Source organism: Balaenoptera physalus (genome assembly GCF_965194825.1).
Source record: "Balaenoptera physalus genome assembly, chromosome: 2".
Taxonomy (NCBI): Eukaryota; Metazoa; Chordata; class Mammalia; order Artiodactyla; family Balaenopteridae; genus Balaenoptera; species Balaenoptera physalus.
In genome coordinates, this window is record NC_138883.1 from 8,285,282 (window position 1) to 8,429,460 (window position 144,179).

General features: G+C 40.5%; 1 protein-coding gene across 7 annotated transcripts; it reads right to left on the reverse strand.

Annotated features, from left to right (window-relative positions):
- Positions 1-32,778: 32,778 nt before the first annotated feature.
- VRK1 (VRK serine/threonine kinase 1) lies at positions 32,779-108,162 on the reverse strand. Of its 7 annotated transcripts, none has more exons than XM_082450754.1 (14): positions 108,018-108,162; positions 82,789-82,876; positions 75,933-76,097; positions 70,779-70,834; positions 63,233-63,302; positions 62,197-62,284; positions 57,815-57,923; positions 57,603-57,695; positions 55,580-55,712; positions 54,668-54,788; positions 54,314-54,372; positions 50,038-50,216; positions 37,936-38,023; positions 32,779-33,029 (listed from the first exon to the last, which is right to left on the reverse strand). In XM_082450754.1, coding segments are annotated over exons 2-14 (1,194 nt in total). In that variant the 5' UTR covers positions 82,790-82,876; positions 108,018-108,162; the 3' UTR covers positions 32,779-32,997. The 7 variants fall into 7 exon arrangements, with proteins under 7 accessions (XP_082306880.1, XP_082306879.1, XP_082306881.1 ...); XM_082450753.1 differs by having other exon boundaries at positions 37,936-38,026; XM_082450750.1 differs by lacking the exon at positions 32,779-33,029 and adding an exon at positions 33,036-36,678.
- Between the last annotated feature and the right edge of the window lie 36,017 nt (positions 108,163-144,179).

A 144,179-nucleotide genomic window follows, 5' to 3' on the forward strand; every position in this document is an offset into this window, starting at 1 on the left:
GCCTCCCTGTGCCACAGGGAAGGCATTGCCTGCATTGCACTGATGAGAGATTTGAGTCTCAGAGACACACAAGGACTCACTCTGTGTACCTCTAAACCCTGCGCCCTTCCTGCTGTATCCCAACGCCCTGCAGATATTCGAGGTAAAATAACCACTGGGGCACAGGTGCCCGTCAAAAGGGAAGCAAGCTGGGGGGACCTCAAACAGCTGTCTGTAACTGGAGCTGAAGGCTCCAGTGGAGACACTGGTCATGAGACAGGTGGGGGGTGGGCAGGAGGCTTTGTTCAAAGCTCTGACAAGTCCTCCCCGACCCCCGCACATAAAATGCAGCCCCCACCCCCATCCTAGCATCCTCATTCCATTTCCAGCCAGGGAGGTAGACAAATCCCAGCTCACACCATGCAATCACATGCCAGTCAGGCAGCTTCACTGGCCCTTGGCCTTTCTTTCCTTCCAACGTACTAGCTATTTTACTTATTTACTTGTACTGTTTCTCTCGCAGGAGAAGGGATTTGGGTCTGCTCTCTTCTGTGCCACATCTCCTGGATCTAGAACAACGTTTGCATATAGGCAGCCTCAGTAAAAGCTTTATTGAATGAATGAAATCATGCCCGTCTTACACACATGCTAAGGTATTACGTAGTAGCTCTTTTCCCAAGGCCCCAGAGTGGCCAGTGGAGGGTCTGAGCAGGGCTGGGACAGGCTCAGATCTGCAGGAGTGGGCAATGGTTAGCAGCCAGGCTGCCAGGGTGTGACTCTTACCCCTGCAACAGGCCAGCCTTGTAATTTTGTGCAGGTCACTGAATCTTAGCTTCCTCATGTGCAAAACGGGGATGAAAATAATATGTCCTTCAGGGTGTTTTGTGAGCAAGAAATGAGTTAATACACGTGATGTTCACAACAGTGCCTGGCACTTAGTAAATGTTATAGAAGTGTTAGCTGTGTATCACTTAGTGTTTGCTGTGTAACAAACTACCCAAAGTAGTGACTTAAAATGGCAGTCATTTATTTAACGCACGATTCTGTCCTTTGGCAATTTGGATGTTCCTCAACTGCATGGTCCTTCTGCTGGCCTGACTGGGCTCACTGGTGTGTGTGCTGGCAATCAGTGACCTCACTCACATGTTGTTTAAAGGGGGACCTTGGTGTGTGTCTCATCTTCTGGCAGCCTTTTCCACGTGGTGTCTCAGGCTTTTTCATGTGGTGGCAGCCGTGGTGTTTCCAAGCTCCTGTTTGCATCATTTTGCTAATATCCTATTGGCCAAAATATAGTCACCCCAGCTTCAAGGAGTAGAGGAAGAGACTGTACCTCTTGATGGGAGGGCAGGAATTTGTGGCTGTTGTTGAAACCCTCTGCTGCCCTTACTTGTTCAGAAAGGCCAAAGGCATCTAAAGGGAACTCAGAAAACCTTTGCCAACGGCCAGATTTGATAGAAGACTGGGGGCCCTCTGGGGTGTGAGAAATGGGAAAGCAGCCTGTCCTACTCCTTAATCTTACTTCCCAGTCCTCCGTCATCAAAACCAGTTATTTTTAGTGGTAAGTGAGCTAATGCCAGAAATTGATTTCTGCTCTGTCTCAAATGGTCCTTAAACTTTGGGGGATGGAGATGGGGATGGGGATGGAGTGCAGGCTCAGAGCAGACCCTCTTGCAGGGTGTGGTCCGCCTCTGCCTGAGCCATCCTTCTGAGGGCGGCGCTTTCATCCTCAGTCTACACGATCCAGGCTGTAAAAGCCCAACCTCAGCGCCTTCTCAAACAATAATTTGAAATCAATGAATTCTGCTCTAATGTACTCCCCCATGATTACTGAGCTCTAGACATGGGGAAACAGACATTTCTCCACTGAGCCCTCGGTCCATGATTACCATTATTGCATAATTGGGGACATCAGAGGCAACAGAGGGCTGCAAGCTGCCAGGCGCAAGCTCCCGCTCAAATGACACCCTGAGTTCAGCTGCTGGGAGACGGGGAAATGTTGGTAATTGAGACTAAAGACTGTTCTGTGTCGCTTTCTAATTTTCTGCAGTTAGTTCTTTTTCATTCTGCAGTGGGATCCTTTCGGTAATTGACTTTCATATACTACTGGTTATGTATCGCACTTAAACGGGAGTGTTTCTGGCAGGGCTGAGCTGCATGATGGATCTAGAAGTGAATTTCATTAGGAGAGCCAGCTCTGTAGATCTGGCCACCCCCAACAGTGCCCGCCCCACGCCAGTGCTCAAAAAACACGAGCCACCAGATACGTTCACACAATTATCAGTGGACAGAAATCATGGCATGATCCACGTGTGCGCAAAGCAACCAGGCACATGATCACAGAATCCTCACGTCTCTTCTCTCACTTTACAAGATCTGGTGAGCTTAGAAGGACAAGAGATAAGTGAGGAAACTGAGGCTCAGTCTCAAAGTTGGATCAGTCCTTCCCAATGCACTTTCTTGCACACCTACTGTATGTCAAGCAGGAAATATAGACACGAATAAGGAAAGGTGCTCACAGCATGGGGGTGGGGGTGGGGAGAGAGAACAAGCAAACAAATTGTAGTAATGCATCGGGAAAGTCTACATGACAGAGATTCATAGAAATGCAAGATGGGGCAGAGAGGAGAGTAACTCTCCATGGACACTGGGGAGGTAAAAGTCAAGTTAAGTCTTGAAGGATATCTAGGAATCAAGCTGGTGGAGAGGGGGTTAAGGCACCCCAGTTAGAGCAGCAAACAAATGTGCTGCCTATTTCAGGGAAGGGAAGAAATTCCCCAGGATGCATGTGCCACGAGCATGGCAGAGTGGACTGATCTCAAGTCCCTGGCCTTGCTTGACAACATCCACAGTTTTTGTGGGCGTGTGCTATGCAACTGTTTTGCAAATATGTCGCCCACTTCCGTGTTCACATGGAACCTTTCATGACACCCTCTTGGGAAGCCACCTACTCATTTCATTGGGGCTGTCATCACTCCAACCTCATTTGGAGTCTTATTTTAGAATTGCCACTGGAGTCCATTTGTAAGCCATATAACGATTTTGTTTATAGAGCAATACAATGTTTTTGATCCCAAGTGCTATATTCCTCAGCTCAACTATCCACTTTTTGCTAGATTTGGCTCCAAAGAATTCGGAACTATCTCCAAACATGAAATCCAGCCTCAAAAGTCGTGCATGGCCTCTGAACTGTGCACGCTCAAAGAAACGGGCAGGGGACCTGGTGCCCAAAGGCTGATGACTCTGAGTGTCTGTAAGTGTCAACATCATTCTCTGGGATTATTAAGCTGGCCCTGTCCCCACTCCCAACTTATTCACCCTTATCTAAACACACCCACTTTCACTTCCGATTCTTGTAGCTCAAGGTCAGCCAGAGGAGCCAAAGACCCCAAGATTTGGATTGGGGGTTAAAGAGCTATAAGAGGCTATGCTTACTTTAGGAGACAACATACCTATTAAGATACAAACAATACAGAATGTTTGTTTCCAAAAGCCCGATGAGTAATTAAAATCTACACCTCGTATGCAGACAATGCTAGGGAGGGTAGCAAAGCATTTTCCATTAAAAACGTTAGCAAAATCTTTTTCAAGGGCACACAATCCTGAACCCAGATGGATGAACCCAGAGCCGTTTCTAGACCAACGTGAGAGTCGCAAGATTCCCCTCCTGTTGTCATGCACGGGGGCGCCTCCCCACACCAGGCTGGTGTGTGAGCCCCCAGCCCAGAACCACCACCCTAGGAGCATACAGCAGTTCTAGGACGCCCACCTTGGCTCTCGGAATTACATGCTGTGAACTATTGAAAATAAAACCCTGGGACCACACAGAGCATCGGAGAGAAGGACTGGCATTTCCAGGCTGGGAATTCCAGATCGAGGCGCCTGGGTGGGGCCTGTGGTCCCCGTTCCTGAGTGCAACCGGGGCGGCTGGCTGCTCTGCTTTCCACGGGTGCTGACGAGCAGGATGACACCGTCATTCAGCAGGAAAAGTTCACTTCCCAAAATACCACACGCTGCAGGTAAACGGAAGAAAGGTCAGAGTGATGTAGGTGTGCGTGTTATAAACCATCTCGTACACAAAAATTGCCTAATTACTGGGAAGATATGGAAGAGCACATACTACTCTGAGCAGCGAACCCTCGGGGCTGTGCAGGAGGGGAGAGCATCTCGGGATGCTGAGAACTTTAGACTTCCTCCAGCTGCAGAGAAGATGCCAAAATTCTTTAGGCCCCCACCCCGCTCCCACATTATTACATATAAAGCAACCTCTGTACAAATAGCAGGGAAACGTCATATATATTTGAATCTTTTGTATTCATTTCATACTTAAGTAATGTGACTAATCATTGCTTCTTACTCTTTGCTCTTGGATTTTCATTATGAAGATTCAAAAGGTATACATTTCATATATTAGGTTTGGAAGCATGCATAGCATGATACTTGAATGAATTACATTTTGTTGACTTCTGTCTATTTCAATCAGATTTTGAAATAAAATGGGTGAACATAGTGTTCCCCATCTCCTTTTATTTTGCTGGGTACCCGATCTCTCTGTGACCCAACTCAGCAAATATGGGTTCTTTACCATTCAAAGATCAAATCCCTTCTGAAGCAATACAATTCTTCTTTTAAAAATAACTTCATAATTCATTTATCCCACCAAACAATCATTTATTAAGTGTCTCTTATGTTCTAGACATTGGGCATCGTTCCAGTATTTCTGTGAGCTTTTTGGAAAAAGACAACATATAGATATGTAATTATAAAAATAGTTGTTTATAAATGTAAAGCAGGGAGCAAATAGGAGGGACATCTAAGCCAGGTTGATGGGATCAGGGAAGGCTTCCTGGAGGAAGTGAAGCCAGACTCTTAAAGAATTAATAGGAATCAGTTAATTGCAAAAGAGGAGAAAGGGTTTTGGGGGCAGCAGGAGTGTCCCATGCAATGACACGGAGGTTAATGGCAGAGTAGAAGGACGTGCTCGCACTGCCTCTTGTGAGAACACCAGAATCACAACTAGCTGCTGGACAATCATCGACAGGAAGACAATGGAACTCACCAAAAAAGATACCCCACATCCAAAGACAAAGGAGAAGCCACAATGAGATGGCAGGAGGGGTGCAATCACAGTAAAATCAAATCCCATAACTGCTGGGTGGGTGACTCACAGACTGGAGAACACTTATACCACAGAAGTCCACCCACTGGAGTGAAGGTTCTCAGTCCCACGTCAGGCTTCCCAACCTGGGGGTCCGTCAATGGGAGGAGGAATTCCTAGAGAATCAGACTTTGAAACCTAGTGGGATTTGATTGCAGGACTTCGACAGGACTGGGGGAAACAGAGACTCCACTCTTGGAGGGCACACACAAAGTAGTGTGCACATTGGGACCCAGGGGAAGGAGCAGTGACATCAGGGAAGACTGAATCAGATCTACCTGCTAGTGTTGGAGGGTCTCCTGCAGAGGCTGGCAGTGGCTGTGGCTCACCGTGGGGACAAGGACACTGGCAGCAGAAGTTCTGGGAAGTGCTCCTTGGCATGAGCCCTCCCAGAGTCTGTCATTAGCCCCACCAAAGAGCCCAGGTAGGCCCCAGTGTTGGGTCACCTCAGGCCAAACAACCAACAGGGAGGGAACCCAGACCCGCCCATCAGCAGTCAAGCGTATTAAAGTTTACTGAGCTCTGCCCACCAGAGCAACACCCAGCTCTACCCACCACCAGTCCCTCTCATCAGGAAACTTGCACAAGACTCTTAGATAGCCTCATCCACCAGAGGGCAGACGGCAGAAGCAAGAAGAACTACAATCCTGCAGCCTGTGGAAAAAAACCACATTCATGGAAAGATACAAAAGATGAAAAGGCAGAGGGCTATGGGCTATGTACCAGATGAAGGAACAAGATAAAACCCCAGAAAAACAACTAAATGAAGTGGAGATAGGCAGCCTTCCAGAAAAAGAATTCAGAATAATGATAGCGAAGATGATCCAGGACCTCAGAAAAAGAATGGAGGCAAAGATTGAGAAGATGCAAGAAATGTTTAACAAAGACCTAGAAGAATTAAAGAACAAACAGAGATGAACAATACAATAACTGAAATGAAAACTACACTAGAAGGACTCAATAGCAGAATAACTGAGGCAGAAGAACGGATAAGTGACCTGGAAGACAGAATGGTGGAATTCACTGCTGTGGAACAGACTAAAGATAAAAGAATGAAAAGAACTGAAGACAGCCTAAGAGACCTCTGGGACAACATTAAATGCAACAACATTCGCATTATAGGGGTCCCAGAAGGAGAAGAGAGAGAGAAAGGACCCGAGAAAATATTTGAAGAGATTATAGTCGAAAACTTCCCTAACATGGGAAAGGAAATAGCCACCCAAGTCCAGGAAGCGCAGCAAGTCCCATACAGGATAAACCCAAGGAGAAACACGCCGAGACACATAGTAATCAAATTGGCAAAAATTAAAGACAAAGAAAAATTATTGAAAGCATCAAGGGACAAATGACAAATAATATACAAGGGAACTCCCATAAGGTTAACAGGTGATTTCTCAGCAGAAACTCTACAAGCCAGAAGGGAGTGGCATGATATACTTAAAGTGATGAAAGGGAAGAACCTACAACCAAGATTACTCTAACCGGCAAGGATCTCATTCAGATTTGATGGAGAAATCAAAAGCTTTACAGACAAGCAAAAGCTAAGAGAATTCAGTACCACCAAACCAGCTCTACAACAAATGCTAAAGGAACTTCTCTAAGTGGGAAACACAAGAGAAGAAAAGGACCTACAAAGACAAACCCAAAACAATTAAGAAAATGGTCATAGGAACATACATATCGATAATTACCTTAAACGTGAATGGATTAAATGCTCCAACCAAAAGACACAGGCTTGCTGAATGGATACAAAAACAAGACCCATATATATGCCGTCTACAAGAGACCCACTTCAGACCTAGGGACACATACAGACTGAAAGTGAGGGGATGGAAAAAGATATTCCATGCAAATGGAAATCAAAAGAAAGCTGGAGTAGCAATATTCATATCAGATAAAATAGACTTTAAAATAAAGAATGTTACAACAGATAAAGAAGGACACTACATAATGATCAAGGGATCAATCCAAGAAGAAGATATAACAATTATAAATATATATGCACCCAACATATATGGGAGCACCTCAATACATAAGGCAACTACTAACAGCTATAAAAGAGGAAATTGACAGTAGCACAATAATAGTGGGGGACTTTAACACCTCAATTACACCAATGGACAGATCATCCAAAATGAAAATAAATAAGGAAACAGAAGCTTTAAATGACACAATAGACCAGATAGATTTAATTGATATTTATAGGACATTCCATCCAAAAACAGCAGATTACACTTTCTTCTCAAGTGCGCATGGAACATTCTCCAGGATAGATCACATCTTGGGTCACAAATCAAACCTCAGCAAATTTAAGAAAATTGAAATCATATCAAGCATCTTTTCTGACCACAATGCTATGAGATTAGAAATGAATTACAGGGAAAAAAACGTAAAAAACACAAACACATGGAGGCTAAAGAATACATTACTAAATAACCAAGAGATCACTGAAGAAATCAAAGAGGAAATCGAAAAATACCTAGAGACAAATGACAATGAAAACACGATGATCCAAAACCTATGGGATGAAGCAAAGCAGTTCTAAGAGGGAAGTTTATAGCTATACAAGCCTACCTCAAGAAACAAGAAAAATCTCAAATAAACAATCTAAACTTACACCTAAAGGAACTAGAGAAAGAAGAACAAACAAAACCCAAAGTTAGCAGAAGGAAAGAAATCATAAAGAGCAGAGCAGAAATAAGTGAAATAGAAACAAAGAAAACAATAGCAAAGATGAATAAAACTAAAAGCTGGTTCTTTGAGAAGATAAACAAAATTGATAAACCATTAGCCAGACTCATCAAGAAAAAGAGGGAGAGGACTCAAATCAATAAAATTAGAAATGAAAAAGGAGAAGTTACAACTGACAGCGCAGAAATACAAAGCATCCTAAGAGACTACTACAAGCAACTCTATGCCAATAAAATGGACAACGTGGAAGAAACGGACAAATATTTAGAAAGGTATAACCTTCCAAGACTGAACCAGGAAGAAATAGAAAATATGAACAGACCGATCACAAATAATGAAATTGAAACTGTACTTAAAAATCTTCCAACAAACAAAAGTCCAGGACCAGATGGCTTCACAGGTGAATTCTATCAAACATTTAGAGAAGAGCTAACACCCATCCTTCTCAAACTCTTCCAAAAAATTGCAGAGGAAGGAACACTCCCAAACTCATTCTATGAGGCCACCATCACCCTGATACCAAAACCAGACAAAGATACTACAAAAAAAGAAAATTACAGACCAATATCACTGATGAATATGGATGCAAAGATCCTCAACAAAATACTGGCAAACAGAATCCAACAACACATTAAAAGGATCATACACCATGATCAAATGGGATTTATCCCAGGGATGCAAGGATTCTTCAATACACACAAATCAATCAATGTGATACACCATATTAACAAATTGAAGAATAAAAGCCATATGATCATCTCAATAGATGCAGAAAAAGCTTTTGACCAAATTCAACACCCATTTATGACAAAAACTCCCCAGAAAGTGGGCATAGAGGGAACCTACCTCAACATAATAAAGGCCATATACAAAAAACCCACAGCAAACATCATTCTCAATGGTGAAAAACTGAAAGCATTTCTTCTAAGATCAGGAACAAGACAAGGATGTCCACTGTCACCACTATTATTCAACATAGTTTTGGAAGTCCTAGCCACGGCAATCAGAGAAGAAAAAGAAATAAAAGGAATACAAATTGGAAAAGAAGAAGTAAAACTGTCACTGTTTGCAGATGACATGATACTATATATAGAGAATCCTAAAAATGCCACCAGAAAACTACTAGAGCTAATCAATGAATTTGGTAAAGTTGCAGGATACAAAATTAATGCACAGAAATCTCTTGCATTCCTATACACTAATGATGAAAAATCTGAAAGAGAAATTAAAGAAACACTCTCATTTACCATTGCAACAAAAAGAATAAAATACCTAGGAATAAACCTACCTAGGGAGTCAAAAGACCTGTATGCAGAAAACTATAAGACACTGATGAAAGAAATTAAAGATGATACCAACAGATGGAGAGATATACCATGTTCTTGGATTGGAAGAATCAATATTGTGAAAATGACTATACTACCCAAATCAATCTACACATTCAATGCAATCCCTATCAAATTACAATGGTGGGCTTCCCTGGTGGTGCAGTGGTTGAGAATCTGCCTGCTAATGCAGGGGACACGGGTTCGGGCCCTGGTCTGGGAAGATCCCACATGTCACAGAGCAACTAAGCCCGTGAGCCACAATTACTGAGTCTGCGCGTCTGGAGCCTGTGCTCCGCAACAACAGAGGCCGCGAGAGTGAAGAGGCCCACGTACTGCGATGAAGAGTGGCCCCCGCTTGCCGCAACTGGAGAAGGCCCTTGCACAGAAACGAAGACCCAACACAGCCAAGAATAAAAAAAAAAAAAAATTACAATGGCATTTTTTATGGAACTAGAACAAAAATCTTAAAATTTGTATGGAGACACAAAAGACCCCAAATAGCCAAAGCAGTCTTGAGGGAAAAAAAACGGAGCCGGAGGAATCAGACTCCCTGACTTCAGACTATACTACAAAGCTACAGTAATCAAGACAATATGGTACTGGCACAAAAACAGAAACATAGATCAATGGAACAAGATAGAAAGCCCAGAGATAAATCCACTCACCTATGGTCAACTAATCTATGACAAAGGAGGCAAGGATATACAATGGAGAAAAGACAGTCTCTTCAATAAGTGGTGCTGGGAAAACTGGACAGCTACTTGTAAAAGAATGAAATTAGAACACTCCCTAACACCATACACAAAAATAAACTCAAAATGGATTCAAGATCTAAATTTAAGACCGGACACTATAAAATTCTTAGAGGAAAACATAGGAAGAACACTCTTTGACATAAATCACAGCAAGATCTTTTTTGATCCACCTCCTAGAGTAATGGAAATAAAAACAAAAATAAACAAATGGGACCTAATGAAACTTCAAAGCTTTTGCACAGCAAAGGAAACCATAAACAAGACGAAAAGACAACCCTCAGAATGGGAGAAAATATTTGCAAACGAATCAATGGCCAAAGGATTAATCTCCAAAATATATAAACAGCTCGTGCAGCTCAATATTAAAGAAACAAACAACCCAATCCAAAAATGGGCAGAAGACCTAAATAGACATTTCCCCAAAGAAGACATACAGATGGCCAAGAAGCACATGAAAAGCTGCTCAACATCACTAATTATTAGAGAAAGGCAAATCAAAACTACAATGAGGTATCACCTCACACCAGTTAGAATGGGCATCATCAGAAAATCTACAAACAACAAATGCTGGAGAGGGTGTGGAGAAAAGGGAACCCTCTTGCACTGTTGGTGGGAATGTAAATTGATACAGCCACTATGGAGAACAGTATGGAGGTTCCTTAAAAAACTAAAAATAGAATTACCATATGATCCAGCAATCCCACTACTAGGCATATACCCAGAGAAAACCATAATTCAAAAAGACACATGCACCCCAATGTTTATTGCAGCACTATTTACAATAGCCAGGTCATGGAAGCAACCTAAATGCCCATCGACAGATGAATGGATAAAGAAGTTGTGGTACATAAATACAATGGAATATTACTCAGCCATAAAAAGGAACGAAATTGGGTCATTTGTTGAGACGTGGATGGATCTAGAGACTGTCATAGAGAGCGAAGTAAGTCAGAAGGAGAAAAACAAATATCGTATATTAACGCATGTATGTGGAACCTAGAAAAATGGTACAGATGAACCAGTTTGCAGGGCAGAAGTTGAGACAAAGATGTAGAGAACAAACCTATGGACACCAAGGGGGAAAAGCTGTGGGGGGGTGGGGATGGTGGTGTGATGAATTAGGAGATTGGGATTGACATATATACACTGATGTGTATAAAATTCATGACTAATAAGAACCTGTTGTATAAAAAAAAATAAAACAAAATTCGAAAATTAAAAAAAAAAAAAAAGACACAGAGGTTAGATGGAGCAGCTCATTTGAAGAACTGCCAGCCGTTTAAGACGCATGACATCACCGTGAACTATGAGTGGCAAGCCCTTTCTTTCGGGTTAGTTTTTCCTGTGCAATAAATAGAGCTCCTTCTTGAGTCTTTTTTCTTCTTCCCCTCAGGGTGTGATGATAAATCAGTGTCAAAAGTCTATACCATTTTTTAGGAAATAGCCACTATTAGAGAGACTACATAAGCCAGGGTAACAGAGATTTCTAGGGAGATGGATGGGAGTCAGAGGACAGAGGGAACAGGGAAGCTCTTGGAAGAAGGGCTGGTGAAACGAGAATCCAGATGTCACAGGAAACAACCCTCTGACCATCACAGGAAAAATGGTAGATGCAAAATCAACCATGAAAAGGGGCTGGGTTCTGCAATCCCATCTCCCCATCACGTGTGAACACACACACACACACACACATCTAGGGGTCATCTGGGATGGCTCTTGGGTCATTTGTTCAGGTAGAGGGTTGATTAGACCAGCAAAAGTGATTGCGTGCTTGGGGAAGGAACCCCAGAAATGAGGGCTACTCCATCAGAAAGGAACACTTGCAGAGCAGAGACGGAGTTGTATACATGCCAGGACTCACCAGGATCCTAGTCACAGTATCAAGGGTATCCCCAAGATCCTATCTGTCCACTCAGGAATGAAAGTGTCGTGGCTATGGGTGAAGGGGACGACTTGACCTCTTGAGGACTTCCAGAAATGTTGACCCTATGTGATGCCCACCTACAGACCATGTTGTGCAAATATCATCCAAGGCTTTCCATTCACTAGAACTTCTTAACCTGGTGGTGACTTTGAGCTGTTTTCTTTTTTTAAAAATAAATTTATTTATTTTATTTTTATTTATTTTTGGCTGTATTGGGTCTTTGTTGCTGCGCACGGGCTTTCTCTAGTTGCGGCGAGCGAGGGCTACTCTTCGTTGCAGTGTGCAGGCTTCTCATTGCAGTGGCTTCTCTTGTTGCGGAGCACGGGCTCTAGAGCGCAGGCTCAGTAGTTGTGGCGCAGGGGCTTAGCTGCTCCGCGGCATGTGGGATCTTCCCTGACCAGTGCTCGAACCCGTGTCCCCTGCATCGGCAGGCGGATTCTCAACCACTGCGCCACCAGGGAAGCCCTGAACTGTTTTCTTAATTTCTAATATTCCCATTTACCCAAAGCAAAGGGAAGTATCGCAACCAGAACTCTTCTGAAAGGTCAATCTAGCCAAGGGAAATTCCTTATCAAATGTTATCGATTATGCCTACACCCCACTCAACCCACCTCTCTCAGTGGTGAGTGCTGGCGACGCTGCCGGCTGTGTGGATCACAGGAGGAACCGAGGGCCTGGGTCTGGTGCAGAGGAACTCATCATCCCGCGTGGGGAAATGGGCTTTCACATAGGAAACAGCAACACACAACACAGTGCGGACAAGAGCCTGAGACGTGTGCTGAACTGGAGCTGTGGTCATCAGACCTTTAAAGTTCACTTGATCACTGGTTCATTCAACTCTCCATTATCTGATGTTTGCCAAGCATCTTCCAGGTGCCAAGAACCATGGGGGATGAAAGGGTGAGGCGGAGTGAACTGCTTCTTGCTGATGAGGAGCAACAAGTGAGAAGACTTGACCACCCCGCAGGATGGGGGCTTAGGAGGGCTGCACCCCCCCATGCTGTGGAAACTTAGAGGAAGGAGAGCACCAGCCCGCCCTCACCCCAGGCAACCCACGTCTAATGACAGGGTGACACGGGGAAGGGCGTACAGGGGAGCACAAAGGTTCGGGCCTCACCCCGTTTGGGACTACCCTGCAGGGTAGGCCAGCTTCCCCGGAGTTGCTGGGGCCTTTGTGTGACCGCAGCATGGTCTAACCTTACCCTCTGCCTGGCCTGGTTCCTTCACTCTCCACGGGCGCTGATGTGCTGGGGCCGAGCCTGAGCACCTCTTCCCAAGTCTGCATCCAGTCACGTCAGGGCAACAGCTGGAAATCGGCCATGGGGGGAAATTTACACCATGGAAATTAGCAAACTGCAGATCAGGATTCCTCCCCACCAGAAAGTTGTGGTTAAACTTGTACCTGCACATGTGCCCAACTGTCAGTCCCCACTCAGTGAACTTCCTGCAGCAAGACCCCAGTTCAGCTCAGGATCCCTTCCCCAGAGACCCGGCTTAAGTCACCAGGTGACCTTAGGTGGGGCAGCTGTGCACCCCAAACCTGACTCAACACAGGGACTTCAGGCATTTCACCTAATCACATTGAGCCTTCTTTCTGCTTCTCCAATGAGAGGCTCGGCCTCGATGGGTGCGTTTTAGGCTGTGTTACATGGAGCACAGGATGCCCAGGGTGTCTGCAAGGTGGTGGAAAGGACACCTAATCCCAGCGAGGCCTGCCCCTAAGCCCCAGGGTCCCCATCTAGTAAATGGGGACGAGTCCCTCGGGTTGTTACAACAAATGGAGAATAATAGCGCCCAGCCCAGGAGCGTCTCTCTGCACAGGAATGAAAGGCTCCTGGACAGTGCTCCCATGAGGATGGAATTCGTTATTCTCCCAGAACCCAGTGGCTCAAAAACATGCCAAGTGAGTAGATGAAATAGCCGAGGCCCCATCTCTGCAATGCAGCCCACAGCATAGAGAGAAACGGTAACCAATCAATCCGAACGCAAGATTTTCACTCCCATCTTTTTCTTCTCTGTTGCCGCTGTATGCAGAAGACAGAATTCTAGGAGAGGCTTTTAATGGCCAAAGAGGTCAATAAAACCATCTCTTTAGAACCACTCTGTTTTGCTTCTCACTGTCAGGCTACTGGCTAGTGCAGTGGAAAGGCCTGCCTTGGGCTTTGGCCTCACACTCTTGCTTCAGAGAGGGGATTAGTTTTACCCCCATTTATCCACATCCAGCTACAGTTGAGGGTTCATTGTTACCTTGCAGCGTGTTTGCTGCTGTGGTTCTCTCCTTGTGGAGGGTAATCAAGAGGATTCCTAGTAACCCAAGACGCAGTACCAGGCCTTTCTTGGAAGCAGATGAAAGCCATTTGTCTTTGGCATTCCGTTGTGCACCTGATTCCCAAATGATGTGTTTGGGAAGATGGTCTGAGATGTTGCTTCCGTGCGGCTATTTGGCAGTGTGCCTTCCCAAGCTCTGTCTCACATAATTTGAAAATTAGCAGCAGTTGCATTTCAGGTGGGGTGTGGCAGAAACACAAGACCCCCAGTTTCACTGGAACTTCAGATAAATAATGAATCATGTTTTTAGGAGAAGCACATCCCAGGCAGTATTGGGGAGATATTTACACTAAGAAGTTATGTGTTATCTGAAATTCAAATATAACTGGGCATCTTGTATTTTATCTGGAAATCCTCATGTTAGGGAACTTTCAGAAGTCAAAAAGAGTTAAGAGAAATCTGTGAGGTTCAACTTGACACAGCTGCAGCCAGTTTTCTGACTCCAGGTTATGGAAGATGTGCTTCATGTCCATTGTCTCCCCTGGCCAACACTAACTCCTTGTATGCAGTAGCTAGAGGAGGGCCATCTATGAGAGAAGGTGGAGCATGGCAACATTCTCATGACCTGAAATGAGAACCTCCTAGCTTAGAAACATCATGAACTTTAGAGGTATTGCTGGAGTAGTAGGGAGAAAGCAGAGGAAAGAGTCCTCCAGACTCCACACACATTGAACACGGCTTTGGCCATCTGGAATGTCTTCTAAGTGATTTTAATTACTGCCCTGTGAGCAATTCCCGCCACTTTGTCCACCATTGCCATGTTCTTCTGGAAACAGAGGGGAGCTATGAGTTAAGAACCTCTGCCCTTTTCTAAGTTGGTTTATTTCTGGATTTGGTGCTTGATTTCCAAACAAGGACAGTGTACCATGTTATACCTGAGAAGTCAGCAGTGGGATAGGGGGTGGGGGGAAGGGGTAGAGGAGAGTGAGAGCCAGAGCTAGAGAGATGGAGAGAAAGGGAAAGAGAGACAGAGGGGGGAGTGCAGAGAGAGATCTGAAACTGTGTGTAGCACAGGACTTGCCCTCAGCTATAGACAGAAAATGCTTGATGGATTCCCACCTGTATTCCTGGACCAACTACCAGAAGAGATGGCGGGGGGGCATCCAAAAGCTTCTACACTTCTGTTGACTATAGAAGGAGTGCTATCATGGCTCACTTCTGCCACCAAGCCTTGCACCCAAGGGAGCTAATGACTGAGGCCGTTCTTGCAGCTCATTGGTAATTATAAAATAACAAGATCACTTTCCATAAGCTACAAGGAAATTCAAGTCTCATTACTTAACATTGTTACCATTTAGGTCATGATCTGACACCAATAATTTATTGTTATTTTCAACTTCTTCCTGCTTAGGTATGAAAGCCATTCATGTTCCTCACCAAGTATTCCCAGTTCTTCTTCCCATTGCAACCTGGATCATGGAACCTGGAAAAGAACAACAACAACAAAACTGTGGTTTTTAAACCACTGAGATTTTAGAATTGTTTAGAATTGTTTGTTACCTGGCCAACACTAACTGATACAATCAGGGTTGAAAATATTTTGGAGGTGTGAGGGCCAGGTTGCAATGGCTGAGCACAGCACCGAGTTACCCTCAGAGACTGTGGCCACAGGGGACAGTGGCAAAAAGGGTGGCTCGGGAGGCAGACAAGTTTGGGCTCATATCACGTTGTATAACTCATTAACTGTGTGACTTTAGGCAAGTCATTTGACCTCCTCTAAGCATCGGATTCCTGGAAAATCAGAGCAGCCTGATTTTCACTATGGTCACTTGTCACAAGGTCACTATGAAGATGAAATGAGATAATACATATAAAAGAGCACCATGCCTGGAACATAGTAAGCACTCAATAAATTAATATTAATAGTAAAATTTTAAATTTATTATTACAAGATGGAGGCTCTAGGATAAGAACCCCACAACGATATTATTTAACAATCTTTCCCTCTCTCTCTTTTTTTGGCTGCAACACACGGCTTGTGGGATCTTAGTTCCCTGACGAGGGATCTAACCCAGGCCCCCCAGAGTGAAAGCGCCAAGTCCTAACCACTGGACTGCCAGGGAAGTCCCGTATTTAGCAATCTCTGCTTGAAGCTTCCAGAGGTGAGGCGTTTACTGCCTCATTAGGGCTGCTGGTTCCCTTTGTATTTGAGAGCTATCAGTCACTTCTCTGTGTGGTGCCGTCTCCCTTTAACTTCCACCTCATCAGGCATGGTTCTGCCTTCTCCAGGGACTGCAGTGACTCTTATTCTTCTTTCACACGACAGATTTTCAAATATTTTAGACACCAACCTTCTCCACCACACTCCCCATGACCACTTCTGTCCTCTTCTCCAAAATAAATCATCCCAGTTTTTTCAGTGTTTCCTGGTGTGACATCATTTCTTAACCGTTATCCATCCTTCCACCCTCTTTGGAAGCACCTCACTTTGTCCAGGTCCATGCAAATGGGGCACCAAGATGTGGTCTGTTGTGTGCAGAGTGAATCAGCCAAGCAGCCTCGGTGTGGACATCACCTTCCTTTGACCTGGCCCAGAAGATGGTCATCAGCTCAAGCCTCCTTCCTTTCCCCATGACCTGCTGCTGGACCATGTCTTCTTCATCCTATTCTTGAGTAACTGATTTTTTTTTCCTGAATATTAACACTTGGCAGATTAATTTCATTTCCCAGTTTTCCTCATCTTCCAGCCAGTCATTCATTCATTCAGCAAATATTTATCCCACATCAACCATATGCCAGATGCTGCGTTTATTACTGAGGCTCAAAGACCAAGACAAGAGGTTCACAGGCTGCTAAGGGAGACCAACTGATAATCAGAAAGACGTCCAGACTCTTCTGACTCTTGATATCATCCAAAGTATAAGCTGCTATTGCTAGTAAATTATTTCATCTGTAGACATGATAAGCAGGTTTCTATGTCTTTATATAAAAGACAATGGAAATGTGGACAGAAGGACTGAGCATGACAGCAGGACAGAAGGGACTCCTCTGGGGGACCTCTGCCAGCCAGCTATGACTCCACCTGAGGATACAATGCCCACCTTTCTTTTTTTTTTTTTTTAACAGGAACATAAACATTTAATCATATATATACTACAGAGCTTTTTAGAATACCCATATATATAAATATTTACTTCGAATGTACCCTTTTCTTTTGGGAGTACGAATAGGTAACACATTTCTTCTTCTTATATATGGCATGTATATATTTTTATGAATAACTAAACATATTCATAATCTTAGACCTAAATTGTATATATTTTTTTTTAATTTTTAAATTTTATTTATTTTTTATACAGCAGGTTCTTCTTAGTCATCCATTTTATACACATCAGTGTATACATGTCAATCCCAATCACCCAGTTCATCATACCACCATCCCCACCCCACCGCGGCTTTCCCCTTGGTGTCCATACGTTTGTTCTCTACATCTGTGTCTTAACTTCTGCCCTGCCAACGGTTCATCTGTACCATTTTTCTAGGTTCCACATATATGCATTAATATACGATACTTGTTTTTCTCTTTCTGACTTACTTCACTCTGTATGACAGTCTCTAGATCCAACCATGTCTCAACAAATGACCCAATTTTGTTCCTTTTTATGGCTGAGTAATATTCCATTGTATATATGTACCACAACTTCTTTATCCATTCGTCTGTCGATGGACATTTAGGTTGCTTCCATGACCTGGCTATTGTAAATAGTGCTACAATGAACATTGGGGTGCATGTGTCTTTTTGAATTATGGTTTTCTCTGGGTATATGCCCAGTAGTGGGATTGCTGGATCATATGGTAATTCTATTTTTAGTTTTTTAAGGAACCTCCATACTGTTCTCCATAGTGGCTGTATCAATTTTCATTCCCACCAACAGTGCAAGAGGGTTCCCTTTTCTCCACACCCTCTCCAGCATTTGTTGTTTGTAGATTTTCTGATGATGCCCATTCTAACTGGTGTGAGGTGATACCTCATTGTAGTTTTGATTTGCCTTTCTCTAATAATTAGTGATGTTGAGCAGCTTTTCATGTGCTTCTTGAATGCCCACATTACTGTACATTCTCCAGGACCCTTTGCCTTGCTAAAATAAAGTTTCACTCTTTTTATTCCTCCTAACTATTGGCAAAGTAAATATACCAGGGAGGGAGGGGGAAAGAAGGAAGGAAGGGAGGGAGAGGGGGGAAAAGAAGAAAGGAAGGAAGGAAGGGGGGGAGGGAGGGAAGGGAGGAGGAAGGAGGAAGGAAGGAAAACTCAAAAATTAAAAAAAAAAAAGATTTAGGTTAGCATCATTTGTTTAAATAACTAAATCCAGAACATGGTGTGACAATGACATTTGAAGATTTGCCCATTCCCGGTCACTGGCATTTTTTACTTTTTCCATGATTACTCAAAAATCACCATGTTTCCACCACCACAAGCCAGCACATTCTGGCTGTCCCCTAGGGTGCAGGAGGTCAGTGCTTGGACAGCTGGATTCATATGCCGTGTACAACTATTCCTCCCAACTCCACACTTCTCTTGAGCTTTGAGCATCCCTTAGAGAAGTATTTTTCCTTTAATAGTTCTGCTTGTCCTTTCATCTGCCATTTACACAGTGCCTGGCAGACAGTGGGTACCCACTGACCTAGCAGAGCAGAGGAAGCCCCTGAAGGGCTTCCCTGAGCAGCACAGGACTCCAGGTTCCTCGGGGAACTGGAGAGAGAGCTGCAGGGGCTGAAAACGAGGTAGCCCACTTGGACCATAGCCTTCCTTCCCCACTCAGCATGGCCTAAAACATTTAAAATCATCTCTAAAAATGTTTAAGGATAAAATGAAGGAAACATCCCCAAAAGTGGAATGAAAGACATAGAGAAAAAACAGGAGAGGTCCAACAAGTAACTGCTAAGAGGTCCAAAAACATAAAACAGAGAAATTGGAGTGAAGGAAATAATCAAAGAATACTTCTCAGAATGGAGAAACAAAGTCTTCTGGTAGGAAAGGGGCACAGAGTCCAAGCCACATCATATGAAAATCTGAAACAGCTTCCTCAGTGGTCACCGCTGGTTTCTACTCCTGTTCCTCTGCAGCCTGTTCTCCCAGAACAGCTCAGCTGGTCTTTTAAAAGGGGAAAGTGGAGCCTATCACTCCTCTGTGTGTAACTTTCCAAGCGTTTTTCATTTCAAGTAGAATAAAATCCAGACTCCTTTCCATAGTCCTATGTGATGTGATATGCCTTCTGCTGAACTGTCCAACTTCATTTTTGCCAGTCTTTTGTCCACCACTCCAACCACACTCTACCCCCTGCACCTCAAACGCACTGAGCTCAGGACCTTTACTCTTCCATTTGCCTCTATCTAGAACCGTCTTCTCCAGGTGGCCCCCTCCTTCTTGCCCTCCATGTCTCAGTTCTGACATCATCTCGTCAGAGGGATCTTCCCTGGTCACCCTGACTAACATAGCACCCGCTGTCCAACAGACTTTCTCCAAATTCATTTTTCTCTTTTATATTCTTCACTGTACTGTCATAATCTGAAATTATTGTCATTATTTGTATATTTCTTATCTTTTTTTCCCTACGAGATTATAAACTCTGGAAAACCTCATCTGTTTTATTCATGCAGAGCCTTCAGAGTTTTGAACAGTGCCTGGAACAAAGTGAATGTTCAATATTTGACAAATAATTGAGCTCCCAGTACAGCAAATGACAAGAAGCCTTGCCAAGGTATGAAATATTATAACAGCAAGGGTAAAGAGAAGATCCTAAGAGTCTGAGAGAGAAAAGGGAATCAGAATTCATTGGAATTCCCCTAAGCAACACTAAATGCCAGGAGACAGCAGTGCAACATTTTAAAATATTGAAGGAAAAGACTTTTCAACCTAGGCTTCTATACCTAGCCAAACTATCAGATGGGAAGAGAGATTAAAGATATATTTTTTCAGACATGCAAGGATTAAAAAAATTAATAATAACCTCCAACACATGTTTATAAAGAAGCTTCTGGAGGATGTACTAGTGCAAAGTAAGAGAGAAAATCAAGAAAGAAGATATAGAAACCAGGAACAAGAGATTCAATACAACAAAGTGGTAAAGAAGTTCAGTATTACAATGAGGGGGAGCCCTAGGTGAAGAGCTCTGCAGGAACTCGGGGACTAACTGGTATTCAACGGAGCAAGAAGGAAGGCTCCAGGAGGGAGGCCTCTAATTAGAAAAAGAAAGAATTTGATAGATTTTTTTGATATGATTGAAATAAACAATACCTACCTAATTGAAATAATATAAACACTGACTACCAATTTATCTAAAAATATATAATTTTATTGAGATGACAGGAAAGAGTAGAAGAGAGCAAAGATCTCTCATTGTTTTTAATCATAACAAGAACACAATACTTGAGTTTTAAAATTGATAACTAGTAAGTTCATTGATGTCACAAGATTCAAGATCAACACAAAAAACTTAATTACATTTCTTTATACTAATAATGAACCTGTGGAAACCAAAATTAAAAACACAACACCATTTACAATTGCTCTAGAGGAAATGAAATACTTAGGTATACACTGAACAAAATAAGTAAAGGATCTGCATACTGAAACTTAAATACTGATGAAAGAAATCAAAGACCTAAATAAATGGAGAGACATACTGTGTTCACAGGTAGGACGACTCAACATTGTAAACATGTTGATCCTCCCAAAATTAATCAAAGTTTTAATGTCACTTCTATTAAAATTTCAGCAAATTTTTTTCATAGACATGAGTTTATTCTAAAATTTATTATAGAAAGGCAAAGGTTCTAGAATAATTAAAACAATCTTAAAAATGCACAAAGTGGGAGGAATCATTCTACCTAACATTAAGGCTTACTATATCTTACAATAATCAAAACAGCACACTGTATTGACAGAAGTATGAACATAGAGATCAATGGAACAGAAAAGAAAATCCACAGATACACCCATTTACAAATATGTCCAACTAATTTTTGACAAAGGTGCAAAAGCAATTCAACAGAGGAGGGACAGTCTTTTCAAGAAATGGTTCTGGAACAACTGGATAACTATAGGCAAAAAAACTGAATCTTGACTTAAAACTCAGACTTTAAACAAAAATTAACTCAAAATGGATGACAGACAAATGTGAAACACAAAAATAAAACTTTGGGGAAAAACAGAAAATCTAGGGCTAGGCTGAGTTCTTAGATTTGATACCAAAAGCACAATCCATACAAGGCAAAATCCACAGTGGATGGGTGTTATAGAACATTGTGTGTTCCCCCAAATTCATTATGTTCAATTCATACCCTCAATATGATGGCATTAGGAGGTGGGACCTTGGGAAGGTAGTTAGGATTAGATGAAGTCATGAGGATGGAGCCCTCATAAATGGGATTAGTGCCCTTATAAGAGTCCAAGAAAACTCACTTCCCCTCTCTGCTCTCCTCAATGTGAGGACAGAAGCAGCTGGTAGTCTGCAACCCAGAAGAGGGCCTTCATCAGAACCAGACCATGCTGGCACTCTGATCTCAGACTTCTAATCTATTTCTCCGGAACTCTGAGAAATAAGCCACCCACTCTATGGTATCTTTGTTATAAGCAGCCCAAGCTAAGACAATGGAGATCTCTTAACTTTAGCATTCATAATTCAACTCTCTGGGCAAAAGAAACTTCTCTATGGAAATGGAGTAGTCCAAGCAGAAAAAACCTTAGGATAATTACATGGTAGTGCATCGCTTCAAATCCTCTCTCATTCCAGCCCAAGCTGCAGTGACAGACTCCACACAGGCTTCCACCAGATCCTGAGTGTAACCTGATGGCCCCTCTTATATTTCCTTCTTTGGGATTTGTATGAGATGCCTGCCAGGAATAGTGGACCTTCCACATGTGCAACTCAGAAGTGTGGGAAACTTCACACCCAAAGGAAGAGAGATAGGTTGGAGATTGTGAGATGCATTTCATTGGGCTCTTTGGAAGGTCCTGCAGGATGTGAGTGTCAGTCACTCTCAGGCGTAGCCAACTCAATGATGCATCCCTGTAACTGTGCTCCCTCCTTCCCTGTTTCCATTCCCTTGTCCCTCACCTCTGCTCCCTGGGACCACATTCACAAATAAATGACCTGCACATAAGCCTTCATCTCAGGTGTTTTCTGAAGGTCTCAGGGCAAGGATGGGGTTCTTCTAAAAATGGCCGATTCAAGTCGCTCTCCATGGAAGCCCCAAAATGCCAGCTCTAAGCCCTTCCCCCTCACACACACAGACTCAGAACTCCCATTCACATTTTTTTTTTTAATTTTTATTTATTTATTTATTTATTTTTGGCCGTGTTGGGTCTTCGTTTCTGTGCGAGGGCTTTCTCCAGTTGCGGCAAGCGGGGGCCACTCTTCATCGCGGTGCGTGGGCCTCTCACTGTCGTGGCCTCTCTTGTTGCGGAGCACAGGCTCCAGACGCGCAGGCTCAGTAGTTGTGGCTCACGGGGTTAGTTGCTCCGCGGCATGTGGGATCTTCCCAGACCAGGGCTCGAATCCGTGTCCCCTGCATTGGCAGGCAGACTCTCAACCACTGCGCCACCAGGGAAGCCCTCCCATTCACATTTTAATGGCTTGCACTTATATATAAATAGACAGCCAAGGAAGTGCCAGACATTTGAGGAAACCATCTAAAATAAAGTACAGGGACTTCCCTGGTGGCGCAGTGGTTGAGAATCCGCCTGCAAATGCAGGGGACACGGGTTCGAGACCTGGTCCAGGAAGATCCTACATGCTGCCGAGCAACTAAGCCCATGTGCCACAACTACTGAGCCTGCGCTCTAGAGCCCATGAGCCACAACTACTGAGCCTGAGTGCCACAACTACTGAAGCCTGCGTGCCTAGAGCCCGAGCTCTGCAACAAGTCGCCACCGCAATGAGAAACCCACACACCACAAGGAAGAGTAAGTTGCGCGCACCGCAACTAGAGAAAGTCCTTGCGCAGCAACAAAGACCCAACAACAAAGGCCCAATGTAGCCATAAATTAATTAATTAAATAGATAAAATAAAATAAAATAAAGGACAAAGATCCGAACAAGATGGGGGAGTGGGAATGCAACTTGTAGAAACAGAGACTATGTAGGGAGAAAAAAGCTTCCAAATACTATAATGAAAATCCTCAGAGATATAAGGAAATCCTGCACGCACAAGAAAGGACATTTGGAGAACAAAAAGCTCTTGGAAATTAAAAACATAACAGCAGAAATTGTAAAAAATCCTAAGAGTTAGAAGAAAATATTGAGGAAACCTCCCAGGAAGTAGAGGGAAAAAGACAAAAGAGACAGAAAGTAGGTGGGGGGAGAAGGGAAAAAGCTTAGAAGATCAGCCTATGATTCCCAATATCTGAACGGAAGCTCCAGAGAGAACAGAGTAGCTTCAAGTGTGCTCAACAGCAACTCTGGAACTAGAAGGTATCAGAGTAATGCCTTCGAAACGTTGAAGAATTATTTCCAATCCATAATTCTGTACAAGTCAAACGATCAGCCAAGAGGAAAGGTAGAACAAAGACATCCTCAGACATGCAAGAATTCAAAAAACTTACCTCCCACACACCTTTTTCTCAGGGAACTAATGGAGGATGTGCTCCTCCCAATAAGAGGGGTAAACCAAGGAGAAACACACTGGGCCAGGTAACAGGTGATCCAACATGGAAGAGATGCAAAGAGGAAATCCCAGGGTCCGGGGGAAGAAGCGACCCAGGAAGACTGCTGCGCAGGTGGGTGAGGCTTTGAAAACCTGTGCCCCAGGCCTGCATTGGGTTCTAGAGCCAGCCACTTGCCTCCAGCATAGACAGGCAAAACTGCAGTCTCTTCTACTGATGGAATCACTATGCGATCTTCAAAGATGATAATATAAAACCGACCGAATGATGAGATGATACACGCCCAAACATTGTGAGCAGTTACATTAAAATAGGTGTTTGACCTCATAGCTTGGCTACAGCCTTTATCCCAATAAACTGCAATATAGAAAAAATAAGAGTTTGCATTCTTTCTTTCCCCTTCCCCCCCCACCCCCATAAATGGATATGCAGATTGTGGCTTTGGAAGGCTATCCAAACCTGTAACAGTTTTTATTTCTGGGGAGGGAACCTAGGGCTATGGAAAAGGAAAGGTTCTTAATTTTTTTGTCATGGATTCTTTCAGTTTTTCATGAAACAAAAACAGGATTATCTTCTATCCAGATTCCTTAGTGGTCCATACTCTTAAATTTAAGACTTCACCATTTACCTTTTTTTAATGAAAGTATTTTTATATATTCTTGATGCTGAAACAGTTAATTTTTAGCATATATATTTAATATATATAATAGGTTCCCAAATGTGATATGCTATTTTAAAATTTCTGCCAATTACTTTCTTTTCCCATCATCCTCTCTATATAGTTTTTTTTTTTTTGCAGTTGATGTAAAATACTATATAAGTTACAGGTGTACAATATAATCACTATTTACCTTTGTTCCTACTGATTTTTATATCATGTACCATACATGTATTACCTATGAGTATCTCCTAAAAATTAGTTTAAAATAAAGTATGGGTAGGTGACGTCTAACATATATTGTAGACATTCACTTAAAGCCCACAAAGGCCATCCATCAACAGCTAGAGGGTCCCCTGAAAAACCACGGTAGGGCTGTTCCTGCCTTCAGTCTTCATGGGAGAAACCACCAACCCTGACCTCGTAGAGAGTTTGTGACCCGATTTTCAAAGCCAGTTCCATCTTTATCAAAGGCCAATTCGTTACCTATACATTTTTAATAGTATATTAATTTCACTGCATATCATCTAACACTGGATAAAATGATCTTGACCTCTTCCATCAGCTTCTGACAAAGGACAAAAACCACCAGAGAGGCCCTCCGGTATTTCTGGTCCTTTGTTAAGACAGGTGAAGCTCTTCACCTCTGTCAAGGAGGCCACACTCTCACTGATGGCAACCCAGCCATTTAGCCAAAGGCTAGAGAAGCAAATCCACACAAAAGATCATATGTGAATGAGAGCTACTAAACATACTTAAAATGGAAATATAATTATAACAAACGCTTGGGTTTCGCTAGAATTTGTCTGCCAGGTGGCCTTCGGTAGGGAGGACAGCACCACCAAAGCTACAGCTTGACAGCAGTTCTGAGTAAGAGAAAAGCTAACCAGAAGAATGGCCAGACACTGGGGAGCGCAAAGTATTCCAACCCGCTTACTGCTTTAAAAATTAAGATGAAACTACAATTCCTAATATCTTCTGAATGGGGAAATAGAAAAAGCCACCATTTGAAGCTTAAGAAAAAAAAAAAAAGCCTGTATATTTTTGAGGCGGATAAACTATTCATTTCAAAACAGGACATTGGCAAATTCGACAGGCTGGGGGTGGAGATGTTCTTCAGAGGCACTCAGCTGAGTCAGGGTGACAGGACCTATTTGCCGAGTACTCTCTCTCCACGTCTTCATTCCCAGGGTCCTGATGATTCAGAGAAAAAACGTCAACCGAATGTGCCTGCACTAGTCTAATTTCTTTTGACAGCCTGCTTCACAAATTCTAAAAAATTTTGAAATTAAGGATCTTTGAAAATGGAAAACACACCCACTGTCCCAATATGGAGGGAGCGGGCACTCAATGTAGAAAGTAAAACCTTGGCAAACCAATTTGCGAAGGGTTGGGGTGCATGTGCGTGTCAGTGTTAGAAATGATCTGAATTAAAAACCACGAACAATGGGGACGATCAGTTAGGCACGAGGGCTCTGAGCCTATGTGCTGGCTCATCTACAATTTTTTTTTTTCACGTCTGGCAGAATGTTTTACAGACTAAACCCAGCAAGACTACAATTCTACCAGAAGGTGCCTCAGATGGTTTTGCTAATAATTTTGATCAGCTGAAATGGAGAAAAACATCATTTCAATTATTCACTTTTCAAACCCGTCAACTTTAAGTTGGAATATTAAATGCCCCTCTTCCTCCCTGTACCGCCATCAACCAAATAAAACCAAACCCCAAAGAACCCTCACGGAGAGGAAAAGGGGGCTGGCAGTGACAGTTTTGGATATGTTCACGTACTAAAAATCTTGTTGATGTTAATTTCTTGCCCCTCAGGAAGTTGAGTTCAGCTTACGTGTAACTTTGGGGAGAGAAAGTTCCTTTAGAGAACTAGGGGGGAGGTTGGCATTGCTCCTGCTGCAAAGATGCAAGTGCGAACACCATATATTGGCTTTTGTTTTAATAGCCTTTTAACCAACTTTGTTAATGGACTGAGTGCAATTTAGATATGGAACTTGGCTAAAACGTAGCTTCAACTGGCTATTAAAATTTAAGAGCCAACTAAGATAGCTAATTACAAAAAAGCTCCAGTGATAATGCTAAGCAGAATTAGTAATAGCAAATGACAGTCTGTCTGGTCTTATTCCCATAGGGAAAGAAACTCTTAACTGAAGTCAACCAGACACTGTGCAGCCAACCTAATTGCATTACTGGTATTATGGGATACAAATCCGGCAGCTCGCTGGGACAAAACAGGGAGGGAAGTCTGTCAGACTCGAGGCAGAAAGCAACTGACCCTCTTTTCCATACCAGTTACAGCAGGTTCCGGGAAATTTTATTTTTATTCACAGTTGATGGGGAAGTGTTCTTTCCTGAGGAAACACCCTGTAAAACCCTAGGGAGGAGTGAAGACGACAGGAAACAGACTCCAAAAAGCAGTTCAAAAGGAAAAAAGATCCTTCACCGACACAGGATGAGATTCTCCCGTTAGACATTTAGGTCTGAAAAAGACAACAATAAATATCTGACTGCTAAAAAGTTGAGCTTGTTGGGGGGAAAATGTTTCACTTCTTTGCTTCATTACAGATACCCTCATTACGGCATCAGTGGAAGTGCAGACTAGGTCTCCTGTGAAGATTTATCATGTGTGGTGGCCACTTTGAATCGGAGGTGCCGGAGTCTTTAACATTCCCTAGTCAAGTGTCTCCCCGCTGTGCCTGTAAATGTCAGTCCAGTTCTTTCACGGCTGTGCGCACAGATTAGAAACAGCGGGGGAGCTGGAGAGGACGACTACAATACCAGTCAGGACACTTGTCTTCGCGGCACCGCTCAAGTGATTCTTGGAATGCAGGACCCTGCTGTTTTCTAATATTTACACACAACTGGAGTCATCAAGAGCAGTAAATGCAGTCTAAAGGCAGCTTGCTTCTTTTGTTAGGGACTTTACATTCAAATAGGGATATCAACAATAATACCAAAAGAAAAAAAAAAAAAACACCCACGGTTTAAAAAAGTTTCATATTCCTCCCCCCACCCCCAATTTTGCTGCTAAAAGACCAACCAGGTATTATCATGACTGTTCGTTTAGCTCGACCCCTCCCTTCTGAACATCTTCTGTGCGCATCACACAGTTCATTGGGAACAGCAGGGGTTCCGGATTCTTGACCTCGAATTGTGATCCTGCAGGCTGTGGCTCCTCTGACCTCTACAGGAACAGACAGGGCCTTAGGAACCATTTCGATATAATTTCAGCCACCTTTGCTTTCTGAACACTTTGCATGACAAATCAAAGACTTATTTTGGGCCTGTAGCACCTGGAATACAGATGACTTCTTTTTCAAAAGCATAGTTAGGAAGTTTAACAAAAGGTGTGTCGGGGGGAAGCCCACTGTGACTGCATGCGTATCTTAAGAAATGTCTAAATGATCCTTCTTTAAATTATAAATTATAGGGTAAGTTACATATTCGTCTTAAGCTCTTAAACATCTGCCAAGGATTTTTACAGGAGAAACTTGAGGGGTGCTATTCACCTTATTAAACTTAAACAGTGATGTTTGTCAATTATTTCTCAATAAAACTGGAAAAAAAAAAAAGAACTTCAGGGGGCTGGTAGGAGGCGATGGGGTGTTACACAGGGACCACATCACACACCTTTGCAACCAGTGTTAAGCAGATCAGGATGTGCACAACGCTTCTCCGGCTGGACTGACTCATGCGTCAGCACCAGAATGTTGTACAAGAGTTAATGAAATAAAGGAAGACAAAAAAACAAAAGCTCTTTTTTGGGGGGTTGTGGGGGGAGAACTAAAACGCTTAGAACATGAAAGTCTTCTTAAGGATCTTAAAGGCACATTTCTCTATCTAGAAAAGTTCAAGACGGAAACAATGACTCTCTTGGCCAGGCAACCTAACAGAATCAACATGTACTTCCAATTGTAACCTGCCCTGGATACATACTGCCCTAGAACTTCCCAGTGTTCAGGCTTAGCAGACCCTTCAGTCGCTTTACTCTTTTAAGTTCATATCCAACCCCTTCTAAGGAAAGTTTGAGGTATCTCTCACATCTGAGAATTATACCGAGAAGGCGCACCGTGAACTTCTGTACTGTGCTTTTTATGTCAAGGTCAGAAAAAATATTAAATACAGCAATTTTTTAGTTATTAAACCACCTGTAGTCCAGTTGTTATAAGGTCTTCATTTACATAACTGTGATCACTTTTCACTTGCTTCTAAAAGATACCAGAAGCAGAAAGACAACCTACAGAAAAATGGAAACAGATTTCAGACTACTGTCCCACTTCCTCCCCAGCCCCCCACCCAAGGCGGGATCCGTGCCTTTAATATTCCTTCCTGCCTCCGTACTCCAGGCACAAAGATTATCTTATAGACCAACTCCACTGATTAACTCAGACCCCTAAAAAACGGTTGACTTAACCAAGCCAAAAAGAGGAAAGAGTTTTTTGAAGATCCTTTGCGGTGGTTCATAAATAAAACTGTACATGCTTAATGGAGAAATTTTACAGGTAACTTCATGACGAGCCAAAATTACAAAAATTCAGGAACACTACTCATAAGCTGCAAAATACTACTGCTATAATAAAACTCACCAATATATGAATAACACATCCTTAGTACAGTGAAAACAGTAAGCATTTTATTTGTAAAGTAACACCCAAGTGATAAAGAGAGCTGCCTAAACCATCTGGTCAGCAGTATACTGCATAGAATCACTTCTTCAGTGTGTCTTGTATTCTTTATACCAGTAGAGCTTAATGAATCAGGGGTATATATAGAATAAACTGTGGAACTTTAAAAGACACACACACGCAAAACTTCACCAATGCAACTATTACAACTAGGAAAAATTATGTAAGCATGAAACAGGACTGAAAAAAAACACAGCCAAAGGACAAGCGTTTGATTTTTGTGGTGGTGGTGAGATCATAAATGAATTTTTTCTTTCATTTTGATTTCTGTTAATGTGGTTTGGGCAGTAAATAAGAATTAATAAGTAAAATGGCACTAATTAAATCAGTGTGGTGCTGGCATAAGAACAGACAGACAGATCAATGAAATTGAACTGACAGTCAGAAACAGACCCTGGTATAAGAACTTAATCTGTAATAAAACAGGCAACACAAACCAGGATGGAAAGGGGGTGAGGAAGAGAATTTGTTTAACAAATGGTAGTGAAGCTACTGGTTAGCTATTTGGAAAAAAATCCATTGTGATCCTTACTTCATGGCATACATACACCACATTAAATTTCATATGGATTAAAAATTCAGAAGACACAAATCCTAGAAAAAGCCCTGGTAAATATTTCTGATATCAGGATGGGAAATATTTTAAAACAGTAGCAGAAATTACAGTGGAAAAGATCAACAGATTAAAGCGATAAAAATTAAATCGTCAACAAAAAATAAACTGGAAAAAGTCAGCAACAAACATGACAGAGGTTAAGATCATTACTATACAAACAGTACAAACACACACATCAAAAAGCAAATAGAATGATTAGTTTAAAAATAAAAAATTGCTCAGGTTCACTAGCAATTAAAAAAAATTTACCTTATCAAATTATAAAAATTAGTAGCACTCAAGGTTGACAAAAATGTAAGTTGAGCACTGATCTCTGGGTGAAGTGTTAACTGACGGAGTTTTGCAAAGCAAGTTGATAATGTGCACCAATAACCTTCCATTTTCATAGTCTTTCACCCAATGGTTCCCTTTTGAAAATCTAAGGAAACATTTGTACATGTAGACAAAGACTTATGCCCAATTTTATTCAAGAATATTGTTTGTAATATCCGAATACTGAAAACCACTTAAACCTCCAACATTAGGGAAATGGTCATGAAAGTATCACGAATCCATAAGAAAAAATATTATAGAAACATAAAAACTATATTTATGAAGTATTTGTAATAACATGGAAAGTATTTAAGGTTCACTTTAAAGAGCAGAAGATAAAGCTTTTATAAAGTATGATATTTAAAGATAAAAATGCATAGAGAAGGCTGGAAACAAATGTGTCAAAATATTAACAGTGGTTGTCTGTGGGTGGTAGTAATATGGCTAGTTTGTCTTTTGACACTTCTGTATATTCTAAATTTTCTACAATGATCAAGTACTATTAATACACTTTGATGACCAGATGAATATAGTTTTAAAGGATTAAACAAGCATACACACACACGCACACAAATACATATAATGTATTTATACTTCCACCACTAATTTATTGCTATGCAACTTAGCTCTTGATATGCACATTTAAGTTAGTAATTCAAAGAAATAATTGGGGTTTTGTTGCCCTGGCCTATTAGTGTTTGATTTGTCTTCAAAGATCACTATTGAAGAACACCCAGAAGATATTTTACATCAGGGCTCAGATGGTTATCAAAGATTTACCAGCTGCTGTCTAGAAAATATAGCGCACATGTAGCTCCCATCGTCTGAAGGACAAGAGCCTGCACAGGTGTGGGTCCTCAACAGACTAGAAACCCTCAGCTCACTAAGGACCTAAAAAAATGACAGAGAAGGCAGGACACATGGGGCCAGGAACACGTCCATACGGATGTTGGATTGTGAAGGGAGGATAAAGAAAGGCAAACCCACTGGATGCAGGGATTGGAAAGACAACAAAAACAACACAAGATAAAAAACAGAGTGTATGGAACTGAAAAAGGCAAGGGAAAAAGCATAACTCTGACTGACAAGGAGGTTATTAAACCACTTCTTTTAAATAAGGGGAGGGGGTAAGGAAAACCAGAGTAAGGTAGGGAACAGAACAGCAGAACAAGGGGATGCAGCCGATGAATCAAACTGGCTACTACGGCTACTAGTTTTTCATTTCTGCAGCCCTGCCAATAGAGCAACATTTGAGAAAATGCCAGCACTTATTAAAAACAATATGTGAGGAAATGTTTGTTTTCTTAATATTTAACCAACAGGTTTTGCTATGTTTTTGTGTTCTGAAAAATAAAAAAGGCTAAGGCACATACACAAAAACACACCACACACATTTTATCCTATTTTAAGCGTCAATGTGTTTGAAACAGAACTTGAGAGTTGATTTAGATGTTACCAATAAACCTGGGACCATAACACTGATGAGGACTAAAATCCAACATTCTACAGGAACCAGGAGGAGGCTCTGCCCAAAATCTAGATCTCTATTCTGTAAAGTCACAGGGCCCTAGAACTTCAGGAGGCATTTAAAAGATTAACCTTCAAAGGAAAGTCGGCAGATCTGCTTTGCGTTTTTCAGTATCCGACCACTGCAGTGATAAATGCTTCGTGTGACAACTGAATACCACATCAGAGAGCCAAAAGGTAAAGTCTTTGTGTTGGTTCAGAGTTGCTCAAAATTGGTACAACCCTGACAGTTTCTGACATGTCTACATCCACCTGTACTATTATTTACTTAATATTTTCTTCAAATCAACTTGCTTTTTTAAAAATTGAAATACCTACTTTAGGCCTGTCCTAAGCAATAGAGAAATCACCAGTTTAATGTGCTATTTATATTCTAAATACATATTAAATAAATGCTTACATATTTAAATAAAAGTGTACCTATACACCATCTAAAAACATTGTACAGGCTACAAGTGGTAAGGTGTACCACCCCTAGAAGATCCAATCCAATCCCAATTTCTCTAACAAAGTAAATCTTGAAATTGTTCATGTTGAAATTCCAAGCTTTTGTTCCCAAGGCAACTATAAAGTCTATATTTTAAAATTTCTAATCACTAAAACTCTAAAGTGCTTGGTTTACTGTACAATATTATACCATACAAAAAAAAAAAACTTGGAAGAAAAATAATCTCCTGTGAATGAATGAACAACAAGCCAAAGATATATATATATATATATATATATATATATATATATATATATATATATATATATTGACAGTATTTCCTTAAAGGAAGCCAGTCTAAAAAAATCTTTGATCTGTCCACCACTTGATAATTGCCTGTTTTCTTATCATACAGCTTGCATACTTACATAATTCTCATGTAATCTTTCAAATACATGTATTTCATCTCTCACAGATATACTTACTACTCCATTTTTTATTTCATAATCTTTTCTCTTCTTTGTACCTCTCATTTCCTAGAGCAGGTGCTTAATAAATGCTTGTGGAACTGAGCAAAATCAATACAAAACAAATCTTATGCCCACAACAAATTGTGTATTTGTATCAAGCAAAAAGAGACGTTTAAGTTGTGTATTTCCTTAAAAGTAAGGATTTTGCCAAACATTTTATACACTCTAGGAAATACACAACGATTAGAAAAGTGCATGTCATAGTAATATTTCTTATATGTACCCCAGAACCTCAAACACACAGCATGGGACAGCTTAAGGGGTATAACTTTAATACTGTGAAATTTTATAAATTAGGCTTTAGTAAATTCTACAAAGTATTTTAAAAAAAAGTCTGCTTTTCAAAGACATAGGTACTTCATTGTTTCCCCCACTCCACAAGACTCACATGAAAATAAAACACTTAATACAGAAAAAGAGGAAAGAGTCAAATGAAAGGAAAAGAAAAACTGGTTCACAGTATTTGATTTACTTCTGGACTCTCTTCCTGGTTTTCGAACCTTGAAGAGAAAACAAAGAGATTTAAATCACTAGCCATTAATTACAAAAGCAAAAGAACAGAAATATAAGTATTTCCATATATGGTTATTAATATTTAAAAATCTAATTGACTAGGATGATTTGTGGAGATGAAATTGATACACAAAGTTATAACTGTTAATACCCTAAAAATCTTAGGAAATTGTGTTAATTTTTTAGTGTGTCAAAAAATATGCTAACAAAGCCTACCTTCTAGTTTGAAGTTATACAGAATGCATCCACTGGTAAAACCATACCCCATTTACACTGGTCCTGAACTATTTCTCCCCCAAATTTTTATTGTACAATTAAAAACATTAACTCCTAATGTAAACTATAGCAACAAGATAGGTATTCCATAAGCAACACGGACCTACTGTATAGCACAGGGAAGTCTGCTCAATATTATGGGAAAAATATTTGAAAAAGAATAGATATCTGTATATGTATATATACAGATCACTTTTCTGTACACCTGAAACTAACACAACATTGTTAATCAATTACACTCCAATATAAAATAAAAAGTTAAAAAAAAAAAGATAGGTATTCCTTGGGGGGAAGCACTGAGGTTATGCCTATTATGAAAAGCAAGGCATCTTTTCTAAACGTGTTGCTTTCTAAAGCCTGATCCCTCTACTCTTCAGGCAGGAGAGCACTGGGCTAATCCAAAGTGCAAAGTCTTGTCCGCTAGGAATTAAACAGATCCCAACTGAGTCGCCTTCTAGAAAAGTATCACATCTGATACTGGCCTAAGTGCCTTATGACAGTTCCTCTCCAACTATTCCCTGCGCTGGAAGAATGCAGTGCTTCTCTACCGGGGGCACGTGGATCCGCCTCCCCAAGGAGACTTGGTCTCCCACCCCACCCCAGGCCACCTCCACCGCGAGCACAGCAGAGTCAGAAGGACAAGCTTAGGCCCGGTCACAACTGCCTGTGCTGGCAAGAGGAGTGCGCCTTCCACAGCCTCGGGCTTCCCTCTGCCAGGAGAGAGCGACGGTACCAGGGTGAGGGCAGCGTGGGGCCCACAATCAATCAATGAACACACTGAACAGCAAAGAAATCAGTACTTCTCTTCTGAAACATACAAAACATTCTTTGCATCTAGGACAAAATATCTACCACACATGTCTAATCATAAACAGTTTCTAAAGGCTTTCTGACTACAGGTTTATTTAGGTACTTAACTGGAAGATCAGATTGCTTGTTATTTTTCCAAGTTCTAGTTTTTATTCAATTGCCATACATTTCAATTCATGCAAACTGCAAAGTTATGTAAGTATCTTTTTTTCTCTGCCACTCATAGTGCATGGCCTATACTATGGTGGGTTTAAACTTTTGAGTTTTTTCTTCAATTTTTGTGATATAGCCTTCTTTTAAAAATATCCCATGGTAAATTTTTAGGTTTTTACTTCAACAATTTTGAAATTAATTTTCCATAGAAAACTGAGAATGCTGTGATTGTCTGAAATTGGAATAACAGGATATCGCAAAATCAAGGTCCATAATCAATACTATAGTACATCTCCCTTTCAATAAAATTTGAATCTACAGTCACATTAAAAAGGACACTAAAGTCAACGATTATCGCTATATTCTCATTAATGTCCTAACTTGACATTTTACTCTTAGAGTAAATACCATTGCTGCTTATCCCCATTCAATCTAGATTTAAAGTTTTTTACTGCAACTAAGAATGCCATCACCACCTGCAACTTATTATATAATCATATTATGCAACTTAGTGACTTTATCAGTTCAGTATTTTTCCCAATAATCAATTCTGACTGTTGCAGAAAAAAATCTATTTCTCCTCCCGTCCCATATATACTCATTTTCATAATACTTTACTAGTGGTAAAATATATACTCAGTTTCATAATAGTTTATTAGTGGTAAAAGGCCCAATCATAAGACTAATGTGTAAAACTTAATATTTGAAAAATAATATGAATATACAAGGTTGGGATACTCTTCTTGATTTTATAATGCAGAAGGAAAAAAACAAGTGGGAAATTTCTTTGTAGGGTGCCTTAAAAATACCTCTTTCTTGACTAGACCGTAACTGTTCAAGGAGTAAACATAAGTCATGCTTTCCTCAAAGAATCCTCAAGAATGGTCCAAAATCCAAGGTACTTCAAAAACAACACCAAGAGTAGGCTGTTGAGTTCTGTCTATTGTATGAACGGTAGGGACAAAGTATACTGGCCATAAATATCATGGCTGTATTAACTAATTTTTAGTACAATTCTGAAATATTGGCATGGTTTTGAAATGCCAGAATATGTGTGGTTTTTAAAGGTTTATCATTTTGTGGGGAAAAAATTACTTGCAGCAAATTACCAAATTTTCTCAATTGGTAAAAATTATGCCTTGCATAAAAATAAAAGGATTAGAGGCCTCTGTTGTTCTTGAAAACCACCCCGTCACCCCATCTCTTTCTTTGAGAAAACCTACACAATACACATTTTGAGAGCTTTCAGAATGTGTTCTTACACAATAGACCCCCAGCTAGTCAAAATGAGTTTAGGTGTATCAAGAAAATTATACCCGTTTTTTAAATGGTCTAAATAGATATTAAAGGAAAGTTGCTCCCATTTTGCTAGGCACAGCATTCTGAGAGATCACACAGTGAGAAAAATCTCTTACCATATGTAAACCATAAATCGTGTTTGAAAATAAAATTGTTAATGAAGAAACTGACATTTCTAAAGCAGCTGTTAGAGGTAACCATTCTTGAAACATGTTTCTGACACAAAATCTTAAAGCTCTAAAACACAGAATTCACTGAATTATATATTTCTTTAAAAAACTTCAAATGTAATAATGTGCCTTCTCATTCAAGTTACTTTAAATTGATGAATACAAATACATACATTTTCATGAACCCTTGGATTGCTTTAGTTTTCTTTGCTAGAAGCAGTAACATTTTACTATCTCAGGTAATATTTCTCTCATTTATGAATATTTAGATAGTAAAATACCTTAACTAGCCTTATACTTGAGGGGGGAAAAAAGAATTACAATTGGAAAATAACAGTATTTAATTAAAGCAATTTAGAGTTTATATGAATAAAAGAGAATTTGATTATTTTTTAATCTTCATTTTTTAATATCAAAAAGAAATCTGCATTATTCTCCTTAAATTAGTGATGGGGTCTACTCTCTTCTTTTGTCATTAATAAATAAAACAAAAATACTAATATATTTTCTCACAGTAAAAACCATCAGTATAAGGACCTTAAATTAAAATTTTAGGTATAAGAAACATTTTTCGTAATTACAGTCAAATTTAAAATCACGTATGTATCAAAACAAATACCTCTGATGCTCATTAAGCAAAGTTCAGATAACAAATGACCTCCTCGCATGAAGGGACACATGAGTCTTCCCTATGCACAGCTGGGAACTGGCTTTGGTCTAAATGGGCATCAACCTTACTGTAACAATGTAGGCCCTTTCCTAAACTAAAATCTCCCGTTTTAAAATGTAAGGGATTTTCTTAAGTAAGAATATTACTCTATCTTTATAAATGCTCCTTAATTTTGCTCCCACTCACTGTCATAGCTGCTGCTGCTAGCCTCTGGCTGAGACATGCTTTGATGTACTGCTCCCGGGGACTCCTCACCTCCTAATAACAGAATGAACAAGACAGGGGAGGAAGGGGAAAAACAACAAAAACAGGAAGGAATGGAAGACCGGCAGCAGAAAAGTAAGAGGGACTATTTCAAAACCTTTAGCTTCCAGAGTGACGTTATACACTCGCTCTTCAGCTATCCCAAGGATTCTCTTGGGTAAATTCAGATAAACCTAAGGACGTACTATCCATAATATATAATGAAGAAAATGTTAGTAAAATCAGGGTGAAGATGATTCTCTTAGAAAGTCAATTTTTGCCTTCCGCAAACATGCATGGCTACCACTGTCAAAGAGAAGGTAAAAATACATCACTGGCCTAACTCTACTGGGCACTTACACTTTGATGAAATTTTTACCAAAAATAAGCCTTTTCTATTAGAAATCAGAAATATTTCAGGACCAATAAACTAATAAATAAACAAAAGGCAGACAGACAGAAGAGCTGTCTGGCGGGGGGCGGAAATGGTACTGCAGCCAGCTCTGAATCTCTCCTCACTGAGGCAAGTAAACCACCTCTCATGAAACCTGGAACACATTTTCCCATCTTCTGAGCCCCACAGGTGTGCCTACACACCACAGACTGGCCATTTATTAACCAGACCAAAGTCCAACCTAGTCTTGCCCTTTGCAGATGCTGCCTTTGCTAATGTCTCTCCTGGAACTACTCCATACTAGAAGTGCCTTCAGCACCAGTACATGAGCCATTGAAGAAATGACTTTATACCTTGCTTTTTGCTTCAAGACCTTTGGGAAGTGATGATTCGAGGTTTTAATTCCTTGCATCCCAACTTGCTGAGAGAAAAGAAGAGTTGGCGGACTCTGCAGTAAGCCATGTACTAACCACCTGACTCGTGACATCCCCTCTCACGCCCAGAGTTCGGTGGTAAGTGCGGGGAACCGGAGAGACAGTAGCCTGAGAGGTAAGAGTTCTGGTCTCTACGTCTAACCCTTTCACAACAGTTCTGTCACTTAAATGCTCTGTGTCTTGGGCTCCATATCTGCAAAATGAGAGTAACTCCTGGTCTCAACTTCATGATTATTGCGAACATGATTATAGTAAATAACACAATGTGAACAAAGGACATTGTGATACATACTGTGTAAATATAAGATCTTCTCCTACATTTTTTTAATTATAAAATGAGAATGTTATAACCCAAATAGTTAACCCCTTATTCAGTGGGAGGAAATGAAATTTGTGTTTATTATATATAAGAAAAGAGCTAATAGGCAAGACTGTTCAACTTACGGGTTTGTGGGGCCTCGAATGTCTGTGTATCTGAGCATTCCATATCTTCAACACCAGGTTCTGTGCTCCGCTCTATTTCTTTCTTTCTCTTCTTACATATAAAAATTAAAAAAAAAAAAAAAGAAAGAAAGAAAGAAAGAAAGATGTGGCATGATGGTCAATTAAGAAAATACACAAACTTATCAGATATTAGCATATATATATGAATCCATACACGTGTGGGTGTGTCAAAACATACAGGAAGAATACACACAACTTCATGGTGGGGGTCACTAAGGAAAGGTGTGGGGGATGAAAGAAAAGGGGATTAAGGGAAACTTCAACTATACAGTTAGTCTGGAAGTGGGTATATTTCTTATACCCACCTCTAACTTTTTATGCCTCATATAATTTATTATTGAAAGCCATGTTTTAACCATCAGGACTGATCATACAGAAACTCTCTTTGAAAGCTGATACTTGCTCAGGCCAATGATACTTATTTTCCCCATTTTACGCTGCATGTGTGGGGTGGGGTAAATGTACTTGATAAATAGGAAAATATGTGCCTGGCCCATGTACTGCATCAGTGGTTATGCCCTCTAAACTGATGGGGAAATTCTGTGGATCAATAATGGCAAACTTCCAATAAATGTTTTATAATTTAAAGTTTAAGAAGGCCATAAACCTTACTGTAAAAGAAGAGTCTTAAAAGTAAAAAGCTCTCCTAAAATCTCAAAAACAGGTTGGATTTTCCACCACTCTCTCAGGCCTTTCCCATTTTCTACATATTTTTCTAGTTGAGTGTTACTTAGGAGTTAATGCCTACGTTCTGTCACCATCCATTCTTCCCAAATGTTCATACAATTTCTTTTTCTTACTTTCTATCACTACAACATTTCCTAACTAGCTCAGTCCTGTGTAAAGTTTTAAAATACTTAACATCTCTATATGTAGGTATAACTATAGAAGGACATTAGTAAGGAATTGAAAACTTTGCACTTTTCATACAACTTTATCCCATGTAATCTCAAATCTAAATGTGTTAAAATCTACATCAGAATTCATTACTTCTCTAGGTTGCCTAAAATAAGTCTGTAGCATTTAGGAAATCATCTGATACTTCCCAAATTTCACAGATTCACGACACATCAGAATGTCCTCATTTATATCATCCTAACAATATTAAGTTAAACTTTGCCTAAGAATTTTCCTCACTTCGGGCCATTTTGTGTACAGCTATAAAAGGGTATAATGTCTGCTGACAGGACATTGCTCTTTTGCCTAATGCCAACCATGGGTTCTGTTCCAAAGAGAACTACATGGGAAAGCACAAGTCTACTCAAGCCCCGTTATGTTAAAACCTCTGAATGGTCAGAACTGTTATTATCTATGTATTACAGTTAATCCCACTGTTTCAAAATATTCTTACGGTGGCTGTGGAAAGATTAAACCTCAGAGATTCCCATCATGGTCCTGAAGAAAATGCTTCACATATATAAACATAACATCTTGACTAAACCTTAAGAAACTTTCAAAGGCATTCATTTAGCAGATTTGTACATGGAGGTATTACTTCTCAAAAATAGCTGGAAAAGTGGCTGTAACTTCATATAACTGATGAGAGAAGGGGAGAGTGCCTTACATCTTTCTTTTCCAAAGTGTTGCTTGATGATTACTATCTAAACCCTGCTGGGCTGAACAGATTGGTTCGATAATTACATACAATAACTGCAGTGGGCAGGTAACCCTCAGCTGGCACAGGGCAGCTCCCCTGTGAGAACTTCCATATGCAAACTGCACTGATGGAGTGCATTAGGTACATCTTTCCTGCCGGTGCACAGGCCTGATTAACGCCAGCCAAGACTCCAAGGTTAGCATGTCAGCAGATTTGTGATGCATTAGGCAGGAATAAACACAGACACTTTTGTTCGTTCGGACCAAAATTAAGGAGGAATATTTCAGTACTATATTGCTTTCCATACAGGAGAGAATGCATTTTCCAGTTTTAGGAGGGCAGATTTTTAAATGCTCATTATAAAGGGAGCTATCCAATATGTTCTACCTAAGAACCTAGTGCATTCATCTTGTTTTCAAGCTTATTTAATAAAAAGGAGCTTTCTTAATCTCCGTGCAGGTAAATTACATAGGAATGAAAATCAGACAGTATTCAACCAACAAAAGAAACACCTGTATTTCAGCAGTATGTACTGGGGAAAGCACTGAATTTCATTAATCCACACTTCAGTTGGGTATCTCTTGCCCAACTTTTCTGACAATGTATATATATCAATAGTTTGGATAGAAAGGACCAACAGTCTACAGACTAAGACCAATTAACAACAACCTTCAAGTTAAAGAATATCTAAGTCTGTTATTCATTGCATAAGGTGATGAGTAAAATTCCAAACAATTTGCTGCCAGCTTCTTTCTACTGATATCACCAAATGCTTCATTTTGTTATTTGACAACATTTTAGGCTTCAAATAGTGCATAGTTTGGTTCTCTTTAAACAGAAAATGGCTTCACAAAGTGCACTAATCTCTGATTTTGTCATATGCCATACCAGGTCTCACAGGTGCCTTTATTTACATTTATAAATGAAATCAAAATATTGCATGACACACAAGAATAATTCATAAAGTTAGGATAGAGTTTTCTTTTAATTCAGCATGGCTAAAATATCTTTAAAAACTAGGTTCATTTTAAAGGGCATTAGTGTATATATTACACATTGTATTTTTGCAGTGCTCAGATATGCTAGGCTAAAACTTAGTTAATTAGCAGCTTCTTACTTCCAATTTAGAAACAGGAAGACAAATCAGCTAGATGCATCGGACTGATAATTTACTAACAATCTAAACACTGACTGGAGACTAGTTATAGACTTAAAGCTGTTTTAATGGAAAAGAGAATAAAAGTCTTCAGAGACAAAAACCAAAGACAATTCTTCGCATCCCAACTCAAACATCCAAAGATAACCTCTAAATGCTTTCAACAGCATCTAAGAGAAGCCAATCAGATTCATGCTTGTATCAAAGGAGATGAGTACTGAAGAACTGTTGTTGGGTTTTTTTCCCCCTTATTACTAAAGTCATGAATGTTCATTATAGAAACTTCCCTATCTAGACAGAAAAAACTGAGGCTGGGGACAAAAGAAAGCTGGGAGAAGCTGCTCCGTGTTTCCAGCTGCTGGTGGTGAGAAGACAAGAGCTAAGGGCTCTTGGTTCTTATTAGAACTTCTTTCCACAGAACCACGCTGCCCCCCACGGGACTTTTCGGTGTGAAGTGGCAGTTGCCAGCCGTGGTGCTTTCGTTGTAACGGATCCCCTCCTAGAGAGCTAGCGCGCACACACATACTTGTGTACTTGGCAAGCCCAGGGCCACACTCTACTTTCCTTCTCTCCTACCCTGGACACTCCTGGAGGGCAAGGACCGGGGTTTCCCCACGTGCTATCACGCACCTCAGACACACACAGATATCTAGGGCTCTGCACCTGCTGAGGAACTAGTCCACTACTACTGTAGTAATAAAGAGCTGACTACGTGTTCTACCAAAAGCCCCTCAAAAACTGTGTAATGTTTAAATGGACATTAAGTAATTACAGAAATGTTTTGAGAAAAAGCAGGAAAAGGTCAGACACAACTGAAAAGGGAACAGATGAAAAGATGGGAAGTGGGTCAGGAAATGAGTGACTTAAATGAGGGATGAATTTGAAGAATGGTCTAAAAAACTGTTACGATACACTGAAGTGATTTATTATTTTAAACAAGTTTCCATGGTAAAGGTTGTGATAAGAATAACGCACACTACAATTTCCTTCCACAGTAACCTTGATTCTATCAGAACAGGGGTAGGAATCCCATCATGTATTTTCTAAGCACCTACTGTGTGCTGGGCACTGTTTCAGGTTTCATTCTCATGGAGAAAAACAGACACTAACAAATCGTTAAAGCAAAAGAGTAATTTTAGCTTTTATAAAAACATTAAGCACACACAAGTTAAATTTCTAAAACTGTTTGCATTTATGTAAGCCCTATAAGAAGTCATTTGAGAGTTCTGTAAATGAGTCTTTTTGAGTAAGTGACCAATGTAATCCCACACACATGGGATTTCACTCTGTGAAATATCAATCCATCTGTAAATGTAACACAGGCATGAGTGCATGGCCAAACCCTGATTTTGTTTTTTGTTTAAACTTAGATATCTCTCCTGTCCACACTTTTAATTATCTATTTTGAAGGTAGTTAATAATTAACATATTACTCAAGTAATTTTATCATTTATTAGCAGGTCTGGGGGTTTAGCAAAAAAAAAAAAAAAAAGCATGACTAACAAAATGTGGAATATCTACGTCCTTCACTAGTTCAAGCTATCCCACTCTTATGCCACGAAGAATGAAGAATTTGCTGTAATTATCTGAAAATGGTGCACCAAAGATTATTGCTAACTCATGAGTTAGCAAATGATACCGATGCATTTGTAGACTCTGTCAGAATAAATAAACAAATGAAAAAACTGCATCTAGGTGGCAAGCAGAATTGACTGCTTGCTCCATGGGCAGCACACTTTTTAGCAAAAGCACTGCTTTCACAAAGTAGGCATATTTGTCTACTTGCTTATCTGGAGCGAATCTGTGTCCCTTCTGAAGTTGGGCCTACTGAGGATCTAGAAACAAGCTGCTTAACAGCCTTACTGTCACCCATCCTCCTAGAAAAAACATAGCCACTGAGGAGATAATGAGCTGAAAAAAAAAGTTGAACCTGATCACATGATCTTCAGGAGTACTACATGACTGAGAACTTACTCTCATCGAATTTTCATATAATAATGGCAATCACAGACTGGAAAGGTCTCCCAACAGCACTTCTGAAAACAGTAAATCCATCTTCCAAAGTTGGCAACAATGGCCTTTCGTGACTCTAATATCATTCATCTCACAAGGACCACGAAACTTCCAATACAATCAAACCTGTAGTCACTTAACAACTGAGAGATGTTTTCAGAGATTCAATAAACAAAGGTCTAAAGGCTAATGTGTCACTGTATTCTCTTCTATGTTGGAATTAATATGACACTTCTTCATGCTTATTTTCCTCTGAGGGTTCCATGACCTGCACCATTAATGTCAAACTTTTTAGCAAAGTTAAGGTATTTCAAGGGCAACTTATGGGGAGAGGCAAATGGGTAGCTAGTTATGGTTTAATTGTCTTTAATATTTATACCTAAAATCACTAGGAGATTTTTAAGGGCCTTGAGCTCCTCTGAGGAAAAAAAGCTATGTAAATGCATAATAATAATTAATGGTTGCATGGCCCTGGACAAGTCATCTAACCTCTTCTGAATTTCACTTTCATCATTTGTAAGCAGATGTATCTCATATCAGTGCTGTAAAGTATATGTAAAATAATTTAATATTGACAGACTACAGAATACTATCAATACATAAATGTTCAATGATAACCTAAAGTTTAAAGGGTTGATATCCTATTACCAGCACCGAGCACCATCAAGTCCCCTGGAGAATTTTCAAACTTAAGAATTAAAAGCACAAGACTCTGAAGCTATAACACTGCAAACTAAAGAGGTCAATATTTATAAAGATACACATTTCAATGAAAACCAAACCCTATGTATGTACTAGTGGGGAATTAAATGCTCTCAAGCCACACATGAGCAAGTTTCTTACAAAATAAACCAGGCTACATTAGAGTTCCTATTAAAAACAGTCTGCCTGACCTCCCCCCAATAAGGCTATGTCCACAAAATACATAATTCCTAAACACATAGGTAGAAAACAGCGAACATAGAATTCTCTGGCACTCAGAAGTCCTCTGCTTTATGTCCACTACCTATGGTCCTTTAGTATCAATCAACAGCTTCAAGGAAAAAAGTTAACTTCAAACTCATTAATGTGATTTATCCATTTTTAATATGAGTAACTTATGGAGCTGCATTTTGGAACCTTTATTTCACAGTAATTACCATCTTGTCTTTGTTGCAAAATCAACTTTTACCAATTCCCCATCATTTACTATTCAAAACAATCAATTTGAACACACATACTCACCAAGTGAATGTAAGCCAGTCTTCATTCACATCTGCCCAATATACTCTATTTCATAAACTGAATTTTTAAGGATGTATGACCTTAGTTCAAAAGATTCAAATGAAAATGTTCTGCTATTTTCTTGACATCAAGAAACCAGAAAGACGTGAGAAAATGTAAAGTCAGTGAAACAACAGCATTAACAATAATATTGCAGTTAACATTTACTGATTACTTATTATGTGTTCAGCACTGTTCTAAGCACTTTCTGAATCTCATTTAACCCACACAACAATCTTATGAGCAAGACAGATAACATTATTTCCACAGAAAGACAGCTTTAAAAAAATGTATCCCTTATTAAAAAGAAACTCACACAAATGTTTAACATAATTCCTAAAAACTAGTCATGGTATCAAAGGAAAAGGGAATCCTGCTCTAATACTGTCCTTTGTGATCTAAGTTTTGAACATATCTTATAAGCATATCTTTTTGTTATGTCAAAAAATAAATCCCCCTGGGTACCATTCAAGGCATTTATATGATGCCAAATTTCCTTCTCTATCTCTTACAATAAAGATCACAACATGGCATGTGTGAATAATTGCGTACATACATACACTGGTCATGTGGCTGATAAGTACTATTATTTAAAGTCTTTTAGACTTAAATGCCCAATATCTGCTTTCCCTATTTGCAAAAGGGTTGTTTTCTACATAGAAGCTAGAATTCCAAGGTAACTCAAATTTTGGTTTGCAGTGGTTCTCAGCTATGTCTGCACAATGTAATCACCTAAAACTCCTGAGGCTCAGGTCCACCCCCAAAGCTTTTGATTTAATTGGTCTGGGGTGCAATCCAGACAGTGGGATTTATAAAAGCTCCCAGGTGATTTTAATATGCAGCCAAGGATGCCACCCCTGCCTTTCATCTACATTAGAATCACCTGAGGCACTTGTGGTACGGTGCCCTCCCAGATCACAACATGCAAAAAACAGCTGAAGACCCCACTCTGAAAGAAAACACAGTCCTCCCCTCAAAAAGAAAATTTTATAAAATGCATTGGAGGCTTAAAAAAAAGATTTAAAAAATTGAGGAAATGAGAAATGATAATTTTTAAAAACCCAGAGATAAACAAGGAAACTGCATAGCTAATAAATAGAAAAATAATCATTATAGAACTTATAAGTATATTAGAAACATTGAAAAACAGCAGACTGAGCTGACAACTAAATGACATGAAGGAAAGGTTTGGGATGATTACAGATGATAAAAAGAAATAGACTAAGAATTAAGCAGTTAGACATGGAAGATGTATATGATCTCTATATAGTCAGAGACAACTACAAACATCACTGAGATAAATGAAAGAACCTAAATAAATATAGGGGTATACCATATTCATGGAACAGAAAAGAATACTGTGAAGATGTCAGTTTTTCCCAAAACGACAGTCAGTGCAATCTCAATCAAAATCCCAGAAGAATTTCTGTGGAAATTAATAAGCTGATTCTAAAATGTATATGTCAAGTCAAAGGGCCAAAAACAGCAAAGACAATCTTAAAGAAGAATAAAGTTGGAGAACTTATACTATCAAATATCATTATGAAGCCAGTAGTTCAAACAGTGTGGCACTGACCCAAATACAGATGAGCAGGCCAATGGCACAGAAGAGAGTGTCCAGAAACAGACCCAAACACATATGGTTACCTGAAAACCAGCTACGTGCTGTGGGGACATTATAATCTTTTCAATAAATAGTTCAGATCAACTAGATATCCACAGGGGGTAAATAAACACCGACTCACACCATGCGCAAAATCAATTTCTGTTAAACTGTAGACCTAAATGAAAAAGATAAAATGTCTTGACAAAAGATTGTCTTCATGATCTTGAGGTAGACAAAATTTTCCTAAAATAGAATACACAAAGCACTAGCCATAAACAAACAAAAACCTGATAAATTACGCTTAATTAAAGTGAAGAACTTCTGTTCATCAAAAGATGCCATATTAAGAGAGTGAAAAGATAAACCACAGACTGTAAAAAAAAATATGTGCAATACATATATTGTATATATATACAAAGTGCTTAACTCTGCAAATCAAAGGAAAGCAGACAACCCCAATTTTTTTTAATGGACAAGACTTGAAATGCACCTCACAAAAAAAGGATAATCAAGACTGACAGGCTATGAAAAGGTGTTCAAAATCAATATTCTCAAGTAGATCAAATTAAAACCATAGAGAAATATTAGTAAACATCTACCAAAATAGATAAAATTAAACATAATGCAATAGCTAGTGTCAGTGAGCAACTGGAACTCTCATAAGCTGCTGTGGGAGAGTAAACTGGGCAAATTGCTTGGCGGTATCTACTAAAGCTACTAAGCATACGTAAACCCTATGCCCCAGGAATTCTACTATGTATACACCAAACTTGAAATAATTATATATGTTTCCCAAAAGAATTTATAAGAGTGTTCTTAACAGTATTATTGCAATCACCAAAAACTGGAAACAATGCAAACATCCACCAAGAGCAGAAGGGATAAATGAAGCATGATATAGTCATATAATGGAGTACTACACAGGAATAAAAAAACAAAAGACTTTTGTTACTTGTGACAGCATGGAAATTCAGAAATGCAAGGCAGAAATAGAGACACAGATGTAGAGAAGAAACGTATGGACACCAAGGGGGGAAAGCGGCGGGGGAGGGGGTGGTGGAGTGATGAATTGGGAGATTGGGATTGACATGTATACATCAATATTTATAAAATAGATAACTAATAAGAACCTCCTGTATAAAAAAATAAATTAAATAAAATTCAAAAAGAAAAATAAAGAAATACAAATGAATGAAAGACAGACACAAAAGTGTACAAAACGTATGGTGCTACTACTATGTTTTTCTTTAATAGCAAAACTAATTTATGGTGTTAGAAGTCATAAAATTGGTTACTCTTACTGAAGGGGTAACGGCTGGGAGTAGGGCATGAGAAAGGTTCTTGGGTTCTTGCAATGATCCATATTTTGATTTGGGTGACATCTAAATGCATACGTTCACCTTGTGAAGTTCAAATTCCACAATTATTTGTGCATGTTTCTGTACATATGTCATAATCTCACTCAAAAATTTAGGGAAAAAAATACTTGACAAAATTCAACCAAATAAGACAAGATTCAAAATAAAGAACTCAGTAATGGGGTATCTAAGGAAAGGAATTCTTAGTAAACACTGAATCCACTTAGATACAGAACTAAGGCTAAACTACCATTAAAAAACAGAAAGAAATGTATCAACTGCAACAATCTAAATTTACATAATTAAAATACAGTTTCTATCATTCTATCACGCAAAAACAGCTAGATAGATCTTCACCAAATTTAGATGGTATATTTGGGGCAATCTGACCTCAACTATAGGCTACATGGTATAAATTTAATACTACATTAGGTGTGATCATCTCAAAGAGATAGGAAGTTGTCCACCAGAGGAGCTGCAGGCCACTGATGTGCACTGGAAGACCTTTCTCTGCTCTTGTTCAACTCTTTGTACCATGTTCCAGGCTGAATGCCAGCAGGAATTTATTTATTATTTACTTAACAATGATTTTTAAGGACACAGTGATATTTAGTGTCTTTCTACTTCAGATTTATGTCATCCCCAAATTCTGTGCTTTAAATAATACTCTTAGGTTATTGAGACTAAAAACAGTTCAAAGTGGATACATTCATATTTCACTATAGTTTCGGAATTTACTATACCATAATCAAGCATGGCTGTAAAAAAATGGATAGAAGGCTTGCTTCATTCCACTGTCGATCAATTCTTATAGGTTTTTTACCTTATCTCTTAGGAATATAAAGAGAAATATACATTGAATTGATTAAACTTATCCCTTTCAGAGATATGAGTGTCCTAAATACAAAGAACACATACTTTTTTTTTAAAGTTTTAAAAAATTACGACAGAGGAAAAGAAGGAGCAAGTATGCAATTATAAGGATTAATACAGTTTCTAGGATGAAGCATTATATTCAGCTCTGAACTTCCTAGTAACCAGAGCAAAAAAAGAGAATCTCAACTATATACTCCTTCCTAAAAAAGAGAAGGAATACTAATGTCTCAAGGAAGAGAGCTTTCTCTTGTTGGGAGCCTCCAGACTGAAAAGTTGGATGGAGCTCTGCTCTTATCTGTTTTAGATGTGGCGTATTTACAATTTATTTGAAGAAAATGTTCTGATGCTTTAAAAAGAAAAAGAAAGAAAGCTTAAAAAAAAAAAAACTGCTCTGGTCCAACTCTTTCACTTTACAAACAAAAAACAAAAGGCCAACAAAATTAACAACTCACCTACAGTTACATGGTTATCAAGGAGCTTCATGATCTTACCTAATCTTAACTTTTATTAATTTCTTTTTAATACAAAAACAGTCCTATATCAGCTCTGAGGGGGAAAAAAGCAGCAAACTAATGAAGGAAATCTAACAGTTCAGCTTTTTATTCATTTTCTCCCCCTAAATGAAGCTTTATACATGTAGGGGATGATCTAACAAGAAATTTCCAGCTTTCTGAACTACCCAAGGACACAAGAGAATTATAAGGTCACAGATGTTAGCTCTGCAGCAGACTGACCTATTCAGCTGTAAAGTCAGCCAACCCGCAGAAACCAAATTTTCTCTAGCATGTAGGTACAAACAACAGCAACTTGCAAAGGAAAGGGGAATGGTACTGGACAAGTTCTTACCTCAACAGAGATCTTTACTTTTCAATCAGCAAAATTTTAGAGAAAAACACTACAGAAGCCAGCTATAAATATTAACGTACAAAAATCTGTCCTGAGCAAGAAGATGCATGTTGTATGTTTATATGTGATGCAGACTGTAAGTTTACCACCTTACTGAAAAATTCCACTCAGCCTTCCACTTGTCCTCTTCACTTAAAGCTGGATATGGCTTTCCACACGGTTGTTGACCACAAAAATGGAGCAGGTGCAATTAAGACAAAACTTATGAAAGCAAAAACGATGTATATATAGATGCATATGTATAATTTCAGATTCTGTGATGAAATTACAAAGAGACCTACTATTAGCCAAAAAAGTCAAATTCATGATCCAATGTCAAAATTCCTATCTTCTTTGTAAGTTCTTTTAATATGCTGCTTCTTATTTTAAAGGGAGAAAATCTGTTTTTAACTCTTTATCTCATAGTTTGGAATATAAGATTTTCAAAGGAATCTACTGGAGTTTACAGAGTTAACGACAATTAAAACAGTCAATAATGTAAAAAAATTTTTTTCTTCTAAAAGCAGTTTTCCTTTCCCATGTAAAAGCAACTAGCACATTTTAGTAAACAATTCCAGATTAAAAAGGAAACTAAGTTGATCAATAATTATTAAAAATAACCAATAAGTTGATGTATACCTGCAAAATCGAAATTTTAAAGTGATACCAGGAGTTATTTACATGCCTGTGCAATATTTCTACCATAAAGTTTACTATTTAACATTTCTTTCCAAAAAATTAATCCCCTTATATACAGATACACAGCTTCACATAATGAGATTTCTGTAAAGAGCAAAATAATGTTCAAATGGGAAACACAACACGACAACAAACAAGGAAACTTTCCAATGTAATTTTCAAATGTTAATTTTTCAAAACCAATTTTCAAGTAGTAAATACTTGGACCACACCAACGAACAAGGAAAAAGTGAAAGACAAGATCAACACTAAGGGGTGACGCGGGAGAAAAGAACACACAGACTGTGAATTGAGTGCCCCACCCAAATCCCTCTGCCAGACATTAGTATCCCGAGTTAGAATCTCTTTAGGAATTTCCTAACTTGCTACTGGACATAAGAAACACATAAATATTCATTTTTCTACCACCCTCTACATATTTTTCCATATCATAAAGAGTTTGCTTTTACATCATGATGATAAATATTTAATTGCGTAGCAATCTGTTATTAGTTCCTTTACTGAGCTACTGGTTCTCTTACCTAAAATTAATATTTGTTGCAATTATAGTCACATGACGCCCAAAGGAAAATTCAGTAACAAAACTCACCTTTGTTATTGCTTTTGCTTTCAAACTTCCGTTCTCCACAACACTGAGGTCCAGCCTGCTGTCATCCTCACTTCCTACAGCCTTCAGTCCTTGCAAAAGAATATCTCGTAACTGTTGATAAAGAGGTTTTTCGGCATAATCCAGTAATTTCACTGTTTCCATGTACTTAGCAATTTCATCTAAAAGAATAACACAATTATTTTGTAATTTTTTGTCATAAATACAATGTACTTTTCTAAGAAAATGATACATGGTTATACTAAAATTAGAATGCAAATGTATAGCTTGTTAAAGATTTTTTTTCAATCACTTCTTCAATGGAAAGTATTGCTTTTGAATTCAAGAATTGTCAGATAAGTCAAATAAAAAACATATTTTGAGAAACAATGTAAAAAACATTTTTTAATTGTGAGAGATAGTAAGACAGAAGACATGCTTAACATTTAAATATATACAAAAAATAACTGCTGTAGTTTTAAAGCTATTTTTTTAAAAGGACCTAGAATAAAGATTATAAAGTAAAATGTGCTTAAGTATACAATAAATATCATAGCCAGTATTTTTTTTTTTTTTGCCACAGAAGCCATTAGTTCTACAGAAGACAGCTGCATTCTTTGCATAAATAAGAAATAAAACGTATGAAAAACAGGTTGAAAAAAAGAAAAAGAAGCAAGGCCTGGTTTTCCCATAAAAGAGAAAAATCGACTTCTGAATGATGAAAGGTTTACTGTACACTGAGGCAGAACCAAACCCGTAAAAAGAAATCTTACTAGTCAAGATCAACACTTTTCAACATCCATCTGAAAACCCATCTTCAGGCTAATGACTCATTCATGTTGTATCCCCAGCCCAGCCTCTCCACTGCTCTCCAGACTTTTATATCCACTGATTTCCACTGACTCATATCAAATCCCAACAAGTGCAAATCCAAACTCCTGACCAACCCCTAAAACCTGTTCTCCCTGTGGTTTTCCCTGTCTTGGTTACTGAAAATTCCATCCTTCCAGCACCTCAAGCCAAGAATCCTCTTCCCACACCCCACATCCAATAAATCAAGAGATCATGTCAGTGCTACACACACACACGCATATACACATTCATTCATTCAGGTATTCATTAAGCACCCACCACATGCCAGGCATGATTCTAAATACCTGGGTACATGAGAAAAAAGAAACAAAAATCCCTCCCTTCAACTTTCTTAATCTGAAAAAGGGGATCTATAGAAAACCTAAAGCAAACATCACCAAGTATGGTAAAATACTGAACACTTCCCTAATGAGAGAAGGAAATGGCAAGGAAGTCCACTTGCACCGCTTCCATTCTGCCTGAAAGTCCTGTAGCTTTTAGCCAGTACAGTAAGGCAAGAAAAGAAACAGAAGGCATCACGAGTGGAATGGAAGATGTAAAACAGTTTATTCACAAACATGACAGTGTGTGCAGAAAATCCTAAGGAATCTATAAAAAAACTTCTAGAACCAATATGTAAATTTAACAAGGTCACAGGATATAAGGTAAATATTTAAAAATCTATTTTACTTGTATATACTACCAACAAGCAATTAGAAAGATAAATTTTAATAAAAATATATCACTTAACAAGAGCATCAAATACCTAGTAACAATTATAATGAAAGATGGGCAAGATTTTTTCCAGATTAATACTATAAAACACAGGTAACACAGAAACTGAGACCAAATTAAACAGAAGACAAAGTATCAATAGTATAAAGATGCCAATGCTCCCCAATTAGTCCACAGAGTCCATGCAATCCCACTCAGAATTCCAGCAAATTGCAGAGGGAGAGGGTGTGTGCAGAACTGACAAGGTGATTCTAAAAGGTACACAGATATACAAATGATCAAGCAAAACAGCAAAGTCAAGTATAAAGAAGAAACAGTGCTAGAGGACTTAAACTACCATGTATCAAGACTTTAGATAAAGCTACAGTAATTAAGACAGTGGGGCCCAAGAAGAGAAAAAAAGAACAATGAAAGAGCCCAGAAACAGACTCACAAATCCACACCTGATTTAACACAAAGGCGGCATCACAGGGAAAAGCTGGTCTTTTCAAGAAAGGCTGCTGTTAACTCTGTTAACTATGCAAGGTGATAGATGTGTTAAATTATGTCCATCTTGGTCATCATTCTCCCATGTGTACGTACAGGCAGGCACACCTCAGAGACACTGCGGGTTCAGTTCCAGACCACCACAATAAAGTATCACAATAAAGCAAGTCACTTTAATTTTTTTGTTTCCCCAGTGCATATAAAAGTTATGTTTATACTATACTGTAGCCTATTAAGTGTGGAATAACATGATGTCTAAAAAAATGTAGGTACCTTAATTAAAAAACACGTTATTGCTAAAAAAATGCCAACCATCGTCTCAGCTTCAGTGAGTCATAATTTTTTTGCAATAGTAACATCAAAGATCACTGATCACAAATCACCATAACAAATAGAATAATAATGAAAAAGTTTGAAATATTGTGAGAATTACCAAAATGTGACACAGATAGGAAGTGAACAAATGCTGTTGGAAAAATGGCACCAACAGACTTGCTCGACTCAGGGTTGCCACAAACCTTCAATGTGTAAAAAACACAATATCTACAAAGTGCAATAAAGTGAATGGCGATAAAACGAGGTATGCCTGTATATCAAATCATGTTATACAATTATATTTTTCAGCTATTCCTCAATAAAGTTAAAAAGTAAATAAAAACATCCAAAAAATGCCACAGTGGGAATTAATTTCACAAATGCAATACTGAGTGAAAGACAAAGAACTCCAATAGAAACTAGAACATTAAAAATCCCTGCCCTCATGAAACTATCTATTTTGTTCACTCTATGATTCCATTTCTATATAGTTCAAAAACAAATCCTTAGTGTTGGAAGTTAGGCTAGTGATTCATTAGGCCAGTGGGAGAGGCTCGTGATTGGCAGGAGGCACCAGGGGGTGTTTCTGAAAAAGCCTATAACATTCTATTTCTAGATGTGGTTGGTAGGTTGCAAGTTTAAACGGCATAAGGTCAGGGTAGACCTCCCTGAAAAGGGGATAACTGAGCAATGGCTTGAAAAAGACTTCTAAATATATCCAAACCGACCACTCCTCACTACCTGCACTGCTACTTCCCTTGCTTGGATTATTGCAGTAGCCTCCTACCAGCTCCTGTTTATACCCGGCCTTGCTTCCCTAGCAGTCGATCTTCAAAACAGGAGTTGGAGAGAGTTCCCTTAAAGATAGACAATTCACGTCCCTCTTCTCCTCCAAACCTCACGTGCTCCTGCTCAAAGTAAAAGCCAAAGCCCTATGATGGCTTAAAAGCAGGCAACCCTCAAATACACCTGGCACTCACGTTCCTTCTGCCTGGAAACACTCTTCCCCAGACTTCCCCAGAGCTCGCTCCCTATCTCCTTCCTACAGCTACTCAATCGTCATCTCCTCAGTGAGGCCATTCCTGGCCACCCTATTTACAATTCCAATCCACCTCCTCGCTTCACTCCCCAACCCATCCCCACACCCCCTAACTCTACTTACTGCTTTCTTCTTTCTGCCACAGTACTAACCATGCAATATACTGTGAAATTCACTCGTTTGTTTACTGTCTACCTTTCCCAACTAGAGCTTCATGAGGATAGGAATTTTTATTTATTTTGTTCACTGGTGTATCCCTAGTGCCTAGAATGGTCCTTCGCACACAATAAAGCCTCAATAAAAAAAATAGTTGAATTACTGAATGAAATTTGGTTCCATTACTGAAAGCACTGAATAATAACTGAATCAGGCCCACCTGTGGAAAGGGAAGTGCCTGTTTCACGAGAGCAGGCTGCAGTGCAATGATTACACTTAACAATGCCCAAGCTCCTACATTACGGGATATTCCACAGACCTCAAGACTTTTTTTCTTGCAGAAAACAAGATCCCTATGAACACTCAAGAAGTCTTTTCTTGGGCTTCCCTGGTGGCGCAGTGGTTGAGAGTCTGCCTGCCAATGCAGGGGAAACGGGTTCGAGCCCTGGTCTGGGAAGATCCCACATGCCGCGGAGCGACTAGGCCCGTGAGCCACAACTACTGAGCCTGCGCGTCTGGAGCCTGTGCTCCGCAACAGGAGAGGCCGCGACGGTGAGAGGCCCACGCACCGCGATGAAGAGTGGTCCCCGCTCGCCGCAACTAGAGAAAGCCCTCGCACAGAAATGAAGACCCAACACAGCCAAAAATAAATAAATAATTAAATGATTAAAAAAAAAAAAAGAAGTCTTTTCTTACCTGGCTTGCTCTTCTCAGGAAAACATTTGTCCATCAAACCTGCAATATTTTCTCTGTATCTGTTAAAAATTAAAGGCTGAGTCACTGTTTGAAGCTTGATGCCACAGAAAGTTATTAATATTTAATAACAGTAAAAAGCACATTAAGCAGCATTGTGCTACATCCTAAATACGCTTACAGACATTCTTCTAAAATAAATTCAACAAAAGACCAAGGAATCTTACTGTTTAACAAGTACTTTCTTATTTCTACACTAGTATCAGTTAAAACTAGAGTCCCCATCAAGAAGTTCTGACTAAACATCTGCCTTATCATGATTTTGCCCAAAATAATTTATTATTAGTTTTCCTTTACCTAATTTTGGAATCTCTAACATAGTTGGGATCTTTCAAATTATCCTCCCAAGGAAGATGGCCGCTAAGCCACTGGATCATGCAATAACCAAGGATTTCCAAGTCACCGCGTCTTGATGGGGCTGTGAAACAAAGAAGCAGATTCAGCACACTGAAACAATGTTTAAGGTAGAATTTCAGGTACATCTAAAGGAATAAGGTAAAAGGGTCAACTCTACAGTCTTGTTTTTCATCATCAAATCTTGACTCCATTTTGAAAAAAGCACCGAACACTGGGCAGTATAAAAGAAATAATTTACCTCCAACTAATAATTTACTTTAAAACCCAAATTGGCAAACTCTACAGTTTCACACTGAGACTATTAGCCTAGGAAATAAATTATAAAACAATGACACATTAAATAGTGCCCTTGGAAAATGTGAAGATATTAAAAATGCTATAAGCTATTAAGAAGCCCAGAGAACTGGGGATTTTAGCTCCTCCGCAGTGTTGGGTACAGAAAAAAAAGAAACGACTGCTGAAGAAACAGGCCAACTTAATAGGTGACAAAATAAAAGTCTACCTGTTACAAATTTGTAGCTGCATAAGAAACTTACAGACTTTTAGGGGGAAAAAACCCCAGCATTCCAATTAAGCTAAATAAAAACAAAAGAAAGCCTTATTGCAGCTGACTGAACTACCTCCACCACTGAAACCCTGGTGATCTTTGAAGGGTGGGAGGAAGACAGGGAGGGAACACAGGTGCCCTCACATTGCACAAATGTAGGAGCCTAAGCTCTCCCTTCTTCCCCCATCCTATCCTGCCTCTTCAATTCTGATTTACTTGTCTAAGTATTCATTGCAGAAGAACCGTGTAGGAATTCAGTTGAAAGCACTGGCAATGTGTCTCTTGTTCAGGTGCCGCTGACGTACCCACACCATTGTGCGCATCGATGCTGGTGAATTCAATCGTGCCATCGTGACATCTTTTGGGGTCTTCTTTGTATTCTTTATGAATTCCTTCTGGGCAGTACCGATAAGCAAGGCCATAATCTACCAAGTACACCTATAAATGTCCAAACACCAAGACAAATTAAAGGCAAAATGACTACACATATACTCCTTTAAAGCCCAGAAACAGAATACTGTCACCTGAGGGTAGATTCATCCACAAGGCCATACTACAGCACCCCAAACAAGTTAGATCCAACACGCAAACAACAGCAAGCACTTAGTTCTGAAAGACTTACTATTTAAAGAAAAACGTTAAATGACCATGTAGCTACAGTGCAGATAATATCACCTGACTTCTTTAGACAAGTATGTGTTACACCTGTAAATAATCTTGTCTCCTCAATTTGAGCAAGGATTATAAATCTTACACTTTTTCTTCCAGCATCTAAAACAAAACTGAGCACAGAGTAAACCATCAATATTTGTTGCAATACAACTGCTACACACTGTAAGACTCCTAACTTAGTTGACACATGATATGTTAGTTATTCCCCTCTGTCTTCACTTATAAAATAATCAAATATCAATTCACTTCATAAAAATATTTCACAGATTATAATAATGATCTGAAGAACTTTTAGATGAGGCTCTTAGCTACATTTAAATATTATAATATTAAGGTCAAGTCTTCATAATTAGAACTAAATTTTAGTATTATATATACACATATCTATGGGATGTATGTGTATATCTGATTAGCATACAAAGCTAATAAATTTGGCTTTCCTCTATTCCAGAGCCACATATTACATCTCTAATTCTGGGTAACTGTCTCACAGATGTATGTATCTGGTCACAGGAGGAAACTGAAGTAAAAATTTGGGGCTGGATCTAACACATACATCTAATACTAGAAAAATCACCCTATCCAAAACATATGCCCAAAGGATAACCAAGCTGCAAAAATACTTCCATCTAAACAAAAGGCAGCATGTTTTAACCTAAGCGCATCTAAAACAAGTTGCCTGGAAATTTTGTGATTGCCTTTAGGATTTCTCCATTAGCCTGCTCTAGACCAGAAACTTGCTTCTGTTCTGCATATACAGATCCCTTACAGCCACTGTAACAGAGATGGGGAAGGGGAGGTAAATATATGAGAGGACAGGAAAACAAAGGGGAGCCAAAGGAAAAGGGAACACTAAGCAAAAGGAAGTCAAAGTTAGGTCTGAGACAAAAAAGAATAAAGTATGGCATATTGACATACACAGTTAAAATGTTTAAATATTCTTTTCTTATACAAGATCAAGTAAGAAGTGAGAACACACATGAAATGGATTAAATACAGTGGCCCAACTATGAGTGTCAACGAAACCTTACTTTTACCAAAATCATGGAATCAGCTTCAAGAAAATTATGAATCCCTCTACTCCAACTAAACTGACCCAAATAAAGGTATAATAACATTAGCTTTTCTCCTTTCCTTAAAAAGTGAAAATTACAAAGTGAATGTAATAAGCTTAAAAAATGCACATTTGAATTCCAAACCCTACAAAATTTAGACAGCTAAGATATTTCTGTAAACCAACTGATTCCAATAATCAACATGTTAAAGACCAAATTCTCCAAGTAACAGAACACTTACATTTGATGGATTTCTTGAACAAAGGAAATTTTAAAAATGACAAAGCAGAAAGGCAAACATAATTCATTGGTGCACTATATAATTTTAAGCTTCCACCCCCAAATAGCTATTTGAAATTCATTTTGTATCACAAGTACTTCTTCTGAATATTATTTAGGGCAAAATAGCCAACTTGATAAAGTGCCAACAAATCGCATCAAAAATGTAGAATGTTAACTAGATAAAAGTGTCAAGAAGAAATATTATTACCATATCTAGTTGAAAAAGTAAAACTTCTGCAGGGGTTCAAAAGTTCATAGCAACCATACTTGTTTTCAAACAACAGGTTTTAAACAGTAAAAATTAAAGTTACAAAACTACCTGGTCAGGATTCTTGTAGCTGAGAAGAAGATTTGAGGCCTTGATATCTCCGTGTACGTACTCATGCTCGTGAATATATTCCAGAATATCCAGCTATAAAAGCATCATATAGAATAAATTAATGCAGTACCTAACACCAACCAGCAGAGGACCGAGCTTCAACACAACTAGGCTTTACTGGATTAAAAACGAGAAGAATGTAGCTCACATACAATTCTTAAGCTTAGCTGCAAGACAGTTTTCCGAGAAAACCTTTTGGCATTTGCTTCATATATTTTCTGAAGGTCACTCCCAAAGCGATCCATTATCATAAACCTGTAACTAAAGACAAACAAGAAAAGTCAATGAACAAAATGTAACTCAGGAAAACCTATTTTGCAATGAGTACTCTCCTTTCAAAGTAATTTTTTTCAAGGCAATGTTTACTATGAAAGTAGAAAGACAAGGCAAGGAAAGAAAGAAGGAAGGAAAGACAAACATTTGAAACAAGTTCTTCCAACTAGAAATCTCAAGAGCTGTGAGAGCTTTCCTGTCTTGACTTTTACCTTACGGGCCTCCTAGTCTCAGCAAGTTACATGAGACAATATTCAATGTAAGAAAACACCCACAGAGAGAAGACAACAGATACTTCACAGTAAAGATAAAATAATCTGAGTAAGATTGATGTCACTAATTTTTGTCATAGTTAATGTTAATTTATGTTTCTGTACATTAGCTTCCTGCCTCTGACTGTTCTCTTTTTTTAAGGCACATTTTAGCAGTATTAACATTCTGTTAAAATCAGGACTGTCAAGAGATGCGGTAACAATAGCTAAATGCAGTAAAACTGCTTAAATGGTGTAAAAGAACTGTATACTAAGTACTCAACAAATAAGATTTGGGGAACAGTAAATGTCCTGGAAAAACATGAAGATTTTTGGTTTTGCCACAAACCAACTCTGTCACCTTGGCCAAGTCACGTTTCTTCTTTGGGCCCCAATTTCCATAGGTGTCAAATGAGAGAGTAGGGCCTCATGCTTTCTAAGGTCTTTTCCAGCACCCAAATTCTAAGATTCAATAACCATTCAATAACCAGATTCAATACACGCATATTTCAGTGTGTACTGAAAAACATCACCTAGTTGCAGTAACATGGTTCACCTTTTGCTCTGTGGACCACTTTTATCTTTATAGAGTTTTCCAGATTCTGAGTTGTCTAGTTAAACCATTCAATAAAATCAATAAAAACCAAGAACACACTCAAAATGTATCAAAATATCTTCAAATGGGGATAAGATTAATAACCATCCTAACAACTACAGCTGGCATTTGTTGAAGCCTTGGTACGAGAACAGCACTATTCTAAGCACTTTAGATGTATCAGTGCATTTAAACTTCACATCACCCTTATGAGGTAGGAGGTCCCATGAGCCCCATTTTACAGCAGAAGAAAACTGATCATTAGTAACTTGTCCTCTAGGAAGTGGTGGATCCATGCTCCTGACCACCACACCAAACATATCGATATAAATGAACATAAGTAGGACCCAAAAACCCCACTTATATATTTTAGGTTTCTAAGATAAAAATACAATATGAAAAGTTCAGTAAGGAAGGAAGAGCTAACATTTAAAAGACAACACGCGAAATAAAAAATTCAAGATTCTACCTATTTTTGAAGTGGAAGAGAATTAGAGATCTTTTGAAACATCTTTTAATAAAATAATTAATGTCTATAGCGGTAAATTGATTTGTCCAAAGCCATAGAATTAGTCAGTGGCAAAATGTCTTCATTCTTGCAAGATTTTCAGTACCCTGACCTCTAAAATATTAGAGGGAACAGTAATTTTGACTCCCTGATTTCCTCTGTACAACAGGTTTTGAGAGGTTGAGGGATGAGACCAAGGACAAATGTACACATTTGTTTTTACAAATAAGTGATGTGATTGTGTAATTATTATGAAATAATATGTAGGTAACAAGAATACAGTCTCTGCTGTTACTCTGAAAGGGAGCTAAAGCACACTTGGTTAATTCAACCAGAGATCTATTAATATATCACATGAAGTAGACCTTTGTCTTTATTCACAGATCACTCCACCACTGCTCTCAACAATCCCTTAATCGCCTCACCACGTCTAAATTATACACATCAAGTGAAGCATGATTCTGAATACTGCATATAAATTTTTACCACATTCTTCTGCAAGGATATGTCTACCACTGAGTACTAAAAGGAAAAGCTACTTTAAATAACTCTTCTAAAGTAAAACCATCGATGTATACTTTCCTGGGGACTTGGATAAAACAATGCAAACAATGGGAATATATAAATCAGTATAAATGATTTAATAATGATAGCAGCTAACATTTTTATGAGCCTAACACTGTTCTAAGCACTTATATTCATATCACTTCAGATGAGTTACAGGGGAAAGTAAGGATTTCTGGCAGGGGAGGAGGGCTGGAAGGACAATCTTACTTTCTATTTTTTTACTTTTGTAAGAACTTAAATGAGGGAATTCCCTGGCGGTCCAGTGGTCAGGTCTTGGCACTTTCACTCATGGGGCCCCAGGTTCAATCCCTGGTCGGGGAACTAAGATCCCGCAAGACGTGCAGCACAGCCAAAAAAAAAAAGAACTAAGAGAACTAAAATGATTATTTTTAAGAGCTTCAACCTAAGAAGTAAATCAATATCTTATAGGTGATCAACGTTCCCGTTTAGGAAATACTTCTAGGCACTCTGTGTTACAGAAGACACAGGCCGAGTTGTAAGGTCACCCACCACAAGTCAATGGTGAGTCAGCTGTACCTCGAGGGTGTCTGTCCCTTTGTTCAAACACGTGCAGTAGCTTCCAACTACCTACTGCACACAGGCCCCAAACAGGCCTTTCCTCCCCATCTTCATTACCTGCCTCAGCCTCTTTCTCCAAGTTATTTCCTTCTCTTTCTCATGTGTGTGCAAGTCCTCCCTTTCTTTGTTAAAGAAAGATGGCCAATTATGCATAAAATAATGTCATGTCTGGAAAAAAAATTCATTAAAAAAAAAAAAGAAAGATGGCCAAGAGGCCAGCCAGCAGGCCAGAAGCCTATTCTGACCCTGTGTTCATGTTACTCCCCACTTGAGATGCTATTCCTTCTCTACAGTGATTTTTTAAACCAGCAGTTCTTAATATTTAAGGGATTAAAGACCCCTTTGAGAGTAAAAGCTAACACACATATTCTAAGAGCTTTACATTTAATACCCCTTATTATGTGGATAGGTGTTACTCTATTTCACAGATGAGGAAATTGAGGCAAAAAGAAGTAACTTACCCAGTCACACACATTTTAAGGGGCAAAACACAGATTTGAAACCAAGTGTCTGCCTCTAGAATCCTTAACTCTTAACTTAATCCTTGCTCTATACTATTTCTCCAGAAAATTTCTAAAAACTATAGAAACTTGTCCCAGCAAAACCACATATAACAAAATGTTCTCTCGTCATTCCAGGGAGTTCCCACACTCCCTCAGGTGCCTGGGTTCCAGGATAAGAACTTCCTGGTGAACAACACTGGCGGCCCCCCCAGCAGCTCCTCTGCTCTCCCTCTTCTCTGACAGCGCACCACTCTGGTTCAGGCTTCCCCCCACCTCATCACTGTGATCACTCCGCCCTTGCCAGTGGCTGGTTTAAGAATGAGCAGCGATAAAACTCTGACCAAGAAAACATGGGGGGAAGTCTGCCACGAGACTCCTGGGAAAGGTTTCCCTGCCAGGAAAGTGAAACTCGCAAGAAGCAATCCCATTTTCTGCTGCTGGGCACTGTGTCTGCAGGCGAAGCCTAGAAATGGGCAGCCACCTGGAGACCATACAAAAGGGAATTAATAGAGAACAAAGCCAAGAGGGCAAAAGGGCAAGACAAAGGAAGCTGGGCACTTGACAATTACTTAAGAGAGCTGAGTCAGTTTTATCTTTACCTGCAGCTGAAAGCATCCTAACCAATATACCCCAGTTCCAACTAAATCTACTCTTCAAATCTCAGCTACCAGCATTGCTGAATGATGCTCCATTCATTCATTTAAGTATTTTTAAAGTGTCAATTATGCATCAAAAGCATTGGAGGTTTTCTCCAACTCCACTCTGCCAGCGATATTCTCTCCGTTCTGAACTCGTAAGACATATAAGAGTCAGCACCACACAATTTGGCACTTAACTGGCGTCTGGTTGTTTCATACAGCTTTGTTTTTTCTCTTCAGCTAGACTGAAACCTCACAAAGGTGGGCAGATTATGTATCTAACAGGAAATGCCAAATTGAAGCCTGTGGGCTCCCTTTTACATAAATAACATGGAATTTTCTGTGTGTTTGCTTATTCATTTTTAAGGGAAAAAAAGAATGCAGGCAAGTTGGCTTTGTTCCTACTTGTCAGCTGGGTTCCAGGCAGCTGCTTCCACTCGGTACAAGTCCCCCAGACGAGACAGAACACCTTGTTCATCTCTGTCGAATACATTCCACACAGCCCAGGTGAAGGCCAAGCAGTACTGTAGGTAGGTGCTCAGTACATAATTGTTGACTAAACAAACTGAACTGCGAATGCTCAAAAAGGGAGGAGAAAAACAAAACATGCATATTTTTACCTTTTTCCATTTTTGTCATGTAGACCAGACCCCCAATACTTAGGGACACCCAGGTACTTCAGTTTATGGGTACGAATCCATTTCTGAACTACAAATTAAAACACATGCTGGTGATTTCAATTTTGTTATCAGCAATTTTTCTCAGAAAAATCAATAACAGAATGCCTAACATATACATGCAATAAGATTTCACCTTTATTCATAAAAAAAGAAAGTGAACAATACATTGTACCCAACAAATGAACAGTATTTTACAATCAAATCATTTTTATTAACCCACAAAATTGTGTTATCCTGTCCTAAACACTGTCTTTAAAATGAAAAATCTGCAAAAAACATTTTTTAAAAAGTCAAACCACATGCAATTACAATTAATATCTCCAATTATGTAAATGTTTACTTGTTTCCACAGAAAGACTTACTTTTTACACCTATCTAAAAGTTTTTTTACCTCATTCTAAAAGTTCTCAACCAGGAAATCAAGCTCGAGGAGAGACAGAAGCCCCTCGAGAGATTCCCAAGCCTGATACCATCCTACCAGGAGATTCCTCAGATTTTTAGAGGGGACGAAAGGTGAGAAGGGGATTGGAGGACAGGAGGACAAGGGTAGCTAGAAGAGGTCCTGCTCTCTCCCTTGATAGTCTTCTAGTTCATATGTGATGGAATCTCTGCCACTTATGGTCTCCAGAATTTAGAAAAACACTCAAAAAAAGACTTGGAGATCCTTGAGCCATACTCACGGATTAGGGTTAATTCTCAACTTTTAACAATATTTCCTAAATCATATATTATTTATTAACTCTATATTATCAATATAAGTGAAATCTTATCATAACAAACCTGTTAAGGGATCAAATTAAGGGATCAAAATTCTTTCATACAAATCTCATTTAAATAGAATTTATCTATGAAGTAAAAAATAACAAAACATCATAATATAAGATCCAATGTTCTAGTCTTGGCTTAAACAAAACAAAACAAAACAAAACCAGTGGTCATTTTAAAAGCGCAAACATATGTGTACTGTATTTCTTACTTTGCTCTGGTTTGGCAGCTCGCTGGTAGAACTTTAATTCAGTAAAAAGAGGTCCATTGTCACTGGGTTCCTTAAAACAGAAGAGTTCATTAGCACAAGCACAGTAGTTAAAATTACTGAGTAATTTTCAATGAACCTTCAAAAAAGATTAATAAATCAATTTTCTTTCCAAACAATATGATTTTGATACTTCAGTTGATAAAATATGTTTAAGATTAAGTAAAACTCTTCAAAAATGTTTCAGATAGTCTCAGAAGAGTCCGTAAGTCTTGTATTTCTCTCAAGTTCCATTTCTACATGGGATAAACTATACAAAATCAGATATACAGCTCAGTCTTTGCAGAAGTTTAAGAAAAATTGTTAACCTTATCTTCATCATTATTAAGCTTTCTCTTAAGTAAAGATCAGCAACCATGTTAACTGTTTCACCAAAGGGCTACAAGATATTTCTGAGATTTAATGAATAATAAAATTTCAAAACCTGATTTATTCAATTAGTGGCAAAATCCCATTCCTTTCCTGTTTCTCGTTACAATTTTATCTATTATCAAAACTGGCAGAAAACCAACCTTATCACAAAGAAGAGTGTTCTGGAACTCCCAGAGCAAACAAGCACTGTCCATGTAACTGTATCCTTTCCTGACACTGATTCTCATGATTTTCAAACTAAGGAGCCCTACCATTTACTTCCCACATGATAATTTAAAGTCAAGAGGAAAATAAGGCTCGATAAGAACTGTTTTCCATCAACTTTACTAAACTACACTTGTTTCATATCCTTAAAGGATATTAACAGTTAAAATTATTTGCAAAGAGTCTTATATTCACAAAAAGCTATGTGACAAATGAGAAACATCAGCCTGCTGGGAGTTCCGCCTTGTGAAATAAGTCTGGAGTGGCGAGAAAGATCTTCTAATTTTGTGGACTTTTTATACGGTAAACTTTGTCTAAAATTGATTAATATTTGTTTGATATTTTATGTTGATATTATCTTGTTTATTGAGAATCTGAGAAAAATTTTGAAAAGTAGCAAAAACTTCAAGTAAGGAAGCTAACATTTCTAAACTAATTTTGGGGCTGTTTTCCTTTTAGGAAGTACGGGAAGAAAGTTATTTTGGACAGAATATCTGTGTAATTGGAGTTCCAGGGTCAGTGGAGCATTAGAAGTGATAAAAGAGGTCTACTACCTTAACTGAGAGAAAATTTGTGAAAATATGTAGGTTTCTGCTACTGGAGATGCCTTTTGCAAATACATAAAATATGTTCACCTTTTTTTATTCAAGATACTCTCACTCTCATAGAAGTTAATTTTGCTCCTTAAGGTTTAAACAGAACTACTCTAAACGTACAGTTCCAATATCTCAGATTTCTTATAGTTCAGAAAAATAGGAATCCCTAGTTAAAGTACTTATAGGAAGATTGATTAGGCAAAATGCAAAGAGTCAGGCCGCAGCCAGTTAAGAATATTGGACAGCAAGAGAGCAACATATGTAACACTGGGATCAGAACCTGAAAATAAGTCAGCCTTGATTGTTACAAGTAAGTATACTTTACAGCCCAGCCTTGGAAGAGAATGGTATACAAGGATTTGGCATGTCATTACCCCTTAAGAAGTAAAAAACTAACCAATGTACTAAGGTATGCCAAATCTCTAATTTGTGGACTCATTACCTTGAGTTTCACCATAACCTGTGGTTCCTTTCCTTGCAGCAGTGGGAGCTAGACAGACACTTGTGAATGTTTAGAGCCCATGGCTGAGAACAGGTCTTCAGCAGGAGTAACAAACTCAGTGTAAGAATGAAAAAAGAAACGGAAATTCAGGAAAGGAATTTTGGTAAACTTACTCTCCAAAGGCTAACTTTTAGAGTAGCTCATTAACACAATTCAGGTTTGAAAGGGGTTTTCCTAAGACTAATCCTGGCTTATTACCATCAGTATAAAAGTCTGATTTATTCAGTTTCAATCTATGTCATATCAACTTTAATTCTCAAGCTTTCCTTCAGGCAATAATTTATTAAACGTATAGTAATGAGAATCAACCTATATAAATCAGGCTATTATATTGAAAGCCCCATTACAATGAAGGCTCTTTGAGCTCATTTCATACTTTCTCTAATCCAATAAGATTCCATTATAACAAAATAAAGGAGCTACTTCCTTGGCATTGCACTCGAGCCAAAGCTAGCTATTTCTGTTAAAGAAAATACCTTAACTCATAACTAAAATTTTATTAACATATTTCAAATCTAAAATACTTTGCCAACTCTGTAATAGCCAAGATTTAGAAAAGAAATTGGGACTGACATTTTAACTAGAATATCACTAAACGTTTCTTTAAGACTTCTAAGTGTCAAAATGAAGATGACAACAGAAAAAAGATTAAAATGTGATATATTTCAATGGCACCATCTAAAAGCAACTGGCTGCCATTTAAAAATGAAGCTGTATAAAGTTTCTCCTTCCTACCAAAGAATTATGAGATATGAATTGAAAATTCAGGTCACTTCTCATAACATCAACGAGGGAAATTAAACATCAGTCTGCAAACTTTTTTCCAGAGAACTTTGGAACGCAGATTTCTATCAGTAAATGCTGGGAAAGGACTATGATATACAGAACTGTTAGAACATAAGATCCAGAAGCCTGGCCTCCACCTCCAGTTCTGCTATTAGCTCACTGGTGTGACCGCAAAGGGGGACTGAGAGAATTAATTCATTATACAATCCATTAACCAGAAATCACAAAAGGAAATTTTTCTCCTTGCATTATCCAGTATTTTAATGATCAATTTACCATTTCTCTCTGCACATTTACTTTCCTGAACTAAAATACAGATAGTGTCTCCCAGTTATCCAGAGGCAGAGAATACAAGTTTGCCATCTCTTGTGACCCAGCACCACGACTCCAAGGCTGCTCCCATAAATCAGTAAGGATTAAGGCCCTAAACAAAACCAGACACAGTCATTCGGGAGGAGAGAAAATGTTCTTAGTGTGTACCGAAACACCTATCTTAAATATGTTAGTCTTAACTTCATTTCAAGACCAAATGTAAGAAATGTGTGGGTTAATATTTGCAGCTCTTTCACAGAGCAGATATCCGTATTAGAAGCAACCAAATGTTCTAACAAGTCTTCCACATTAACATGGAAGCCCTACCAGAAGCACAGAGTACCTGGTGCCACTACTGAGTAAAAGGATCCCCACACAAAGGTAAACAGGAGCGTGCGCACAGGAGTCCACTGGAAATAATTAAGGTGCTCTGTGCGACAGACTCTACCAGTGGGTCTCAATCTTGATGCTCAAAAGAATCCCTTGAGGAGACTTTACTAAAAATACCAATAACCAGGCCCTGTACCCAGAGATTCTAATTATCCTGTAGAACCAGAGCTGAGAACCACTGTTTGATTTGATGTGCTATTACACTATTAAGTCTAATTTCACATTAAAAATCAATTTGCCTTTGATTATTTCTTAAATAACATTTGCTGAGTTTTTTTCTTTCTCGAAAGATAAAATATGTGCTCACTTTAGAAAATCTGAAAATATTTTGATATATTTTCTCCATATATAGCTATTTTATAAAATTACCTCTATACCATAAATAATTTTGTATCTTGCTTTTTTTGGTAATTAATTATGAAATTTCCCCAAAGAGTAGTACATGTTCTTTGAAAACATGATATTTAATAGCTTCTGAGGTTAAAATGGCAAGTGTTTGTAAATAGTTCTGATTTTAATACTGGAAAGAAGTGATAATCATTTTATATATTTGGTGAACCATTTTGACTTTTAATACTACAAAGCTCTGAGAATATAAGAACTGCAGAATAGTAATGGACAGAGCTATGGCAACACCTATCAGAAGCGAAGGTAAATCATGCGTACAGGCCTGCACTAAAAGGCACAGACAAGAGGCAGAAGCAGGTGGCATCAGTAAGTTTCAAGGCGGTAAGCAATTATGCCTAAAAAGTTTTCAAGGCATTTAAGGGTGGCATAAAGAAAACAAAATTTAAAACAAGGTCCTTATCATCAAAAACTTAAAATCCAGTTAGGGAGATAAAATAAACACATAAACTAAAACAAGTAGTGGCCTGAAAGGATATTAGGAAGTGAAACTGTAAAATAAATGGAAATAGAATGAGTGCTACAGAGGTTTAAAGGAGTTCAGAAAAGACAGGTATTAGGGAAGAAACAAGCAAACAGCAGTCACTAAACGGTCCCTTAGAGAGGAAAGAAAAAGTCAACATTGTTTTGTTTATGGCATTCTTCCAGGATCACAGAGAAACCACAACTTTGAAAATGTTACTGAAATATTAAATGCAAAAGAGAAATCAACTGAATATTTATCATTGTCCTAATTACAAAGAGAAGGAGTAATATAGGCTAATGGAAACAGAACTAAATTAGGAGACGGGAGACACAGAGTACTGAACTAGGGTTGGTAACAAATGGCTTTAAACTTAGAAATGTAAAGTAATTTGCTACCTTAAGCAGTTAGGAAATACTTGTTTCTACCCATTCTCTTTCATAACTCTGTAAGTGAAAAAGATTGTAGAAGTAAAGCTACATACATTGAATAACAAATAAAACACTTAGGATTACTCATAATGAAGAAGAATATTGTCATTCTAAAATAGAACACAATTTAAAGAAGCTCAGGTTATACAGAAGAAAAAAGACATGGTGACACAGCAGCCCCACCTATGAGACACGGCTTGGGCACACTTTCCTTCCGCGACACAGAAACGACTGTGCAGGGGCAGCAGCTGCCGCGTGGTCAGAGGGAACTGCGTTTTCTGAACCTCATGAGGGTGAGAAGTCATAAGGGGACTAGCTTTCGCCTCACAATGGACACTATTTAAAGATCCTAAAAAAGAAACTAATCTTACCCATAGATTTTAATATTTTAATCTGTCATATCAAAGACAAATGCAGATAATATTCCATGCAAATGACCCAATTTAATAGTAAGAACTTTTGTTCCTCTGATATAGCAGCAAACTAAGTATTTCAAAAGGAATGTTAGTCACTACTTCATGAAAAGGCATGAAGAAAAGTGAAATAGCAGGGGAAAAAAACCAATAAACCCCCCTACTAAAGTTACCAGCATTACTTCTACCTACAGGCATGTGGAATAGCTGGCATCCAATTAGCCCTCCTACTGCAAATACAAAAATTGGACAAAATATAGGAAATTACTATTCTCATATGTTAGACAAAATAGGCAGTATAGGACTGTGACTTGTAAAGACAGGAAACAAGCAAAGTGAGCCCCATGACAGGACACTTAGGATGCTGTGTGGCCAGAAGGGGAGACCAAACCCAGTGCACCAACAACCCTGACACCAACACCAAACAATGAGATAAGAAATGTTTTAATCTTCAGAATATTAGAAAAAAACTAAAGACAAATATCCCTCATGAACAAAAAATAAAAATCCTTAACAAAATATTAGCAAATCAATTCCAGCATTATGTAAAAAGCATAATACATCATAACTAAGTGGAGTGTATATTAAGAATACAAAGTTAGTTCACCGCTCAGATATCAATCAATATAACTGCCACATGAACAGAATAAAGGAAGGACATCCTATGACCCACCTCAGTAGATGCAGAAAAAGTATTCAGAAAGTAAACAGGCAAACTACAAACTGGGAGAAAAGATTTACAACATATATATCTAAGAAAGAACTTGTATCCAGAACAACTCTCTTACTACCAAATTATAAAAAGCAAAACAACCTAGTTATTAAAAAAAAAGGGGGGGGGGGTTGACCACAAAAGACTGAAGAGGCACTCCACAAAGGAAAATATACGAATGGCCAATAAGCACGATGAAAAAGTGCTCAAAATCAGTCATTAAGTAAATATAAACTAAAACTATGAGACACTACTGTACTCCTGATATCATGGCTAAAACAAACACACCCGACAGCTCCAAGTGTTGAAGGGGGACATGGAGCAGTCAGAACTCTCATACGTTACTGGTGGCTACGTAAAATGGTAAAAACCACTTTGGAAATCTGTCTGGTACTTCTTATAAATTTATAAGGTATTGATCCAAGAAAAACAAAAATACTTGTACAAGAATGTTTATAGAAGCTCTATTCACAACAGCCAAAAACTGGAAACAATCCACATGTCTATCAACAGGAGACGGAAAACAAACCCTAGTATGGATATGATATAGTATTCCTGAGCAGCAGGACAGACCAAGCAACTGAAGCACCAACAATATAAATGAGCCTTCAAAACACTATGTTGCATGTAGTAATCAGAGACAAAACAGTAATGTACTGTATAAATATCATTTATATGACATTCTAGAACAGGAGTAACTAATCCACAGCAAAAAAAAACAAAAATAAAAACAAAAAAACCATAAAAAACCTCAGACAAACGGTTTCCTCCAAGGGTGTGGGAAATTAGGGGTTTGACCAGAAAAAGACAAAAGTAATATCTTGGGGATGATGGAAATGCTCTATATTTTAACAGGGGTTGGGGTACATAGGTATATGCATTTGTCAAAAGTATTCAAATTGTGTTTATTTATTTCCTTGTAAAAACTATGCCTGAATAAAAAGTTGGTGAAAACAATCACTAAAACAATTCAGGCCCAAAAGAGTTATTAACTCATAAGAGATCAAATATATTCTTTTTTAAAAAGAGAGTAAAATAAAACAAATCAAACCAAAAGACCTTGGGGTGATTCTAATTCGAAAATCTGTAGCCTTTAGGAAAATAAAGCAGGGTGAGGGGACTTACGTGGTAATTTGCCCAAATAACAGACCCTGTTACCTCTTCTATTTAACAAAAACATGTTCGTCACATGTATTAAAGAACTTTGAAAGAGGGGACTTACAAATGTTGGCAAGCAAAAAGATGCATACCACCTTGCATACTAACAAAAAAATAGTAGTTAAAATGCCGTTTAGTGCACCAATATATAAATTGACCTGGCTATTCAGAGTATGCCTACGTTAGACAGGATACTGTCTACCTTCACTCGTTACAAACTAATTTCAACGTCAGTATAGCAAAAAGAAGTTTCAAAGTGACCACAAATAAATAATTTCATTTACTAAAATGAAAGGGGAGGAAAGATAATTGGAAATAAAAAGAAAAAACTGACCAAAGGTAAGTTCAGAAGCAAATGCAAGATGAAATACAATAAAGTTTCATTAAAGTAGTACAGTCTTGCAGGATATAAATATAAAAAGCATCTCATCTGTTGTAAATATAGCTGAAATAAAAAGAATGAGCTGAATATTTTTATTCCACATCTGCAAACCTCCAGGCTTTCATTCATTTTTTCCACAGATACTAGTGCCACTCTAACTCGAGAGGGGAGAGAATTTTTGAACTCAAATTATTTAAAACTATAAAGCTACTTTTGTGTCTCATTTAATATTTATGAAACATTACTAAAAATATAGTACCTTATGGTTTAATTAATTCTAGTTATCAAAAAGAATGTTTTACAAAATAAATACTACAATGAAATCAACAGAAAAGAAAACAATCAGCTGAAATATTTCCTTACCACTTTTACAACACAGGGTGCATCGCTGCCCACCGATTTTGAAGACTTCGTATCAGCTGTTTGAAAAAGTGACATATGTAATATCAGAACACGAAGTAGCATTATTATAAATAGCCTGTTACTAACCCTTCATTAATATTTAGATCTGTGTATCTATAACCTCTTAATAGAATAAATTTCAGTTCCCAAATATGTGTCTCAGGATATCATTACTGTATATTTCATCAATTTTAAAACTTTTTTTCACGATTTAACATGTCTGAAATTGGACGGCATCTTACAATTGCTATCTTCAACATGATCATCAATTAAGTATGAAAAACTGAGTTAAAGATTTCTTTAATTCAAAAGTACTCATGGCCTTTGATATGCTGATGTATGCTGTGAATTCCCAAAAGGATGATAACTGATACAATTTCTTAAATTTAACAAACTAGGGAATCCTTTCAAGAAGGAGCATTAGGAAGGTAAGAAAAGAGGGAGCTAAAGCTCTAAAAAACATTCGTTTGGGAGAAAAGAATTCATCAAGATCAACAGTTCAGGATACTGGCACGAGAACTTTGAACTGCCATCCAGAATAATTTTAATGTGGTATCATTTTACTTCATGCAAATAAAGATGCACAGTTGCCCTGAAATGCTGAGTTAGGAATATAAGGTTCCCATATTCATTAAACACATATATTTTACCAGATACCTACTACATGCCAGTTTCTAGGAAATGGATTTAGCAGTGAACAGGAAAAAACAATCTCTACTCTTATGAAACTAACATTTCAGTGGTAGGACACAGACAACAATTAAAATATAAAGTATGTTTGATGGGAGTAAGTGCTAGAGAGGAAAAATTAAGCAGGAAAGGAAGGTAGAGAGTGTTGCAAGTTAGTAAGAGAAACCTCACTGACGGTGTCATTGAAGCAGTGGTCTGAAGACTGTGAGGGAATAAGCCACGTAAATACCTGGGAGAACACCCCAGGCAGACCAGCACAAAGGCCCTGATGTAGCTGGAGAAGAGTCAGTGAGGTGGAAAGTAACAGGGGTCAGATCAGAAAAGCAGCAGAGAACAAATACAGTGAACTTGATAGGTGACCTAAAGCTGTTGCTATGCATGAGATGGCGAGCCACTGTAAGGTTTTGAGAGAGGAATGGTAAGCTCAGACTTTGATTTTCTAAAGAATTCTCCGGGCGGCTTTGTGGAGAATGGAGGGTGGAGGGCAAGGGCAGAAGCTGGGAGATCAGTTAGGCTACTACAATACTCGGGGTGAGAAATGGTGGTGGCTTGAACCAGAGTGGTAGCAGACAAGGCAGTGATAAGTGGTCAGATTGTGGATGTATTTTTAAAGAAGAGCCAACAAGATTTGCTCATGAATTAGTTATAGAGGATAAGAGGGGAAAAAAGAGATAAGGAAGACTCCAAGTTTTTGGCCTGAGCAACTGGAAAGAAAAAGTTGCTACTCACTAAGACAGAGAAAATTGCAGGAGGAGCTGGTGCTTTGGGGTGTCTTAAGTTTGAGATGCTTATTAAACATCCAAGTTCAGGTGTTAAATAGGCAGCTGACATACAAGTCTTGAGTTCAGAAAAGTGGTCCAAGTTGGAGAAAGAAATTTGAGAGTCATCAAGATAGAAATGCTATTCATTTAAAGTCATGAAAATGGAAGAGCCCTTAGGGAATGAGTGCAGACAGAGAAAAGAAGAAATCCTAGGACTGAGCCCTAAGGCATTCTCACATTAGAAGCTGAAGAGATGAAGAGGGACAGGCAAAGGAAACCAAGAAACCACCAATCAGCTGGGAAGCAGCAGTACTGTGAAAAGGCTGAAGCTAAAATACTTTAGACTACAGAAGGAACACCAAGTCATAAAAATGGCTAAATGGGCAAATGAGTAAGTCTGAGCTCCTTAAGAAACAGCCCCAAGGAACACATCACTTAGATACTGAATTAATAATAAAGTAAGGTTAAATTTTTTAAAATCAGCATTTAGTGCACAAAATATTAAAATAAGGATAGCATCCCAATAATACTGCAAAATTCGAATGAGGAAAGGGGGAAAAGGGAAGTTCAATAATTCATTCAAACAACACATACTGCAAAATACGCCAGGCACTAGGAAAACAATAAGAAGAACTGTCTCACTGCCAAGGAGGACATGTTTATTCTGGAAGAAAGAAAAGTAATTTCAGGGCAGCATGGAAAGTACTATGAAAGGGTTAACAGAGGGGCATTATACACAGATAGCACCTGCCCTAAGCTCAGCTTTGGAAAAATGAAGCAAAAGAAGAATCACACATAAAGATCAAGAGGCAAAGGGCAGCATGATAGTCAAAGAACAGATTTTGAGGAAATAAAAGGGATGAAGAGAAAAGTTACATAGGGACCAAACTACGTGAAGGGTCTGGTATGCCATTCTCAAAGTTTGATACTTTATCCTAAGGGCACTGGGGAGCCATTAAAGAAGTTTAAATAGACTAGATCACTCAAGCCACAGCGTGAATAATAGGATGCAAGGGGGCAAAGCTGAGCAGAGAAAATTCACAGCCATAGTGAGAATCCAGACAAGACATGAAAATGACCCGCACTAAGGCAGTATCAGCAAAGACAGAGAGAAATCAATGGATCTGAGAAGTCAGACAGTTAAAGCAACAGGACCAGATGAAGTACTGGGAACATTAGTGAAGCAATACTTGAGAATGCCTTCCCAGTCTGGCTTGAGGGGTGCCATTCATTCAGATACTCCTCTCCTGATCATAAGAGAATCACGAGACGAAAGAGGATGATATAAATTTTAGACATGCCTGTGGGTCATCCAAATAGAGATTCCTTATAGGCCACTCACTGGCTATGGGCTTGGACTCAGGGGATCACGTCCTTGGCTACAGATAAAAGATCTGGAAATCAGCAGTAAAGAGACAGTAACAGAAGCCAAGAGACTCCATGAGATCACTCAGAGAGACTAAACAGAAGGAAAAGTGAGCGAAGGAAGGAAAGCTGGAGAACACAGAAGTACTTACAAAGATGACTTAGCATATCCAGAGAGGTAGGAGAAAAACAGAGGTGAAAGTATGTTATCATGAAAGACAAAGGAAGCAATTTTTATGTGAAAGAAAGATAAACAGTATCAAATGCTGCAGAAAATATCTAAACAAAATTCAGAAGCAACCTTTTAGCAGAAAATTATCATTAGAAATTGCTGATGATCTTGAATATGGCTGTTTTGGTGTCACTGGGCACAGAGAGATAAAGTGGAGGCAGCAGTATTAAAGCAAATCCCTTCTCCAGGTTGATCGATCCAGTTTTTAAAAAGCAAAGTTTTGTCACAGAAATTTGTCAAACCATTAGATTTTAAAAATATTATTAGGTGGCACTTTCTGATGATAAATACAAACACAAATAAAACAGCTAGCACACATGCAAAGCAAGCTGCAAATTTGCCAAAGGTTACAAAAGCAAACTAACACAAAATGAAGAATTTACTTGCTTTAAGACAAGTTCCCATCCCTAATATAGGACGTCCTAAGTCCACACATTCTGTGGTAGGGAGAGCTTATATAATCTGCCATCTCTAAATCACAAGGTCAAAAATATATACCTGGCTAATATAGCCCTAACCTTTCATGATTTATGAGGGCTTTCGGCTTAAGTCAGGTAGCCTAGTTCACTGGAATGGGTTTGGTTCCAAACAAAACTAAAGAATCAACAACTATTTCCCCAAAGACAGGTGCCACTAACCTAGAGAGATTATAAAATACAGTAAAGCGCTGGTTTTTAAACTATGTTTCATGAACATACCTCTAGAGACTGCGGCTAGCCAACTATAGCCCATCGGTCCCGGTTAAGTCAGACCCCTCTTGAGTAAGAGCTGCTGCTCTTTCATCTATGTCAGCAGTTCTCAAACTTTCCCAGGCATTTGAATCCCCTGGAGGGCTTGTTCAATCACATTTCCTACAGGTGAGGATTTGTAGGTCTGGGGTGAGACCCGAAAATGTACAGTTCTAATAAGTTTTCACATGACGCTAATCTAGTATTAATATTAGTATTCTGAGTTAAGATGTTGCTTGAAAATAAAAAAGCGTTCACTGCTAAAAATAAAATTTTATAAACCGCATGGCAGAAATCAAATAATTAAATCAAGATTAGAGGTGGAGTAAGAATATATAACGGAAAAGTTAGAAAGAAATATCAAAAGCAATCATGAAATGCACTGTATCACTACTAATATTCCTGGTGAAGCAGACAGCTTTAGAAGTAATCACGTAAAATATTTTTTAAATCAACCAATTAGTTAACTTACAGAATCCCAGGGTTCCACGATGGGTCCCCTCAGATTTCAGGGTAAGTATGCTAATTAAATAGCACATTTCAGGCCTCATATGCAACTTCTAGGTCATTCTCCTAAATTCCACTATGATGACTATTAGGGTTGTATAAAAAGAAAAGGTAAATCCATACCTATTAAAGATCTGAAAATCTCCGAATTAAACCAAAACAAAGGGAATACATCCTAATTGGGTGGAGGTGGGGAAAGAAAGGTATGGCTTTCTTTGGGTCTCAAAGGAGATTAATATTATATAGAATATCTTAAAAATCTAAAGTCAGGGCTTCCCTGGTGGCGCAGTGGTTGAGAATCTGCCTGCCAATGCAGGGGACACGGGTTCGAGCCCTGGTCTGGGAAGATCCCACATGCCGCGGAGCAACTGGGCCCGTGAGCCACAACTACTGAGCCTGAGCGTCTGGAGCCTCTGCTCCGCAACAAGAGAGGCCGCGATAGTGAGAGGCCCGCGCACCGCGATGAAGAGTGGCCCCCACTCGCCGCAACTGGAGAAAGCCCTCACACAGAAACGAAGACCCAACACAGCCAAAAATAAACATAATAAATAAATAATAAATAAAAATTTTAAAAAAAAAAAAAAAATCTAAAGTCATATGCTCACTAATGACAATATTACAGATATTTTATCCTCTGTTTCTACTGTGATTAAATCAACTGTCTTCTCCACTCCCAGGTCACAGATGCATTTTTGCCTAATTATACAATATTATGTTGACTGTAGATTATTAGAAGCATTCTGTAAAAGTATGCAATTAAGAAACTATCAATATTTTGATAACAAAGCATATACATCTTCGGACTGACAATTAGAAGTAGTCATACACTTACCAAGATATATACAACCAAAGCCACCTTGGCCAATGGGCGATCCTAGTTTCCATTCCTTTTTGTTCATGTCAGTGATTATCTCCCCGGCTGCAAAATGTTCTGCAAGATGTCTCTTTGCAGGGCCCTGTCTTCCAGCTTGAGCTGCTTTTACACGAGGCATTTTCACTATAATACAAAACGAAGCAACATTCAAGATTATAATCCTAGAAGTGTTGAAAACCTTTTCACTAAGGAAAGCTTCTGTGCAACAAAGATGCTATTCAAATTCCTACTTACTCCAAAACTTAAATAAAGGACATCTGTTAATTCTAATTTATAAGTGCTCAATCCTTTTGATTATCTCTTAACTTAGGAGAGGAAGCAATAAATAAAATGATCCATGCGATTACTTTCAAGAAAATATGTAAAGTTCCAGTGGTCTAATATCATCTATGACTAAAAATGCTATTTAGCAACAACAACAAAAGAATTGCTCTATGAAGCTGAGGGGGAAAGGTACATCCAATTAGAATGCACACTCTATACAAATGCAACGAGGAGTTTACGAAGGTCAATGTTGATGGGATAAGAACACAGTAGATACTGAAAACACAAGACAGTTAACATGAGAGGAAAGGGAAAGAGTATTTATGGCAAGATAGTAGATGCTTTACACATAGGCTTCCATCCATCCTCACAACTCCATGAAGATTACATTATCATCCCCATTTTACAGATGACGAAATTAAGGCTCAGCAAAGTTAAGAAACCTGTCCAAGGTCATATACCTACTAAGTGGCCGAACAACAGAAATCTGCACTGAGGATTCCCTGGCTCCAAAGCCTCACCAACATGACCCACAATTACAAAAGTCACCATAATGAAGGAGTGACCAGGAGAAATTACGGCTGTTTAGAGTCATTTGGGTTCACAGAAAAGGCAAAGCTGGTGATATCCAGCATTTGTATGTTTCCCTTCTCACCAACTATCCCTTTGGAGATGAATTTCTATTTACTTTACTTACTAACAGACAAGCTTAGCATAGCATTCATGGAGAGCAGTGTTTTACCGCGAAAAGAGCACAGGACTATAATGAAAGACCTAGATTCGAGTGTAGGTGTGAGGCCAGTTTTGGGTTATCTTGATCAAGTCACTTCTCTCTGGGCTTTAAGTGCCCTTAGACATAACTTACTTCACTGAGTGAAGGAAGGGTGGGTGAGGAATGGTGGCCAGCAAGGCTAGCAAGCTGTAGAGTAAGGGCCAAGTTCTTGGGCAAGGGTATGAACTCAGTGGCCCAGAAAAAAAGGAAGTAACACACTTAAGACTGAAGAAAAGAAAGCATGAACCAGACTGTGTGTGTGTGTGGTGTGTGTGATTTCAAACTCTCAGATTAATCTATTAATTGAAAAAGATTTAAAACAAATAGTTTTTAGGATCCTATAGTTCCCTAAAACTGTATTAGAGATACAGTAAAGAGGGTGATAAGAGTTGTAAGGTAGCCAGCAACGTTTGAAATGGCTATTCAGCTGAAAGATGTCTGTTAAGATCCGACAATTTACATAAGTAGTTTGGTTTTGAGCCTAGATATTCTAAATACATACATACTACATTAGATTGGAAATTTTTTAAGCAAATATCCACCCGTATCACTCCACATACACAAACTCCATTTATGCAAATGCTCTTTATTAATTTATTGGGGATTTTTAAATTTAACTTTTTCCTACAGAATACTGATGCATCTTCATTGTCTAAATCTTCTCTAAGTTAACAAAAGAATCTTCAAAATGAATGTGTCCGTTATTTCTTCATATCAACTAATTCTCTTAATGTTTGTAATCATTATAAAACTTTCCTGAATGGAATTTCAGTTGTAACCATGACAGCCCAGACTCAAAACACCAAAAAAGGTGACTTTTAAAGCTACAGTAGATTGAGTAAAAGAAATAACTAAGACACACAGTACTTCCAAATACTAAAATGAATGCCTTCTAAATTTTATCTAGCTTTATCAAATCATCAGAGTAATCTCCTATTTGATGATTTCCTTATTGTAAGAAGGAACTGTCTTCCTTATTAAGACAGTTTAAATGCTTTAATTCAAGAAGACTTTCCTGAACTTAAAAAAAAAAAAAGTGAAACCCCAAAGTGAAAGATCACACCACATACTAATCAACCCAGAATGACCAACACTGAGACACAGCCTAGTCTAGTAAAATCACTGAACTTAATAGTAAAAGAAAATATTCTTTGTGCATGCAGGCCAAAAAAAGATAGTTTGTAAGGAAAGTAAAATCATATTGTCATCACTTTGACAGCAACATTTTATGTCAGAAAAAAAAAGGAAGTAACATATTTAAGACTCAAGGAAAGAAAACCTGAACCAAAGAGTCTACACTCAGTTAAATTTCAAATCTAAAGACTTCAAAGTGTTATCAACATGGAAAAGGGAAAAGGGAATAAGAATCTACTAGAGAACAAGCCTCAGATATCTAAAATGACTAAAGAAAAGCCACTATAAGAACTGACAGTGAGCAGTAAATAGATACTTATTTGTAGAACTAGGTTTCAACAAGGGTTATAAAGGAGAGGCTAGAATAGATAATGGGTATATGTTCTGACAATGTGGACACAGTACAATCGCAAAAAATGGGAAAACATGCAAAAAAAAAATCAACTTTCCAGTAATCATATTGTGGTGATACTTAGTTTTGTTAACTACAGCTATTGTGGTCACAGATGTGGAATAATGCAAATGAATAATTATGTGATGTTTTAATTCTATCATCACTGTGTCCTTAAAAATCAGGATTCAGATATGGAAGAAAAAGGATGCAGCTGAAAGAAGAGGTAGGATTATATTTGGAAGTATTTCTTTAATTCAGAAGGTACTTTATCTTTTACAGAAAGAATATATATACATACACACACACCCCTTTGTATTTCCTAGCCCCATTCACAAAAAAAAGCTTAGAAACAATAAACAACCCAGTAGCAATGAGCATCCCTAGTACCCAAACGGTGTTCCTGAAATACCATTTCCTGTTAAAAGAAAGCAGGTTCCTTGAAGAAATGACTGATTCCAGGTCTGGAGCTGGAAATGTACAAGATAAACCTGGAACACCTCGTCATTTCTAGATGTCAAGGAAGCTATCAAAAACTACTAGAGTTATGTCAAATATGTCTAAGGAGTCAACTTGAAACCATTACCAAAGATGAGCCAATTTGAGTCAATAAATATGACCATAATGGACTGAAACACACAAAATGGGTAAATCCAAGAGTTCATAATAGTAAGAAAACTTAAGTGGTCACCTCTAGAGGATAACAGGAAACCGCTCAATTTTGAAAACCGGTAAATAAAGGGAAAGAATCCAGCATCTGTCCTTCCTTTCTTACATGAATTGTACCACTGGGTAACCAAATAGAAGATGAAGAGAAATTTCTCCTTATAGAAAAATTTCAGCTAATAAGTGAGTAAGAATGGTTTTAGCTTAATGCTAATTCCACCTCCGAATGCATTAATGGATCCAGACATTGAGCAACGATAGCTACTAACATCAAAATAAGAGATATCCAGACATTATATGCCTCCTGATAAAAAAACACGCCACTACCCATAAAGTTATCCTGCGAAATAAGAAATAAAGAATAAACGGATCCTGAATCTGATTTAGCCTATCAATTCACAGGATATGAAGGGAACAGAAGAACATGATAAACTGTGACACAGGAATGTAATCAGCAAACTCCTAACTGTGGGAAGCACTACAGTGCATATAACACCATTTCTTCAACAAATAAAGGGGGAAAAAGAAGAGATGAGGGAGAAGAAAACTAGATTTAAAAACACTTAAAACAACATATCTAACAAAATCTGGCAAATCTAAACCACAGTGTTTAGGGATGCACATTTGAGTGCTAAAACTATAAAGAAAAGAAAACGATTACCATAAAAGCTAGAACTTACTTTGGGGGAGCATAAGAAAGTTGTGATTAGGATGGGGCACATGGTGGGTTCAGTAATATCTCTTGACATAGGTGGTGGTTATAAAAGTACCTTCTAATTCATTCAGTCTATATTTGCTTAATAAGATTTTCTGTACTGTGAAATACTTTATGGTTTGTAAACATTAAAAAATTACTGCTCCTATAATTAACAATCCCCAAAGGATCAAAATTGGAAATCTTTTCATACTCCATGAGCTTGTCCAATCACACACATCCAAAAAAAAAAGAAAGTCTCCAAAGTAAAATCTGTACTTCATTTCCTGTGAACTATTAGTAGCCTTTTGCTTTTTTATTTATAGGCACTTCTTATATATTCTATATATATTAAACAAATTAGCTCTTTACATTGCAAATACTTTTTCCAATTTATTTATCTTTTAATACTGTTTATTTTTAGCTTTTGGGTTTTATGTCATCCTTAGAAAGACTTCTCCCAGTCAAATTTCTTTTTTCAAACATCTCCATGTTTTCCTTTAGTTATTTTACGGTTTCATAAAATTCCTTGGTAAATTTTTTATCTGTCTACACTTATATTGGTATAAGATATGAGGTCGGAATCCAGTTTTTTTTTTTTCCTTTTAGTCAGCCTTCCATACACATTAGGGAGATCCACAAGTGTTTGAGGAACTGAAATATATCAAACCAACCCAAGTAAACTAAGTACAGAAAAAGTTCATATAAACTGTTACAATGTAGGTCCTAGATTACCTTTCTTTGGAATGGAATGGAATGTTGGTTTACTAATTACTATTTGAAACTAACTTTATGCTTGGGTTAAAACTTCCCTCACACTTCTATCTACTCCACATGAATGTGAAGAAGTCACTGAAATATACTCTGCTGCTCTGGTAGAAAGGGGCCGCTACAACACAAAATTTTCTTTAAAATGCCCCTAAATGAAACTCCCTTCCTCCCTTTCCACAAGTGGCTTCTTGCGGAAAAAAGATGCGGAGGCCTCCCTTCTGCCAGCCCTACAATCTTAGGCTGGCCACGGACAACCGACAGCCGTGTCAGTGCTCAGAGGCTGGCTTCTGCTGGATGCAAGGGGGTGGCAATGGCAGTGGATTAATAAATAAGCATTTGGTCAATAACTCATCTTTTAAAATGTAGAGAGACACAAAAGACTTAAACAAATGCAGCTGGAACACCACATAGTTATGCAGGGCAATTTAACATGATAACCACCCTTTAAAAAAACATACTACCTGATTAAGGTTATGATTCTTAGAGTGTGCTGCTGGATTCTATTTACTAATATTTTATTTAGGAATAAAATTGATATTCATAAGTAAGACTGGTCTGTAGTTTTCTTTTTTCTAACATATTTATTTGTTTTGATATCAATATTATGCTCACTTCATAAAAACACTTTTGAAGTTTTTCTTCTCTTACCACAATATAAAGAGTTTAAACAGCATTTGAATTACCTATTCCTTAAAAGTTGTGAATATCTCAACTCTGAAAGCCTGACAGTACTGAGTGTTGGTAAGGATGTGGAGCAAATGGAGTTCTCATACATGGGCCAATGTTTCAGCCATTCTGAAAATCTGTTTTGCAGTAGCTGCTACCTGACCCAACAATTCCTCTTCTATGTACATACCTGAGAGAAATGAAAACATGTCCACCAAAAGGATTAACAGCAGCTTTACTCAAAATAGCGAAACACTGGAAACCCCCATGTCCATCAACAGGAAAATGGACATAATAAAATAGATGAACCTCCCAATGCTATGTTGAAAAAAGAAGCCAGACACAAGACGAGACATTCGTGATTCCATTGCACTAATCTGTGACAACAGCAGTCAAATAGCAGAAACCACTGGGGGGAGGAAATGACTATGAGTTGGAAGAAGAAGGTTTCTGGGGATCTGGTCATGTTCCATACCCCAGTCTGGGGGATATCTAAACTGTATGTTCACGTCACTTATGATTTATTTCATTCTATTTCTTCATTTATGTAAAATTAACACAGTAAATTACACAAACCTTAAGTGTTGTAACAGGGTCCAATCAGGAGAAAAAAAAAATGCACAAGTAACTTAAACAAGAACACTTAATATGAAAAACTATTAATTTCTAAAAGGTGGTTGACTATTAAAAGGGGTAAAAGAGAACTCTAAGGAACAGAAAAGGCAGGGAGCAGATACTATCTACAAGGTTAAGGGAGAGAACACAGAAATGAACTCTTCACTGGAAAGGCTGTGGCTACAGCCCACCGGGTGGCAGAGTTCTCTGGGGTGCCAGCTGGTCCACAGGAATCCACCCGCCGGGGTCCTGGTGGAAGCAAGATACTGCCTACCAGGGTACTAAAGAAAAGTCACAGAGAGTTAAGCACGCTGGCATCCATACCTTAAGAGAGAGAGAGAAAAAAAAAAAGCACGCTACAACAGCAAGAGAAGCCCCTTCCCCACTCTGCCTGGCAGTGTCTGTCCCTCACCCTCTACTGACTAACCTAACCTTGTGCCGGAGAGGAAAACATGTTTACAGGGTCTAGTTCAAGTATCACCAACAGATCAAAAAAAAGTGTATTTGGAGTTGAGAAGCAATAAATTGATAACCTGCACAAATGTATACACAGGTTGACAAATGTTTGCACATGCATACACACTTGAGCACCAACCACCCTGATCAAGATACAGAACATTTCATCATGCCATCAAGTGTCCTAGGGCCCTTTTCTGCCAACACCCATTCCTGTTCTTCCCAACAAAGGCCACTGGTTGTGCCCCTCGGGGTGGGCCACTTCCTTTGGAGAACCCTACTCTGCCAGTTTTGTCTGAGATGGGTCTCAGACCTGAGAGGGCCACCTTTCAGCATCCTCCCACAACCCTATCTGACCTTCACTGCACTTGGCAGCCCCTCTTACTTTCTGGTTCAGAGTAAAAGAAGTCTCCGAGTTTCAGAAAATATGAAATCGATGTGTCTCAATCTCCTTGTTCCTTTTCAGAGGATTTCTGAAAAGAAGAAAGGAGAATTATTTAAAACCAGAAGTCCTTGCTCAAAAACTGTAATAAATAACATGACCATAAACATTTACCTCAGTAAAGAACTTAAAATACTCATTGGAATTAAACGATTGCTTTAGTACATTATAGGTTTCTCCTAATAATGAAACCAATACCTACATTAAGGTTTCTATTAAAGAATAAAATGGAGGGCACAAACCTCTACCAAATTAAATCTTTCTGCATAATTTCTGCCCACCTGGAGCAAAGCAGGTTATGACGGCCAATCCAACAGAGAGATTTCAAGCAAAAGAAAGTTTACCGTCACTGACCATTACATAAACTGACCACTTCTTTTCCCACTGATATTAAATGAAATTCAGATGCAAGTGAAAAGCACATGAAAATGCAAATCAACACTGCCCTTTACTGAAATCACTCGCTGGTATATCCCATATTAGCATATTCACCAAAATTTAATTGTAAACAGAGTAATTATGGTACTGAAGTTATTAAATACACAAAGCAAGCTTGGAACTATACATATTCAAATAGAATTTCAGTGGCAGATCAACTTTTATATCTGAAACAATACCCTAATTAATAGTCAGCTCTGGTAATAAAATGGTCCTCTGTTTTTCAGATAACATTCCAAAAAAAGTTCTGCTGTGAATATTAAAAGTTTTGTGAAAAGAGTCTTAAAATTCCAATAGCTATATTTATCACAATATGGTACTGTATTTAGACAACTGGCATTTTCCAAGTCCTGGATTCAAGTTTGGAATATTTTTTTTTAATCTTCTGCTGAGGAGAGAAAAAAGCTTGAATGAATCAAATAATGCCACTTACACTTAATGAGCTCTATGAATTCATCATACCCAAACCGGGAAATTACAATGCTGTATAATCCTGTCACATACTGGATGACTAGTCATAAATTTCCCTAAAACAGGTATGCACGTAAGTTCCTTTGAGGGGGTCGTATATTTTTATGAAATTTTCTTTAAAGTCATAAGCTCCTCTGATGTTTTAAAACTGTATAGAGACACAGTGATTCAAGGATAATTTTCACCATGCCATTAACATGGTACCAGCATATTCTCAGCTGCACTCTTTGTAGTAGAAAGCACTTTCTCACCCTCCCCTGTCTACACTTGGTGAAATCTTTTCCATATGCAAAGATCTAGCTCTTCTCTTTTTTTTTTTTTTAACATCTTTATTGGAGTATAATTGCTTTACAATGGTGTTAGTTTTCTGCTTTATAACAAAGTGAATCAGTTATACATATACATATATCCCCATATCTCTTCCCTCTTGCATCTCCCTCCCTCCCACCCTCCCTATCCCACCCCTCTAGGTGGTCACAAAGCACTGAGCTGATCTCCCTGTGCTATGCGGCTGCTTCCCAAAAAAAATGCTCATGAAGAACCTAGGGGCAAGATGGGAATAAAGGTGCAGACCTACTAGAGAATGGACTTGAGGATACGGGGAGAGGGAAGGGTAAGCTGGGACAAAGTGAGAGAGTGGCACGGACATATATACACGACCAAACGTAAGATCTAGCTCTTCTGCAGTCAGATAGGACCTCTGAAGCTTCAGCACTGTTCTTACCTCTTATTGCATTTGATAAATGTTCCCTGTAAGTTTATGAGCTCACTAGGTAAGAGAGCTGTCTTACAATACACTGCACTTGGTAGGATTTCAATAAATGCGTAAAATTATACAGCAGAAAGGTTAAGTTTCTTTTCCTCAAGTACCTGACATCTAACTTTATCCTTAATATATAATGCCATTCCTTTTAAAAGCCCAGCAACTGAAATCCATGTTGAACCCCATTTATTCTCCTCAAAACTGTAATTCCCCCTCCTAACTCATAACTCTCAACAGACGACCTCATCTGCTGTTTTAGAGAAAAAAGCCACAAACTTCAAGTGGGAATTCCTTTTATCTTTCCAAGACTCAAACCTACAAACCACCTGCACCCACTTCAGGCCTAACTTTACATCCATTCTATCCTCCTTCTGTGATCACAGTTTAGGGAAGCCCCCCTCCTCCATCAAACATCAGCTCCTTCTTCACCTGCATCCCATCCCCTGCAACGTCCTGACATAAACTATTAATTAATCCCTCTGTCAAATATTCAACATCTCCCTCAACTAGATCCTTCCCATCAGCTTTTAAATATGCTCATGGCTTGCCCATTGGAAAAAAAAAAAAATGTTTTTTAATCCCCCTCCACTATCATCCTAACTTTCTTCTCCCTTTCAGTACCAAAGCTGTACTTATGAACGCGTCCTTTCTCCTCACTGTCCCCACAACTCACTCCATCTGGACTCGCCTTTCACAGGTCCACTCAAACTACTCTTGCTCAGGGCACTAAACCCGACAACCTGACGAATCATCTCATTGGCTCCGCTCATTTCCCAGCAGTGCTCAACACTGTTGTTAATTCTTTCCTTCTTGAAACATTCTCTTCCTTTTGCTTTCACAATACAACACTCCACTGGTTTTCACTCTACTGTTTCCGGCCACTCACAGTCTAGGTATTTTGGGAGACACAACAGTGAGTAACAGCTCGTTCTTTCAAGGATTTTGTCCCACTTTTTGATGTATAGTTTTCCAGGATTGTATCATGCTAAAAATGCAGACCATCGTACATGGTCTTTCACCAAATACATCAAAATACACATTCTATAAGAATAAATTACATAAAAGAAAAACATGCCATTAAATAAAATTAAGACCTCTGGAAATAAAATTAATAGCTTTAAAATTAAGATGGAGGCATATACAGAAAATATAACTGATTGATAGGAATATTCCTTTAAGCTAACAGATCTGAAAAGAGTTGAGTGTCGAAGAGATATGTGCACACCCATGTTTAGAGCAGCACTATTCACAACCACCAAAATGTGGAAGCAACCTAGGTGTCCGCCCATGGGTAAATGGATAAACAAAATGTGGTACAGATGTACAACACAGTATTATGCACCTTAAAAAGGAAGGAAATGCTGACTCATGTTATAACATGGAGGTACAAATACAAGTGGTATTATTTCAAAGATTGTTCTTATACATGCTAATTACATAAAGCTACTTGTTTTCACAGCAGTAAATAAAGGTTAACTGTGAATTATGTGAACTTATGAAGAAGAGTAATGATTTGTTTATTCATTCACTCAGCAAACATTTATTGATAATCTGCCACAGGCCAAGCACTTGTTCTAGGCACTAGCTATACTTCAAGGAACAAAACAAAGGTCCTACCTTTTGACACTTATATTCTAGAAGAAAGAGACAGATAATAAAAGCTAACATAATGGGTAAGTTTCAGAGAATGGGTAATATTTTAGAGAATGTAGATGCTATGTTTCAAAAAAGAAGAAAGTAGAGCAGGTTAGGGGGAGGGGATAGAGGATGGGGAGTGCAAGGTGACCAGGGGCAGCATGCAGTATTAACGGAGAGGTCATGGTCAGCCCCAGTGAGGAGGTGAGATCTGAGCAAAGATGGGAAGGAGGCCACGTGAGTATCTGGGGCAGATATCCTAGGCAGAGGGATGAGTGGTGCAAAGACCCTAAGTTAGGAGCGTGCCCCGCAACCAGAGAAGAGTAAGGATGCCAGTGTGACTGGTGTGGACTGAGCAAGGGGAAAGAAGGAGGAGAAGTCAGAGAGGGAACACAGGAGCAACAGATCAAGTGGAGCCCCAGGAGCCACCATAAGGACTCTGACTTCAGCAAAAGGGTAAACATAATATTTGCAACGGGTTTATACTTGCATTTTAATTCACAGTCCTTCAAATGAATCAAAATGAAAATCATACTCTGAACACTCAAGAAGAATTCTCCCACTGACCAATTTCTCACCAAAATTTTTACTTTTTTTTATATTTCTGGCTAACGTGTATTATTCCATCCTCAAAATCCATTTCATCTATAGGTTAAACTTGATATCATGATCACCAAAATCTTAAGTGCCACTGTCACTAAAGTCACCTCAAGGTAGGAATGGTTTTATAATGGATCAACTTCCATTTCTCAAAAGCACAGGATAAGACTAGGCCCTGTTCGCCCTTTAAGTTATTTGGTAGTGCTACTAGATTAGATGGTTGCAACTTTTTGACAAGAAATATAAAACTTTTACCGTTCTATGCCTCCTTTTAAATTTAAAATAAAAATAATACTCAATCCCACAGAATTCTATATTATTACAATTCATAGTGTCCGCTTCATTAATTCATTTACTCAACAAATATTTATTGAGCACATACTCTGTGCCAGGAACTGTCTAGAAGATGGGAATAAAGCAGTGAGCAAATCAGACAAAAATCTCTGCCCTCGTTGAGCTAATACTTTGTTTAGGAGAGACAGATAATTTTTTTCAAAATTAAAACATGAGCTACGTCCAACGGTAATAAGTGCTAAAGGAAAAAAATAATAAAGCAGGGACAAGGGTGGGGGGGGGGGCAGAGATGAAACCGAAAAGATGATCTGGTAAAGCCTCACAAGGAAGTGACATTTGAGCAAAGGCGTGTAAATAAAGCGAGTGAAGTCAGCCATGCAGTGACCTAGAGGAAGCGCACCCACACTGAGGCAGCAGCAAGTGCAAGGCCTAAGCCAGGGCACGCCCAGCCTGTCCGAGCAGCAGCAAGGTGGCTGGTGCATCCGGCAGAGAATGAGCCCGGGGAGAACACTAGCTGGGGTCAGAGACATAAAAGGACAAGGCGTGGCCAGCACGTCCAACATGCAGGCCCCTGTAAGGACACTGACTTTGAATCTAAGTGAGATGGGAAATCGTGGGAAGGTTTGGAGCAGAGAAGTGGCATGCTCTGACTTAGGTTTTCAAAGGATCACTCTGGTTGATGCGTCAAACAGACTGGAAGGGGGCAAGGCAGAATCAGCTACCAGTTATTACAATGGTGTTGCTACTGGAATAACCGCTGACTGCATTCATCCTTACTGACTAGTAAGGATGTCAATTTTTTACAAACTGAACTGATTTTAAGCCGCTAAAGAGAGGAGTACAGAAGAACATAAGAGGTTTTTTAAACGTTTTTTAATTTTACACAAGCTACTCACCCCCAGAAAAACAAGTCTACAGTGCCAAGTAGAAACAATCAATATTAGTGACAGATGGTCTAGGAAACATGCTGATCATCTCATATTCTAGATTTTCTAAGTTCTATCTTTATGGCAATTTAGTTCACCAGGAAATTAAACATTTGAACTCATTTATTCCAAAGGCATTTATAAAACACCTCCAGAATATGTGCTGGAAACTGTGCTAGGGACTGGAAATACAAACACAAACAAAACGCAACCTTTGGCTTCAAGAAGCTGCACTTAGCTTCATGCAAAAACACCATCACACAGTTATGACTTAATATTATACCATCAGCTTCAAACAAGGGTCAATAAAAAGCCCTCCAGGTAAAGAATGTTTCTGAATCCTCTGATAAAACTATTTATTAAAGACAGTGAGCAGTTGTACACATCAACTCTATTTGTTTCAGGGTGGGAAAAAAGTGCCTCTTCCTGTGATGCAAGTTTTTAAGATAATAAGAGCTATGAAACTCCTGTTTCCCCTTTTTCAGTGAGTGCCTGGAAGTTCAGAGCAAAAGTATAAACTCGATTACATAACTACGCATTGTCAGAGGCAGTAACTCTCGATCCTGGCTATACATCACGGTTACCAGCGGAACGCTGAAACAGTCAAGGCCCTACTCCACAAGAGCCCCAGCTTCTTCTATTTTAATCCTGCACAGGGGGTTGTGATGCACAGCCTGGACCACTGGTCTAGATACAGTCATCCCTCAGTACCCTCAGGGGACTGGTTCCTAGACCCCCTTGGATATCAAAATCCACTCAAGTCCCTTATATAAAATGGCAGAGTATTTGCACATATTCTATGCACATCCTTCCACATACTTTAAATCCTAACTAGATTACTTATAATACCTAACACAATGTAAATGCTATGTAAATAACTGTCCATGTGGCAAATACAAGTTTTGCTTTTTGGAATTTTCTGGAAATTTTTTCTCAAGTATTTTTGATCTGCAGTTAGCTGAATTTACAGTTGATTGAACCTGTGGATGCAGAACCCACAGATATAGAGGCCAACTGTATTCTGGTACATCTTCCTTTCTTCATTAAGTCATTCATTTTCAATGTAAGGGCTCTATTACATACAACTCTATTGTATTAGAGGATTTTAGAAGTTGGGTAAAAAATATAAAATAGTGAATGAACAATTCAGAAGGATCCCCCCAAAAAAACACCCTTTTCCCATCCCATCATATCCCAGGCCAAAAACATTTATTCATATTTCAAACTTATTTGAAAATAAGAAGTAATTACAGGGCTTCCCTGGTGGCACAGTGGTTAAGAATCCACCTGCCAATGCAGGGGACATGGGTTCGAGCCCTGGTCCGGGAAGATCCCACTCGCCACGAAGCAACTAAGTCCGTGTGCCACAACTACTGAGCCTGCACTCTAGAGCCCGCAAGCCACAACTACTGAAGCCCGCGTGCCTAGAGCCCGTGCTCTGCAACAAGAGAAGCCACTGCAATGAGAAGCCTGCATGCACACCGCAACGTACAGTAGCCCCCGCTCGCCGCAACTAGAGAAAAGCCTGCGTGTGGCAACGGAGACCCAACGCAGCCAAAAATAAATAAATTAAATAAATAAATTTTTTAAAAAAAGAAGTAATTACATATTTTGGTGTAAATGGCTTCCTGCCAATCTACAGTAAGTCAAAGAATAAAATCAAATAGGAGATAATCAGTCAATAAAGAACTTCATCGCCTCTTTTGCTAAATTACATTGTGAACAATTTGAAAGCAACACATCTAAGGACGGTCCTCTTACAAATGAGCCAGCTAATCAGAAGTTGATTAATGCATTGGATTAGTGCTAAGAAATCATATGAAAAATAAAATACAGAATCTTGAGTTTATATAGCCACTTCGCAACAATACACAGGGCCTTCTTCACATATTTACTTCATTTTGTCCCCACAAATCCTACAGTTGAGACAGAACTATAAGGATGACCACAGGAATAAAAGTAGAGTTACTACCAATACCATTTAACACAAACAACTGAGACACAGGAAGGTTAACTCTGAGTTCTGTTAGGGACACCCAATCAGTCCCCTGGTTTCACTCAGAGAACCAGGCATATCAATAAAAGTATGAAAAATATTCACAGCTGTATGGTACCCTTAGTAACACTAACAAAATAAGAGTCAAATGTAACACAACAAACCATGAGAATTTAGAAGTGAACCTCCAGAGATAATGATCCCATCAATTCATAGATTTATTTCTGAAAAACATTAAGCTAAACTCAAACTGTGATACAATCTTTAGAAGCAATTGTCACACTAGTCATGTTTTCACACCTAAGCTGGAAAGAACTAGGTGAAGACTCAAACTTCTAACTTGGAAAAATACAGTAGATATCTTCACAGGAGAAAAATTTCTTCCTAGTCAGATTTTTTGAACTTGTATTAAAAAAATGATTAACATTAGATTATAAAAAGTTTTGGTATAGTGAATAAAATGTTTAAAATACAGTATCAAATGTACTTCTTCAATTTTTATTTCCTTTAAATGATTTCCAAAAGTTCTAAAAGAGGAAGACTAACTGCAGAATTAATTTTTAACTGAGAACACGTAGTATGGTACAATTTCAAACACAGTCCCAAGATACCTCACTGCCACCACTTCCCCCCAAAAAGGAACGATTTCATGAAGTTTTTGCTGTGCACTTCTTCTGACTTTTGATGCAGTGATTAAAAGATCCATCCATGGAGTCCTAACAGGTCTCCACGAACCAACCATGAAGAAGACACTACAGTAATATTTAGAAAACTTCCTGCTCTGCCCAGGCAAAGGCATCAAATCTAAGAGAAGAACAAGCTTGACGATGCCGACCTCAAAGGGAGGTGGGTGCCTGGCTCCTTGACCCATAAGCCCTACAAAAAGAGATAAAAGGAACGCTTTTTTTTTTTTAATTAAATTTATTTATCATTTATTTTTGGCTGCGCTGGGTCTTTGTTGCTCCGTGCGGGCTTTCTCTAGTTGTGGTGAGCGGGGGCTACTCTTTGTTGCAGTGCATGGGCCTCTCATTGCAGTGGCTTCTCTTGTTGCGGAGCACGGGCTCTAGGCGCACGGGCTTCAGTAGTTGTGGCACGCGGGCTCAGTAGTTGTGGCCTGCAGGCTCTAGAGCGCAGGCTCAGTAGTTGTGGCGCACGGGCTTAGTTGCTCCGCGGCATGTGGGATCTTCCCGGACCAGGGCTCAAACCCGTGTCCCCTGCACTGGCAGGCGGATTCTTAACCACTGCGCCACCAGGGAAGTCCCGGAACACTTCTTTATGTAAAGCAATTACAGGAACTTTTCTAAAATTAGAAATTTTGAACTATATTGCTAATATTTTTTATAACATTTAGCACACTTTGACAATCTTGTAAATGACAGATTTCCCATTAGTTCTCCTATTTGGGTGTGGGGGGGGGGCGTTGCAAAATTAACTACCAAACGTTGCTCGTGGTTAATTCTCCGGGTGTTCAGTATTAAATCTCCGCAAGATAGCTACTGAACAACATCTTTCCTTATATATTCTTGCAGCAAGGCTCAAAGGAAGACTATTTCTAAATATTCTAAAGGAAATTAGGATGACCAAATAATCAAAGTAAATCAGAAGAGTACTACAGACATTAAAAAATTCCGCATGAAAATATAAAAGAACTTTGCAGAATCTCAGAAACAAGAAGGGTTTTCTAAGCAACACACAAAATAAAACACATAAGGCCTAAAGAAAACTGATAAATTCGACAAAAATTCTCCACAGGTTAAAAAATACCATAAACAAATTCAAAAGACAAATAAAAAATACCTACAGGACATATGACAAAAGGCTAATTTTCTCAGTACATATTAAAGAATCCTTTAAATTATAAGAAAAAAAAGACAGAAGCCCAACAGAAAAGTGGGAAAGTGACACAGAGAGGCAAATTCATGGAAAAAGAAATACAAATGACCTAAAAATAAAACCTTATTAGAGAAATTTTCAAATGCATACAAAGTAGAGAAGTGATATAATGAACTCCCATGTACACATCACCCAGTTTCAACAATTATCCACACATTGCCAGTTTGTTTCCTCTGTATAAACAATCCACTAGCCCCTTCCAAGATTAGTTCAAAGCTCACCTCAAACATATCATTTCATATGTAAATTTTTCTAACAGGGACTTTTTAAAAATACACTCACCATATATCATTGTCACACCTAATAATATTAACAATTCCTTAATATCACCTAATAAAGTGTTCAAATCTCCCCAACTTTTTTTTAAAAAAAGTCTTAAGAGTTGATTTTTTAGTCACTGTAACTAGCTGATGTGTCTTTGAATCTCTTTAACGGACAAGTGCCACCTCTCTCTTTTATTTTTTTTCCTTCCCCTTGTCATTTGTCCTGTAAAATTTCCCACACTTTGAATTTTGCTGATTATCTTAAAATTGTCACGTAACCTTTTCTCCTGTATTTTTTGTTATTGCAGTTGCTCAAAGTGTCCTATCTCTGGTGTCTGCCTTTCAGCAATAGACCACCAGGAACAAACCTGTAGTTAAGTAAGTTGGGAGAACACACACCACAGGAACAGTGGGGCATCTCTTAAGAGAATGTTGTAAAGAATCTATGATAGGATTTGGGCTTTGGTTGGGTAATTTGGGGGAGGGCTAGGGAAGCAGGAATTTCTCTAGTTTCTCTTGGATGCGGTTAGAAAGTGGGGTAACTCTATGTTGGGTATCTCAATAAATCTTAACTGAGGGGAGACTAGAACCAAGATAAAGCGGTAATTGGTAAAGAAGCTGCGGTCACTCATTCTGGCCAAGTATTTTGTGGGTGGCAGCAACCTTGCTTTTGTTTGTGCTCTCAGAGAAACTTTAAGGCATTCTGTGAGATTGTCTATGTTTAAATGGAGAACAGCGTGGCCTAGCGGTGACACCAGGCCAGCTTCTGAGTGCCAGGGCCGCCCTTCTCCTTTTTCTTTTGCACTAGACAATGAAGCCCTTCAAGTTGACCACCGTGTCCCTCTTACTCGACCCCAATAGTGCTGGATATTTTCCTTGCCTCACAACCGTGGACAGGTAAGTTAACAGGGCCAAGATTCAAAACATATGTATGGCAAGTGTAATTTTTGCAAAAATGCCTTTTTTGCTAATTAACTTCCAAGTATTGAGAGTGTGCATACTGCAGAATCATTTGCAAAATGAAACGTCTTAAGGTGGTAAAATATTTGCTTTAATGACTGATAATGTAAATGTCATAAAAAGAGTATAAAAGACAAAACAGAAACATATTCAATGTTACTATAAATACACAGCCTAACTATTAAATAAAAAGAAGGATGACTTCCAATGATCAAGAGGACAAAATAATGAAATAAATAACTGATGTAAAGCTCTTCAGAAAAAAGTTTTTAGTTGTTGTTTTACTAATACAAAATGTTGACAAAAATTCAGTTGAAAAACCTTGATGTGATAAACCACTGCAGAATATATGAAAAAATAGTTAAGAAAATAATGTATAAAAATAGTACCATTATGAGACTACAAAAGGATCTATTCCAATAACTAGCAGATGTACATTTTCCCGTCTAAGGTATTCCACAGTTATGTGTTTTGCCAATGGAGGCTGCTGCCAAGAGAATGCAAAAGGGCTTGAGAATACTCTCAACCCTCCTGCTCATTACAGAAAGAATGAATGGTCCCTGAACAAAACGGAAGAAAAACAAAGGAAGGAAAACCAAGGAAAAACATGTTTCTAGTTGAAAATAAATCAAAGTGAACATTAAAAGGTTACTGAACTCAATAATAAAAAGGCAACCCAATTTAAAAATGGACAAAGGATCTGAACAGACACTTCTCAAAACAGATAAACAACTGGCCGATAAGCACACAAAAATATGCTCGACCTCACTGGTCATTAAGAGAAATAAAGATCAAAACCGCAAAGAGATACCACTTCACACACGCTACCATGGGTATAAACAAAAAGACAGAAAACCACAAGTACTGGGGAAGACTTGGAGAGATCTTCATTGCTACTGAAAATGTAAAATGGTGCAGTCACTTTGGAAAACAGTTTGGCAGTTCCTAAAAAAAAGTTAAACACAGAGTTACCACATGACCCAGCAATTCCACTGGTACGTATATTCTCAAGAGAAATGAAAACATATGTCCACACAAAAACTTGTGCATAAATGTTCACAGACAGCAGCATTACTCATAATAGTCCAAAAGTGGAAACAACTCAAATGTCCTTCGACGGATGAGTGGATAAATAAAATGTGACATACCCATACGCTGGGATTTTATTCAGCAATAAAAAGAAACGAAGCACTGATTCATGCTACAACACGGATGAACCTGAAAAACATACTAAGTGAAAGAAGCTAGTCACAAAAGACCGCATGTTGTATGACTCCAATTATGTAAAATTTCGAGAATCGGTAAATTTACGGAGACAAAAGCGGCTAAGTCGTTTCTTAGGGCTCTGGGGGCCGCGGGGCAGTGGGTGGCGGCAGAAAATGGAGAGTGACGGCTACTTGGCAGGGGAGTTCTCTCAGGGTTGATGAAAATATTCTAAAATTAGATTATGGCTACAGTCCTGTGAATATACTAACACTGAACAATACCTTTTAAATGAGTGAACTGTATGATAGACGAACTGTATCTCAATAAAGCTTATTTTTTAAAAAAAGATTAATGAGAGGGGAAAATGTGATATCAATGACAAAGGAAGGAACAATAGCTATCCTGAAGTTATGACATTCTGTGTAAAGAAACTATACCTTCTGAAAGAAGGGTAGAAATCACCCCAACGCAGGCTACTAAGAACACAGAGGAACCAGCGAAGGGTGCACTTTGTCATGTTGCCAGTGTGGTTCACGGACTACTCCGCTGAAGAGCACAAGTACAGCATGCAGCCACGTGGAGGACAGGCCACTCTGCAGAGCACACGTGCAACGTGAGCGAGAACTCAGAGACTAGAACTCATTTGGTCATGAATGACTCCTGCGGGTTCCTGAAACTCTGCATTGTTATCTGTGATTCTCAGAAGTTCAAGTAGGAAACTGAAGGAAAGGATAAGCGAAATGAATAGTACATGTATATGACATTCAAAAATGGAATTGGTGTCCTGAGCCATGGCTTACTAAAACAGAACGATGAGCTCCTGGCAAGGGACAGAGAAGATCAGAAGAACATGTGCGGGGGCGTGGACTTGCCACCGTGATCAAGAAAGCTCTTTCATCAGTAGCTTAGATGACAATCTAGATGGCATACTCATCATCACTGGTGATAACATACAGCTGGGAGAGATCAAGAACACATCAGATAACAGAAACGAGTTCCAAGAAGATTCTGCTAGGCCTAAATAAAACTGTAAACTAGGGAGAATAATCTAACAAACTAGAGCCAGGATGAAAATCAGAAAACATTTCATTCAAATCCTTCATTTTGCAGGTGAAGCTGAGGCCACAAGGGTTTAATAACATGCCCAAGTTCAGAAGGTGCATTAAAGGTAGATTAAGGCTGAGAATACAGGAACCCTAACTCCCAGGCTGGTGTTCACCTGACCCAGTGCTACCTGCTACTACTCATATAGGTAAGCATATGGGGAAAAAGGGAACCTTGACCCTTACCCTCACAACACACAAAAATCAACTCCTGAAAACTGAGACCTAAATGTGAAAGGTAAGATGATAAAACGTCTTGAAGATAACATAAGAAAATATCTTCGTGACCACAGAGTAGCAAAAACTTTTTAAACAAGACACAGAAAACACTAGCCATAAAGGAAAAGATGGGTAAACTGAAATTGATTAAAATTTAGAATTTCAGTTCATCAACAAGACACAAGAGTGAAATGGCAAGTCATAGATGGAAAGAGATTTTTACAATTCATATTTTCAACAAAGGATTCATATCCAGAATATACAAAACTCCAACATTTCAGTAAGAAAAAAGACAACCCAGTTTGTTAAAAATGGGCAAAAGCCTTGGAACAGGCACTTTACAACACAGGATACCTAAAAGGCTAATAGCATATGAAAACGTGCTCAAGTCACTAGTTATCAGGGAAATGCCAATTAAACCACAATGAAATCAACACAACCACAGAATGGTTAAAAAAAATTTTTTTAATGTTTAAATGACAGTACCAAGTGGAAGTGAAGTTGCAGAGCAATGGGAACTCTCAGTTTGCTGGTAGGAATATGAATTGGGACAATCATTTTGGACAACTGTTTGGGAGTAACTACCTATTAAAGCTAAAGATACATATGCACTATGACTCGCAACTCTACTCTTAGATCTACACTCGACTAAAATGAATATATATATGAAGCAAGAGATATGAACAAGAATGTTTACAGCAGCATTATTCATTAACTGCTCCAAAGTAGAAACTATTCAAATATCCATCTACATCAGAATGGATCAACTGCAGTCTATAATTTGTGGTGGTTTTTAAAAATGGTCACAAATTTTTTGACACACCTTCCATAAAGATGTGAGGTCTAAGTTCCCTCCCCTTGAATCCAGGCAGGCTTGTGTCTATTTCAACCAATAGAGTATAGTGGAAGTGATGTTATGTGACTTCCGAGGATGAGTCACTCTCCGGCAGCTTCCTCTGGGAACCCAGCCAACGTGCTTGAAGAGCCAAAGCCTCGTGGAGAATCTGCAACCAGGGCACAGCCACCTTTATAGCAACCACTATAATAGTGATAAGGTGATAAAACTTAGTCCCAAAACAGAAGAGGAAGAATATGCACTGAAGAAAATAAATGTAACACCAACCTAGGCCCCTACACATGCAATGTCCAATTTAAGCTTGGTTTCTTATTACAAGGGCCCAGAATGAGGATGCAGGAGCTCATCTCCAAATTGTTGTGATTTTATCCAATACCAGAGAGACTGTGCTCACTGGACATTTCCTAAACCTCCTCTCCTTCTCAAAGGAATCTCTGCTTCTGGAAACAAACATTGACCTTCCTCTGGTTATATATGATCATCAACCCCACTACAGCCTTTTCAGCAGCAAAATCTGAACACTATCCAAACAGTCCACCATGGACTCAAAAGTGGCAAAGAAGCAAAGCAAGTTTCAAGTAGAAGTTTCTGATTCCATTCAAACTGTTTTAGATATATCACTGGAAAAATAAAATAGCCACTTTCAAAAAAAAAAACAAAAAAACAAATTAGGTGCTCTGATCAACAATCCCAGATGAGGACTTCCCTGGTGGCGCAGTGGTTAAGAGTCCACCTGCCAATGCAGGGGACACGGGTTCAAGCCCTGGTCCGGGAAGATCCCACATGCCGTGGAGCAACTAAGCCCATGCGCCACAACTACTGAGCCTGTGCTCTAGAGCCCGCGAGCCACAACTACTGAGCCCACGTGCCGCGACTACTGAAGCCTGCGCGCCTAGAGGCCGTGCTCCACAACAAGAGAAGCCACCGCAATGAGAAGCCCGTGCAGCAACGAAGAGCCAACGCAGCCAAAAATAAATAAATAAATGTATCAAAAATAAAAAATTAATATGGTTGTTGTTTAACCCCAATTAAGTTTGGAGTGCTGTGTTATGTAGTAATCAATAACCAAAACTAATGTATTATGCAATAATAGAAACCAGAACTACAGAGCTATTAAAAAAGAAACACGTACACACACAACATACTATATGCAACAACATGGATGAATCTCAGATACGATGTTGAATAAAAGAAGCCTGGTTAAAAGGAGTACATAATATAATTCCATGTACATATAAGTTCAAAACCAGGCAAAACTAAGCTATAGTTATAGAAGTCAGACGAGTGGTTTCCAGGGTGGGGATAATTACTAGAAAGGGACACAATAGAGACTTCTGGAGTGCTAGAATAGCAAATGTCTTGATCTTGGTGGTAATTATAGTGTGTTCACTATGTTAAAAAAAAAGAAAAAAAAATCATTGAGCTAGCTAAGATTTATGCGCTCTTCCCACTATGTATTTTTTTGAATCAGTAGAACTTGGTAACCTAACAGTTAAGGGTATGAAGGCAAAATAAAGAATGACTCTAAGTTTTCAGGCATAATTGACTAGGTAATGCCATTAACTGAACAGTTAAACCATGGGGCAAATAAAAACAGAAGCAGAAAGCAGAGACAATGTCCTATTCATTTTGTATTCAAGTACCTACCCCAGTACTCAACACACAGTCACTCTGGCTTCCAAGATACTCTTCTCATTTCCATCCTACCTTTCTGCCCACCCCTCCTTGGTCTCCTTTGTTGCCTCCTTTGTATCCAGCTGCCTCTTAATATTGGGATTCCTCAGGCTTCCGTCCCCAATTCCCCTTTCATAGACGTGCACACGCACAAACACACACACCTTTCTCCCGTATTTTCAATTTCAGCTGACAGCATCTCATCACCTACTTGTTCTTTTGAACTAGAAACTTCAGAGTTGACCAAGAATTGGGATTGCAATTAGCTAAATTAAAAAAGAAAAATTTAACAGGATAAACATAAGTTCTCATGCTTGAGCACCAAAACTAATGCATAAAAACAGAATGAAGAAGATATGGCTTAAACAGATCTAGGGGTTTAATTCAACTCTAGGTTCAACTATGATGTGGTTATCAAAAGGATATAGCTGATAATAAAAATGTAGTATGTAGAAGAAAGGCAATATTTTTTCCTAGCCTAATAGAAGAAAAGTGTTATATCTAAAACAAGAGATGCAACTCAATTTTTTACTAATCAAGCCCTGCCTGGAGTACTGCATTCAATTTTAAGCAGTACAGTTTAAACAGGGGATTAAATCAAAGGAAAGTCACCAATGTGGTGAAGTGACATGAAATCATGCCTTGTAAAGAACAGTTAATGAACTAGATGGAGGTGTTTCAACTCAAAAAGACTGAGGAGACTAGATGACGGTCTTTGAGTATTTGAAAAACCATTACGTGGAACAGGAATTCAGCTTGTCCTACATGTCTCCAAAAGACAGGATTGGGTGGGAGAAATAAGAAAGTAGACTTCCACTCAATCTAAGAAAGAACTTACTAACAGTCAAAACTTTATTAAAAACAGGGATAATTTTGCCTCCCTGGCCAGGGATGCTAAACACCCAACAATTCAGAGAACAGTCCCCTACAACAAAGAACAACCCATCTAAAATGTCACCAGTCACATGGTTGAAAAACCCTGTTCTAGAAGTAGTGAGCTCCCTGTCATCGGAGGCATTCCATTATAGACCAGACAATGTGATGATATCCAATACATGACTTTCAAGAATGGTGGGAAATGAGTGGAATAAAGATTTTCTGTTTCGATAACTTTCCAGAGAAAAATACCCTCAGGCATGTTACAGTGATGATGATAAACACTCACTGAACACGTACAGTGGACCAGACATGATACCAAGTGATTCACTGTACATATTTCACAGGTCATTCTCAAAACCACCTATGAAATAGCTACTATTTCACCTTGATGTGACGGTAAAATTAGGTTGTCCTGATATCATACAGCTGTCAATCTTTGAACTCAGATCTACCTGACTCCAATTATGTACATCACTGTCCCAACCATAAATACTAATGACTTCAAAGCTTTCGTACTCTAGAAAACAAATGAAACAGCACATATTCTAGAAGTATCAGGACAATGTCTGAACAGGTTTGTACTCACTGCAAACCTAGTTGGCTGGGAGAAAGAGGAAAGAATTATTTGAAGTAGTCCAGTGATGAAGGAGAGATCAATTATACTGATTGTCCCCAACTGCCTACTTTTGTAAGAGCCAAGAAGCTCTTATATACCCATGGAATCTCAGTCAGAAGCTGAGATTAATGATGACATCCCTTTATCCATAGGCGTGAAAGCGCAGGATGGACAGACGTTTGAACATCCCCGACTGGGAATCCTGCCCTTAACAAATACACTAGATGCAGATACATGGTTTCTTGGCTGCCTCTACGCAAGCCCATCTGTCAGGATGGCAGTGTGCCTGCTCACATGTTGGTCAAACTGTCACTAGGGCATAGGTGCCAAGCAATGATAGTTTTAAATGGGCAGCTTGCATAGCACTGTAAGAGCTTGCTCTTCTGCAGGGGAAAAAAAACCAAAAACAAAAAACTCCGCTTTAATACTGAAGGGTTGCAATCACGAGTAAAACAGTCTTGGTCAATCTGAACATTTCAGTGGAAAAAAGATCTAGACTTGTGGAAAAGAATCAGACTAAGGAAATTAAATCAAACAGAAAAAGTGCTTTGAAGGCAAATAAGTGATTGCACTAAAGCTTTTCACACTGCCGATCTTTCATTAATACACGTCACGGTAATCTCTTATGCAGTAAAATCCTTTGCTCAACAAGTCATCATTGATGTTTTATAAAAATGGAATGATATGGCTTTCCATGTTCTAAATTAAAAAGTAGAAATGCATGGATATTTAGTAGTTTGACATTAAATAAGTTCTATTTGTTAAGTGGCTATTTTTTAAATGACAGAAGTCTAATCTACATCCAAGATAATCTTTTAAATGCACAAAAGAAGGCAGAAACCAAATGAGATTCCCAAAGGTGAACAGAAAAAGAAATATAATTTCTTCGGGGAAAGAAATCAAGAACGGGAAGTGGATGTTAAGAAAACAGAAACTGAGTGTTTTGGGTCACAAATTAATAAATTAGGACTCGGGGGCTGCCACGTATCACATCCCCCTGACTATAAGCAAAATGTCCCTAAACTACATCTAGGTTCTTATTCTATCTCTAAAGATCCTTTGGATCACTGCCATGAAGTATCTAACATTCTTATTGCTTGGAAATTCTTCCCTCAGACTAAAACTCTAATGCTGCAATTTGAGCTGTTTGTCCTTGTTCAGTCCTCGGTGATTTTGAAGAACAGCTGGTCATCATCATTCTCCATGTGGTTCTTCATATACAAGTATCAGGACATACTGATTAAATAACCCCTGAGTCTCCTCTTAGCCATGATAAATAAAAGTGATTCCATTAACTTTTCCTCATTGGACCAATTTATCAACTCTTTATGTTTTTATCATTTCAGTTGCTCACCCCTTGGACCCTTTTTAGGCCTGATAAGAAATGTCACCCACATTAACAATGAGCCACATGTACAATTTACTAAAAGAAGCATTAAAATGAAGGAGTTTGAAAGTCCAGCAGAGTTCCCAGTACCCATCACTGAGGACAGTGGCAAAAGTCTGAAATCTACCATTATTCTTCTAGGAAATACAAAGGACTTATTGTTATAAAGTGACACCACTGTTTTGGCTTTGTGGTAGACGTCTGTAACACCAAGTACTAAGTCAAGTTCAGGGTCATGGCTATAACCTGTTCTTCCTACCAAACTATTTCTGTACTGCTATACGTGCCCCTAAAACAACTTCTCTTGAAGACCATCTCTCCCATATCATTTTTCCTGCTCAAGAACCCACAGTACATTCTATTGGCCAATGAAACTGATTATAAACTGGCCAGCAGTTTTCTAGACTCATGAACCAACTATCCTCCCCTTCACTCCCATGACTCCCCAGAACAGCCAGTTCTTACTTATTTTCTCTAGGACCTAACTTTGCTCATGCTATTCTCTAAAATGTTTTCCCACTTCCTCTCAAATCTATACATAAATTTTTTTCAAGACTTAAGGCATGAGTCTTCATACCTTCATAAATCTGTATTAATTTTCATCCTTACTTGCTTACTCATTTCCTCCTATCTTCATTTTGTATGCAGTTTACAGTGTACAGCCAGCTGATTTTTGATAAAGGTTAAAAAAAATGATTCAATGGAGAAAGGGTAGTCTTTTCAACAAATGGTTTGGAACAGTGGGACATCCATAGACAAAAGAAAAGAAAAAAAAAAAAGAGAACCAAGACCTAAACGTCAAACCCTCTGCAAAAATTAACCCCAAATGGATTCACTGATCTAAATGTAAGACATAAAATTGTAAAACAGAAGAAAACTTGGAACATCCACTTGACCTAGGGTTTGGTAAAGAGTTCTGAGACACGCATGACACCAAAAGCGATCCAGACGTCGGTAAGTTGAACTTCATCAACATTAAAACCTTTTTGTGCTGCAGAAGACACTGTGAGAGAATGAAGAGACAAGCCACAGACTGAGAGAATATATATACAAATCACGTATCTGGCAAAGGACTTGTATTCAGAATATATAAAGGATACTCTAAACTCAACAATAAGAAAACAAATTAGAAAATGTGCAAAAGATTTGAACAGACAAATCACCAAATGAGATATGAATGTGTGGGAGTGAAAAAAAGTTTTCCACTACTATTGTAGGTTCTTTTGGCTGGTATATTAACTAAATTGACATATGACAGATTGGCAGGAGAAAAACAAATTTAATTACACCTCCATAAAAATATGGGACCCAAGGGTAAGTTGGGCAGTTGAGGCTAATATACCATCCTGAGCTAAGGAAGGGGACAGGGGCCTGGGACTTCAAAGGGGAGGAAGGTAATTCAGACAATAAGATCAGATGTTTTGTTATTAGATGCCAAACAGATAGGTCTTTCAGATAAAAGTTATCTCTGGTAATAGCTCTCTCTGAGCCAGGCTCCCTATCTAAATTCATTTGGCAGTTGAGGTGGAGGTAAAAAGCTCTTGAGTCTTTTGGGTCTCCACTGTCTTTGGCTTAAGATAATCTGCATGCCATAACGGCACATTTGGGAGAGGCTTTTTCTGAAACCCTTCAAATGGCAAATAAGCACATGTAAAGATGTTCAACATCATTAGCCATTAGGAAAATGCAAATTAAAGCCATTATGAAATACCAATACACACCTATTAAAATGGCTAACATAAAAAATACTGCTAACACCAAATGCTGGTAAAGATGTGGAGAAATTGATCTCTCATATAGTGATGATAAGACTGTAAAATGGTACAGCTCTGGGAAAGTTTGCAGTTTCTTAACAGTTTAAACACACACTTACCCCTACAACCCAACAGTTGCACTGGAGTATTTATCCTAGAAAAATGAAAACTTATCTTCATACTAAAACCGGTACATGAGTGCTCATAGCAGCTTTATTTGTAATAGCCAAAAACTAGACAAACCACGTCCTTCAATGGATGAATATTATGTGGCAAAGCATACAAAGGACGAGCATAATACAATGATCAAAACTAGGAAACTGACATTGATAATGTTAGTAATAAAAGTACTTACTCAAATTTCAGTTTTTACACTGTGTGTGTGTGTGTGTGTGTGCACGTACACACACGTGTATGGTCCTGTGACATTTCATCACCTATAAAGATTCTTATAACCGTCACAATAACCAGGACATACAACTGTTCAATCATCCCAAAGAAACTCCCTCATGCTCCCCCTCTGTAGTCACACCATACCCCCCAGCCCTCACCTTAGCAAAACTGATCTCTTCTCCATTTCTATAATTTTATCACTTTGAGAATGCTATATAATGGAATTCTAATCACACAACCTTTTGAGGTTGGCTTTTTTCACTCAGTACTATGCCCTAAAGCTCTATCCAAATTGCTGCTGGTGTCAGCAGTTTGTTCCTTTTTGTTATTAGTGGTGTTCCACTATATGGCTATACCACGTTTTATTTGACCATTTACCCACCGAAGGACGTGCTGGGTTGTCTCTGAGTTTTGGCTATTATAAACAAAGCCGCTAGGAACATTCACATACAGGTCTTTGTGTGAACGTAAGTTTCTATTTTCCGAGGATAAATGCCCAGGGGTGCAATTGCTGGGTCATGTGTTTGGAGTATGTTTAACTTTTTAAGAAACTGCCAAACAAATTCCCAGAGTGGCTGTACCATTTTACATGTGCAGCAACACATGAGGTAATGAAAATTTGGAAGTCACAATTTCTACAATGCTTTCTAAAAGCCTGTAAAACAAGTAAGATTAAGCCTCTTAAATGTTATAACCTGACCTTAGTATTTTTTAAATGAATTTTTAAAACGTTTTTCCTGATTCCCAAAAAAAGACTTCTTTATTACCGCTAATGAAGAATGTATAATTAGATATAATCTGTATGTTGATAGCTCTGTTGCCGTATTACATAATAAGCTGCAATAAGAAGTGGAACAAAAGCAACACGGCCAATACAAACAGCAAAGTTTGTTTCTCTATGTTCCTGCCGCAGTCTATGAAGACTAAAGGCTTAACAGCACTTTCTAACACACAATGTGATCACAATGCATTTATACACAGTATCAACAATGGCGGTTTGTTCAGCTGTTACTTGGTAAGACAATCTGAGGAAAGCAATTAATCTGAAATAAAGCCGTAGTTATCTTAGCCATAAGATTCCTGACTTCATGACTTTTTTTAAAATTTTGGATATAACTGACAATTAGATAGATAATGGAGTCTCTTTGGGATTCCTGAAACAAGGAGCTAGATCTGAAGCAGACGTATCTATCCCAAATGTAAACAGCAATAAGTCTGCCAGTCTGCAGAGAAAACAAAATAAATGCACAGAAAGAAACTACAAAGCCGTGAAAAGAGTGGGATGGTGCTGCCCCTGTGCCCACTGACTTTCCGGTTCTCTTCCAGTCCCTTTCAGGACCAACTATGTAGTTCTGGATATTGAGCTCCATTAAGACAAATGTGTCCTTACAATACGATAGAACGTTGTCAAATCTCAAATTAATAACCTTGCAACTTAATTACATGACTTCCATCTAGTGTATCTTCCCACTTAATATACGTGGCTTATTGATAAACATTTTAGTATGTGTATATATTTAATATTCATCCTAAATATTGGCCAGTGTGGACAGCATCTATATAATTTTCAAATCTGAGAGTACTGGTTTCTATCCCTTGGAGAGATAGGCGTTATTGCAAAGAATCATCAAAATCCATGTACCTACACTAAGACTAAATAAATAATACAATTCAAACCAAGCTGACAAAAATGTTGTGGCTAATAAAATTCCCTTTTTTTTTTTTTTGGCCTCACCGCACAGCATGCAGAACTTCCCTGACCAGGGATCGAACCTGTGCCCCCTGCATTGGACGCATAGAGTCTTAACCACCGGACCACGAGGGAAGTCCCTAAAATTCTTAATAAATTTACTCACCAATGTTACTAGAAGTAGTTTCTTGTCATTAGTATTTACTGGTGAATATTAAAAATCAAATTGTAATTATGGGGGGAAGGCAGACTTAATACCTCTCCAGACTCTCTAGAGAGCTTTTCTTTCATCAAGTGTTGTCCATATGTCATCCAGAAAAGAGCAGAATGTGCCCGAGTTTGAGTGTAAAGATTTAAGATGCCATTGGGAGAGATGGAGCAGGAATAATTGGGCAAGTGCATGAAATTATTTCAAATCCACCACCTCAGAATGTTAGGTACTTAAATATCATTCAGAAGTTAAGGGGACAAGATATTAAAGGGCACAGCCCTCTTTACATCTTTCTAATGGCAAGTACGAACATATTCACAGGAATTCAGGTCAAAAGGGCCAAACATGCCCTAGAGTATAAACACATCTTGGTTACACCACCTAGCTAAATGCTTTGTCAGGATTGTATCACCTTTCTAAATACTACACCTTATTAAAAATTCCATGTTTTCTACATTTTATCACTAAGTGTAGTTTTCCAAACGTGCCATACACATTTGACTCCTTGTGTGGTGGTGGCCAGACAAGCGAAGTCAAAAAGAATGACCTCTATTAATTTAAAAGAAAACCTGCTTCGACGAAACGCTACAATAGCAAGAACAGAGTCTGCACCCAGCACAGCTCCTGACGTACAGCAGCCACGTGACATCTGGTGAATAAATGAGTCCACCTCTGCTCACTCTGAAAAATAACCTCGGCAAACAGGTAAAATGTCCTACCAGTCTGAAAAATATTCTCCAGGCCTATTCAGTTACCCATCATTCTTAAAACCCATCAAGACCAATTTCCATGAAAGCCTCACTCACACACAGAGGTAGCATTTACTTTCCATTAGGTTCAGTGCCTGATACATGGAGATATCAACATTTGCACACTTGCATAAATTCAGGAGTCATCCTTCTTCGTTTGATATAAGGTAAATTTTCAAGCTTTGCCTCATTTCCAGTAAGTTTTATTTATCAGATCAAAAATACTTTCAAAGTTTCATTTTTTAATCAAAATTCTATTCATAGCACATTATATCTTCTTAGGGATGGCTTTAAGGAAAAAAAAAACATATAGCTGTCAAAATAAAAATCTTGTTTTTCTTTCCTAGACATCTGGGACATTCACTTATGTATTTATTATTATTTCACATTAGTTCTCAAATTAAAAAAAAAAAAAGCTGGCCTATTTAAGAAATTTAATTTTAGGGTCTGTCAACATTTTGAATGCACTACTGTTATTTTTAAAATATACACTTGCATCCTGGAATAAAACTTAGCATAAGCTTTCCATAAAACCATTTCCTGGGCACTAACTAACTTACTATATGCCAGGTTCTGTGCTTGACACATTCCTCCATTTTCTCATTTGTTTAACAAATATCCTCTCGCGTTTTTTGCAGCGCTTAACATTAAGAAGGCATTACACTCTAAACCTGATATTTGCACTAGATACTAGTACTAAACGGACAGTAATGCTTAACACAAGTTTACTGTCATTGGGTTCAAGTTGTGTTACCATATTAACTCAGAATCTGATCAGCAATGTTGAGATGCACAGATTATAGCACCTGTGGCAGCTTCGGCAGAAGCTAGTGTTAACTGACAACTTAAGTTGCATTCCCTTCCACAGGCAGCTGATGAACATCACCTTATCTACCCAGAAATTTAATTCCAATTGCTACAGGCCACTTTGAACAGCACAAACATAATTTGAATAAGATGCTTATATAAAGAACCCCTGCCCCCCCTCTGAAACTACTTTAAAATTGTAGATTAAATTCTCCCCAAAAGTATCACACTCAGCATGTCATGGAAAATAAGGTGCCTTTATTCTGAACTCTTAAAAACAAATGCTGCCCTACATTTTTTTTTAATTCTTGCAAATTTCAGACTCCACAGACGGGCAATTGCAGTTTAAATAAAAGAAAAGAAAAGAAAAAATAATCATTAATGAGACTCTTTGACAGTTCCCTGAAACCACCACCCTCCCAAGAGCAAAACTGGTATTTCCAAGTTGTTCCAAGAAGGCGAGACGGGGAAGGGAAAGGAAGAGTCAATACAAAGCAAAGGGGGAAAAAAAATGGGTGACTTGATGGAAAACAAGTTAGAAAAATGGGTGGCCTCAGTAGGAACCTAGTGTCTGCTTCCCCTTCCTCTCTCTCTCAACCCAGCGACGCTGGTGCTGTTCGTCGAATTTAAATAAATCACCTATGAGTTTTAAGACCGGAGCCAAAAATTATTTCGACAGAAGGAAAAACTATTTGCTGCCCTTGAATACAGCTGCATCAGCAAAGGGTGCCACCCTGCAGCTACGGAGAGACAACAAACGACAACTGTCAGAAGGATGCGAAAATAACTCCCCTCGGAGCTCCACCGCCTTGAACCCTGCGCTTAAGTGCAAGCTCTCACCCGGCCTCAGCCGGACACTGACAGGTTAGAAAGGCCTGGAACGCTATCCTCCGGGGAGCAGGCTCCTTCCCCCATCTCAGATCTCAAGACCAACGTCACCTCCCCTGAGATGCCCTCCCTCATCCCCACCACTCTGGCCCACAGTCGCCTGTCCTCATTTTAAGGGAGCTTTTCAGCATCTGCAAAATGTCATATTTGCCTCCATTCCGTTTCCTCTGAAGAGGGTGAGCTCCAAGACGGCGGAGGGAGCCCGGCGGTCCAGGCTGGCCTACAGAGGTCATCTCCCAGACCCAGCCCGAGCAACCAGGATGCGGTGCAAGTAGGACCAGCCTACATGCCGTCCAGAACCGGGAACTGAGCCTGGGGAACCGGCCTGGCCGGTGCAGGCAGCCCAGGGCCGCAGCGGGGCCTGAGGTAGCCACGGCGGGAGAGGACGCCAGCGGCGCGCCGTCCGCAGTCCACTGCGCCGCCCAAGGTCACGGCCGCCCGGCCGCCCCGCGCCAGCCCACTCCCCGGCCGCCCCCTCCGCTCGGCGCGTGGCCGGCCTACCCCGAGCCGCAGACCCGTCGCCAGCTGCTCAATACGAACTTCCCGCCGCTTTCACCGACTCGCAACTCTTCAGCGGCTCCGGCCCCATCACACCCCGCAGTATGCGGCCTTCCCATTGGCTCAGGCGAGCGGGAGAGGCGGGGCGAGCGGGAACGCGCGGAGCGGGGCGGAGCCCACGCCGGCCCCCTCCACCTCCCCAGAAACGCCTGGAGCCGCGGGCCGGCGCTCCCACTGCATGCTGGGAAATGGAGTCTTTTACTGGCAAAGCGAGATCCCGGTCTCTCTGCCCCCGTGGGCTTCTGGGAAATGTGGTCTATAGCCTCGGAGTCCGTCCTTCTGGTCAGATGCTGTACCCGGCAATGCTGTAGGAACTGAAATAAATATTGCCAGTGTTCGCAGTAGCTTTATTTATTAAATAAGTGTGTTGACAAAGAGTTGGATGTAAAAGAAGTCCTACGTTCTCTTTTGGCCGAGTGTCCCCTCTGCCTACAGGCGCTTGCGTTTTCCCACCTTCTGGTCCACACCCTGATGCTCATTCCACAGCAGCTTGGTTCAGTATGCTGTGGCCTGGCTCTGGAAGCAAACAGCTCGCGATCAGATCCTAGCTCTTCCACTCTGTAGCTTTGTGACCTAAATGACTTAACCTCTGTGAGTCTCGGTTTCCTGTTTCTATCGTAATTAAATGAGTGCTTTGTACGTAGAGACCGTGCGTTGTACGTAGTAGATGCCCAATAAATCGTAGAGAGTATTAATATTATTCTGTCCATTCACAGCCATGAGTCTAAATCCTACCTGTCTGTCAAAGCCTATGCCAATGCCTACCTAACCTTCTGTAGTATTCCATCTGTAACCCTCTTATGTCACAGTTTGCTTTGTAATTCTAATCAGTTGTCTACTCCTCCATTACCCATGAGACTGTAAGCTGGGATGCTGTTCTAGGCCAAAATCACCAAAGCCATAGGCAGAGGGAGATTTACAATGAAACTACAGTAATGAAGCTTAAGCACAGGTCTCTTCCAAAGTCTTCTGTTAATAGCTTTGGGGGGTTTTTTTATTTGCCAAGGTAAGATATTTTTGTATGCTTTTCTTTGAGTGGACCCCAAAATTGTGTGAACTCTGTCCATTGGACAGTGCAGTATTGTGCCTGATGACCCACATTTGCCCCTCCAGATACCCCCACGTGCTCCAGATGCTCCTCCAGCCTGCCCTCAACCCCAGGAGGCTGAGCTGTACAAACCACTTCCAGGTTCCTGTGCCCCTGGCTTCTGGTGGATTTGGCCAGTAGAGAACCCCACAGAGAAGTGGAAGGGAAGAGAGTTGTTGCTGAAGGTAAGGATTTCCCTGGATCCTTGTTGGCAAGGTCACCTCCAGTTGGCTGGGACCCTCAGCTGAAGGCCACTGCTGCCTGGCCCTCCCCTGCAGCTTGCAGTGACAGCTCCTACCCTTTGTGCCTCAGACCTGCAACTGATAACACCACAACTGCTGCTGAGACAAGGTTACTGCCCCATCCCCGTGGTTCCCACCCTCACACTTTGGCAATACTCTCATTACAAATAAACTCTCTTCAGATAAACCCTGTTTCAAACATGTCTTCTGCTTCTTGTTGAGACCCTTATGGAAACACATGCACAAGGTGAGCACTAGATGATTAATTGTCAGCAAAGAGGTCTCAAGATTCACACATCTCACAGGTGTGGAATTCCCCAGCAAGAATCTGTGGCCAGAATCCATTGAGAGAAAGATATTCTTCACACACACACACACACACACACACGCTAAGAAGACTTGGAACAAGACTTATCTGTCACATCGTGACCATGTTCCCCTAACCTCACCATACACGTGCAGAAGAAATGTCCCTGATTCCACACTGGGTTGACAATTGGCTGGCCTTGAAAGACACTTAAATCAGCAACAGTGTCTGGAGTTTTCTAAGGTGAGAATGGAATGTATTTATCCTGGAACTCATGGCTCCCTCATCCTAACTCAGATGACTTACTGTTAAACGATGCTTAAATGCAACCATGTTCCAAGGCAATTGCCAACTTCTCTGGCACCACGCACACGTGCTGAGATGCCCTACCAGTGCAGAGCATGGCAGGACACCATTCCAAGCTGCTGTCACAGAGACTGTGTATCTGAGGTGCTGTAGGTGGGGATACAGCCCTGGGACACAGGAGGCCCTCGATGAATGTTTATGAGTTGATAGCTTGGTATCAACATCAGGATTCTGCAGAAGATTGACCCGTGAGGACTTGCTGGGGCTGGGCTTTAGAATTTAAGAATTGAACTTGGGAGGAAATATTCACGAGTATAGTCCTGCCATATATTCAAAAATATCTATACAGTCCAAACAAATGTTTACTGAGCACTTACTGTGAGCCAGGGATTGGGCTAACCTCTGGGAAATCTGGGGGTTCTGGTTTAACGAATGTTTAAGGAGGCCTTACTGTGTATTACACACTGTGCTTTTTCACATACGCTATCTCAATTCTTAAACAGGAAAAAAAATTCAAAAAGTTTAAATGATTCCAGGCCCTCAAATCTACTTCCAAATGTTGTTTTTACTGCCTCTTTATGCACAGCCTCAGTACATGAGGATACTTATAGCATAATAATGTCAATACTGTGATAGAGATTTGTACAAGATGCTGGCATAGTCAGGTAAAGGGATTCTTTGACAAAGGATTATCATGGATAAAGCAGGGTGGCCCATGAGTGGGTTCAGCCCAATTAATAAATATTGTTCCTGCTGCCTAGCAAGGGCAGACCAGCTGAGGATCTATGCATGGGATCTGTATTGATCTGCCACATAGGCCCCGGAGTGTCCTCTTTTACTTCCAGGAACTCTCCAACCCGAGTATAAAGGCACAGAATGGGAACAGTAATACAGGGCACTTTGGAAAAGGGAGAGGAGGTTGGTAGTAGCTAGACCATGGCAGAAACTCAGTCTGTGAAATTCAAACAAGCATGATAGTCACTAGCAAGCAACACTGCCCAGGCAGTCTTCAGCAGACACTGGATCTACCAGTGAGTCAGTTCATGAGTCCGTGTCCTTGTTGTTTTCATCTGTAGAATGGGCGCAGTCATCCTGGACCAAAAAGTTCTGCGCCTCCCAAGGCTGATGGGAGGTAATGAGGTCGTGTCTGAGAAGGGCTTTGATCCTCCTGGAACAAAGCTGCTAGGGTGTCGTTGCTCAGTGTAGGCATCCTAACAACAACCCAAGGAATTATTACCTCCTGGGAGGAGGGGAAAGAGAGAGGAATGAGGAGCAGAATATGTTCAGAAGTCTTCTGAGTACCCTGGCCCTGGTTCCTACTCATCCATTCCCTTTTGATGTCTCATCTCATTCCAGGGGCCCAGAGCCCCTATTTCCACTTTAGCAAGGACTTTTGAGCACTTATTATGTGCCAGTCACAGTGTCCTTACAGATTCATAATCCAGTGGGAGAGCCAGACATGTTCACAAATTCTAGTAACTATGATTTTTATGAGCATTTATTTATTATGTGTTGGGAAAACCATTTCATGTAACCCTGAGAGGTGGGTAATATAATCCCCAGTGTCCAGATGAGGATACAAAATCCCAGAGAAATGAAATGATTTGCTCAAGGTCATACTGCTAGTGGCGGTCGATAGAGCTGGCTGACTCCAAATCCATCCTGATATCAATCACAGCTGCTGACTTTTGGAAAATGTAATGAGATAAAATGGTGGCACTTAGACTCCGTGCAGTGAGAATGCAGGAAGCAGAACAAATTGTTCTGCCAGGCCTCATAGGCAAGGTAACACTGACCTAGTTACTCTGCTGAACTTATCTAGTGACTTCCACAATAGTAGAGATAGGTTCTTTTGGATTTAATGATACAATAATTAATGATTATAGATTGTTCTGAGGTCAGAAGTGGATGAATGAGGTTTTAAAGTCCTAGGCAAATGTTTCCTGCTTGTCCTTTTCTTCGTCCTGATAAAGATGACATTAATGATGATGATGATGGTGATGATGGCAGCTTCCATTTATTAAGTTTTAAGCACTTTTCAGGAATTTACTAATAATTTACAAACAACATTTCAAGAAATCTTCACAATAACCCTTGGCATTTGATATTATCCCTCTCCTGACTACAGAGATAAGGAAATTGAAGCTCAGAGAAGGTAAGTAACTGATCCAAGGTCACATAGCTAGTAAATGATACATTTGGGCTTTAAGTCAAGGCTTAGGCTAATTCAGAAGACCAAACAACCACTCTACATGCAGTGCACCAACCGTTCATTTCATGTGTTTATATCTCCTGAGCATGTTTTCAGGATGCCATAGTTATTTGTCTCCCCCAAGATTTGAGAGATTAATGGTACAGAAAAATTTAATGTGTGAGCCTCCAAGAATGACTGAAATGTTTCACAGTGTACTGGTGAAACTCCCTGAGCTGAGAATGATGTGAGCTGCCAGCAGATGGGTTGCTTTCTGCCCACTTGTCGGGAGGAGTGGCAGATACGGTCTACTGACACTCACACACATTTCTACTGCCTTCTATTGTCATTTCCTGCTGCAGAGGCTGCAAAGCTAAAACCTGCATTTCCCAGGCACCCTAATGCTTAGGACTCTGGATGCAAATTAGGTTCCACCAGTGAGATTCCTCAAGGAAGATTTGGGGGCAAAGTGAGGTGTCAACACAGTCATGGAGTCTTGGGATTTTTCTGCAGCGGTGTTCCAGTGCCATGTGTCTAATGCCATCAGTGTCAGAAGGCAGTTGTGTTGGTGGCAGTAGGAGCTTCCTGATCCCTGGGTGTCGGGTACAGTTGTGAGTTTGTGTAGTAAAGAATTTAACCTTGCCCAAAAAGGGCTCTCGTCTTTGTCCTCAGCAAGGTGATCTCCAAGACCTTGGAATGTCAGAAAGGAGTGTCTTTGTTTCCAACAATATGACACAGGGTGGAGGCTGGCCATGCTAGAAGGACCAACAATGCAATTTACAATGGGTGCTTTGGGTCACACAGTATAAGTCAAACTCCAGAGGGACTGGAGACTGAGATCAGCCTGTGGGCGATGAATCATACTTTTGCGATGGAGTCCCAGTAAAAACTCTAGACGCTGAGGCTTAAGTGACTGGTTGGCAATTATTCCACATGTATTGTCACACACCGATGCTGGGAAAGTAGCACTGTCCTAACTCCATGGGCAGAGGAGCTCCACATTCCAAACCCTCCTGGCCTCTGCTTCTGCCCTTGCAATTTTAATCTGCATCCTTTCCCCATAATAAAACGTATCCATGGGTATAACAGCTTTCACTGAGTTCTGTGAGTTCTTCTAGCAAATTGTCAAAACTGAGGGTCGTTTGGGGAACCCTCTACTAAATTTGCAATTGGTGTCAGAAGTGAGAGTGGTGGTCTGTGTTCCCTCTAACTGTGCAAGTGACGAGAATTCCTAAACTCTCTAGTCCCAACGGCAGTCTCCTCATTCTTCCCCTTTTTGATTGTGGCAGAGCTAGTGGCTTCCTAGGTAAGGCAGTTCTGTGTTGCTCTCACTAGTGCCTGCTAGTCTAGCCCTTCAGTGATTTTACAAGTACCTAACTCCCTATATTAAATCCCTTTGTACTTAAAATAGCTAGAACGGTCACTGTGTCCTGCATTAAACTTCAGCTAATACAGGAGAGGACCTGGCCTTGCTAAATGACATAGCAATTCTAACATGCAAGCTTTTCACATTTTAATGTCTCTGAAATCAGAGTATGTCTTACAACCAATGCCAGTTGTAATTGGTGGTGATTTTATTTTTTCTCTATTAGTAGCACATAAAATAATGGGGCATCTTAGAACTGATGGAGTCTTAGAATTTATTAAATTCTAGGATACCTGGTGCTTGCTTCCTCAGAACTTCTCTCTGGATCACCTCTCCCCTTCATTCCACTACCCACGTTGCATACTGGATCTGACACTCTCAAACACCCAAGGATATGGAGCTTTCCTCTTTTTTCCCACTCCACACTTTTTGAAAGTGAAGACAAACATCCTTAGAGAAAGAGGGAAGCAGTGTGGTAATGTGATAGGAGGAGACAGACCTGAGTCTGGAACCTCCCTCTGCCATTTAATTGCTGTGTGACCTTGGATAAATTATTAACCTCACTGAGCTTCCTCCCTCATCAGTAAACGCTAGCAGTTGTTGGGATTAAATGAGATAGCATGTGTAAAATTCCTGGCCCCTGGTAGGCACTCAGTAAAGGTTTTGCCTCCCCTTCTGCTCATCCCTCTCTTATTTTCCTCCTTCCAAACACCGTGAGGTCCACTTCTCATGTCACTCCGTCTCCAGGAGCCAAGCTACAAGCAGCTGTCATCATATATTGTCAGTGGTTTGCCATAGACCCAGGTCAAATACATATACATGTTCACATCCAGCTGCCAAGTTGTAAACTACGAAAAGGAGAGCTTTTCCAAAAACAAAAGCAAATTGTTGCTTTTATCTTTGCAACCATCCAACTCGTGTTATGTTTTGATTTCAGGGCTGCTCCAAGATTCTGGGACAAAAGGCACTATATATAAGCATTATTATGAGACTCAAAGGGGCTCTGAGCAAAACAGAATCCTTTTATCACAAGAGAATTGGAGAGAATCGTTGCCAAATATAGTCACTGTGTGGAAGATGCATTTTTCCTTTATCCCACACATCCTCACCATCACTAACTCCTTGCTTTAACTAAACCCATAGCGTATCAATTAGTCTATAGGCAAATATTTTTAAATAATAGCAACCAACATATTTTGGCAGTTACCATGGGCCAGACATGATCCCCAATACTTTACATCTAGAATCTCCTTTGGTTTTTCCGGCAGCTCTATGAGGTAGGTACCATTATTAGCTCATTTTACAGGTGAGGAAATTAAGTCTTAGGGAACTTAGGCAACTTGCCCGAAGTCATATAGCCAATAAGTGGTGGAGGCAGGATTTGAACTCAGCTGTATGATGTCAATGATTATGGTCTTCCTTGATGTCAAAAGGAATGTGGGATTACACAGTGAAGAATACACATGGCCCCAGATCTTCAGAAATCTGGGATCTGATCATGAGATAAGTATCAAGCTCAACTGTAGATTAACAGAATTCCTAGAAAATAGCAAAAGGGGACAGGAATGAAAAAGCAAATCTATTATGGGAAGCCTTGAGAGGACGCTGACTTATTTAATCCTCATTATCAACCCTGAAAGGCAGGTCTGATTATCATTACCTAACAGGTGAGAACAGGAGATTTAACTGTGGTTGTGACTCGTTAGTGACAGAATGGGGTTTTATACCCAGGACTGTCTGACTCCAAAGCCATGATAACTCCACACTGCCTACTAAAACTAGATGAGTGGACTTTTTTACCCTCTTTTTCTGCCTATTTGTCTCTGGCGAATACCTTGAGAGAGAATGAATAACCAGGCTGTTGATAAATTATACGCATGTCAAGCAAATAAGTCAATTGTTTTGCCTCTAACAGGTGTGTCTTGATTGCAAACCATTAGTGACCATTAATAAAAGAAACCCAGGTTGTAATTTCCCAGGATTTGCATTTCACACCAGGGAGCTGAGCTCAGCCAATATTTTCATAAGCTAACACCTGCAGCAGAGGCAGAAAGCATGACCTGAGGTAACATTTATCTTTGAGAATTAAAATATAAGCCACAGGACAATTTGTGAACTTGATCATTCTTTGCCCTGACTATCATTGGTCTTAGCTTAGCATAGAGATAAGGCCTCAGGTGTTTTAAAAATCTGTTAAGCAGCTTTAAGAGGATTCAGGACATAGTGCAGAGCCCTTCGGTGGCATCCGCTCGTTTAAACTGAAGTTTATTCATTTACTGTTTAACAAAGGTTTACCGAACACCTACTAAGGCCCGGGCGCTGTGCTAGGTTCTCAGGATAGGGATAAACAAGACAAGATTTCTGTTCCACCGTTGCCCATTCTCTCTCCTTAAAGCACTTTCTCCTCCTGGCCTCTACAACACTATTCTGCCCAAGGTTCTCTTTCCTTTTCTGAAAGCTCCTTTGCGGTGCTTCCTGCTAGCACTTCTTCTTTGGCTCCAACTCCTAGGTCTTCAAGGCCCTTTTCTCTACCTTTATGTTCACATCGACACAGATTTCAGAGGGTGGAGAGAAAAGCTCGGGACTCATCAGCATAGAGTCAGCTCGTTGTTACGAATGAGAATGGATTATCCATGAGACAGATGAACTAACCCAAGGAGCAAGTGTGGACTGAAAAAAGAAATCAGAGCGTTCTGGTGGTAATGGTGGAATTGCTTATTCATACTCACCTCCCACAGGACAGTAGCCAACAGCAGGCAGAAACTGAAGGGGATTTGACCCTTGAAAAAAGGGAGCCACCCGGCAGGAGATCCATGTTTATCTGACTTTTCCACTGAGGACACTCCCCAGTCCGCAGGCCACAGGGTGGCTAGAACTCAAAAAGAAAGCCACAGTCCTTTTAGCCTGAGGAGCCAGAGGGTGGAGTCTGAACAAACTGGAAATTGGGGAGGGGCCGAGGATCTCAGAATGGAGGGAGCCACAGGGCAGCCCTAAAGCCTCCATATAAACACCCCTAAAATCTCTGGCTGATCAATGGATTGCACCTGCATGAGCAAAACTCCAAGGCTGCCCAGAAGGGAAACAATCATTGGAAGGTTAGAAGAGCAGGCAGAGATTTCAGCTGCTGACCACTGCAAGGGAGTTTGGAGTCTGAGCCCTACCAAGTCAGAGGAGCTTGGTTAATTTCTAGTTAATTTCAGGCTGTCCAATGAAACGCACAAAGTACCAGGCCTGAAGAAGTAGGGCTATGTCTAAGGATTAGGGAACTAAGAAAGGGAGGCCCAACAATGTCAGTAGCTTATTTTAGGCATACAGGTAATGAGTGGCAGTGCTGGCATTCAAATCCAAGGGCTCTGCCTCCAGAGCCCATGCCCTCAACCCCTGCATTCAAATTCCCCCCTCTCAGCACCCTGCTTCCTTCCTTTAAAGCACTCACCACCAAAGTCAACAACCAACGTCATTGCACATTCAGCTGTTTGTCTCCTGCACTAGAAAGATTCCTAAGAGCAGAGGGCTTGCACAGTGCCTGGTATACTGTCCAGTAAAAATTTGTTGAATGAACAAATGAATCGTTTGGGATGGCTGACTCACCAAAGCCTATGCGTGTATGATTTATTAATATATTTTCTATTAGTAAACACGTATCATTAAAAATGCATTCCTGCCATATAATTTCACCCCCTCTTATGATCCTGGAGGGAATTAAATCACCAATAATCACTCCAGTTTGTAGTTGGGTTTATTTGTACATATCTGTTACTGACAGTTTTTAAGCACGATCAGGAATTTCTAAGTGTGATATGAATGACTCAGTATTTTGATTAATCAGCTCAGTAGGGGAAATTTCCATGGTTAATCAGACTGAACATAAAGATAGGGCACATGCTGAGAATGAATAGAGGGGAGGGGAAAGAGAGAGAGAGAAAGAGATGAGAATTTTCTTGAAGTCAGAAAGGCAGTTTGAGTCAACACCACAGAACTTACAAAGTTTCTGTTTTCTCATAAACCTTGGTTGGTAGCTGCATTAGTTTCCTGTGGCTGCCACAACAAATTGCCACAAATTGTGACTTAAAAGAACAGAAATGTATTCGCTCATAGGTCTGAAGACCAGAAGTCCAAAATCGAAGTGTCAGCAGGGTCAGAAACTAGAGGAGAATCTTTCCTTGCCTCTTCCAGCTTCTGGTGGCTCCAGGCATTTCTTGGTGCTCCTTGGCTTGTGGCAGCATCACTCTAATCTCTGCCTCTGTCTTCACATGGCCTTCTTCTCTGTGTGCATCAAGTTTCCCTCTCCTTTCTCTTTTAAGGACACCGGTCATTGGATTTAGGGCCCACCCTAACTGATCTCATCTCAAAATCTTCAACTTGATTACAGCTGCAAAGACCCTATTTCCAAATAACGTTACATTCGCAGGTATGGGGGTTAGGACTTGGACATATCTTGTTGGGGACAGGATTCAGCCCACAACACCAGAGATGGCAATGTCACTGCTGTAATTTCCTCTACTGGAATACAGAGAGGGGGCTGTGCCGACAATTTCCCATTGACCCCAGGTGTTGCTGGGCATGTCCCCTGCTGTCACGTGCCCTCCCAAATTGGAGCCTGCTCTGGCCCAAGCACAACCACTCTGAAAGAGCCCCACTCTCCAGAGATGGAAACAGAGGCTGAAAACGTTAGACCAGCTGCTCAAGGTCACACACATGGAGGAGCCAAGATCTGAACCCAGGCGTGTCTTCTCCAGAGCCGGACATGTGGCCATCCCACACCGCCTGAAACACTCCCATTATTAGAGAGCCACTGTACTCTTTCAACTCCTTTGTTAAAATACAAACTCTTCCTGAGAGGGGTTAGCCAAGCCTTCACAGAAACCCCGATGGTGGAGGAATGTATTAGATGACCTTCTAGAACACAAGAGATCCCAGGGGTATCTATGGGGAGAGAAGCAATAAGGAGGACCTCGATATCAGGGTAAATTTACACATTGAGAAATCGGTGCCCAGAGAGGTTAAGTGACCTGACCAAGAGTACACAGCAGATCAGTAGCATAATCAGAAACCACACCTGAGATTCCTGACTCCGCATAAGGAAACTTGGAAGGCATCAGTCACCCTGAAATACCCTAAATTGGCTGGGCCAAAGGGTTGCTGTCAGCGGAAGGCAGGTATAAACAGCAAAGCCCTAACCAGACATTGAGAAGAGGCTCCCTTGGGTCAACCCTTCCCAGGAGGCTTCCCTAGCTGCATAGTTCAAAGAGGAGAGTTCAAGAGCATGGGGCTGAGGGTAAGAGACCTGGATTTTCGCGGTAGGCCTGCTACTGAAGACTCAAGAGACCTTGAGGAAGTCACTTCTCCCCTCTGAGCCTCAGTCTCTGTAACTTGAAGGAAAAACATTGCATTTAATAATCTCAAAAGTGCCTCTGGCACTAAGCATTTATTATTCATAAGCTTCTAGAGCTTGAGCAAGCCTCAGGGCCAGCTGGAACTAGTTCTAACCCCAAATGGGTATCTGTTGCTTCCTCCGCCCGACATCCTCTCCCCCTTCCTCTATCAGCAGCTTCCCACAATTACAAAGGGAACCATCCTCTATAACTTTTACTTCACAGTTGGAACGCGCTGACACCACTCCCTGCTTCTGCTCTAGGTTGTCATGTGACCCAGGCCTGGCCAATTAGTGTAGCTGTACCTGAAAACTGTGATTGGCTCAGGAATAGACACGTGATCCAATCCTAGCCAATGAGATTCAATCCAGGGGCTTTGGTTGGAAATTTTGGGAGAAAGAAGTTCTCCTTCTACTGACTTGGCCAAGCCGCCAGAATGTGAACCTGGGGCAAAGGGAGGAAGCATGACTGACCCCAAAGTCAAGAGACAGAGGGGAACCAAGTCCTGGTAACACTGCTGGATACACCCATGCCTGAACCTAGAACCTGAGATTTGTAGTGACATGAGCCAAAATAGTCACTTTTTTTTTTTTTTTTTTTTGCTTAAACCACTTTGAGTTATCACTTGCAACTAAAAGTTTCCTGATTGATCAAAAGCCCTCATTTTAAGGATGAAGGAATGGAAACCAAGAGTGGGAAAATGGCTTTTCCATGTAATCTGACAGCAGGAAGCACCTCGGAGCCCATCAAGTCCAATTCTTACTATTTACAGGTAAAGAAACTGGTGTCCAAAATGAGATGGAACTTCTTATGTGTATACAACACGTACACACACACACAGAGCGGTGTGAGTTGTCTTATTACAGTGCTGAGAAACTCTGTTTATCATCAAACATTTCATACATCCTATTACACGTGAGAGAATAATTATCTAGCCTGGTGCCGTGAAATGCTTTTTCCCATAATGGAATTTTACTCTGGAAGTGTATTTTGGTATTAAAAGGTTCCACTTTATAATGTCGATGGTTCAATCTGTGATCTAAAAGGCACTTAAATGCTTTGAACAAGAGGCATAAAAAGCTTTTATTGCAAAAGCCTTGCTGGATCTACCAATTTTGCCATTGATCCTTTTCCCCAGAAGGCTTCTCTGGAAGCAGCCCAGGCAACAGCTAATCCCATGGTGGGGCTGGACCTCCAGCTAGTGAGTAAGACATGTTTCAGAGGGCTGCGCTTTCCATACACCCATTTGCGGATATTGAAACCATTTCTGGTTGGACTGCAACAAGCCTCTTCAGGCATGTGACTCAAGCAAAGACATCCAAGCCATCCAGAATTTAGAATTAAGCCCAAGGAGCTTAATTCTAACTCCCTTTGTTACTCCCAGTGTGTGTCCTTGGTTGTACTTCAACAAAGTACAACCTTGGTTGTACTTCATCTGTGACATAAGTTCCATAACATCAGCTCCCAGTGTTCTTGGGAGGGGCTGATTTATTACAGTTGCTAAGAAGCCTGATACATAGAGGTGCTCGGTGAACATAGGTTCCCTGTCCCTGGTTGACCAGATTCTTCAATAACTGAGGGATTTGGGTCCCACTGAGAGCAGTGGAGCAGTGGAAGAAGCCCACACTTAGAGCACAGAGACCACTGATCTCTCAGCTTCACCCTGGGCCAGCCATTCACTTCTTGAAGCCTCCACTTCCTCATTGTAAAGGGACATTTGAATATGTCACAGAACTGTCATGGTAAGATGCTCAACATCGCTACGCATCAGGGAAATGCAGATCAAAACCACAATGAGATATCACCTCACACTTGTCAGAATGGCTATCATCAAAAAGAACACAAATAACGAATACTGGTGAGGATGTGGAGAAAGAGGAACCCTCCTACACTGTTGGTGGGAAGGTAAGTTGGTGCAGCTACTATGGAAAACAGTATGGAGGTTGCTCAAAAAACTAAAAATAGAATTACCAAATGATCCAGCAATCCCACTCCTGGGTATATATCTGAAAAAACTAATTTGAAAAGATACCTGCACCCCAATATTCATAGCAACATTATTTACAATTGCCAAGATATGGAAGCAACCTAAGTGTCCATCAACAGATGAATGGACAAAGAAGAAGTGGTCTATATTCATAACGGAATACTACTCATCCATAAAAAGAAGAAAATTTTGCCATTTACAGCAACATGAATGGACTTGGAGAGTATTATGCTAAGAGAAATAAGTCAGACAAGAGAAAGGCAAATACTGTATGATATCACTTATATGTGGAATCTAGAAAATACAACAAACTAGTGAACATAACAAAAAAAGAAGAAGACTTACAGATATAGAGAACAAATCAGTGGTTACCAGTGGGGAGGGGGGAGGGACAATATAGAGGTAGGGGATTAAGAGGTACAAACTATTGTGTATAAAATAAGCTACAAGGATATATTGAACAGCATGGGGACTATAGCCAATATTTTATAATAACTATAAATGAAGTATAACCTTTAAAAATTATGAACCACTATATTGTACACCTGTAACTTATGTAATATAGTTCATCAACTATACTTCAATTTTTTAAAACAGGGGAAAAAAAGAACTGTCATGGTCACTTATGTTGTGCTTGGACCCATATGATTGCCTCCATCCCCAATTCCATGTGACCTTTCAGCTCAGTCACCTGCCATGGAAAAGAGCATATCATGGGCACCTCTTGGTAACTGACAATTGCCAATAGCTGGGTCCTGGGACATTTGGTCCCCTGCTGGGTGATCAGAAGCTAAATGCAGGAGTATCCCCTGAAAAGGGCTGTGGGCAGAGCATCAGTGGGAAGCTGGGATGATAAAACAAACTTCCCAGAGTGTGTACCATGGACCAGTGGTCCTAGTAGGGTTCCAGAGTAAAGTAAGTTTGGGAAACATGGCATCCTGTACTTTCTGTTAGGAGGTTTTCAATGCCCATCAGCGCATTTTATTCGATCTTGGGCATCCCAAACTTATTCCACCACAGAACTTCTTTCCCACAAGCAGCATCTATCCTCATTCCATGCCACTAATGGGAGGCAGAACACACTTGGAAAGCAGGGCTGCAAGATTCCAGAAGCTGAAACAGACTTTTCAGCTATTTCTTAGCTCTGATGCTCCTGTTGATGCTTCACATGCTATCACTCAGAAATTCTAACATGAAGCCATTCCTCAGGCCACACCATCCGCCTGTTCTCAAAGCGTTAATTCCTACACCCATTCCACATTCACAAAATGCACACTGCTTCCATGTCCTCTCCCAGGCAAAGACAACCCTCTCAGAAATACAGCTCCTGACTGCCAGGAGCTCATTGTCTAAAAGGGAGGAAGGATGCCTGAACAGATAGTTACCATGCAGAGTGACGAGGTGCATAAGATAAAGGTGCACCTTGTAGGGTGGGATGGGGCGGGGCGGATGTCAGAGAAGCTTCGTCTGAAAGATGAGTTGCTGCCAGAGGAAATCGACCGAGGAGCAGGCATGGTACGGAGGCAGCACATGCAAAGGCCCTGAAGGAAGACAAGGGGATTTCTGGAATTACAAGTACAGTTGGCCCTTTGTATCTGCAGGTTCCAAGATGACTGAATTCGTGGATCTAGAACCCATGGATATGGAGGGCCGACTGTACTAGACCATTATATAAAAGGGCCTTGAGCATGTGAGGATTTGGTACTCACAGTGAGGATGGGGGACTAGGACCAATTCCCCCTGTGGATATGGAGGGACCAGTGTAATTAAATTAGGGTGGAGAACAGGGGTTGAGGGAGAGGAGTAGAAAGGTAAGTAGAAACCAGGTCATGAAGAACTTACTGAGCCATGAATGCCAAGAGCTTAGGTATCCTTCAGAGGCGATTGAGGAGCTCCATATTTGTGAGTGTGTGTGTGCACGTGTGTGTGTGCACATGAGTGGGTGTGTGCAAGGGGCAGGAGAATGACATGGTTAGATCTGTGGTTAAGAACGGTAGTTCTGAGACCCCGAGGAGAAGGGCTTGGAGAGACCACCTGGAGCATTGGTCAACGGCTGATAGTCAGGATGAGCTTTAAAGCTTAAATGTGGCTGCAAATTCTGTCAATCTTCTGATGGAGAGGTGGAGTTTGTTTCCCTTCCTCTTGAATCAGGACCGGCCTTAGTGACTTGCTCGGCCAATACAATGTGGGAGAAGGGACACCGTGAATTCTAAGTCTAGGTAATAAAAACCCTGGAGTTTCCGCCTAGCCCTGGAATATTCACTCTGGAAGGGGGCCAGCTGTTCAATTCACCTAGGACCACCATGCTGTAAGGAAGCCCAAGCTAGCCACTTGGAGGTATGTACTGAGAGCAAGATGCCCAGCCAGCCCCAGCTGTTCTAGTCATCCCAGCCCAGTCATCAGACATGTGAGTGCAAACGCCCCCTTGGATAATACAGTCCTAGCAAACACAAGGTGGAGAAGCATCAAGGAACACAGCCAGCAGCCAGGACCAAGTCCCCAGAGATGCAGACTTGGTGGAGAGGCTCAGCCACCTCTGACTGTTCAAGTCATCTGAGCTGAGGCCAGCCCATCGTGGAGCAGAGATGTCTCACATTCCTGCCCCCATTCCTAACTCACAAAATTGCGCATATAATGAAATGGCTGTTGTCTTATGCCAATAAATTTTGGGGTGGTTTAGTGCCCAGCAAGAGATACACAGACCACTGGACAAGCTCAGAGCGTCAGATCGAGTCAAAAAATAACCTGTGAAAAGATAGGAAGCAGTGTGTGTGCACACACGTGTATACACACACACACACACTTTTCAGGCTCGTCTCCTAGTTCCTAGTTCATTCTCACCCTGTCTCCTGCCCCAGCAGGTGTCACTTCATTTAGCCACAATTCTGAAGTCACAGGAACAGTGCCCATTTGAGAAAGAACACAGCATAAATACGAAGAACATCATTGGTAGGTGGGTTTCGTTAATTAATGAGAACTTCATGCAACTCCAGGAGCCAAGCAATAACGCCATGTCAGTCGGTGTTTCGTTCCCATGCAAGATCATCTCTGTGGCGAGTTTTTATGTTCCTGAGTTAAATCCAAGACCTCACGGCAGAGCCAGCAAAAATCTCCCTTTGAGGAAGGCATTCGGGGAATTTCAAGCCATTCATCTCCTCCCAGGGCTCAGAGTCTGCCTGGTATCGCTGAAGGTGAAGCTTGGCCTCCCCTTCACTTTCTGACTGGATGTGCCGGGGCTGAGAGCCCTTGGGGAGGGGAGCCCATTCCCCAGAAGGAGAAAGAGAGTCCTGGAGGCCTAGAGTGAGCATCTTCACCAGGCCACTCCTGGAGAGGCCCGGGCCCTGCTCAGGGAGGGGAGACCGGCGCTCAGATCCTGGTTCTGAACCTAAGAGTCTCTGCAACGTGTGGTTATCTGTCTCAGGGGGTGTGTGGGGTCATAGTGACCTTGCAAACTGCCTGTTAGGTCTGGGAGAAGGAACCCTGAGACCAGCTTTCTAAACAGTTGCTATGGGTTAAATTGGGTCTCCCCAAAATTCATGTTTAAGTCCTAACTCCCCGTACCTGGAAAGATGGCCTTATTTGGAAATGGGCTCATTGTAGATGGAATTTAAGTTCAGATGAGGTCCTACTGGAGTAGGGTGGGCCTCTGCGCCAGTGTGACTGGTGTCCTTATAAAAAGGGGAAATTTGGACACAAACATGCACACAGGGAGAACATCATGTGAAAAGTGGAGTTCTGTGACCACAAGCCAAGGAACTACCAGCAGCCGGGAGAGAAGCTTGGAACCTATACTTCCCTAGAGGCTTCAGAGAGAGCATGGCCCTTCTGACACCTTGACTCCAGACTTCTGGCCTCCAGAACCATGAGACAACAACTTTCTGTTGTAAACCACCCAGTTTGTGGTACTTTGTTACGGCAGCCGTAGGAAGGTAATACAAGAGGTCATTTGTTTAACAAACATGCATCCATCAAGCTCCTTCTATGTCCTGGGCCTCATGCACAGAGGTGAGTAAGACACAGTCTTTCCTTGCACTCAAGAGCCTTCTTGAGAGAAAAACTCATTACAGAGCAATGTGCTAAGTTCAAAACAATGGCAGTGCAACAGTGCAGAGAAGAGGCTCCTAACCCAGTCCAGGGAATCAGGGAAGGCTTCTGAGAAGAAGTGACATCTAAGATTTGGGTGATCCCCAGGGCTGTGAGGGACCAGGTTCCCGTTTGATAAGTGCCACGGTTGTGTCTCACCCGGAGGATGTGGGCACTTGACTCCTGCTCTCCACTTAAGATAAAATCCCAAATGGCAGGATGTGGCCAAAATAAGAATCCTTTTTCCACATAGGGGTTCTTGTTAGCATAAGAACAGCTAAAACTATTGGGGAAAGTCAGTGAGGGCTTCCTGTGTCTTCACAATTCCGTATGAATTCCATGGGGCAGGGAAGTGTTGTAATTTCATGGACTCCAAACCCAGCAGGGTCCAGATAAGAGCCTGGCACCTGGTAGGTTCCCTGAAAGTGCTCATTGAATGGAAAGGAGACAGGACTATACTCCAGCCCAGCCCATGCCTGGGGTCACATTGACAGCTGTGACCACCTGCTCCTTCACATCTGGCAGTGGACCTACTCATCAAGTCCACCCATCTGTGGCCAATGCCATGGGTAGGAGGTGAAAGGGAGGAAGTCGCATCATACAAAACGGCAGCCAATTGGGCATCTGATTGGACGTCTGACCCAAGGTGAGCTAATAAATTCCTTCCTCCAAGGGTTTTGAATTGAAAGATGGGGAAAAGAGATGATGAAAGAGAGACAGCTGGACACCAAGAGAGCCTGAGACAGAGAGTGAGACAGAGAGATGGAGAGAGAATTTAAATGGTCTCTGTCCTTGGTACTAGCCCCTGAGGCTGGCAAAGTTCACCTGTAAGAGACAGGAGATGGGGATTCCTTTTATCCCTACCTCCAATCCCATTGGCTCCTCTAAGGAAGACTATGAAGGATGTCTACCACCAGGTGCCTTGGAGGGTTATTTCATAATAACACAATGAAAACCAACAGAAATCTTGGCAAACTTTAAAGAAAATACAGTTAATTGCCACTGACATTCTCCCTTTAGTTACACAAGCAGGCCCTGGGTTTAATCACATGCATTATTTTAATCAGCCTGCCAATCACATTTTGAAATCTTTCATTTTTAACATAATTACAGTAGAATACCCACAACCCATCAATAATATGGATAAGGCAAGATTGATATTGTGTTTCCAAATGGGGCCTGACAAAGCCATCACTGCTTTTGTTCAGAGGAAGAAAGGTAGGCTGGCTAACATCTCCCTCTCACGTCAGGACTGGGTTGAGTGGGCCTGTCTAGCCCGTCACTCACAAGAGGCTGGAAAACCTCACTCGTCGGAACTGTAATTGGGAATTTTCAGTTATTCAAGCCTCACACGTGTGATTCTCATTGAGTAACAAATTCACACGAGTGCTCCAACCAGGGGCCTTTTTGCATCAGTACAGTCTGGTATTGTGAAATGGAGGCCTATTGTGAATCTCTGTTTTATGTTAATTTGCCTCATTTTATTTATTAGTTCCTTGCTGTAGATCAGTTTATCCGCATCTACTACTCTCAAAAAATAAAACCTGAGCGCTAGAAACTGTAAACTTTGAACCTGCGACTTTTCCAGGTAATTCGGTCATGACCACCTCCTCCCTCGCCCACCTTTTGGGTCTTATCTTTTCAAGGTAGAGCTTTGCCTTTATTCCCAACAATGAGTGTTAGAAGCTCTAGACAAATTGGCAGACAAATTGTTAAAAGAAGGACTTTTTTTTTTTTTTTTGCATACAGACTTCTGTTCCTTCAGGAGAGGGAACCTGATGCACTTGGCTAAAGCGCTGAAGATGGGAGAAAAGAAGGACATTCAGGTCTTGGGAGAGCGCGTTCTCACTCAGACCTTTTTTTAGAAGCATCCTTCCTTAAGAACATACACTGGGTGTGTTTGACCAACCGAAGCGGGCGTGAAATAGCTTAAAAGCAAATCCTGGGGGCTTCCCTGGTGGCGCAGTGGTTGGGAATCCGCCTGCCAATGCAGGGGACACGGGTTCGAGCTCTGGTCTGGGAAGATCCCACATGCCGCGGAGCTACTAGGCCCGTGAGCCACAACTACTGAGCCTGCGCGTCTGGAGCCTGTGCTCTGCAACAAGAGAGGTCGCGATAGTGAGAGGTCCGCGCACCGCGATGAAGAGTGGCCCCCGCTCGCCGCAACTGGAGAAACCCCTCGCACAGAAACGAAGACCCAACACAGCCAAAAATGAATAAATAAATAAATTTAAAAAAAAAAAGTTTGTGTAAAAAAAAAGAAGAAAAAAAAAGCAAATCCTGGGGGTCTAGGACAGAGGTTCAGGGGGTCAGCATGGCTCTGAAGCGAGCAGACCTCAAATATTTTCGCACAGCACTGACCGCCCACCCTGGGACTTGACCCCTTTTCAGCAAGGCCAGGGCACCGGCAAACCTCCCCTCGGGCCCACACCCTGACCTCAGACTTCTAGCCTCTAGAACTGTGGAAGAATACATGTCATTTAGGTCTCTCCATCTGTGATGCTGTTTTACCACAGCAGTCCTAGGGAACCAGTACGATCTTTATGCAACGTGACCTCTCCCTTTCCTGCCTGGGCCCCAGCCACTTGGTTCTCCCAGCTGCGTCCACCTCAGGGGCTTAGCACGGGCTGTTCCTTCTGTCTGGGATGTTCTTCCTCCAGGTCTCAGTTTAAGTGTTACCTTAGTGACGAGGGCTTTCCTGACTACTCTTTTTAAAAAATAGCAACACCTGCCCCCCAACACTGCCCCCCCCTTCTCTTCCCTTCCTGCTTTATTTTTCTCTAGGATAACATTTACCACTCTGACACACTGTATCATTTGCTTGTTTATCTGCTCCTTGCCTGTCTAGCCCCTCCTCCCATAAAATGTAATCTCCTTGAGGGCAAGGACTTTGCGTCTTCTGTTTACGAGTCTAGCAGTCGTTGACCCGTAGTAGCTACTCAAGTAATATTTGGCAAATAAATGAATATATAAAATACTCACTATAAAAGAAAGAAGAAACCCTGACAGAAAATAGACAAAGTGTGTGAACTGTCAAAGGCAATTCACCAAAGAAATAGAAATGATCAATAAATATATGAAAGATGGACATTACTGTTATAAAACTAATAAAAAGTAAAACAACAATGAAACATCATTTTTCACCTAAAAGCTTAAAAACTTTTTTTTAAGATTAATTTTTTGGTGTGTATTTTGTGTCGATGAGGGAGCAAGAAAAGGCACTCTTGTCTCCTGTTGGCTGGAGCATCAGTGGTAAGACCAGTAGAGGACCCCTGTGGACGTATCTACCAAAACTCTCATGTACATAGCCTTTAACTAAGCAGTTTCACTTCTAGCACTCCATCCTAGAGAAATATGTGCGCATGTGCACAGAAACATACTTCATAAGCATGTCCACAGTAGCACTGGAAACAGCCTGCCTGTCTGCCAACACGGGAGGGTAAATGATTGTAACTCTATACTATTAGAATAGTATGTAGAGGTTGAAAAGAATGAGAATAAACTGGAGTTGCTCACAGAGCAGATTTTCAAGAAAGATGCAAAAACAGGGTCACAGAATCATACACAAATATGGTCCCATCTATGTTTTTAGAAATTTTAAATATTTTCACGTGTATTGTATATGTTTATAAATAATTGTAAAAAGGGCCAGAGAGATAAGTGGGAAATTGAACAGATGGTTATCTGGGGAGGGTAGTGGTAGTGAGAGGGCATGGATGGAGATTTAAAAATTGTACTTGCTAGTTTAGCAGCCCTGGACAAATACTTCACTTGCGCGTGATTACACAGCTAATCCATGTGGGATCTGGGACAAAACTCCAGGTCCCTGGATTCTTAGTCCAGAGGGTTTTCCCTGTTCCACAATGCCTCCCCAGAATATCAACTTGAACAGCAGTGTTAATGAAAAACCTAAGTGAGATGCCACACCCTTCCTGCAAAACCTATAATAGGATAGGTAAGAAGCATCAGATGACAAATACAACCAGTTATATTTTCTGTACACCAAATGAATTCCTTGAAATAACTATTGGGTATCTTCAAGGCTGCCCATGCAACATTCCTGAAGCTGACATTTTAAACCCAGGCCCCTTTATCGACAGTTACTTCTTTCACTGGAGGCCATGTTTCAGTGGACAGGATTTGGACATCTGAGCCAGAAAGACATCAGTTTAAGTCTCTGTTCCACCACTTATTAAGGCTTTCTGAGCTTCAACTCCTTGTTTACAAAATAGGGATAATAGTTCCTCATAGGATTATCATGAAGATAAAACAAGAAAATGATTGGAAAATGTATAGCACCGTGCCTGGCATATAGCTGTCTTTCAGTAAATACCTTTCTTCCCTTCTGCTTCATTCAGCTATAATTGGGAGCTTCATGCATCTCTCTATTACAAGAGAAGGAAAGATTTCTAAGGCACATTGCATTTCTGTGCTGAGGCAAAGCTTTACAGGAAAATAATGGAATAGGGGCTTTCCGATTGGAAGAAACCTAACAGATTAGTTTGTCCAACAGCCTATCTAGGTCCTGAAGTCTCTCCTGACTGCTTCGAATGCCCGAGAAAGCGTTATCCTCTAGGAGGATCTGCTCCTCCATCCACCAACCCATCTATCTATCCATCCATCCATCCACCTCATCCATGTGTCCATTCATCCATCCACCCACCTCATCCATCCATCCATCCATCCACAGTACATTCCACAAACACTTATTGAGCAAGTATTATGGAGGTAGACACTGGAGCTTTTGAATTGAACATACCACAGCTGGGCTGTCAAGGAACTCAAGATTCTAGTGTGTGTAAACATAACAATAACACACTGTGACAAGTGCTATCATAGACTCCTCCTTATTTATTTATTTATTTATTTATTTATTTATTTTAAAGAATCAATTTTATTTATTTATTTATTTTTGGCTGCGTTGGGTCTTCAATGCCGTGCGCGGGCTTTCTCTAGTTGCAGCGAGCGGGGGGCTACTCTTCATTGCGGTGCGTGGGCTTCTCATTGCGGTGGCTTCTCTTGTTGTGGAGCGCAGGCTCTAGGTGCACGGGCTTCAGTAGTTGTGGCTCGTGGGCTCTAGAGCGCAGGCTCAGTAGTTGTGGCCCACGGGCTTAGTTGCTCCACGGCATGTGGGATCTTCCCAGAGCAGGGCTCGAACCCGTGTCCCCTGCATTGGCAGGCAGATTCTTAACCGCTGCGCCACGAGGGACGTCCCTAGACTCCTCTTTAAATTGCTGTGGGAGAATGGAAATAATAACTTCTGGGGGGTATCAGAGAAAGTTCCCAGCAGGGATGGCATTTTAGTCAGAAGCTGAAGAATGTCTAAGAGATATTTCCTAAGCAAAGAAGAGAGAAAAAACATTACAGACAGAGGGAACAGAAAACTGATTACAGAAAGGTGCATACACGATATGCTCTGAAAATTGCAGATAGTAGGGTGTGGGTAGGGTGCATGGGAGGGAGGAGAGTGGAGCTGGAGGAGGAGCATCAGACAGTGGGCCCAGAAAGGTGACAGGAGGCGAAACTCTGCAAAGCTTTGCAATCCCCGCTGAAGTTAAAGTTTCGATGAGTAGAATAGTTAGTTATTCTCTAGAATTCTCCTTAAGAAAATATGCAGAGAATCCCCATGATGTTCTTACATTAATCTGTGCTGCCGGCTTGGCTTTAGATGCAGCTCTGCAGAATATATTTTTTAAAGTTTCATTATGCCACTGTACATCAAAATAGACCAATATAAATTATAATATGGTCATGCCAATAGGACTTGCAAACACAATATTTTAAGTTTATATTGCATTCCAAGACCCATAAAAATTATTCCGAATGGCTGTTTGCTTTTTGAAGCCAAATGAAAAGGTATTTGCAATTTGATTATTAACAAATCAAATCACTGATACCATATTGGATTCGGTACATCTCAAACTGACTGAGAGCGAAAAATCCTCAGTGGTCAATTATGTAGCATGGCTGGTTTATAGTTTCCTGTGAGTCATTGAGAATAAGCACCACAGCCAGCTCCGATTTTATTTTGATTTATTTTAACCATTTCCCTGCTCTGAGGATTTCTCTCTAGGCCTCTACCATGCATTGGAGCTTTTCCCTGACTGAGGCTGGTATGGGTATGACCAGATGGATAGTTGACTGAGTAAATAGAGCAATGTGTAGATAGGTAGGTGAATGAATGAATGAATGAAAGAATGCATCATCATGTGGATTAATAAATGCATACCTCTTTAATGCACACCAGTCTTTTAAAAATATTTTATATATATATATATTTTATTGAAGTATAGTTGATTTACAATGTTGTGTTAATTTCTGCTGTAGAGCAAAGTGATTCAGTTATACATATATTTACATTCTTTTTCATATTCTTTTCCATTATGGCTTATCACTGGATACTGAATCTAGTTCCCTGTGCTATACAGTAAGACCCTGTTGTTTATCCATTCTATATATAATAGTTTGCATCTGCTAATCCCAAATTCCCATTCCATCCCTCCCCCAACCCTCCTCCCCCTTGACAACCACAAGTCTGTTCTCTATATCTGTGAGTCTGTTTCTTTTTCGTAAATAAGTTCATTTGTGTCATATTTTACATTCCACAAATAAGTGATATCATATGGTATTTGTCTGGCTCTGTCTGACTTACTTCACTTAGTATGATAACTTCTAGGTCTATCCATGTTGCTGCAAATGGCTTATTTCATTCTTTTTTATGGCTGAGTAGTATTCCACTGTGTATATATACCACATCTTCTTTATCCATTCATCTGTCGATGGACATTTAGGTTATTTCCATGTCTTGGCTATTGTGGATAGTGCTACTATGAACATAGGGGTGCATGTATCATTTCAAATTGTAGTTTTGTCTGGATATATGCCCAGGAGTGGGATTGCTGGATCATATGGCAACTCTATTTTTAGTGTTTTGAGGAAACTCTATACTGTTTTCCATAGCGGCTGTACCAACTTACATTCCCACCAACAGTGTAGGAGGGTTCCCTTTTCTCCACACACTCTCCAGCATTTGTTATTTGTAGACTTTTTAATGATGGCCATTCTGACTGCACACCAGACTTCTAAGAAGTAGAAGCTCCAGAGCTGAGCTGCTTCCGTCATGGTAAGAGTGCTGGTATTCTCACTTCCAGGATTTTGCCTTTTTAAAAATATATATTGTAAAATATAATATAATTAAAATGTAAAATACCTTTTCTTTAGGTGTGTTCAGGGCCTTTTGAGAGCAATGGCTAGGGAGAAGACAATACATCTGCCCCCAGGTAAAAGGGATCATCCTAGATTAGGGTCCCCTATGCGGGGTCTCTGATCTCTCAGAGGGTTCGGGGGAAAAAACCCCCTCCTTCCAGCAAAGGCACCTCAGCCGTGCAGCAGCAGGATGCGTTTCTGTCTTTGAGAAAGTCTCTTCCCACTTACTTCAAGCAGAGACCTCGATTTCAGGGACTCCTTAGCTGACCCAAACTCTGCAAATGCACAGGAATACATGACCTGGGAAACGCAGGACAAAGGTCTCCTGCGGGCGGGGTGTCTGGGGACATAACCTCCTGCTTCCTGATCTGGAAGACTTGTGTTCAGTTCCTTTCCTCGCTGTGGACAGGATTTGGGTTTGGTGAGCCACAGCTTGTCCTGCTTTGCTCAGCTTTGAAGTTGCCTGTAGGTTGTTAGTAGTGCTGATGGCCAGCTCTTCAAGGCGGATCCTGGGGACAGCTTTCCCAGGCTTCCTGCCATGCCGTTCTTCATCCTAAGCCTCACAGTAGATTAGGCAGGACAAGAATTGTATCTTGGGGGCTTCCCTGGTGGTGCAGTGGTTAAGAATCCACCTGCCAATGCAGGGGACACGGGTTCGACCCCTGGTCCGGGAAGATCCCGATCCCACATGCCGCGGAGCAACAAAGCCCGTGCGCCACAACGACTGAGCCTGCGCTCTAGAGCCCGCGAGCCACAACTACTGAGCCCATGTGCCACAATTACTGAAGCCCGTGCTCCGCAGCAAGAGAAGCCACTGCAATGAGAAGCCTGCGCACCGCAACGAAGAGTAGCCCCCGCTCGCCGCAACTAGAGAAAGCCGGGCGCAGCAACGAAGACCCAATGCAACCAAAAATAAAATTAATTAATTAATTAAATAAATTAAAAAAAAATTGTATCTTGAGTTTTTCTAAAATAAGAGGAAACAAAGCTTTAGGAAAGTTAAGTGTCTTACGTAAGGTCACAGGAATGAACATCTATTTATGTCTATTAGGGGTCCATTTTCCCTTCTTTGGCAAGAGTCCCTTAAATATCCTCTTAGGAAGTGACATTCCCCGCGCTCAAGCCATGGTTTGGGCAGGGCTGATGCCTAGTCCTGCTTCTAGAGGTAAAGAATGTCCCTTCTGCACCGCTTCCCTCCAGCCACATCAGGAAAGGTTTAAGGACGATCATGTTACTTGGCCAATGGGATGTATTTCCAGGAATTTTGTAAGGGCTGAGAAAGAGCAGGTCTGTCCACTGGTATTGCTGGAAGCAGGGATGATACAAGTCTGGAAGTTCTGAGGAATATCACTGGAAAGAGGTGGTTTAGGAAAGAAGCAGCACAGAAGAGAGCAAAACATGAGAAAGAGAGAAAAACTAGACCCAGAGAATTATTTGAGCCCCTGTATCCAGCCATGCCTGAAACTAGACCTCCTTGGACTTTTGCATTATGTATGTGTTCTGGTTATCTATTGCTGCACAACAAACCATCTCAAAATTCAGTGACCTAAAGCAGTCATTTCTTATTATCTTCTTGGTCCTCTGGGTTGATGGGCTCAGTTGGGTGGGCCTCACTTGTATTCAGATGTCAACCAAGCTGGATGTGCAAGGTGGCATCTTCAGTAATGTGTCTGTTGGCTTGGTTAGCGTAGCTGGACCACGTGGGAGCTGGCTGGGCGTCCCTCTCCATGCAGCTTCTCCATGTGACTAGTTTGGTCTCATGACAGCTGGACTTCTTACATAATGTATGGCTTTCTTTACCGTCAATGTCCCAAGAGAAGGTGGAAGCTGCAACACTTCAGCCTCCAAAGTCGGGCAGCATCATTTCTGCCACTTCTGTTGGTTACAGGTGAGTTTCAGGGTCAACCCAGACTCAAGGGGAAGAGCTTCAATAAGGCATGGATACCAGGAGGCAGGATTCACCAGGAGGCCATCTTAGAGACTAGCTACCATGAAAGGTTAGAGTTAGATGCACTGAGATGATGTTTCCTTCACCCACAACCCCAAAAGCAAGTTTAAGCAGAGCCTGGATTAGGATGTAGGCCTGCTCTCCTCTGCCTGTTGCAATCCTACCAGATAAGCCCCAATCTAACATGCTTCTTGGTGTGCCCCTCCCCCAACTTCTACCCTCCTCCCCCCTCCAATTTCTCCTCCCCAATCAGAAGTAATCGCCTCCTCTTGGTTCTACTGCATGGTTGGAAATCAGTTGGAGGAACTGGACAGAGCCTGAGACACCCCTGAGTCTCAGCTCCCTGCTTTAGCAGCTCTGGAAACAGGCCCAGAGAGGTCATGAGAAGCTACCAAAGTCACACCGCAAGTTAGTGGACTGATGAGGGAAATGTTTAGAGCCCATGCTGGTAGAATGGATACTGTGTAGGCATCTTATTCGCTCTCCTGGATGGCGAACACCTTAGAAGCAGAGACCACCTCTTCCATCTCCATCGTCCCACGGCTCCTTGAACAGGTCTTGGACAGGGAAGACCTTCAATGCTTAAACAAGCGTTGTTTAAAATTTACTGAGGCAACTCTTACACTGGGAATGTCCCTGGCCGACTCTGCTTTAAGCTGCCGTCTGGTCCCTGGGGAGCCACCCTCTGCTCCTCCCGCCCTCCAAGAAAGGAAGGCAAGGAGGGACAAAAGGCAGCTTGAGGACGTAAAAGGCAGCCCCTGGGCTTGGCATCCCAGGGCTGGGTTCTAACAGAGGTTCTGCCAATTGCCCGGAGAACCTCCATTTCCTTATCTCTATGGGAGATACACTCCCAGTCCTGTGGCTGTTGGATGCAGTCGTGTGTACAAAAGGGCTTTGAAAACCCTAACAAGCTACACAAAAGCAAGGGGCTGGCACCGTTAATAGATTGGGATGCACAGACTCTAGTGTGCTGGTGGGGTGGGGAGGGGAGGGCGAGAACCCAAGAGGGCCCTGATCCTTGCAAGAGCTGCCAGCCTCCCCCCTCGCCTACCCTGCAACCCTCCCCAGGCCCAAAGGATGAGCACTGCCCCCAAAGCTGCCAGTCACAGCCCAGGGCGAAGGGAGGGGCCAAGCCTCATCCGGTTTCCTCCCCCGCCCCTCAGACTCCCCACCCATTATTAGCCCCGAGTGGGGAAGGAGACATGACTAATTGTGCCCACAGTTGCCTCCTGGCATGGACAATTAGCCACCTGCATCTAATTCTGAGGGACCCAGAGGCTAATTGCATCTGCCAGACCCCATGGGCTGTGTGTGTGTGTGTGTGTGTGTGTGTGTGTGTGTGTGTGTGTGTGTGCTCGCACGTGTCTCCTTGAGTTACCAGTGGGCACCAAAGCAGAGGCTGCTAAAGTAAGTGGGTATTATTTCATTTAACATCCGCCAAGAGCCTGCTGGCCCCTGAACACAAAGGACCAGACCAGGGCATGGTCCTTCCCCAAGGAGGGGGGACAAAGGAGGCTTTCACTAGTAAATGAGGAACGCAGAGTCCTGTGGCTGGTGAGCGCCCTGGGAGTCTTCCTGGGCTGCGGGGCTCTGATCAGAACCACCCTGCCTCGGGTTTCTGGAAAGATGCCGTCGGGACCCTCCTCTACCCCATCTCCTCCCTGTCGGAGCAGCGGGCATGCTCTGCTCTGACACAGATACGCCGGCCTGGGAGCCCCCAGGCTGGGTTGGGAGCATCTCAAAGGCAGAGCCCGCGTGTGTCAGGCTCTCTCCCTGGGTCGGGGTCAGGCACACAGGGTGTTGAGGAAAGGCGTGCAGAATGAATAAATGAATGAGCGAATGAAGGAATGACACCTGCTGCCCCCGAAATGCTTCCCATGCTTTCAATCCTGTGCTGTTAGGGCACCTCACACCCTCTCGCCTCACACCCATCCTCGGGGACAGCAAGTAGAGACCTCCCGTGGCCCTGGTTTCCATACTCAGCCCTGGCTCGACCTTCTCATGACCCCATCCTGCCCCCGACCCAGGCTGAGCTCCTGATCTTTGCTCTCACCCCCGAGGACACTGGACCCCATCTAAGAGCTTCTGGCTGGGATCCCCACCCTCCTCTTTCTACTTTACACCTCCTTAGGAAGGGTGCCTGCCCTGGCCAGTCCCTGGGGACTCAGCCTTATCAGGCCAGCTCACCTGACCCCAGAGAGACAGGATTAGGGGTGCTGAAGACCACCTCCTCTGGGCCACTTGAGCCCCTGCCTGGCCAGGCCTCCACCTGCTGTCCTGCCTTCTCTCCCCTCCCCCAAACTCCATTCAGCCTTGAGATCCATCTCAGAGGCTCCTCCCCAGCAGAGCTCTCGCCAGCCCCCACTCCCAGGAGAGACACCAACCCGCTATCTCTGCCATCACACGCCTTGCGCCCACCCACACTCACTCTGTTCTCCATTGCCCACCTGGAAATCACTTGTACTGGGTTGAACTGTGCCCCCAGAAAAGACATGCCCAAGTCCTAACCCCCAGGACCTGCAAATGGGACTGTATTTAGAAAGAGGGTCTTTGCAGAGGTCATAGGTCGATCTCGAGATGAGATCATCCTGGATTTAGGACTAGTGTCCTTATAAGAGAAAGGAGAGGGAGATTTGACACCCAGACACAGGAAGACTCAGGGAGAAAGCCATGTGAAGGTGGAGGCAGAGACTGCAGTGATGCAGCCGCAGGCCAAGGAACACTAAGGACGGGGGGCAGCCGCTGGAAGCCAGGAGACAGGCTTGGGACAGATTCTCACTCAGAGCCTTCAACGACAACCAAATGTGCTGACACCTTGATTTCAAACTTCTGGCCTCCAGAACTGGGAGACAGTGAATTTCTGTTGTTTTAAGCTACCAAATGGGCTACAATTGCTACAGCAGCCCTAGGAATCTAATGCACCACCCGTGAAGGATCTGACGGCTAAAAGCAAGCTGCATGTGTATTTCCAGGAGCCTGATTACATGTGAGACCAAAGAGAGTGCCTGGGCTTGTGTTGCGCATGAGAATATATGCCTCTCTGAAGAACATTCAAATTAATTTTAAAAAGAAAAGAAAGCTGAAATGAAATGCTATGACAGTAAAACAAAACACATCAGCATTAGGGATTTGGTTTGTAGCTAGGGTGACCATATGTCCTGGTTTCCCTGAGACAATCCTAGTTTATCCCTATTGTCCCAGTGTAATGATGAATAGGACCCCTTCACTCTCAGAAGTATTCAGTGTGAATGGCAAATTATATGGTCACCCTACCCATGGACCGTGAGTTTTCTGTTCCCTTCATAATAAGCATTCAGAACCTTACCCTACTTCTAATCATGTCTCCCACCCCATTGATAGATTAGATTACTGTTCAACAAAATTCACTGCCTCCTCACCCCCACCTCCATGGGAGTATCCTTCTCTGTCCAGTAGGTGTAGGGCTTGGTCATTATGACTCTCCTTAACCTCATGGTACAAACGGGCAGGGTGTACTTCCCTGCTGCTGAATTTTGGTCCTAGCCATGTGACTTGTTTTGCCTAAGGGGATGTTATTAGACGTGACTGAGCTGAGGGTTCTAAATCATTTGCACAAGTGGGGTTTGCCTCTTGCACCTATACCGTCATGTGAGAGTTTGCCCCAGGTAGCTGCTGCCCCTTCAGCCTGGGTCCTGGCATGAATGCCCTTGGAGCAGACCTGAGCCCAATCCTCAGGGAGAACCCAAGCCCAGCCTAGGTCAGCTGCACCCCAGCCAGTCTGCAGAGGTGTGAGACAAAAATGTATATTGTTGTATGTCTCTGAGGTTTTGTGATTGTTTGTTACACAGCAAAAGCTGACAGATACACCCTGAAACCACCATTTGATCCCAGTATGTTTGTGCTCACTCTCAGTTCCCTGGATCTAACTCCAGACTCCTGATCCCAACTTCAGAGCTTTTGCTGACCCCTCCATCCTGCCTTTGGGAAGTCCTCTCCAAATCAGGCTCCAGCAGTAGGGGGATCTGGAAAATTATAACACTCCTTTTGTTGTGTCATAATTAAACAATTACATATCTGTGAACCATCTAGACCCCTGCTGCCCAACAAAAATGGAAAGTGAGCCTCATATGTAATCTAAAAGTTTCCAGTAGCCACATTGAAACAAAATGTGAAAAAAAGCAGGTGGAATTCACTCTAATCATAAATTTTATTTAAACCAATATATCCAAAACACGATTATTTCAACACGTTACCAACATTAACTTTTAACTCTATTTTTATATATTTCTAATGCATAATAAATATATATTATTTAAAAGATATTTTGTTTTCCTTTCCATACTGTCTTTGAAATTTGGTGTGAATTTAACATGTGCCCCACATCTCACTTCAGATTAGTCCCCATTCAAGTGCTCAATAGCCACATGTGGCTTGTGGCTACCATATTGGCTACCACAGATCTAGAACATGGAACCTAGAACCCAGTGCTGCCAATGTTTAGCATGGTACCTGGCACATAGGAAGGACTCAATAAATTATTATTGAATGAATGAACTCATGATAAACACACAGACACTGTTTTCAAGCTGGTGTTAGTGGGCAGAACTATTACACATGTTAAAAACAGCCATGGCTTATATAAATCAAATTTTCATTCTAAAGAGTGGTGCTGTTTCGAAGGACCAAGTTGGCTGGTGCTTCATCTGAGTTTCAACATAATAATCTTGCCCAAAGGGGGCATACTCAACTAAAATATAACCTCAGGCAGTATTTCCCAAACTTGTTTGACCATGGAATGTTACTTAAATTGTACCATTTTGTCAGGGTGCCCAGAGGAGGCTCAAGAGATATTGTTTAAATTAAAGTCGACGGCAAAAAAATGGTCTCATAGTTGAATTAATTGTGAAAAGAAATGATCAAAATTTGATCCATATGCTTAATATAAAGTAAACATTGAATAATTGCACCAATAAATGTTAAAATTATGAGATAAAATGCATAACAAAGACAGGCAATTTTCAAATAGAAAACACGCAGATTGGCAGTAGGAAGGCAAAATGTACAACCCGCTGCTAAACATCACGCTTCCTGTACCAGGCGATCTGTCACATGACTTCCTCCTGTTGTCAGGGGCAGGAGAGCTTTTCCCAAAGGGAGATGATCACTCTGAAGTGAAAGCTATCACTGGTCAAAGGTTTCCTGAGTCCCAGGCACTGTTCTAAGCTTCCGAGGCAGGTACTACAATTAGTCCATTTTACAGATAAAGAATCTGAGTTGCAAAGAGATGGAGTCATTTCCCAGGTCACCTTGTGCCTGGGGACTCAATAATGCCATACAACCTCTCTTGTTTGATGGTTAGAACAGCTTTACTAAAAAGCTTAGCATTTTTCTAACATCTACTTTAAAATGAATTGAAGATGAAAAAATGCCCCCAGCTGGGACTCCTCCTTTGCGTTGTAACATCTCATGGAACCTCTGTGCGCCATGGAGCAGAGTTTGGGAAATGGTGTTCAGGAGCCATACTCAAATGCAATGCTGCCAGAAGCTATTGTAAGCCGTTTACTGATTGTCTTAGTCACCAGGCTTCCTCTCCACTCCATTCCCAAAAAGGCAGCTTCCAATGAAACTAGAATCAGATCAAGCAGGAGGGTATAATAGTCTAGGTAATGCTACAAAAATGGAGCCCAAATTTAGCTCTGGGCTTCCCAACACCTGGAGTCCAGAGGGAAGGATGGCAGGCCATGGGGTTCTTATTGTCTAGAGGTAGGATCCAAGCTGTATGTCAGGAGAACCAATTTTTCTTGGCCCAGAGCCCTAGAATGCATTTGTCATAGGGACATTTGCATAAGTGGCAATGAGCAGTGTAATGAGTTATGTCCCCAATAGTCATTTTATTAAAAAAATGCAGTGATGTTCCTTGGGTGGCTCTCCTTATATCATTGTGTAACCTTTGCTGAGGGCAAAATATTAAAGTGTTCTGCAAAGGCAATTCTAAAGAGGAATTTAAGTGACTATAATGCCTTAGTTCAGACAAAAGTGCACACGGAAATCATTCTGGAATTTCAGTTTAAACTGCTTTCAAATCTCTCCCCTCCTCCTGATCCCTCCTGCCAGGGCTCCAAGCCAGCCCCTCCTCATCTCCTTCTAGCCTTTCTCGGGAGTCTCCTCAAGGATCTTCCAGCCCCGTCCACCTCCAGCCCCTCCTCCGAATTGTCACCACAGTGATTGTCCTAAAACTCAGATCTGAGCATGTCCTGTCTTGCTCAAAACCCTGCCACTATTCTGCTAGAGTATAAGATCGACCACCTCGACTGCTTTGCTTATCTCTAACTGCCCCCCTCCCCCAGGGTCTGGCACATAATAGGGGCTCCAAAAATGTTTACTGCTGTGTAAAGGTATCGTTCAAAAATAAAAAATAAAAATGAGGTACAAGGCTTCACTCCTGCCAAGGTGTTGGCTCCCAAATTCCGTATCCACTTGCCTTTCTCTGTGTCTTCTCTCTTACTGGTCAAGCTCCATCTGTGAACATCAAAGTCAAATGCCATCTCCGCTATGACATTTTCCTCCTTGTCCCCAGAAAGGAGGCAGGAACCCCTCCTTGTTAAGGTCTCCGCAGTGTCCAGCGCAACAGGTAAAAAGACATGAGTTTCTTATCTACGAAACAGAAACAGATTCACAGACATAGAGAACAGACTTGTGGTTGCCAAGGGGGAGGGGGGGTCGGGGAGGAATGGAGTGGGAGTTTGGGATTAGCAGATGCAAACTATTATATAGAGGATGGTTAAACAAGGTCCTACTGTACAGCACAGGGAACTATATACAATATCCTGTGATAAACCATAATGGAAAAGAATACGAAAAAGAATGTATATGTATGTAGAACTGAAACACTCTGCTGTACAGTAGAAACTAACACAACATTGTAAATCAACTATACTTCAATAAAATAACTTTAAAAAAAAAAAAGACATGAGTTCCAAGGTCAGGAAGCCCGGCATTGAGGGACTCAGGGAAGTCATTTAAGCAATCTGAGCCTCAGTTTCCACATCTAGAAAATGGCAGTGGTGTAGGGAACCACATCACCAGGCACAAATGAGGAACAAATGGGATAGCTTTTTAAGTTACAAAGAGCTATCTTCTTGTCGGCTAGCTCCTCCAGCCTGTTCCCCTCTCACCCGCAGGCTGCTCCAGAGCACATGGTCCAGACTCACCTCGGCATCCACCAGGGTGCCTAGCAAGGGCCCTCCATCAGAAGAATCTAAACACCCTCAGATTTCAATGTGAGGGATACGACACGTGCATGGACTTTACGGCAGGTGTCCTAGGTCTCGAACCCGAATTTTCTGGGCAATATTCATAAATATCCAGCATAACTCCCAACGCTTCAAATCTCTTTGATTTCGTGGTTCTAAGTATAGCAATAGCCTTCTGATTTTAAATAGAAACTGGGGAGCTGAAGACCAGGGATGATAGTCTTTCAAGACATCCGGGCACAACTGCAGAGTTCAGGCAGGGCATGCAACTCGGAGCGGGAATCTGCCTGACAAATCTCTGAGTGAATCCTGAGCCGGGGAGAGCGTGGTCTGAGCATGTGCTCTGCTGGAAACGGGCTCAGGCTGGGCAAGAAAGATGATTAGCAATAAATGGAGAGCACCTCAGGGGACCCTCCCACAGACAGTCTGTCACCCAGTGTTTTTACCATTCCATTTCAAAGTTTAATTAGATAATCACTTTCCAATGCTTAGATGCAATTAACCCCTTTGGAGCAGCCCTGGGATGCAGTCAACTTTCACAGGCCACAGAAGCTGAAATGCCCACGACGGTCTTTAGCATGCAGATTTGAGAAAAACATTTCTCAAAGAGAAAAATAACTGACAAATATTTGTGGGCTCTCAGAAGAGAGCTTTTTTCCTAAATGTCAGAAGAAAACAATTTCTCATCCAAGAGTTCAGCCTTCACCACCACGCAACTCCATAAACAGAAAGAACACTCCTCTGCTGGAGCTGTCTTAACTTCCCTGTTAAGGGGGATGAAAGGAATTGCAACCTCTCCTTCAAGGCTGCTGCCTGCTTAGCTTCAGAGACACACACCCTCTCGCTCGCTCATTGGCTGCTGTGCTGGTCCCATTTCAGTTAAATCAGTGGGAGACTGTAGACCCCCTTTGGTCCCCTCTGACGCCCCAAGCTAAGATGGCAAAGAACCAAATAGAATTCAAAATGTCCCTGGACTTCTGAAAGCAATTTGTTTATGTGCCTGGCTTTTGACCCTTACAATATCTCCACAAGGTGGAGAGGAAAGAGACTGTTATGTTCATGTAACACACAAGGACACTGACTCGGGGCGGGGGTGGGTGGGGGGCGGTACATACTCAATGTCACACAACTGGGAAGAAAGAGCCAGAGCAAGACTCAAACCCAGGGCCCCAGATATGGACTCCCAGCCCCAAGTTCCTTCCACCAAGCCTTTCTGTTTATCTAGCAAATACTTATCAAGCACCTACCATGTGCTAGGCCCTGGGGATTCAGCACCCAGCAGGACACAAGAACTACCTTCGCTCAAGGAACTAGAAATCTAATGGAAGAGGTAAACAAACACAAGCAGTCTGAGAATCGGCTGAGAGATGTAAGCCCTGGAATCCACCGGATCCCAATGGCGGGCCCAATCTGACGCTAGGAAGCCAGTGGGAAGTTAGCTCAGCAAAGCCAGGACGAGGGTGAGACAAGGGAGGTGCCAAGGAGCAAAAGTTAAGGAGACACCTGCTCTTAGGGGCGTGCAAGTCACAGCTCTGTTACACAAAGGTGTGCTGGTAAATGTTTAATAACTGGCTCGGTGGAGAAAACAGACTTGATTTGCCCATTTCCGTGGTGTAAAGACTTTCATGACAACTGATTTCAAGCTCCCCACGTGAAGTTACTGCAGAGTTAGGAAGAGATAAACCCATGCGCTCTTGGGAGCAGGTGCGGGCTGGTGCAATCCGGCTCCAACACACCCTGAGGTGACACCTAGACCGAGGCCTGAAGGGCTGATGACGATGATGTTTGGATATGAAGGGTGAATTTGAGTTTGAGGGAGACCAGAAGCAGAGCTGAGGACAGGTTTATACAGGGCTGCACCATCCCATACTACAGTCACCTGCCATATGTGGCTATTTGATTTAAATTTAAATGAATTAAAACGAAAGGAAATGAAAAATTCAGTTGCTCAGTGGCACTAGACATGTTTTAAGTGTTCAACAGTCACATGTGGCTAGTGGCTACCGTATCAGACAGCACCGATTATAGAACATTTCCAGCAGCATAGAATGTTCTACTGCAAAGTGCTGTAGGGTAGAAGGGAGAGAGAGCATGACTTTCTGGCAAAAGAAGAGAAATTCTGAAATGGGAGATGAAAGGTCATCTAAAATAAACTTCCTCAGTCTCTCAATTTTACCCATGGTCAGCCTTGAATGAAGGATGGAAAGCAAAAAAGAAAGAAAGAAAGGAAGGAAGGAAGGAAAAGAGAGAGAAAGAAAGAAGGAAGGAAAGAAAGAGGAAAAAAAGCAAGAAAGGAAGAGAGAAAGAAAGAAGGAAGAAAAAAAGAAAGAAAGAAAGAAAGGGAGGAAGAAAGAAAGGAAGGAAGAAAGAAAAGCAGGGTGTCCAGTGCCTTGTCTGCAAGGAGACCCCTGGGTGAGTCTCCTCCCTGTCATAGAGAAATTTACAGCCCTGGCACAAGCAGGGGCTTTGCATGCACCAAGCAGTTTGGACCATTTCCGGACAGTGTACCACACAGCACGCTTGGGGAATCACTTACATTGCTGTTTGTGATACCTGGAGCCCAGAGCTACTGCTATTGCTGAGAGAGTACTCAGGTGCGGGCAAAAGAGGGTCAGGTTTGGGTTAAAACCCCAACGAGAAGCAGCTTTCTCGGACTTCCCTGGTGGTGCAGTGGTTAAGAATCTGCCTGCCAATGCAGGGGACGCAGGTTCGATCCTTGATCTGGGAAGATCTCACATGCCACGGAGCAACTAAGCCCGTGCGCCACAGCTACTG

Bases quoted from the DNA above. Each gene is read 5' to 3' on its own strand.
- VRK1 (XM_082450749.1), bottom strand. The intron at 70,835-75,932 runs GTAAGTGTATGA...TTTTTCAAACAG, and splicing joins CTTTGGTTGTATATATCTTG to CTGATACGAAGTCTTCAAAA. The intron at 57,696-57,814 runs GTATGTGAGCTA...ATGCTTTTATAG, and splicing joins TGCAGCTAAGCTTAAGAATT to CTGGATATTCTGGAATATAT.